This window comes from Trichosurus vulpecula, chromosome 1 (genome assembly GCF_011100635.1).
Source record: "Trichosurus vulpecula isolate mTriVul1 chromosome 1, mTriVul1.pri, whole genome shotgun sequence".
NCBI classification, from domain to species: domain Eukaryota; kingdom Metazoa; phylum Chordata; class Mammalia; order Diprotodontia; family Phalangeridae; genus Trichosurus; species Trichosurus vulpecula.
This window is the reverse complement of record NC_050573.1, coordinates 312006919-312151097: the sequence shown is the minus strand read 5'-3', so window position 1 is coordinate 312151097 and position 144179 is coordinate 312006919. Positions and strand designations below refer to the sequence as shown.

The following is a 144179-nucleotide window of genomic DNA, read 5'->3' as shown; positions in this document are numbered from 1 at the left end:
GCTTGCTTATATCCTTATACCAAGCACAGTCCTTAGTTAAGTGCATAATATTCTCTCTCTTTCCATCTATTAATCTATCTTGCATTGTTGATTCCTATTGATCTTGTAATTAATACAAAAATTAATATCTATTTTCAAACATATCTATAGGCTCTTTGGTCTTATAATTGTGAATTTGGTTTTTGAACTCCATTGTTAAGACTTGACATTTCTAAAAGGAGGTAGCCAATTAGAACACAGTCTTGTGACTCAAGGGACCCTTATGGATATACCCATAAGCCATGATTATGTGAAATGTATAAGTTTGGCCCTTTACACATATATCATATAACAGGTTCAGATAGCTCTTATTCAATCAGGAGATATGTCTCCTTAAGCAGTGTCACAGATCTCTTCTTGTCAGAACTCTTCAACATGCCAGGGGGAATTGGAGAAGGGTAGAGATAGTGAGCTTACATTTCTTCCCTGGACTTAATTGTTTTCTATCCCTTGTAAAACATTCTTGGCAAATCTGAAACCTGTAACTATACAGCATAACCAATAACACTAGTATTTTAAACAACAAGGATCATTCTTATGGTGTCCCAACCAAAAAAATACGTGTGTTTTAGCAGTCCATGCAAAAGCCATATCACTATATACCTGAGAGGCTGCTTCATTGACAATGTCCAAATTACATGTCAGACATAATATATTCAGAGATCTAAAGTACATGTAAATCCACAGTACATAACAATTTATTACAAATATCAAGGGGGAAGGGGTGGGTGGGGAATAAGTATTGAAATAGCAGGTACTATGTGCCAGGCATTCTGCTAAGGGCTTACAAATATTATCTTCCTTGACAAAGCATAGAACATCTAACTAACAAAGCAAAATTGGATAGCCATGATGATAATATTGTCATTAGGGCCACAATTAAACAAAAAACAGGATGACCATAAGCGTTCGCATATCTGCAAGTAAAAAATCAGTAAAACAATTAAAACATTGCTATAACTCATAGCATAGCCAAATGAACAAAACATATGGAATTATAAACAAGTATATTTAAACATGCAGTAATTAAATCTGGAGCAATCAACATGCATTACTGTTTAGATGTAAAACCTCCACCCAAGTCAGTTGGACAGCTCTCTAAACAATAGCCCTATGATACTGTGTATGTGTAGAGAAGCATGTTTAACAGAACAGGGCCAAGAATAGACACCTCACATATTCCACAAGGGACTTTTCTCCTTTGATGTGTTCATTAATGATTGTGAATCCATATGTTGTACTTTTTGTAGTACAAAATTCTCCATTTCTCCATAAGGATAGTATGAGAAACTTTGCTGAATACTTTGCTAATATCTAGATAAACTCTATCTACATCATTCCTCTAATCTACAAGTCTAATAACTCTTGCAAAGAAGGAAATAAAGATATTTTGAAATTACATATTCTTGATGAAGCTACACTGACTGTCTTAATCCCTGCTTCCTTTTTTAGATGTTCACTATCCATCCCTGTGATAATAAGAGGAATAGAGATTGCTTCCTGATCAATGTTTTAAGACATACATATGTTTCTTCCCATCTTTGAGGATTGTGATAATTTTGGATCTTCTCCCTCTCTTTTTTTAATCTCCATAATCTTTCAAATATCCCTAAAATTGTCTTAGTGATTACATACACCAATTCCTTCACTATCTAAGCTTCCAGTTTAACTGGATAGATAAGGTGACTTTAACCTATCAAGATCAGTTAGGTACTCTTTTATTTTTCCTTATTAATCTTTCATTCTACTTCTCCATTAGCCTCTTTTTTACTTGTTTTGACCATTCTTATCTAAAGAACATTCTCCTTGGCAGACAAAAAAATCAAATTGAGAGTTGAATGGTTCTACATTCTTCATTATCCCTTCCACCCAGAGGAGAGGTCTTGTCTCTTCTTTGAGCCTTCTTGTTTACTGAAGTAGCAGAAATGCCTCCCTGCTTTTTATGTTCTTTAATATTCCTATTGAACATTATCTCATTCTGAATTTCAGTGTACCTGATACTACTCTTAAAGGTCAATGCTATGCTTTAATTTTTTTTTATTCTGTTTCCTGAACTTCCTTCAATTTTCTGTACATGTCCTTTTAAAAATCTAAGTTGATCAGATTAGGAATAAGATGACCTGGGCTTCCTGTTCATTAAATTGTTTATTCAATAAACATTTATTGGGCACCTACTATGTGTCAAGTACTGTGCTAAGTTTATTCACTTGGTCACTTCAGACTATTTGATCTTTTTCCTCTTCATTGGAAAAGATTTTCTCCCTGTAATCATAATTCCCTGAGGGCTTCACATGCCTACTTATCTTATCCTCTACTATATATTTTTAGTGCATGGGATCCCACCTGACTTTACACTGAAATTTTTGAATCTTCACTCTTGGAGTCTTGTTGCATGTCAGACTATACACATCTTTCCTTTTCTACTCTAAATAAATTCTAATATGGAGCAGCTTATTTCTCAAATTTTCCATCATTTCCACTTTAGCCACAAATTTGTGCTCCATCTTTGGCAGGATAAGATCCAGAACAGAAGGTTGTTAGCCTTCTGAAAAATGAAATTATTATTAAGGAAAGGACAAAATTTATCAGTGGCTCTGCTTTTGGCTGAGAATGAGCTCCAATAAGTGTTTGTTTAATCGATGTCACCCCATCACTGATATAGCTTACATACGTGCCAGGCTGGTGATCCCCCCCCCATTTCTATTTGCTCTTCTCCAAGTGATCTGCATTCTATTTCTACATCAATACCACCTGTGTTTCTTTAACCATTGATTTTCACCCAAGTGTTCTTGTCCATGCTTCACTTTCTCACTTTCTGTATTTCCTCTTTACCCTAATAAACAATACTTCTCTGCCCCTTCCTTCTATCATGTTACTTTCATGTTGAATAAGGTATAGATTTTTTGAGCCACATCTTTTTCATTTTACCAAATATTAACAATAACTGAGATCAAATTTGCCTCTTCTGATGCTCCTCTAGTTACTCTGAGAAATTATTTTTTTATTATCATTATTAGTAATAATATTAAAGTGCTATTTAAATGCTACTGCTATCTTAACCAGTAATGATTATTACTAACAATAAATTGATAATATATAAATATTATATAATAAATAATTACTACTAATTATTACTGCTACTAATGATAATAATAGCCAGCATTTATATAGAATTTTAAGGTTTGTAAAGGAGTTTACATATATATGTTGTCTCATTTGATCCTCACAACAAACCTGTGAGGTAGGTGCTATTATTATCCTCTTTTACAGATGAGGAAACTGAGGTATGAAGGAGTTAAGTGATTTGGCAAGTATTACACAGCTAGAAAGAGGCAAGATTTGAACACATCTTCCTCACTCCAAGCTCTGAATTGTATCCAGTGCGACACTCTTTATTGGTTTATGTGTTTAGGTTTGCTTCCTAGTCATTTTGAGTGTATGTGTTGTGAGCCAGAGTTGATCCCTAGAGCCAATTATCTCTTTAGAGCTGGGCACCTAGGGGGTGGGAAAAGGCAGAAGAACACATTCACTGTCTTTGCAAGTGACCAAAGAAATTATGGGGCCCAGGTTCTAGTGCCGATTATTGTGCATCAATATATATTTTGGCAGTTGTGATGACAAGTTGTATCAGATTGGGAGGTGATGGAAAGAGTGTATACTTTAAAGTCAGATGACCCCAGTTTTTATTCTGGTTTGTCACTTGCAAACTGTATGATTCTTGGTAAGAAACAACCTACTTGGGTATGTTTCTTTCCTTATCAAATGAAAGGAGAAGATAGCAGTGCTGGATTAAGTGATCTGGAGGACTCTTCGAGCTCAAAATCTTTGTATGTGTTATGATTGATGGGTCAAATTATTACTGAGTTTACAGGAATGACTAAGATGAGAACACAAAGTGTTTGGGAGGAGAAAGTGTAAACAAGCTGGGGGCAAGAAGGGAAGAGAGGAGGGAGAGAGAGAGAGAGACAGAGAGAGACAGAGAGAGAGGGAGAGAGAGAGATGTTAGGAAGACACAAAGAGAGTGAGACAGAGACAAAGACTAAATTTTGTTGTTGTTTTTTTCCACCATCTTTGACCACTAGGTCTCCTGACTATTTATTTAGTTCTGATTTTAACTCTATCTTTGTCGCTTGCTTTTGCATGGCTTTGAATGGTCAATTTGTCAGCATGATGTCACAGTGGATTGAGTACTTGTAACAACAATTTGGCTAGCAGCAACTGCTGAGGTGTAAGACCCAGCAACACCAGCACACAGAAGGGCTGCCAGCACAGGTTCTTTGATTTGCTTTTCTAAGGAAAACAATGTTAAGTGGTTAACAGTCTCACTTTAATCACATGTACAAATATCATTCTCTTAGTTCAGGGGGAAAAGCCAGCACTCTGAACTTCAGAGCAAATCCAAACAAATTACAAACATACGTTATATCAACAGAGCAAATAAGCATGAATCAACAGACAGGCATCGTATCTATCTGACCAAATCACAATAGTTACTGGAGAAGAACCAATGGGTCTGGGTTAGCAAAGCGGGGGGGGGGGGGACAGTTACAGCATCTCTCCCAGAGTCTCAACACTCCTTCCATGAGTGAGCCCCCAAGGTAAAATGGCAACTTCTGAGTTTATATGCCCTGTTCAGGGTCAAAGGGTGGCACAGCATGCGACTCAAGCCCATGTGACCTAAAAGCTTTTGGCATCAGAAACCCATGTAAACTAGGCTTTGCCTTGAGGTAAGCAGGTCATCAAAGACTCCTGATTTAATCAAAGAAACAAAGGTCAGACTCATCAAGGGCATTTGATTAAATAAGTGCTCCAAAAGAGAAAACAGTAAAAAAAGCCCCACCTTAATTACTGATACACATTACTTGCCTTTGAATCAGGAAGACCTGAAATCAAATCCTGCCACAAACACTAAGCTGTGTGACCCTGGGGAAATCAATTAACCTCTCTCATCCTCAAGTTCCTTACCTGTGAAATGGAAATAATAATAGCACCAATCTGAGAGGGCTGTTGTGAAGACCAGATGGGACAACGTATATAAAGCATTTGGCATAAACTATACAAACGCTATTATAACAGTGACCCGCTGACTGAATGCCAGATATAGTACATTTCACCCATCCCCCAAGATTCTAGAGGTGCCCTTGGCTCAAGAACCCACTGATTATGTTCTCCACAATTTGGCAGGGGGGTCCTAGCTCTTCAGTTGCATTTAATTACTTAATAGTTAGCTTTTACAACAGAATATTTACTTCAAAGATATAACAAGAAAATAGAAAGATTTCCTCCAAATCCACAGAGGAACAATACTTCCTTCGCCTCATTTGTTTCTGGGATGTCAGAAAGATTAGGTTCATAATTATTTAGTTCCTAAATAGTATTAGTCTCACCAGGTTCCAAGTATACGTGTGCTTGTGTTTTGGGACCCCTGGCTTCTCAGGATTTTCTTGTTGAACGAGGATGCAACATCAGTCCTGGAATTCTGGGCTCCAAGATCACCCTAGCTAAAGCTTCTTGGTCTGGGGTCTCTACTCCTTGTACCAAGAATTGAAAAGGACAAACAAAATAGCCTCAAACCATAAGCCCATTTCTCTGACCACAGAGCTGAAGAGGAGAGTAAAGTGTCCTTTGGCCCTTCCCCAATTATCGCATGATGCTACTCAGTAAACGAATACTACTGGGAAGAGAACAGCTATATTTAAGTCAGGTGGCAGGCAGTTCTGGCTTATACAGCCTCTTTCAGAGGCTGCCTCCATCCATTCATAGGTGAGCATAGAATAGCTTCTCCCAGAAGCAGGTTCTTGGAATTTCCCACATCTATCTCTCTGTCTCAGGTGAGATGGGAATGAGCGAAAGCCCCATCACACAAGCTATTATTAACAAGTAGCCTCTAAGGTCTCTTCCAGCTCTAAATTATTATCCTATGAAATTTTCTTGTTGACCTTTTCATTTTGGTTTCCAACCTTCAACGAAAAGCCTGTCTGCCTTTAGTTCAGATATTAACAAAACTAATCTCAGATAGCAATTTGACAGGAAAACTAAGGCAACTGTCAGGTTTGATATATTAATCAATCTAAAGATAGATATTACTTCAAATGATCTACAAAGACAGAATTTTAGTGGAGATATATTTTGGAAGGGAAGCCTTCCCAGTACCCCTTCAAATTATAGCATGTCAGTGACTATATACCCTACCTGAAGGTAAGAAGGTTGTGCCAATAATCATTGCTAAGAAACATATTTTCATCATTGCTGTGTTGAAATACTATGGTCAGAAATGTTGCCAAAAATAAGGCTTTGGGACCAAAGACAAGTTTAAGGCCTTATGTGTTCTGCCTGCCACCCAGATCTGGGGTTTAAAAGGGAGGCAACAATTGCTTTAGAGGAATTTGAAGTTATCGATATTTTCCCCTTTACCTAAAGAGCAAAGAACATCTTTTCTGGGGAAGGAGTTTTAGCCTCATTTTAAAAAATCTTTTCTGCTAATTATAGCAAACTGTTGGGATTCCATTTTGTTTATTACTTTTAGCTTGTTACTCAATAAACATTCTCTTTTCTTTCAAACCCTATGATTGCTAATTGGGTGTAACCGATTGCCTTTTAGCTTTAGTGTTTTCTATTAATATTAGCTTTTTTTAAACTACTGATCCTCCCTTATTAACAGAATGGATCCTTTGGCTTCCTCATTTTGGTTACTCTCTCTGTTTAAAACTTGTCTGTGGGAGTACAAATTTCTCTTGGTTCTACAATGCTTTTAGTGGCAAATAGGATTTGGCAGATATGAACAGGGTTTTTTTCCCCAGAATCACTGGTTCTCTTGCGGTTGCAAGATTCTATTCCCTGTTCTATGAGGAGACATGGCCAATATTTGATAAAAGTCATGTTATTTCAAAGATGAAACTTTAATTCATGATTATACTAGCAAAGGTTCTTTGACTTGCTCATTTTACTTTCTGTCAGACACTTCAGTGAATGGTGAGAATGTTATGCTTTTTTTAAAATCATTTCAAGATAACCCAAGTGATGGCAATATTTTTCAGAAGCACTAAGAAGAAGAAAGGATTATGATTACCATTCCCTTCCCAAACAAAATTTGACTTTTTCTTCATTGTCTGTAGATAGACTGATATTCTTAAAACAGGAAGTAATAAATACGTATTGCTGAACTCCTTTTCCCCAAATATCACAGACTGTCAGTCATGTCACAGAACAATGGTGCCCTTTAGAAGTCAAAGCACTAGGAAGGTCTGCAATATTCTGACATTATAGAGATATATCTGTCCTTTGAGAGGTAAAACCTCAGGGTTATTTTTAATTTGCATTTCTCCTACTTGGATTTGGAACATTTTCTCCTGCAGTCTCTAATACTTTGAAGTTCTTTTGAAACCTGTTCATTTTTCTATTAGTTTTATATAGGTTTATTAAATGTTTGTATGTCTCAGATACCACACCCTTATCAGAGAAATTTAATAATTTTTTTTCATTCTACCACTTCCCTTCTTATACTGGATACATTAATATTATCTGTGAAGAAGCTTTTCAGTTTCAAATAAAGTTACCCATTTTATCTTTTGTAATTGCCTCTGTCTTTGGTTAAGAATATATTTCTTGGCTATAACTGGAAGAAGTACATGATCTATTTCAGTTTATTTTTAAAATTGTACGATCTTTTATATTAAAGCCAGGTATCCATTTAGAATGTATTCTGGAGTGTGGTGTGAAGTATTGGTCTAAGCCTACTTTCTGCCAGACTGCTTTCCAGTTTTTCTAGCACTTTTAATAAAGAAATACATAGGGAGTTTTTCCCCCTAAGTAATTTGTTTTCTACTCTATCAAACACTGAGTTATTGAGTTCATTTGTTTCTGAATCTCCCTTGTCTAGTCTGTTTCACTGACTTCTCTATTCTTTATGTAGTACCAGATGTCTCAGGAGGAGAAAGGGGGGCTGGTGACTTTGCACAGCCCTTCCTTATGTAAATCTAATCCATTTGCAAGTCATGGCATCACCTTCCTGATGCCATGGTCCTCTTTGAGAACAAAGGATAAACAACAACCTGTGAGTAGGACAAGGTACCCCACTGAGGACCCAACTAGTTCCTTCCAATTGGGCAATCCAGCTCCCCTCTTCTCGCCTCCTCTTTCCTCCCCTCTCCTTGCCTCCTCTTTCCTCCACTCCCCTCTGTTTCTCTCCCCTTCCCTTCCCCTCCCCTTTCCCTCAGTTCTCGTAGGGTATCATGCCCTTACCTGCAGGTGCTCTGCCCAAAGGAATGTAAATTTTGGTGGCTGAAATCTAGTGAGGCGTCTTGGGATTTATGGGCTAGATTTCTTTCTTAAAAACCATGCCTTAAAACAAATTCATTCTAGCACTCATTGATTGCCCAGCAATAGATCCCAGCCCAAGCCCCATTCAGTATTAAAATACAGTTTCCATGAATCTATATCCCTTGCTATTTTCACCATACCTGGCAACATAGGAAAAGATAAAGTTGAAGAAGAATTATCTAGTTCATGAGATGCAACTATGTAAGCAAAACTGATGAGTTTCCATCTGTGTGTATGTGTAAAAGCATTGTGTGTATGTATGGGGGGGTGTATGTGTGTGTATAGGATGGGTTCACTCTCTGTCTCTGTCACTCTCTGTCTTTATACACATACACACACAACCACATTGGTTCTACAGATGGACATTGATCTAGGCTCAGATTTGAATGAATATTTGAAATATAACTAGACTACATTCAAGAAATTATATACCATTTTCAATCAGTCCAAGCTACTAACTTCAACCAAGGTCTATTTTTCAGAATATTGATATCTTTTGCCCAAATTTCTCCCATATCATTCTCCTGCCTCTCCTCATTCCAGGGAGCCATATCATATAATAAATTTTTGAAGAAAAAAATGAATAAGAAGAAAGAAAAGGAAAGAAAAAAATCAGCAAAACAAATCAATACATTAAAAAAATCTGAAAAGATATGTGATATTATACACCTATGGATCTCCTTTTAATTGCTAATTAATATATAGAATTATTAAATGAGGACAAGCATACCTGATTCTATGGGTACTCACCAGGAAAGACTACAATGACAGTCAGTAGTAATGCTTCAACTACACTTTAATAGGATACAGAGAATACAAGGGCAAGTGACACAGAAAGTACAGACACAGTACTGGGTGGAGGTGTAGAGGCAGATGACATGAAGACAGTGGGGATGTAGTGGAGGAAGGCAAGCAGAATGGGAAGGGAAAGAATCACTTATATAACCATGGTTTGGAGTTGGGAGCACTAGAGCATCATGAAAAGGTGCTCTGGGAACAGGAGTTTGGGTTGTCATTTTTACAGGGTTTGGGTTGAGGACAAACTAACTCTTATCTGTGCCACCTTGGGAGTTAGTTCCCCCAAGGTAACACATCATCTCAAAGTTACTATGGATGTCTGGAGATTATCTGAGGCCTAACAGATAATGTGCAGTTATCAGGAGCAAAAAACCCTGACCATAAAGTCTAGCTGTCTTCCCCTAATTTTTAGCCCAGTCTCATGATGTGATTTTTAGGTAATTTATGCTACAATTTGCAAATGACCATTATTCTCCTTTGATCTATGGAACCAACTGTAAGTGATTTTTAAGTTCCCCTTTTCAATTTTGTTTCCTACTATCATTACTTTATACTAGCTATTTAAAAAGATAGTGTAATAACAAGAAAGGGAGAGGATGGTGGTTAAGGGGACCTGAACAAGATGCAACTTTAAGACATCCCTTCCAAGCCCAGGGCAGAAGTACCAGATGTGGCTGTGATCAAGACTCAGGCCTCTCAGCCCAGGATGGGAGTCTGTTGGAGAGCAGAGCCTGTGACCATGGGAGCAGCTAGCCTGGAGGCCTCCAACCCACAGTCTAAAGGTTTGAAACTCGCCTTCTTGAATTTACAGGAGCCATGGTGGCTGGGTAAAATGGCTCATATACCTCTGTTTAATAAACCCAGAGAATAAAACCTCAGCAGAAACAGAGGAGCCAAAAGGGGACTTCAGTAGACAGAGAAGTGGGGGAGAGGGGCCTTCCTGTGGTGGCAGAAAGGAGACAAGTGCAGTAAGAGAGGTGTCCCAGCAAGCCCCACCTCAGCAAAACAATGAGAGTAACTGAACCTCAGGGAGTGGAACTATCTAATGTCAATGCCAGGACCCCAGAGTTGTCAATGCACAGCCAGGGGAAGTGGCAGACACCAGCACAGACAAGAACTGAGACTACCCATTTTGTAGAACAGTCCTAGGGAAGAGGAGAACCCCAGCAATCAGACCACCCCTCCCTGACACCTCACAAAACCAGAGGCCGTAGCACATAAAACTAGATCCCAACACGAGAAACTTGGGACAGAGACCCCTGAGCCCCAGAAGCAGAGATCCACTTCAGAAACCAGGAGGAAAAATAACACCATGAAAAATAATAGCAAGAAGCTTTCAAAGATGATAGATTAATATTATAGAGACAGAGATGATCAAAATACCAATTCAGAAGAAGACAGCATGGACACTACACCCACATCTGAAACCTCAGAAGGGAAAGTGAACTGGTTTCCAGACCTAAAGGCATTCCTGGAAGAACTCAAGGAGGACTTCAAAAACCAAATCAGGGAGGTAAAAGAAAAAATGGAAAAAAAATTCAATAAGGAAAACAAATCTTTAAAGGTAAAATTGGGGAATTGGTTAAGGAAAAACAGAATATAATTGGAGAAAACGACTCACTGAAAAGTAAAATCAACCAAATGGAAAAGGAGATAGCGAAGATAAAGGAAGAAAAAAAACATTAAAAATTAGAATTGGGCAAGTAGAAGCTAATGACTCTATGAGACATCAGGAATCAAAGAAAATCTAAAAAATGAAAAAATAGAAGAAAACGTGAAATATCTGATTGGAGAAACAACTGACCTAGGAATCTAGGAATTATTGGTCTACTTGAAAGCTATGATGAAAAAAGAGCCTGGACAGTATCTTCCATGAAATCGTTAAGGAAAATGGCCCAGAGGTCCTAGAACCAGAGGGTAAAATTGTCATTGAAAGAATCCATCGATGACCCCCTGAAAAATATCCAAAATTGAAAACTCCAAGAAATATTATAGCCAAATTCCAGAACTACCAGGTCAAGGAGAAAATTGTGCAAGCAGCTAGAAGGAAACAATTCAAATATCACAGAACTGCAGTCAGGATCATGCAGGCTCTTTCAGCTTCAACCTTAAAAGACTGGAGAAATTGGAATATGATATGCCAAAAGGCAAAGGAGCATGGACTACAACCATGGACTACAATCAATTACCCAGAAAAATTGAACATAATTTTCCAGTCAAGAAGATGGACATTCAATGAAATAAGGGAATTCCAGACCTTCAGAAAATTTGATCTCCAAAAACAAAACACAAGAGAGACATAAAAAAGTAAATGGGAGAAAAAAATTCCTAGTTAATCAATAAGGCTAATTAACTGCACCCTTATATAGGGTTATTTTGTTTTATATATGTTTGACATATATATGTCAATCTTGAGAATAATATACTTATTATGACAAATGAAAAGGATATTCATAGATTGTAGATGTCAGCATAAAATAACCGATACAATGATAGAAAATATAATTATAGATATAAAGTGATGGTTCTGGGGGAAGAGGTAAGGAGGTAGTAGAAAGGGGTAAATTAGATCACATGAAGAGGCACAAAAACATTGTAGTAGAGGGAAAGAAGGGAGGGAGAAGCACAGTATCTGAGCTTTATTGTCATCAGATTTGGCTGAAGAAGGGAATAACATACCCTGATAAGTATAGAAATCTAACTTGTCCTATGGGCAGTAGGAGGTGAAAGGGGGAAAAAAGGGAAGGGGTTGGTCAGAAGGGAGGGAAGAAATAGCAAGTGGAAAATGGGAAGATAAGGGAGGGGTATCATGAGGGAGGGTAAACTCAGGAAGGCTGCAGTCAAAGGCAAAACTTTGTTGAGGAGTGGAAGGGGAAAGGGAGAAATAAAAGCACAAACCGGGGGGAAATAGGATGGAGAAAAAGGCACAGATAGTAATCATAACTGTGAATGTAAATGGGATAAATTCTCCCATAAAACAGAAACAGATAGCAGAATGGATTAAAAACCATAATCCTACAATGTGCTTTTTACAAGAAACACATTTGGAACAGTGGGATATACACACAAGGTAAAGGTAAAAGGCTGGAGTAGAATATATTGTGCTTCAGCTAAAGTAAAAAAAGCAGGGGTAACCATCCTAATCTCAAACAAAGCAAAAGTGAAGATAGATATAATTAAAAGAGATAAGGAAGGACACTACATCCTGCTAAAAGGCACCATAAACAATGAAGCAATATCATTATTTAACATATATGCACCAAGTGGTATGGCATGAAAATTCTTAAAGGAGAAGTTAAGGGAGTTACAAGAAGAAATAGACACCAAAACTATAATAATGGTAGACCTCAACCTCCCCCTCTCTGACCTTGATAAATCTAACCTCAAAATAAACAAGAAAGAAGTCAAGGAGGTGAATAGAATTTCAGAAAAGACAGATATGATGGATATCTGGAGAAAACTGAATGGGGACAAAAAGGAGTATGCTTTTTTCTCAGCAGTACATGGCACATACTAAAAAACTGACCATGTACTAGGGCATAAAAGCCTCACAATCCAGTGCAGAAAGACAGAAGTAGTCAAAGCATCCTTTTCAGATCACAATGCAATAAAAATTATTTGTAATAAAGAACCATGGAAAAAATAAGCTAAAAATTAATTGGAAACTAAATAATCTAATTCTAAAGAATGAGTGGGATAAAGTAGAAATCATAGAAACAATTAATGACTTCAATCAAGAGAATGACAATAATGAGACAGCATACCAAAACATATAGGATGTGGCAAAAGCAGTTCCTAGGGGAAGTATTGTATGTCTTAATGCTTACATGAATAAAATAGAGAAAAAGGAGATCAATGAATTGGGCATGCAACTGAAAAAGCTAGAGAAACAACAAATTGAAAATCCCCAAATAAATACCAAATTAGAAATACTGAAAATCAAAGGAGAGATTAATAAAATTAAAATCAAGAAAACTGTTGAATTAATAAATAAAACCAAGAGCTGGCTTTATGAAAAAAACAATAAAATTGATAAACGTTTGTTCCATTTGACTAAAAAAAGAAGAAAATCAAACTATCAGTATCAAAAATGAAAAAGGTAAATTCACATCCAATGAAAAGGAAATTAAAACAATAATTAGGAATTATTTTGTCCAATTGTATGCCCATAAGTTTGACAAACTTAGGGATATGGATGAATATCTACAAAAATATAAATTGCCCAGTTTAATAGAAGAGGGAGTAAAAACCCTAAATAACTCCATCTCAGAAAAAAGAAATTGAGCAAGCCATCAATGAACTCCCTAGGAAAAAATCTCCAGGGCCAGATGATTTTACATGTGAATTTTATCAAACATTTAAAGAACAGTTAATTCCTATACTTTACAGACTATTTGGGAAAATAGATGAAGGAATCCTACCAAATTCTTTTTATGACACAAATATGGTACTAATACCCAAACCAGGAACAGGCAAAACAGAGAAAGAAAATTATAGACCAATTTCCCTAATGAATATTGATGCAAAATTTTAAATAAATTTTAAATAAAATATTAGCAAAAAGATTGCAGTAAATTATCATGAGAATAATACACTATTACCAGGTAGTATTTATTCCAGGAATGCAAGGCTGGTTCAATATTAGGAAAACTATCAGCATAATTGAACATATAAACAACAAAACTAGCAGAAACCATATGATCATCTCAATAGATGCAGAAAAAGCCTTTGACAAAATACAACACCCATTCCTATCAAAAACACTAGAAAGCATTGGAATAAATGGAGCCTTCCTCAAAATGATAAATAGCATCTACCTAAAACCATCAAAAAGCATTATTTGTAATGGAGATAAGCTAGATGCTTCCCAGTAAGATCAGGGGTGAAACAAGGATGTCCACTATCAACCCTATTATTCAGTTTGGTACTAGAAATGTTAGCTGTAGCAATAAGAGAAGAAAAAAAATTGAAGGAATTATAATAGGCAAAGAAGAAACTAACATCACTTTTTGCAGATGATATGATGATTTACGTAGAGAATCCTAAAGAATCAAGTTAAAAAAAACTACTTGAAATAATAAACAACATTAGCAAAGTTGAAGAATATAAAATAAACCCACATAAATCCTTGGCATTCCTATGCATTACTAACAAAGGCCAACAGCAAGAGATAGAAAGAGAAATTCCATTCAAAGACACTGTAAACACTATAAAATATTTGGGAGTCTATCTGCCAAGACAAACCCAGGCCCTATATGAATGTAAATATTAAGCACTCTTCACGTGAATAAAGTCAGATCTAAATAAATGGAAAAATATCAGTTGCTCATGGTTAGGTGGAGCTAATACAGTAAAAATGACAATTTTACCTAAATTTATTTATTCAGTGCCATACCAATCAAACTACCAAAAAATTATTTTAGAGAACTGGATGAAATAATAACAAAATTCATCTGGAAGAACAAGAGGTCTAGAATATCTAGGGAATTGATGAAATGAAATGCTAGGGAAGGTGGCCTAGCCATACAAGATATTAAACTGTACTGGATCGGTGGATGAGGATAGGTACACAAGATGGAGAAGTCAATGACTATAGCAATCTACTCTTTGATAAACCCAAAGAATCCAGCTTCTGGGCTAAGAATTCACTATTTCACAAAAACTGCTGGGAAAATTGGAAAATGGTAGGGCAGAAACTGAGCATAGACCAATATCTTACACCATATACCAAAATAAAGTCAAAATGGGTTCATAATTTAGGAATAAAGGCTGATACTACAAGTAATTTGGGAAAGCAAGGAATAGTTTGCCTATCAGATTTACAGAAAAGCAAAGAATTCATGACACAAGAGATAGTGAGCATTACAAAATGCAAAATGCATAATTTTGATTATGTTGAATTGAAATGTTTTTGTATAAAAAAGCCAATGCAACAAAGATTAGGAGGGAAGCGGAAATTTGGGAGAAAATCTTTACAACTAGTATCTCTGATAAAGGCCTTATCTCTAAAATATATGGGGAACTGAGCCAAATTGATAGGAATGCAAGTCATTCCCAATTGAGAAATGGTCAAAGGATATGAACAGGCTGTTTTCAGAAGAAGAAATTAAAGATATCTATAGGCATATAAAAAAATGCTCAAAATCACTACTGGTCAGAGAAATGCAAATCAAAACAACTCTTAGGTACCACATCACTCCTGTCAGATTGGCTAAAATGACAAAACAGGAAAATGTTCTTTTTTTTGTTTAATTGTTTTTTTGTTTTTGTTTTTGTTTTTCTTTTCATCACTACATTTTTTAATTTAACATATTTAGTTTTCAGCATTGATTTTCACAATAGTTTGAATTACAAATTTTCTCCCCATTTCTACCCTCCCACCCACTCCAAGATGGCTCTGGTTGCCCTGTTCCCCAGTCAGCACTCCCCTCTGTCACCCCACTCCCCTCCCATCCCCTTTTCCCTTCCTTTCTTGTAGGGCAAGATAAATTTCTACACCCCATTGTCTGTGTATCTTATTTTCTAGTTGCATGCAAAAACATTTTTGTTTGTTTTTGAACATCTGTTTTTAAAACTTTGAGTTCCAAATTCTCTCCCCTCTTCCCTTCCCACTCACCCTCCCTAAGAAGTCAAGCAATTCAACATAGGCCACATGTGTATCATTATGTATAACCCTTCCACAATACTCATGTTGTGAAAGACTAACTATATTTTGCTCCTTCCCAACCCATCACCCTTTATTGAATTTTCTCCCTTGACCCTGTCCCCTTTCGAAAGTGTTTGTTTTTGACTACCTCCACCCACATCAGCCCTCCCCTCCATCATCCCCCCCATTTATTTTTATCTTCTTCCCTCTTCTTTCCTGTGGGGTAAGATTCCCAATTGGGTATGTGTGGTATTCCCTCCTTAGGCCAAATCTGATGAGAGTAATGTTCACTCATTCTCCCCCTCATCTGCCCTCTCCCCTCCTCCCACAGAACTGCTTGCTCTTGCCTCCTTTATGAGAGATAATCCACCCCATTCTATCTCTCCCTTATCTCCCTCTCTCAGTATGTTCCTCTCTCATCCCTTAATTTGATTTTATTTCTTTTAGATATCTTCCCTTCATCTTCAACTCACCCTGTGTCTGCTCTCTCTCTCTCTCTCTCTCTCTCTCTCTCTCTCTCTCTCTATATATATATATATATATATATATATATACATACATATATATACATACATATATATATACACACACATAGATATATAAATACATACACATTCACCCATATATATACATAAACATATATGCATGCATATTCCTTTCAGCTACCCTAATACTGAGGTTTCATGAATCATACACATCATCTTTCCATGTAGGAATGTCAACAAAACAGTTCATCTTTAGTAAGTTCCTTGCAATTTCTTTTTCTTGTTCTTTTTCTTGATTACCTTTTCATGCTTCTCTTGATTCTTGTGTTTGAAAGTCAAATTTTCTATTCAGTTCTGGTCTTTTCACTGAGAAACCTTGAAAGTCCTCTATTTTATTGAAAATCCATATTTTGCCTTGGAGCATGATACTCAGTTTTGCTGGGTAGGTGATTCTAGGTTTTAATCCTAGCTCCATTGACCTCCGGAATATTGTGTTCCAAACCCTTCAATCTCTTAAGGTAGAAGCTGCTAGATCTTGGGTTATTCTGATTGGGTTTCCACAATACTCAAATTGTTTCTTTCTGGCTGCTTGCAGCATTTTCTCCTTGATCTGGGAGCTCTGGAATTGGGCGACAATATTCCTAGGAGATTTCTTTTTGGGATCTATTTGAGGAGGCGATCGATGGATTCTTTCCATTTCTATTTTGCCCTGTGGCTCTAGAATATCAGGGCAGTTCTCCTTGATAATTTCTTGAAAGATGATATCTAGGCTCTTTTTTTCATCATGGCTTTCAGGTAGTCCAATAATTTTATAATTATCTCTCCTGGATCTATTTTCCAGGTCAGTGGTTTTTCCAAGGAGATATTTGACATTGTCTTCCATTTTTTCATTCCTTTGATTCTGTTTTATAATATCTTGATTTCTCATAAAGTCACTAGCTTCCACTTGCTCCAATCTAATTTTTAAGGTAGTATTTTCTTCAGTGGTCTTTTGGACCTCTTTTTCCATTTGGCTAATTCTGCCTTTCAAGGCATTCTTCTCCTCATTGGCTTTTTGGAGCTCTTTTGCCATTTCAGTTAGTCTGTTTTTTAAGGTGTTGTTTTCTTCAGTGTATTTTTTGGTATATTTTTGGGTCTCCTTTAGCAAGTCATTGACTTTTTTTTCATGGTTTTCTAGCATCCTTCTCATTTCTCTTCCCAATTTTTCCTCTACTTCTCTAACTTGCTTTTCCAAATCCTTTTTGAGCTCTTCCATGGCCTGGGACCAGTTCATGTTTTTCTTGGAGGCTTTTGGTGTAGGCTCTTGCACTTTATTGACTTCTTTAGGCTGTATGTTTTGGTCTTCTTTGTCAGCAAAGAAAGAATGCAAAGTCTGAGACTGAATCTCAGTGCGTTTTCGCTGCCTGGCCATATTCCCAGCCAACTAACTTGACCTATGAGTTTTTCAGTGGGGTATGACTGCTTGTAGACTAGAGAGTTCTATGTTCCACGTTTGGGGGGGAGGTGCCAGCTCTGTCAGACCCGCACTGCTCCTTCCCCAAGAACCCCCAACCCGAACTGGGCTTAGATCTTCAGCAGGCTGTGCACTCCTGCTCTGCTCTGCCACTTAATTCCTCCCACCAGGTGGGCCTGGAGCCGGAAGCAGCAACAGCCGTAGCTGCCCCACCTCCGCTGCCCCCGGGAGCTGGAAGCCGAACCGGGAACTCCTTCCACTCCTGCAGCTTTTCCCACTAACCTTCTCCACAGTCTTTGGTGTTTGTGGGTTGAGAGGTGTGGTAACTGCCACAGCTCACTGATTCAGGGTGCTAGGGCATGCTCTGCCCGGTTGCTGGTCTTTTTGGTCCACACTGCTCAGGCTGGGCTCTGCTCCACTCCGTTCCCAGCTCCCCACTCCCATCTCCCAGCTCCGTGTGGGATAGACCTCACCCAGAGACCATCTAGGCTGTCCTGGCCTGGAGCCCTGTTTCCCCCTGCTGTTTTGTGGGTTCTGCTGTTCTAGAATTGGTTCAGAGCCATTTTTTATAGGTTTTTGGAGGGACTCGGTACGGAGCTCACGCTATTCCCTGCTTACCAGCCGCCATCTTCGTTTTTGTATTTTTTTGCTTTTTGGCAGGGCAATTGGGGTTAAGTGACTTGCCCAATGTCACACAGCTAGTACATGTGTCAAGTGTCCGAGGCCAGATTTGAACTCAGGTCCTCCTGACTCCAAGGCTGGTGCTCTACTCACTGTACCACCTAGCTGCCCCTCAAAACAGGAAAATTATAAATGCTGGAAAGGATGTGGGAAAATTGGGACATTGTTATATTTCTGGTGGACCTGTGAACTGATCCGTCCATTCTGGAGAGCAATTTGGAACTATGCCCAACAGGCCATAAAAATATTCATACCCTTTGACCCAACAATACCCATTCTAGGGTTGTATCCCAAAGAGATCACACAAGTGGGAAAAGGACCCCTATGTACAAAAATATTTATAGCGGCTCTTTTTATAGTAGCAAAGAACTGGAAATCAAGGGGATGCCCATCAATTGGGAAATGGCTGAAGAAGTTGTGGTATATGAAGGTAATGGAATACTATTGTGCTGTAAGAAATGGGGAAGATACGGACTTCATAATAACCTGGAAAACCTACATGATAAAATGCTGAGTGAACGGAGCAGAACCAGGGGAACATTAAACACAACCACAGATGTGTGGATTCTGTGATGACTAACCCTGATAGACTTTGCTCTTCTCAGCAATACAAGGTTCAAAGAAAACTCCAAAGGACTCATGATGGAGAGAGCTATCTACATCCAGAGAAAGAACTATGGAGTCTGAATGCAGATTGAAGCAAACTGTATGCTCTCTATTTTTTCTTTTTTTTTCTCTCTTTCTTTTGGTTTTGTTTCTTCTTTCTTGTGATTCATTCCATTGGTCATAATTCTTCTTTACGACTTGACTACTGTGTAAATAAGTTCAATGGGAAGTTATATGTAGAAGATATATCAGATTCCATGCCATCTTGGGGAGGGAGGGGGAAGACAATCTGCAACTCAAAATTACGTGGAACTGAGTGTTGTAAACTAAAAATTAAAAAAAATCTTAATTATAAATCAAAGACATCCCTTCTCTGTAAAGGAGTGGGATAAGGGAGGTATTTTCTTATATTTCTTCTCTTGTGATATTCTTGATCTTTGTTGTTTTGAGACATTCAATTTTTGTTATTTTATAATTTTTATAATTTTGTTCTTTCCATTTTACATTGTTGGATTCATTTTTAATATTGTTTGCTTAGCTTTGCTTTTTTTGCATCACTTCATGTAAGTCTTCCATGATTTTCTGTAGTAATCATATCTGACATTTCTTAGAGCATAATAATTTTCCATTACATTCATGTGCCACAATTTGTTTAGCCATTCTCCAATTGATAGGAAATGTATTTTCCTCCCCAGTTCTTGTCTATAACAAAAAGTGCTGTTATAAATATTTTAATGTATACAAAGAGACTTTATTTTTTATCAATGACATTCTTGGCATAAATGCCAAGTAATGGAGTATTTGGGTCAAAGGCTATGAATATTTGAATCATTTTATTCACAAAATTGAAAATTGCTTTCTAAAACAGTTTTATTAATTCATAGAACCACTGACAATGGGTTAGTATCGTCCCAGAACACTTCCAATATCAGTTTTTTCCTTCTTTTGTCATTCCTTCAGTCAGTTTTTCAGTTGTGAGGAGAAACCTCAGGTTAAGTTTTATTTGCATTTATTTATAGTCTTTGGGCACTTGTCTTCTAAGGAATAGTTTTTGGTCTTAGATATTTCTGTTAGTTGGTCATATATAGCCAAACTTATCCAAGAAATGTGATACAAAGATTTTTTCCCCATTTCACCACTTCCTAGCTTATGCTAGATTCATTGTGTTAGTTTGTACAGAAACTTTTCTATATCATATAATCAAAATTATGTATTTCATCTTTAGTAATTGCCTTTATCCCATGTTTAGCTAAGAATTCATCTCCAACTTACAGCTATTGCAGATGTATGATTTCCTTCTCTTAATTTCTTTATGCTATGATCTTTAATATCCAGGTCAAGTATCCTTTTTGAATTTATTGTGCAATATGGTATAAACAGCTCATCTAAGTTCAATTTCTATTCTATTCTTTATAGTTTTTCTTTCAGTTCTTGCCAAAGGGTAGTGTTTTTCCTAAGTAATTTATATTCTCATGGTTTTTGAGCACTGGGTTATTGTGCTTTATTATTTCTCATTCTCCCTTAGCAAGGCTATTCTATTGATTTCCTTCTCTATTTTTTTAAACAGTAGCAAATACTTTTGATGACTACTACTTGATAATATAGTTAGATGTCTAGAAGTGCTGTTCCCATTTAAGTTCTACTTTTTTCATTATTTGCCTTGATATTCTGGATATGTTGTTCTTCCACATTAATTTTTATCTTGAGTTCTGGAAAGCATCTCTTTTGACTGTTTTACCACTAAAATTTTAAATTACTTTTGTTGACATTGCTATTTTGTCATTTTGGTATAGTCAAGCAAGGCCCACCTTTTTTTAACAGCAATATTTTTTGTTATGACTCGTGTGGGTTATCACAGAGCATGACAGTATTAAGAGAATTATGGTAGCAAGTTCCCTGAATGACAAGGGAAAGATCCACTGTGCAGCTTGCAACATATTGCAAATGACAATTTGTACACATATAGTAGCATAAAATGCATTACTGACAACATACATGATAAGAGCAGATGAGCTCCTCCTAGAGTGAAAGTAAAGGATAGCTTGAGGATTGCACTGGTATCCATCTAATATTAAAAAGCTTCCCATGTTTTAGGTAAATCTTTAGTCAAGGAGTTACATAAAGACTTAGAAAAGAATCACATGGGTTTAGATTGGATTTGAAATGTATACTTTTATTCCCCAGGATACCCATATTGATGAGATTATGGCTCCATGAAATACATTTCTCTAAGTACAGCAATATTCAACTCAAACAATTGTGGTATGTGAGCATAAAATACAAAGTAAACTTGAATAAAATAAGTACATTTAAATTGTCATCCATTTAATCAAACCACCTTCTCTATCTGTACATCAGGAATCAGGACCTTGGCATATCACTTTGGAAAGATTCCTCATCCTTGCTTTACAGAGGAGGTATTGAATAGCCATCTGCAAATATAACTTCAGTAAAAAAGTCTCTTCTCATTTGCTTTCTTTTTCTAATAATGATAAATTTCAAAATAGAATATCCTCCATGGGCTAAAACTAACTGAATTTTGTTAATGCTTTCTCTACTTTAACCATCTTCAGAGAGAATTTTTTAAAAACAAGAATGACAAAGATCACACCAGAAAAACAAGACACTAAAAATAGCTACAAAGCTACAGGAATGACTGGACTAGATAATAAGAAGCACATAAAACCTAGTTTTGAAGAAAAATGTTGAGAGATGTGTTCTCAGCTAAGATAGTGAAAAGAAGATACTAGGTGTGGTGGAAAAGCTCTTACACATCCATACAATTTTCCCTTGTTCACTTTCTGCATTTTTCATCTCTTGAAATAACACTCATCTAAGTATTGCTATTCAATAATCCCAGGGATGCCTTAGGAGGGAAGATAGAGTGCGTGTCACCTCTTCAGTGGGTTCTGAAATGGAATCCTTGCTCTATAGCCTTCTCTTGTGTAAATGGCTTTTATAATTTTGATGTATTACTCACAGCTATACTTTTGGTCACAGTGGATGCAGAGGGGGGAGAGGTAATGATGGTGGCTTACCTCATGATTCTAGACTAAGGCATCCATTCAATCTATTTGTCAAAATGCTTTTAGCTGAAGCTGTGCTGCCTTAAATGTGTAACTTTATGGATGCATTTGGCTTTAAATAATGGCAGTCATTATAGAATATATAGTTTAGTTTTGATAGCAAAATAAATGTTTTTATGGCTTGTGGGTTTTGTTGTTTGTTGTGTTTTGTTTGCCAGAGAAAAACAAACCTGGCTCACTGTTGCAATAATGCATCAATTTTAAGGGCTTAAGACACTCTGAAGATAAATAGTATACACTAAAATAAGAAGCCAGAGTTCCTGAGCAAAATATTATAAAGCACTTGATTAGTAGTTGAGTATGTAGGGAGAATTTCAGGAATAACAGTAAAATTTCAGGGTACAAGTCACATCCAATAGCATAACCTGTGCAGGGGGCACTAAGTACTCTTTAGACCAGTACTTGAACAGTCTGTTCCCAACTTAAAGATTCTTTTCTTCTTTCAGCTGTTGCCCTCTGCTTCTGAATGTATGGAGCATGTCAGATGTGATTGAAGATAAGTAGAGGGTGTTCCAGAAGGGTCCTGGATAAACAGTGTTTAAAGAAAGGGATCACTCTCCTGTTTATCTGGACATATATACCAACTTCCACCTGCTCTTTTTATTTAGGGGTCCTTAAACCAAAAGCAGCAATCTCTGGTTACCTTCTGTTGCCAGTTCTTGGAAAAGAGAATATTCAGAAACAAGAACTTCAGCTTTTAGGAAAAAAGATAAATCATTTAACTTATTGTATCTCCATTTCCTTGCCAGTAAAACTGAACATAAACATATGCACATATACAACAAATCAAATAAATACAATAAATGAAGAAACCTTAGAGCAGAGTTTCTCAGAGTTTCACCTCAGAATAACATTGTAAAATATATAAAATAAAATAATAGGTATTCAAAAGAAAGCAATTATGTTAAATTATTCTCTCTCTCCATTTGTGCCTCTCTGTCTCTTTCTGTCCTCTCTGTCTGTCTCTGTCTCTCCATACATATATATATATATGTATATATATATATATATATGTATATGTGTGTGTGTATACATTTGGATATTCCCTTCAATTACCTTAATACTTAGGAAGGTTTTATGAGTTACAAATATCATATTTCCATGCAGGAATGTAAACAAAACAGTTCAGCTTTAGTAAGTCCTTTATAATTTCCTCTTTCCTGTTAATCTTTTCATGATTCTCTTGATTCTTGTGTTTGAAAGTCAAATTTTCTATTCAACTCTGGTCTTTTCTTTGAGAATACTTGAAAGTTCATTTTATTGAAAATCCACATTTTGCCCTGGAATATTATACTCTGTTTTGTTGGGTAGATGATTCTTGGTTTTAATCCTAGCTCCTCTCACCTCCGGAATATCATATTCCAAGCCCTTTGATCCCTTAATGTAGAAGCTGCTAGATCTTGTGTTATCCTGATTTTGTTTCCACAATACTTGAATTGTTTCTTTCTAGCTGCTTGCAATAGTTTCTCTTTGACCTGGGAACTCTTGGAATTTGGCTATAATATTCCTAGGAGTTTTCTTTTTCAGATCTTTTTCAAGAGCAATAGGTAGGTACTTTCATTTCTATTTTTCCCTCTAGTTCTAGAATATCAAGGCAGTTTTCCTTGATAATTTCTTGAAAGATGATGTCTAGGCTCTTTTTATGATCATGGCTTTTGGGTAGTCCAATAATTTTTAAATTATCTCTCCTGGATCTATTCTTGAGGTCAGCGGTTTTTCCAAAGTGATATTTTACGTTGTCTTCCATTTTTTTTCATTCTTTTGGTTCTGTTTTATAATTTCTTGATTTCTCATAAAGTCATTAGCTTCCAATTAATCCGTTCTAATTTTTAAGGTAGTATTTTCTTCAGTGGTCTTTTGGACCTCCTTTGTCATGTGGCTAATTCTGCCTTTTAAGGCATTCTTGTCCTCATTGGCTTTTTGGAGCTCTTTTGCCATTTGGGTCTGTCTATTTTTAAGGTGTTATTTTCTTCAGTATTTTTGGGGTCTTCTTTAGCAAGTCATTGACTAGTTTTTCATGATTTTCTTGCATCACTCTCATTTCTCTTCCCAATTTTCCTTTACTTCTCTTACTTGCCTTTCCAAATTCTTTTTGACCTCTTTCATGGCCTAAGACCAATTCATATTTTTCTTGGAGGCTTTTCATGTAGGCTCTTTGACTTTGTTGACTTCTTCTGGCTGTATGTTTTGATCTTCTTTGTCACCAAATAAAGATTCAATAGTCTGAGTCTTTCACTGCTTGCTCATGTTAACAGCCAGCTACTTGACCCTTGAGGTTTTTTTCAGGGTATGACTGCCTTCAGAATGGCGAGTGCTTTGTCCCAAGCTTCAGTGGCATTGTGTTGCTGTTTTCAGAGCTACTTCTACACAGTGAGCTCTGCCACACCAGTGCTCCTCCTACCCCAAGACCCACTGAGTAGGACTGTGACCTAGATCCAAGCAGGGCAAAGTAAGTGAACCCTACCTCTGTGCCAGCAAAGTGCTCCCTGCACTCCCTCTTTGATCTGCTGCTTTATTCTTCTCACAGGGCGGGCCTGGGGCCAGAAGCAACTGAAGCTGGAGCTGTGGAAGCAGCCGCAGGAACTTCCTGCTGTGGCTGCTGCCACACCACACCACCTCTACCACCCCTGGGGCTGGGGCTGACCACACACTTCTCTCCTCCTGATCCAGCAATTTTCCCACTGACCTGTGAAGTTGTCTTTGGCGTTTCTGGGTTGAGAAGTCTGGTAGCTGCTACAGCTCACTGATTCATGGTCCTTAGGCCTGCTCTGCCTGATCTTCTCAACACCTGGTCTGTCCTGGTGAGGCCCATGCTGGCCTGTGCTTCACTCCCAGCACAGTGCGATAGACCCTTCACAGCCACCATCCAGTCTGTTTTGGGCTGGAGACCTGCTTCCCTCTGTTATTTTTGGGGTTCTGTAGTTCTAGAATTTATTTAGAGCCATTTTTTACAGGAGGGAATTGGGGGAGAGTGTACGTGAGTCCCTGTTTTCCATCTGCTATCTTGACTCCGGCACCTCCCCCAATATTTTTTAAAATTGTGAAACAACCCTTGCTCTAAAGTAGCTTACATTTCAATGAAGGATATCACATATTCATGTATGTGTATGTACAAATAAATAAAAAATGAATACACAGTGTAGAGCAAGGGAGAACTCTGGAAGTTGGGGGCTTAGGGAAGGCTTCACAAAAGGTGCCAAAAAGTTGAGTTTTGAAAGAAACTAGGGATACCAATTAGTGGAGAAGAGGCAGGTGCTCTTTTCAGGAAAGAGAAACAGCTAATGAAAGGGCATGAAGATAGGACATGGAGTGTCATGTGTGACTGCAGCAAGTTGTCCATATGGATAGGCTATAGAAGATGTAGAGGGACATAATGTTGAACATTGGAAAGGTAGAAAGGGATTAGGTTATACTGCTAAATGACACACAGAATAACTTATATTTGAACTGAGAGATAATATGAATCATTGATTTTTTTTTTGGTGGGGAGAGTAGTTATAAGGTCTCACCTATTATTGGCAGACAGCTGATGGTTAGATTCTGGTGTCAAGAACCTGAAAAATATAATGTATGATCTTGACTCCTTCCTCACCTACCATCAATTTATTTCATCCTCTTCTGTAAAACAATTTGTACTTTTTTTAAGCAATAAAAACATCAGTTTTGTACTTTGTGTTTACTCAACTGTATACAATTTTTTCCCCTCAAAGAATATAATGATTCATTTCTGTGTTAGTATGGCTAGACCTTAACACAGTGGCTAGTATATAATAGCCATGTGACAAAGACCTGTTGAATGAGTAACTGAGTGAAGCCATGAATGAATGATTTTTGGCAATTATATGTAGAAATGCAGATGCTTTGAGTGATTTATATTTTAGTTCTTTATCAAAGTTATTTACTATGATGATGATGATGATGATGATGATTATGACTACGACAATGGTGAGGACAACTACTACTACTACCTTGGGTTGTCTAGAGAGAGTGGGAAGGAGGAATATGATTGTTTTAATAATGATAATGATGATGATGATAACTGATGTCTCTCTAGAATGTATTAAGTGCCAAGCATTGTGCTAAGTGCTTTACAAATATTTTACCATGTTATCCTCATGACAACCCTGGAAAACATAGGCTTTATCATACTTTTTTATAGATGAGGAAACTGAGGAAACTGAGGTTAAGTGACTTGTCATGGTCACTTAAGTAATAAGTGTCCGAGGTCAGATTTGTACTAAGGTTTTCCTGATTCTAGACCAAGTAGTCTACAGATTTTGCCTCTTAGCTACCCCCTACTTGTTCTTAACAGAAATTTTTTTCCCATATATTTCAGCTTCCTGTTTGCAGACATTTTGTGTTGTATTTTTGCATTTATATTCGTGAATAATATTGGTCTATATTTTGGTTTAGCTTTACCTTTGTTTGGCATAGCTATATCAATCTATGTTTGTCCCCCCAAAAGTGGTAGCCTACCATCCTTCTATATGTTTTGAAACAGTCTGTAAAGTATGTGTTATTTGTTCTTAAGTGTCTCCTAAAACTTACTTATGAATCTATCTGAGGATCGTAACATTTTGAGGGGAAACACTGTTGTTGGCTTGTCTGACTTTTTCTGAAATTGGTCTATTTTGGCTATTCACTTCTTGTATTGTTATTTTTATTTTATATTTTGTAGGTAAATGTATTTCTTATAACTTCTCAGTTTATTACCATAGGTGTGTGTATAGTAATCTCTGGTGATATTCTTGATTTCATTTCAATTCTTCTGTGGTCTTTCCTTCCTCATTTCTCAGTTTGGGAATTCAGATTTGCCTTCCTTTTTTGTTAGTAGATTTACTCTTTGTTTATTAATTTTAGTTTAATTGTTTGATTTACTCTTGAAAGAATAGCTATTGGTTTCATTTATCATTTCAATTGTTCTTTTATTTTCGATTGTATTTATATCAACTCTGAAGTTTTCTTTTCTCCTTTCTTTCTTTGTTTCTTTCTTTCTTCATCCATCCATCCATCCATCCATCCATCCATTCATCATTTTATTTATTTATTTATTTATTTGTTTGTTTGTTTGTTTACTTACTTACTTATTTATTTCTGTTGTATTTATATCTACTCTGATCTCTTCTTACTCCATACTACATTTCTTGGTGCTCTTATCAGCTTTCATGGATTTAATTACCATCTCTAATATATCATTCTGAAATTTATCTTTCCTGCCCCAATCACTCTGCTAATCTCTTATTCACATTTCCAATTGCCTTTCAGACATCTCAAATGGGGTGTCCAAAATACACCTTAAACTCAATATTTCCAAAACACAACTCGTCCTTCCCATCACATCTTTTCCCCCTCCTATCTTACCTATTAACTATAGACCACCATCTCCACAGGCTCACAATCTAGATGTTTTTCTGAGTTCCTCACTATCTCTCACTCCCCATATTCAGTTGTTGGTAAGGCTTGTCAATTTTGCCTTTACAACATCTCTTGAAAACACCCCCTTTTCTCCTTTGACACTGCTACCTCTCTAGTGTAGCTCCTCCTTGTCTCACAAATGGATCACAGCAAGAGCCTGCTGGTAGAACTATCTGTATTAAATATATCCCCTCTCCAATCCGTCTTTCATTCAGTTACCAAATTAATTTTTCTAAAGCACAGGTCTGACCATGTATCTCTCGCACTCAATAAACTCCAGTGGCTCCCTATCACCTTCAGGAGCAAATACAAAATGCTCCATTTGGCATTTAAAATCCTTTATTCTAGCACCTTTCTGCCTTTCTCATATTCTTACATCTTAGTCCCTGACAGGTTCTTTTCAATCCAGAAGCATACACCTCCTGATTGTTCCACAAACAAGACACCATCTCTTGGATCAGGGCATTCTCTTTCTGGCTGTCCCTCGTGTCTGGAATGCTCTCCCTCCTTTGCTCCAACTACTGACCTCTCCGGCTTCCTTTAAGAACCTATGAAAATCCCATCTATTACAAAAAGACTTTTCCAGTCCTTCTAAATTCTAGTGCCTTCCTGTGATAATCATTTCCTATTTATCTTCTATATACTACATGTGTTTGTATATTTCTACTTCAATAGATTGTTAGCTCCTTGTGGAAGAGCCTGTCTTTTACCTTTTTTGTCTCTGGTGCTTAGAACAGTGCCTGGCACATAGTAGTTGCTTAATGTTTCTTGATTGAGTTATTGGTTTTTTCCTAATTTCACTTGGTTAGTTGATTTATTCTTTGTCTAAATATGTTTAGAATATACTTAATTCATTAAGTTTTCTCTTTTTTTCTTTTTCTTTATTGATGTGTACATTCTAGGCCATGGATGTCTCCAAGTACTAATTTACAGCTTCCCATTGAATTTGATTTATTATAGCTGTATCATTACATTTTATGTACTTTATGATTTTAAAATAATAGGATACTGTGCCCAAACATAATTTAATGAATATTTTTGGTTTCTTTCTATGTAGACTTGTAGAGAAAGTATAGGGTAGTGGGATAAAGCATTGAACTTGGAGTCAGGAAAACCTAGGTTCAAATCCTTTATTTGGAAGTTATAAGTTATATGATCTTGGAAAATTAATTGCTCTGTGACTCAGGCATTATTCTAAAGCTAAAAGTTATAGACAAGTTGTGCTATGCATAACAGATTATGCCTTTGATATGTAGGCATATAGATTTTATTCTGTAGATCTTTATTTGGTACTAGTATAAGAGAATTGTTGTTTATAATCACAGTGTATAGAATCTCTGCTTTTCTATATTTACTGATATATTCTTCATGGCCAATATATGATTTTTTTCTGAGTTCTGTGAATTCTGGGGAAAAGGGAAAATATTATCTATCTATCTATTTATTTCTTTATTTCTTTATTTTTTTATCATGTTTCTCATTGATTTTTCTATATATCTATTAGTTGTAGTAATAGTAATAATAATAATACTAGTATTTGTATAGCACTTGATGGCTATCTCACTATAACCTTTAAGGTCAGTGCTATTATCATCTCCATTTTATGTATGAGGAAACTAAGACTGATTTTTTAAGTACTTGCCTAGAACTAGATGAGTGACAGCTAGTGACTAAGTTAGACTTTGAACTCAGGTCTTCCTAACTGCAAGTCCAACATTCTATCCACTATACCACTTAGCTGTCTTTTTGTTTTTGGTGTTGAGTTTTCTGCTTAATTTATTTAGTACTCTAGTTGTATGATTTCTTCTTCTTTTTTAAATTTCTTATTGGAATAGCCACAAAAATGAAAATGGGGTGTTGAAATATCCCTCTCTATTTTTTAAATCTATTTTTCTTATAAAGCTGTAAGGTTTGCTTTTATGAATTTTGTTGGACTTATTAGGTATTAGTGAAATACTGTCTATATTGAACCTTTTAACACCATGTCTTCTTACTTCTTTTGCTGCTTTCTATTTTTTTTCCTTAATTTATATTTGTCTGATATCAATTAGTGCCCCTCATACTTTTTGTGATTTGGAAATGTGTAAATTTTAGACATCCTTTGCTATAAAACTATTTACCTCTTCCTAGATTGAAAACGTTTCCTATAAGCAGCTTATTAATAATTGATTTTGTTTTTTAAATTTCTTTTGGGATGTTCTTTTTGGGGAATTTGTCATACTTTTAGCATTGCATTTACAAAGTTTATGTTTTTGTTTTCATTGTTTATTCTTTTAGAAGAGAGTACATAACTTCTTACTCATTATTATTATTATTCATAATTTGAAAGAACTCATTTTAACGAAGTTATTCTGGCTTATATTAATAACAGTGAAGTTAATTTTTAGCTTTGACTTCTTTGTTAAAAAGAGCAACTTCAATTTTGGGATTACACTGTACTATTTCCCTTATTTATATAGGATATTCTCCTTTTTTTTCTTGTCTGTTTCTCTCAAATTTTTTTCTCTAGCCTTTAGTAATGCAGTCAGTATAGTGCTCTGAGAGCTCTTATATCCTTTTTGTGAAGCCAGTGGTACATTAGAAATGGGTTTATCTTGATTTGAGAAGTGCACACTGTTTTTCTAACTCATCTTTTTGTTTGAGAGTTGTTTATTGTTCAAATACTTCCTTCAAGTGTATATGTCTTTTTGAAAATTTTTCAAAGCACATCTGCTTCTTTTTTGCAGATTGGAGCACATTTTTATTTTCTTTATTATTCTTGATTTTTTTGGTCAATGTTTTCTTTTGAAATATAGCTAATATGGATATGTTTTCCATGACTGCACGTGTAAAATCTATATCAAATTGCTTGTCTTCTCAACAAGTGGTGAGGAGATGAGAGAATGTGGAACTCAATATTTTAAAAATCAAATGATAAAATATTTTTGTAATTGAGAACAAGTTTTTTTAAATAAAAACAAGGTGATAAAATATATTTTAAAATGCTGCCTTGGACTTCAGAAAAATCTAGAAAGACTTAAATGAACTGATGCTGAGTGAAATGAGCAGAACCAGGAGAACATTGTATATAGTAACAGCCACATTATATGATAACTGATAGACTTATCTCTTGAGCAATGCAAGGATCTAAGACAAGTCAAAAAGACACATGATGGAAAATGCTGTCCACATCCAGAAAAAGAACTATGGAATCTGAACACAGATCAAAGCATATTATTTGCTCTCTTTATTTTGTTTCTTCTTTCTTATGGTTTCTCCCATTGTTTCTAGTTCTTCTGTACAATGTGACTAAGGTGAAAATAAGTTTAATATGAATGTACATGTTGAGCCTATATCAATTTACACATAGTCTTGGGATGGGGGAGGGGAGAGATAGGGAGAAAATTTGGAACTCAAAATCTTATGGAACTGAATGTTGAAAACTAAAATTAAATAAATTAATAATAATAATAATAATAATAATAATAATAATAATAATAATAAAGAATACTTTGAGACCTGAAATTGTGGATGGATTCACAGAGAGGAACAGAAAGTTAAAGCATCTTAAAAAACAACTATAAAAACTATTGCCCTAGAGTGATTTTATAGTTCCAAAGAAAATCAAACTAAAACTCATGACTCTGCAGTCAACTGCCCAGTTGAAAGTTTTCTTCTCAGGTTTTACAGAATCAGCTTCAGCAGACATCTAAGCACCAGTCACCTTGACTCCTTGCAATCGATATGCTAAATAGGCGTAACTGTGCTCCACTTAGCTCCCACTTCTGCCCCACCCCCATTCCCAGTTTAGACAATAAATATGGTGGCAGCTAGACATCTTAAAAGAGATGAGATCTGACCTGTGTCCCCCGAAAAATTACTAGTGCTGTTCTCAACAGTATGATGGGAAATGGAAGGGTGCATCATCCTGGAGAGACAAGGCACAAGTTTCATTGTACTATGGTAAGGAAGACTTGGGGAGACAAGAACAAGAATGCCCAAAGTGGGGCACATTCTCACCAACACAAATAGGTGGCTATTTGGTCAGTTTCATAAGCTTCCATCAATTAAAAGGAAATTTTATTTTAGAGCAATGTCCAAAGGGAAGAAAATCACTCTTGCCTTCTCAGGTAGAGCTAATGCAGAGACCAAGAACCCAGGCCTCATAAAACTGTCCTACATCTCCTAGTGGCAGAAGCATGAGTTTCCAAACGCAGCTGCTTAAGACCTAGTGTGGTAATAACACATGTGAGGAAACAAGGCACAGCCCTTCAGGGCAAATGACTAACCCAAGCACCCCCGACTGGGGTGGGGAGTTCCACAGTTATACAGAGGCATAAAAATCACAAACAACTCAGTTCTTAGAAATTCCATACATTTACATAGCATGTCTGAGATACACTTTTAGTGGTTAGAATTGCTTGACTCAACCTGAACACCGTCCATCTGGGGAAACTGTTTGTGGTCTTGCCAGGCAGTACTCTCCATCCTGGGAACATCTGTCTCCTGGCCAGGGAAAGGGGGTCTCAGCTAGGGTTCTCAGTGCTCAGGTGTGTCTGACTGAATGGGGTGGACTCAAGTCTTGTCTCCAGGTCTCAGGCTTGTTCCTTCAGGTGAGCAACAAGTGATAGTGGGAGTTCACAGAGGGATGTTGGCATGTGGCTCTTCTTGGTCCCTTGGACAAAGGAGCTTATCAGTTTCCCATGAGGCTTGTGGCTTTGGTCTGGCTCCTGGGAGTGTTGGCCAGCTGTGGGATGGACAGGTACTCCAGTTTATAGCATCCATCCTCAGAAGCCTCATCAAGATTCGTTTCTTTGGCTTCCTTTTTATTCCTCTTGTGTTCTATGATGTACGGGAGCTGATGCACAGCATAGCAGGGCTTGGTGGTCGGAGGGCCAGCTGGCACCATCATGCTGAGGACATTAGACACCATGTATGGGCGCAGACAGCCAACCAACAGAGTTCTGCCTGGGCTATAGTGAGTCTGCTTGTCTGCTTGGGATAGAAAAGGAGCCCATCTACCTCAAAATGGAAGTCCGTGGATAAGACCTTGCAAAGGCTGTCTGGCGTATGTGGGAAATTCTTTAGATGCACAAATTTAAATGGATTAAGCCAGGTTTTCTCTCAAAGTCCCTGCTCTTCTGGTAACTTTGAATGCATCCAGTAGAATCTAAAATCAGTCTGGCAGTCATAGACAGGGTGTCCCCTCCAGCACATCACATCCAGAACATAGTAGATCTGGTTCAGTTCACTATACATGCAATCCAGGATTGTGTAGTCGTTCCGGTGGATGAGGTGTGCTTATTGCCTCCAGGAAGAAGGGAAGGAAACCTGTTGACACCGTATCTGCTCTTGGTGTAAGCTGTAGTGGAACCCTTGGAGGCCACAACAAGGGCTCTTTTCCACACAGGACACACCACCACAATCCACTCCTGCCCCAGATCTGAAGGGACGTCAATCAGCGACGAGGACAGCATCAACTGGTTAGCATAGCGCCTTGGCAGCTTCTTGCCAGTGTCAATGTCCATCCTTTCCCTTTCCTCATGTCTTCATTATCCATTCCGGTCCAGTCATCCTCGGCCAGTCTCCTGGCATTGATAGTCTAGTCGCTTGGACTTCTGAAGCTCCAGGAGTTTCCGGCGCCTTTCGCCGTGTTCCAAGGAGCTGTACTTACACTTTTACTGTGAGAGGCGAGGGTGAGGCGCTGAGGGGCAGTTCAGGTCTTGGGAGACCGAAAAACTGCTCCCCAGTTTTGACTCAGCTCCTCCATGTTCCATGGTGGTGGCGGCCGAGAAGGGCCGGGCCGGGTCTGGGCGCGCTTCAGGGCAGGGTCCCTTACACCGGGGCTCCCGGGACGAGGCTGGCGCGCAGCCGCTTCCGTCGCTCTGACCACCCCCGCCAGCATATTTGCTTCTTAAATCCTCAAGTTGTGTATTCAGCTTTACTGGCTAAGTAATTCTAGTTCGTGGTCATGCTTCGTCTTTTTGTAAAGGCTGAATTCCAATTATTCCTATCCTCCTTTGTCAGTTTTCAAAAGTCCACTGTGTTTCTAATCAGTGTTCATTGGTCAATATCTCTGTTCTTGTGCTAACAAAATGTTTTTAAAACGTATTATAATGTCAGAGTTTAAATATCATGTGCTTAGTTATTTTAAATTTTGGGTTCTATTTTGTTTGAGTCCTACGGATTTTTTCTATATGTTTTGCCTATTATTTTCTCAAATTCTTGGAAATTTTCTTTGAGAATCTCCTTAAATAGACTGTCTAGATTTTTTTGGTTCTTCCAAGTTCTCAATGATATCACTAATCAAGAATTCTGCATCGTCATCTATTTTACATGTCTGTTGCATGATTTTAGGCATCCCTTACCTACCTGTTTTGGACTAGACCTGTGATTTTATTGATTTTGTATGATGTTGATGAGGAAATTCCCTTTATTCATGTAGATAGGCACCTGTTCTCCAAGGCATAGTCGTAGAGAGCTACGTTGAATCTTTTGCAACAATTTAGATAATTTAATGAATTTTTGAACCTGTATTTTTCCTAGCTCCTCACAATTGAATGTAATTATATTTTCCAACATAGTAACGTTACTAATTTTTGCATCTATAGATTCTTTGATGTTTTATTTTCAATAATTATAATTCTTTCCTTTTTTCCTATTATTTTTGTTTGTTCTCTTTTTAAACCCCAATTGATTTGCTCATGTGATTAAATCTTTTTTTCATGTTTTTTTTCTTTTATATAGCATTATTATTATCACAGCATTTTCAATTCAGGCTTAATTTCTATGAATGTGTATTTTTGTCCATTTGAGATGTCCCTCTGTCTTCTGTTTACTATCTTCATTGTTTTTGTTTTTGCTGATATAATATTGTCTGCTGTGTTGTATTTTTAAACTGTGTCAGGGTTCTTCTTTGCTTTTGGTTGATTTTTACTTGTTATGCTTTTTGAAAGTGTTTTTTCTCTTGCTACTACTTTTTGTTGTTGTAGTCATTTTTGGGGGAACATGGGGTGGCTCCTTTTAATACTTTTACCACGACCTCCTGGATCCAGCCCAGTTTAGATTTTTATACATAGATCCAGCACATAAATTCTACCATAATGACACTAGAACATCCATTTCAACTTCCCAACACATAGTGTGACTTCCATTCAAGGTTATCCCTAATATTTATTTTAATATGATCTCAGTAGGTTAGAGAAACACATAGTATGATATTCTCCAATACTCTGTTGCCTAAGGACACCCCATTGTGCAAGTGTGATAAAATAAAATTAGAATTCCAGCCCTGGGGGGGGCGGAGCCAAGATGGCGACTGGTAAGCACGGACTAGAGTGAGCTCCGTACCCGAGTCCCTCCAAAAACCTATAAAAAATGGCTCTGAACCAATTCTAGAACGGCAGAACCCACAGAACAGCAGAGGGAAGCAGGGCTCCAGCCCAGGACAGCCTGGATGGTCTCTGGGTGAGGTCTATTCCACACGGAGCTGGGAGCTGGGGGCTGGGAACGGAGTGGAGCAGAGCCCAGCCTGAGCGGCGTGGACGATCCAGACCAGAAGCCGGGCGGAGGGGGCCCTAGCGCCCTGAATATGTGAGCTGCGGCAGTTACCAGACCCCCCTCAACCCACAAACACCAAAGACTGCGGAGAAGGTTAGTGGGAAAAGCTGCGGGAGTGGAAGGAGTTCTCGGTTCGGCTTCCAGCCCCGGGGGCAGCGGAGGTGGGGCAGCTACAGCTGTTGTTACTTCCGGCTCCAGGCCCACCTGGTGGGAGGAATAAAGTGGCGGATCAGAGCAGGAGTGCAACAGCCTGCTGAAGATCTAAGCCCAGTCTGGACTGGGGGTCCTTGGGGAAGGAGGAGTGCGGCTCTGACAGAGCTGGCACCTCCCCCCCAAACGTAGAACATAGAACTCGTTAGTCTACAAGCAGTCATACCCCACTGAAAAACTCAAGGGTCAAGTTGGTGGGTTGGGAATATGGCCAGGCAGCGAAAACGCGCCCAGATTCAGTCTCAGACTTTGGATTCTTTCTTTGGTGACAAAGAAGACCAAAACATACAGCCTAAAGAAGACAACAAAGTCATAGAGCCTACAACCAAAGCCTCCAAGAAAAACATGAACTGGCCCCAGGCCATAGAAGAACTCAAAAAGGATTTGGAAAAGCAAGTTAGAGAAGTAGAGGAAAAATTGGGAAGAGAAATGAGAAGGATGCGAGAAAACCATGAAAAACAAGTCAGTGACTTGCTAAAGGAGACCCAAAAAAATACTGAAAAATACACTGAAGAAAACAACACCTTAAAAAACAGACTAACTCAAATGGCAAAAGAGCTCCAAAAAGCCAATGAGGAGAAGAATGCCTTGAAAGGCAGAATTAGCCAAATGGAAAAGGAGGTCCAAAAGACCACTGAAGAAAATAATACTTTAAAAATTAGATTGGAGCAAGTGGAAGCTAGTGACTTTATGAGAAATCAGGATATTATAAAACAGAACCAGAGGAATGAAAAAATGGAAGACAATGTGAAATATCTCCTTGGAAAAACCACTGACCTGGAAAATAGATCCAGGAGAGATAATTTAAAAATTATTGCACTACCTGAAAGCCATGATCAAAAAAAGAGCCTAGATACCATCTTTCAGGAAATTATCAAGGAGAACTGCCCTGATATTCTAGAGCCACAGGGCAAAATAGAAATGGAAAGAATCCATCCATCGCCTCCTCAAATAGATCCCAAAAAGAAATCTCCTAGGAATATTGTTGCCAAATTCCAGAGCTCCCAGATCAAGGAGAAAATACTGCAAGCAGCCAGAAAGAAACAATTTGATTATTGTGGAAACCCAATCAGAATAACCCAAGATCTGGCAGCTTCTACATTAAGAGATCGAAGGGCTTGGAATGCGATATTCCGGAGATCAATGGAGCTAGGATTAAAACCTAGAATCACCTACCCAGCAAAACTGAGTATCATGTTCCAAAGCAAAATATAGATTTTCAATAAAATAGAGGACTTTCAAGCTTTCTCAGTGAAAAGACCAGAACTGAATAGAAAATTTGACTTTCAAACACAAGAATCAAGAGAAGCATGAAAAGGTAATCAAGAAACAGAAATTGCAAGGGACTTACTGAAGTTGAACTGTTTTGTTTACATTCCTACATGGAAATATGATGAGTATGATTCATGAGACCTCAGTGTTAGGGTAGTTGAAGGGAATATCCATATGTATATATATATATATATATGTGTGTGTGTGTGTGTGTGTGTGTGTGTGTATGTTAATGTATATGTATAAGTGAATGTGTATGTATCTATATATCTATGTGTATATGTATGTATGTGTATATATATATGTGTGTTTATATATGTATATATATATATATGTAAAAGAGAGAGAGCAGACACAGGGTGAGTTGAGGATGAAGGGAAGATAGCTAAAAGAAATAAAATGAAATTAAGGGATGAGAGAGTAACATACTGAGAGAGGGAGATAGGGAGAGATAGAATGGGGTGGATTATCTCGCATAAAGGTGGCAAGAGGAAGCAGTTCTGTGGGAGGAGGGGAGAGGGCAGGTGAGGGGGGAATGAGTGAACCTTGCTCTCATCAGATTTGGCCTGAGGGGGAATACCATACATACTCAGTTGGGTATCTTACCCCACAGGAAAGAAGAGGGAGGAAGATAAAAAAAAATAAAAGGTGGGGGGATGATGGAGGGGAGGGCAGATGGGGGTGGAGGTAATCAAAACAAACACTTTGGAAAGGGGACAGGGTCAAGGGAGAAAATTCAATAAAGCGGGATGGGTTGGGAAGGAGCAAAATGTAGTTAGCCTTTCACAACATGAGTATTGTGGAAGGGTTATACATAATAATACATGTGTGGCCTAGGTTGAATTGCTCAACTTCTTAGAGAGGGTGGGTGGGAAGGGAAGAGGGAAGAGAATTTGGAACTCAAAGTTTTAAAATCAGATGTTCAAAAACAAAAAAAGTTTTTGTATGCAACTAAAAAATAAGATACACAGGCAATGGGGCGTAGAAATTTATCTTGCCCTACAGGAAAGGAAGGGAAAAGGGGATGAGAGGGGAGGGGGGTGATAGAGGGGAGGGCTGACTGGGGAACAGGGCAACCAGAATATATACCATCTTGGAGTGGGGGGGAGGGTAGAAATGGGGAGAAAATTTGTAATTCAAACTGTTGTGAAAATCAATGCTGAAAACCAAATATGTTAAATAAATAAATTGCATTTAAAAAAAAAAAAGAATTCCAGCCCTCTGTCAATTGGAGAACTAATTTGGGGAGGAGGAAAGAATAAGGCAAAAAAAATAGGTCTCAGTTTTGGTTAGAAAGAGACTTGACACAAATGAGTGCTACATTTTCATATAATCTAGAAGTGGGTTGTGATGTTCCAGGTAATTAGGAGGTAATTAGGTAGTCATCCCTAGAGAACAAAAGTTGTCTGGAATGAAAAGCAGGAGAGAAATGAAAGTTTACATTTGCTCAAGGAAAACTCAGAAACTAGTTTAAAAGCAACAGAAGATCACTTAAATGACTTATATATCCTTGAAACTATAAGGGCCCACATAATTCCATTTGATTTTGAAAAAGAGAAAGAAATCCAGTAGGATATAGAAGGTAATTGTATAAGGAATGATTACTGCTTCAAGTCTTGTAGGAGGCACTCTTTTATGATCCAATATCACCAAGAGGAAATAAAAGATAATGGGCATCAAGTGTAATTTAACTGTCTACTACTAGGGGTTTAGAAGCCATTAGTACCCCTGCAGGGCAGCAGTTGGGCTTAGAATAAGGAGCAAAAGGGAGTCTAAATTTTGATTTTACATGAGGAAATCTCAAAAACTAATTTAAAGCCCACAGAAGAGACCTTTTCTGGCACTGAAGAAAAAGGTCAGAAGATGTTTTAATAGATAGCATCTTTTTCCCCCTTCATAATGAGCTTATGAGATTAATGTCAAAAATCTTGCTTCCAAACTCTTTTTTTGGCCCTCATCTCAGAATAGCCAGCACATCCTATCCCGTGTAAACCAGAAGGTAAGTAAAGTCTGGTTTATTGAGGCTGATCTATATTTTTCCTCCCTATTTTATCAATGTCCCATACATATGTAGCAAAGATTTTCTTTTTACATTTTCAGAGAAATAGGCAAATTCTCTGATGGAAGATGAAGTTCTTGCAAAGGAGCAGTTAAGGTCGTTTTTCTGATGGTTTCATTTGTAAATGAAATATGATCTGTTGTTTTTAAGCAGAGGGTTAAAGATCATTCACCAGCACACCTTCAAATTAGATTTGTGTAAAGTCAGGATGTTGACTCACAGAAAGATGTGTGTTGTTAGTTCTATACCCCTGTCAAAGACAATAATAAGTTTGCCCTCTTACTACAGAATTCTCATGTGAATGGCTGAAACTTTTTGCAACTGAAGACCAAAAAAGCAAATTTATTTTGTTTGGGGGAAGAGGAAGAAGATATGCTGTACCTTCTTCAGTGAAGGTAAGACAGAAAACTTACCGAGTGTCATTGGAGAGTCAAAAAAACCAACCCCAAACCTCCCAAAACAAACAAAACCCTGCTATCACCAAAAATAAGGTTTTCATCTAAAATGGTTCAATATCCTACTCATCTTGATGCAAAAGCTAAAAAACATATTTCTGGGTGGATGCAATGTTTGCTGAAAATATCAGACAGCAGACAGCAATAGCAATGCTATTAGAACAAGATATTACCCTTCTTTGGACCAGTAACTAAACACTCCATTTCCTGGAATTGCATAAATGTTATGTATTTGTCTCTCTGCACATCTGAATTTGGGAGGCAGCACATGGTGTACCCTGAAAAAAGCTCTCAAGGTCATCGTTTTCACAATAGAATGACAGATGCACCTGCTCCCTCTCTCAGAGACCAGAGGAAAACATGGCATATCTGTGAGGGCCTTCACTTAAAAAACAATCAAAGAGAATGAAAAAAATGCCCTTCTTGACCACCTACCAAAGCTTTCCCACAAGTTAGATACTCCACAAAACCAACAAAAAAGAAAAAAAATGCACCCCCTCCCAAATAAGGTCTCATTTCTGCCTAAGCTCAGAGGGCCAGGAGTCTGGGTCTACTGCTCACATTCTCACTGAATAGAAAATTTCCATAACCTCTGGATTCCCATGGTCTGGGGTAGATAACATCATCATTATGAGTCATTGAAAGGAAAGACTAGCTTCATTCATTTATGGGAGCTTGAGACCATCCAATCGTTTCTCAATGATGGTTTCTTTCTCATTCCATTGTGCTGGAAACCTGTTCCAATTGAATTCCTATCACCTCCTCTGTCTGGAGTAGGTGAACGCTCACAGACAGTACAAAAGGTGGGCATTAACCATGTTATTAGCATCATGAACAATATGACTTTATTCCTGTAGAAATGAAGATTGGGACACTAGGCAGCCACTATCCTTTTTTTTTTTAATTTAAATTTGTTTATTTAACATATTTGGTTTTCAGCATTGATTTTCACAACAGTTTGAATTACAAATTTTTTCCCCATTTCTACCCTCCCCCCCACTCCAAGATGGCTTATATTCTGGTTGCCCTGTTCCCCAGTCAGCCCTCCCCTCTATCACCCCCCTCCCCTCTCATCCCCTTTTCCCTTCCTTTCCTGTAGGGCAAGATAAATTTCTATGCCCCATTGCCTGTGTATCTTATTTTTTAGTTGCATACAAAAACTTCTTTTTGTTTTTGAACATCTGATTTTAAAACTTTGAGTTCCAAATTCTCTCCCCTCTTCCCTTCCCACCCACCCTCCCTAAGAAGCCGAGCAATTCAACCTAGGCCACACATGTATTATTATGTATAACCCTTCCACAATACTCATGTTGTGAAAGGCTAACTACATTTTGCTCCTTCCCAACCCATCCCGCTTTATTGAATTTTCTCCCTTGACCCTGTCCCCTTTCCAAAGTGTTTGTTTTGATTACCTCCACCCCCATCTGCCCTCCCCTCCATCATCCCCCCGCCCCCTGCCTTTTATTTTTTTTTTTATCTTCCTCCCTCTTCTTTCCTGTGGGGTAAGATACCCAACTGAGTGTGTATGGTATTCCCCCTCAGGCCAAATCTGATGAGAGCAAGGTTCACTCATTCCCCCCTCACCTGCCCTCTCCCCTCCTCCCATAGAACTTCTTCCTCTTGCCAACTTTATGTGCGATAATCCACCCCATTCTATCTCTCCCTATCTCCCTCTCTCAGTATGTTGCTCTCTCATCCCTTAATTTGATTTTATTTCTTTTAGATATCTTCCCTTCATCTTCAACTCACCCTGTGTCTGCTCTCTCTCTTTTACATATATATATATATATATATATATATACATATAAAAACACACACACACATATATATATATACACATACATACACATACATGCATATACACATAGATATATACATACATACACATTCACTTATAAATATATACATATATATATATATATATATATATATATATATATATATATATATATGCATATTCCCTTCAACTACCCTAATACTGAGGTCTCCTGAATTATACACATCATCTTTCCGTGTAGGAATGTAAACAAAACAGTTCAACTTTAGTAAATCCCTTGCAATTTCCGTTTCTTGATTACCTTTTCATGCTTCTCTTCATTCTTGTGTTTGAAAGTCAAATTTTCTATTCAGTTCTGGTTTTTTCACTGAGAAAGCTTGAAAGTCCTCTATTTTATTGAAAATCCATATTTTGCCTTGGAACTTGATACTCAGTTTTGCTGGGTAGGTGATTCTAGGTTTTAATCCTAGCTCCATTGACCTCCGGAATATCGCATTCCAAGCCCTTTGATCTCTTAATGTAGAAGCTGCCAGATCTTGGGTTATTCTGATTGGGTTTCCACAATACTCAAATTGTTTCTTTCTGGCTGCTTGCAGTATTTTCTCCTTGATCTGGGAGCTCTGGAATTTGGCAACAATATTCCTAGGAGATTTCTTTTTGGGATCTATTTGAGGAGGCGATGGATGGATTCTTTCCATTTCTATTTTGCCCTGTGGATCTAGAATATCAGGGCAGTTCTCCTTGATAATTTCTTGAAAGAGGATATCTAGGCTCTTTTTTTGATCATGGCTTTCAGGTAGTGCAATAATTTTTAAATTATCTCTCCTGGATCTATTTTCCAGGTCAGTGGTTTTTCCAAGGAGATATTTCACATTGTCTTCCATTTTTTCATTCCTTTGCTTCTGTTTTATAATATCCCGATTTCTCATAAAGTCACTAGCTTCCACTTGCTCCAATCTAATTTTTAAAGTATTATTTTCTTCAGTGGTCTTTTGGACCTCCTTTTCCATTTGGCTAATTCTGCCTTTCAAGGCATTCTTCTCCTCATTGGCTTTTTGGAGCTCTTTTGCCATTTGAGTTAGTCTGTTTTTTAAGGTGTTGTTTTCTTCAGTGTATTTTTCAGTATTTTTTTGGGTTTCCTTTAGCAAGTCATTGCCTTGTTTTTCATGGTTTTCTCGCATCCTTCTCATTTCTCTTCCCAATTTTTCCTCTACTTCTCTAACTTGCTTTTCCAAATCCTTTTTGAGTTCTTCTATGGCCTGGGGCCAGTTCATGTTTTTCTTGGAGGCTTTGGTTGTAGGCTCTATGACTTTGTTGTCTTCTTTAGGCTGTATGTTTTGGTCTTCTTTGTCAGCAAAGAAGGAATCCAAAGTCTGAGACTGAGTCTGGGCGCGTTTTCGCTGCCTGGCCATATTCCCAACCAACTAACTTGACCCTTGAGTTTTTCAGTGGGGTATGACTGCTTGTAGACTAACGAGTTCTATGTTCCACGTTTGGCGGGGGAGGTGCCAGCTCTGTCAGACCCGCACTCCTCCTTCCCCAAGAACCCCCAGTCCAGACTGGGCTTAGATCTTCAGCAGGCTGTGCACCCCTGCTCTGATCCGCCACTTAATTCCTCCCACCAGGTGGGCCTGGAGCTGGAAGTAACAACAGCTGTAGCTGCCCCACCTCCGCTGCCCCCGGGGCTGGAAGCCGAACCGAGAACTCCTTCTACTCCCGCAGCTTTTCCCACTAACCTTCTCCGCAGTCTTTGGTGTTTGTGGGTCGAGGGGTCTGGTAACTGCCGCAGCTCACTGATCCAGGGCGCTAGGGCCCCCTCCGCCCGGCTTCTGGTCTGGATCGTCCATGCCGCTCAGGCTGGGCTCTGCTCCACTCCGTTCCCAGCTCCCAGCTCCCAGCTCCGTGTGGAATAGACCTCACCCAGAGACCATCCAGGCTGTCCTGGGCTGGAGCCCTGCTTCCCTCTGCTGTTCTGTGGGTTCTGCCATTCTAGAATTGGTTCAGAGCCATTTTTTATAGGTTTTTGGAGGGACTCAGGTACGGAGCTCACTCTAGTCCGTGCTTACCAGTCGCCATCTTGGCTCCGCCCCTCCGGCAGCCACTATCCTAATCATGCATGCCCTTGTCTTTGTCCTGTGTTGGCTCATTATCCAGTGTTTTGGAAAGAACGGTCAAAGACTTTGCCATCTGGATAGCAGAGTGAGTTGTTATTACCATCCTTGTCTGAGTATTCCTGTGTATGAAAGAGACTCTGTGTTTGTGTGTGTGTGTGTGTGCGTGTGTGTGTGTTAGTCATTATATTCCATTTTCTTGAAGTTGCTGAAGAATAGGAAATGGCAGAAAAAGATTTTGTTTTTGTCAGAACAATGGTTGATGAAGTATACTGTTAGCAAAGTTTATAACCAAGTGAAGGAAGGGACATAGTACCAGGGAGAGTTTCTTCATTTGGGTTGGATTAGATGACCTCTAAAGTTCCTTCTAGCTCTAAATATAGGATCCTATGATTCAACAAATGGTAAGGTGGACAAAGATGAGTGCTGAATCAATCAATCAATCAGCATTTTAGTATTTACTATATATCAGATGCTATGATAGGTGTTCAGAATACAAATACAATACAGAATTACAAATACAACATATAAATACAATAAACAGTTCCTGTCCTTAATGACCTTACCTTTTTTTCCAGAGAACATATATACATTCTCACACATGCATATGGGTATCTTTGTGTGTGTATATATATATATATGTATGTATAGATACATATATATATATATATGTATCTATACATACATATACATGTATGTGCGTCTATTACACCAAATAAGTATGTTAGTTTTTATCTTTTCTATTTTTAATTTTATCATTTTCAATGAAAATTGAAAATTCCCATTTAATTGTTTTTATCTTTTTTATTTTGTCTTTTTCAGTGGAAAAGATAATGAGTTCCCCTTTGGGCATGTTGAATTTGAGATACCTTAAGGACATCTAATTTAAAATATTTAATAGAATATTATCGATGAAACATTGGAACTTGGGGGATAAAGGGAAGGTGAGTATGTAGATCTAGAAGTAATTTATATGGAAATGTTAACTGAACTTATGAGACCTGATCAGATCACGAAGACAGGAAAAAGAGAAGAGAACCCAGAACAGAGCTTTGGGAGATACCCATAGTTAGAAAAGAGCATATGTATAGTGGTCCAACAAAAGAAACATACAGGTAGGAGGAGAAACAAGAAAGAACATGTCAAGTCACCATGCATTAATTAAACTATTAATTAATTATGTTTCAGGTACTGTGCTAAGCACCAGGTATACAAAGAAAGGTATAAAACAGTCTCTTGCTTTTGAGGAGTTCACAGATAAAACATGCAAACAACTGTGTACAAAATGATATACATGGGATAAATTAGAGATAATTATCAAAGTAGTATCATGAAAATTCAGAGAATAGACTGTATTCAGAAGGAAAACATGGTTAACAGTGTCAGAGGATACAGAGAGCTAAAAAAAAGGATGAATATTGAGAAAAAAAGTTTTCTAAATGTAGCAATTAAGAAATCATGGCTGTTTTTGGAGTGAACGGTTCCAGTTTAATGATGATGTTGGAAGCCAGATTTCAAGGTGTTGAGGAGTAAGAAGAGAGTAAGAGGAGTCCAGACAGCTTTTCTTAGAGTTTTATTGTGAAAGGGCTAAGAGATATAGGGCAATAGCTTGAAAAGGATGGTAGAGTAAAATAACAGAATTTTTAGGATGGGGGAGATCTGGGAGTATTTGTTTGCAATAGGGAATGTGGCAGCTTTTAAGAAGAGAGTAGAGAATGAATTAGTAAAGAGCTTAGAGATCTACCAGATAAAGCTGTAAGAACTACCATTAGATCCTGACCAGTTAGTGTTGTAGCCGCAGTTCATCCCTTTTTTATTCCCTGAAAAAACATCCACATGTGTAACAAAAAAGCAACCTCAAAAATACCCAGGACATGAGCATCATTCACTAACGTAAAATTGTTCCTATCAAATGTAGTTTCAAAAAATTCAAAGTCCTTATTCATTCTCATGCAGTGTACTTGGGAATGAATGACATAGCATTTTGTATTCTTGCATTATAAGGTATTTTTCTCTTCTTTTATAAAAGAGACTCTTCTGATGAGAAAAATTAATATCCAGCTACTTTTGTATGACCTTTCATATAGCATTTCAAAAGGGTCATTGATTCTGTAGATTTTTAAAAATCCATTACTGCTACATACTTGGATTAGAAAAATAGGCAATCAAAAATTATAGAAAAATGGATTCAGAGGATCGCAGATACCCTTTCCCCCAAAATCATCTATAAGGGATTAAAGATGTTCCATTCTAATAAGAGGTGGAAAGAATTACCTCTACCATCCCCCATCCAGCCTAGGAATCCACAGTTGAACCTCCACAGGCCTGCACAGACCCTGGGAAAGGCAAGCAGAGCAAGTTGGGGTGAAGAGCAGAGGGCAAAGCACAGGCTACCCTTGGAGGCTTGTAGAAGTTTCACAATTCCCCTTTTGAGATAGGAAAAGCCCAATCCCAGCTCAGCCTGATATTTCCCAGAAGTGGGTAGCTACAGGAGAGTGACCTTGGAATATGCTAGGCAAGTCGAGCCAATATTCTTGCTTTGAGCTATACAGAACCTGCGGCCAGCCCTAGGTTTATTGCTTGAACCTAATCCTAGATTACCAGCGAGAATAGCCTCAAAATGTTCTAGGTAGGGTTCAACATGACACTGTTGGCTAAAACCAGCTCTGGAAAAAAGGCTATAGGTAAAATCCAGGCAAACAGTCCCTGACGCTTGTAGTAGGAACCCAATGTAGAAGTATCTCTTCAACCAAGAACTAGGAAAAAAGACCCTAGGAAGAGTCTACAGCAGGGTTAGGTTCTGGAGCCCTATTACAAGATGGAACACCCAGGCAGAAGTCAGCAACCAACCAGCCTCAAGTCCCTTGATGAAAGGACAGAATCTGGCCCACTGTACTCAGGATGAGTCAGTCTTACCCTTCATATTCATTCATTTCAGAATCAATTCCAGCACAGGCATGTGGTAAAACGCAAACCAAGGAAAATTCCAAATGAAGAAAGACTTTGGTTTGAGAAATACTCAGGAGGTAAATCCCCAAATGTATTGCAACTGCACAAAAAATCCAGGTGAAGCCTCAAAGGACTGTAGGAATACTTGGAAAAAATGAAGTAAGAGATACAGAATGGAAGAAAGAATGCCAAGGAAAATAGACACCTTAAACAGATGGTAGAAAACCTCACTCGATAACCAGAATTCTTTAAAAATTATGATGGACTAGATAGAAAAACTCAAGACAACAAGATATATAAAAAGAAAAATATATGAGTGGAAAAAGAAGAAATTCTCTCTCTCTCTATATATATATAGCTACACCTACACACACACACACACACACACACACACACACACACAACTGACATGGAAAACCCTGCCCAAGGAGACAAATTATTAGACTATCTGAAAACTATGATCAAAAAAGTCTGAATATCATATTTCAGGAAATTATGAATAAAACCTGCCCCAAACTCTCAAGACCAGAAACAAAATGAATCTACCACTGAATTCTGGGAAGAAACCCCAAAATAAAATCTCCCAGAAACATCACAACCAAAATTCAGTTTCTAGTTTAAAAGATACTTCTTGTTCAGTTGTGTCTGACTCTTTGTAACCCCATTTGGGGTCATATTTTCTTGTCAAAGATACTGGATTCGTTTGCCATTACCTTCTCCTCATTTTACAGATGATGAAACTGAGGCAAACAGGGTTAAGTGACTTGCCAAGGGTCATACAGCTAGTAAGTGTCCGAGGCGAGATTTGAACTCAGATGTTCCTGACTCTAAGACAGGCACTCTATACACTGTGCCATCTAGCTTCTTTAAAATATTATACATATACACATATATATGTGTGTATATATATATGTATGTATGTATGCATGTGTATAAATATGTTTATGGATATGTATATATGTATAGAAGTGTGCATATATGCATATATACATGCATCTATAGTATATATACATATATGTGTGTATGTGCATATACACATATGTGTGTGTATCATAACTGGTCAAAAACAAAGAGTTTAACATCAAGGAGACATAATAAGCACTATACAAGATTTAGAAGATGATACAATAAAGGAGCAGAGAGCTCATGATATGATATTCCAAAAGGCAAAAAATAAAAGTTTACAAGCAAGAATAATCTCTCTGGTAAAACTTCTTATAATCCTATAGGGGAAAAATAGAATTTAATATAATAGAGGGTTTTTTAGCATTTCCAATAAAAAGGCCAGATATTTGGAAATGGAAATTCAGATACCAAGAGATATATAGAAAGATACATGTATTTGTTTAATTAAAAGGTAATATGTGGGGATGAATTTATTTTTTATAGTGGGATAAGAAACCCATGTCTTTTTAGGATCCTCATAGCTAAAAAGGTCTTAGAGAGAGGTTAAATAACAGAGAATCTGTGGCATTGTTGTGTTTTCATGGTCTTAGAAATAAAAAACGAAACAAAATGTGAGGCAATGCAGGAAAGGGGAAAGAAGAGGATGGAAATTATTGTTTTCTAATACATATGCCTAAGATGAAGAGTAAGTGGTCATGAAAGAAGAGAGTGGGAGAGAGTGGAAGAATGAGCATTTCATGAACTCACTCTCATCTGAACTGGATAAAGAAAAATTGAAGAAATTTACACATACACCTTATACTCTCATCACACTTTCTCCCACAAACCAACACAGATTTTGGTATGTACACACATTAAGCTCAAAGGGGAGGCAGATCAAAGAGATAGCAGAGAGGGGTCTAAAATGGAGCATAAAATAGATTATAGGAATAGTCATAATAAAAAGAAACTTGGTTATTTTAGGGAGGAATGTCAAGGTAGGATTAAAAGTAAAGAGTAAAACCTGGGATCCCAGGTAACATAATGGACAGAGAAATACTGCAACATAGGGGAAGAATTCACTTTTAAGTTTTCACTGTGAAATATTACTTATAAGATCACAAGTATTGGACAAATTCCCTATTGTCTACCACCTTCTTACTTGTGAAGAAGGAATTAGGGACAAAGAGAAGGAAAAATACAAGAGGACAGTATAAAGAGAAATACACGATTAGAAATCGTTAATGTGAATGTGAATTGGATGAACTGAGCAGGAAAATGGAAGCGAATAGCAGAATATATTAGAAATCAAATCTGATAATATTTTGTTTGCAAGAAACATACTTAAAACACAAAGATTCACACAGTATTAAATGAAGAACTGTTTTTTTTTGGCTGAACTTAAAAGACAGCAAGGATGGCAGGAATGATTTCAAATAAGGGCACAATAAATTTAGATAAGAGAAAGGCATGTAAATTACAGTGTATTTAAAAGAACTATAAATAATGAGTAGACAATATTATATATACATGTATATTCAATTAATAACAGCATATAAATATTTAAATGAAAAACTAATAAAATTTGAGGGAGAAATAATAAAATTACAATATCATTCAATCAAGCAGTAATTATTAAGCACCTACTATGTTCAGACATTGTGCTAAGCACTGAAGATAAAAAAAATTAGGCAAAAGATAGGCCCTGCCCTCATACATCTTACAATCTAATGGAGGAGACAACATGCAAAGAAATATATACAAAACAAGCTACATACAGATAAATAGGAAATAATTAGAAAGAGGGAAAACACTGTAATTAAGAGGGTTTGAGGAAGGCTTCATGTCGAAGGTTGGATTTTAATTGGGAATTAAAGAAGCCAGGGACTAGTTTGAGCAGAGAGAGAGTGTTCTAGGCATTGGTACAATCAGAGAAAATGCTCAGTGTTGGGGAGATGGAGTGTCATATTTGTGGAACAGTAAGGAGGCCAGTGTCACTGGATCAGAGAGAAAGTAAGGTATCAAAAGACTGGAAAGGTAGGAAGGGGCTAGGTTATGAAGGACTTTGAATGCCAAAAGGAGCATTTTGCATACACTCTAAAGGGCAATAGCAAGACACTAGAATTTATTTACTCTGTGTGTGTGTGTGTGTGTGTGTGTGTCTGTGTGTCTGTGTGTGTGTGTGTGTGATGATCAAGATTGTGCTTTAAGAAAATTACTTCATCAGCTGAATGGAGAATGGATTTGAGTGGGGTGAGCCTTGAGGCAGGCAGATCTGCCAGCAAGCTTTTGCAAAAATCAAGGTTTGAGATGATGAGGTGCTATTCTGGAGTGGTGGCAATATCAGAGGGGAGAAGGGAGTGTATTAGAGTGATGTTACCAAGGTGAAATCAATAGGCCTTGGCAACAGCTTGGATATGGAAGGTGAGAAGTAGTGAGGAATCAAAGATGACCCCTTAGTTTTGAGCCTGAGGAACTGGAAGGATGGTATTACTCCGTACAGTAGTAGGGAAGGGGCAGAGGATTTAGGTGGAAAGATAAGTATTGTTTTGGACATATTGAGTTTAAGATATCTACTGAAAGGCAGTTGCAGGTATGACACTGAAGGTCCGCAGAGATATTAGGGCATGGTGGGTAGATTTGTGATTCATCAATATAGAAATGGTAATTAAATCCCTCGTTGCTGATGAGATCACCATATGAATTAGTATAAAAGGAGGAAATAAAAGGGCCAATCATAGATCCTTGAGGGACTCCTGCAGTTAGAGGACCTGATTTAGAGGGGAATCCAACAAAGCAAACAGAGGATGAGTGGCCAAATAAGTAGGAGGAAAATCAGGAGAGAATGTTGTCCCAAAGATCTAGAGAGAAGAGACTATCAAAAAAGAGTGAGTGATCAACAGTGTCAAAGGCTGCAGAGACTTCATGGAGAATGAGGATTGAAAATAGGCCATTGGATTTGGCAACTAAGTGATCATTTGTTACTTTGGAGAGTGCAGTTTCAGTGGAATATGTTTGGAAGCCAGATTGTAAAGGGTTAAGAAAAGAATGAGAGGAGAGAAAGTGGAGCCACCTATTGTAAAAGAGGAGTTTGAGGAGTTTAGCTAAAGAAGACAAAAGAGATACAGAATGATAGCAAAGACGGAAGGCTCAGATGAAATGTTTTTTTTCAGGATGGGGGAGACATAAACATGTTTAGGCAGTAGGGAATGAACCAGTAGAGAAGGAGATATTAAAAAGTGAAAGAGTGGGGATGACAGGGGAAAAAAATCTGTTGATTCTCTAGGATTTTCTAAATGTGACACCATATCATTTGCAAAAAGTGATAGCTTTGTTTCCTCATTGCCTATCCTAATTCCTTTCATTTCTTTTTCTTCTCTTTTTGTTATAGGTAGCATTTCTAATACAATATTAAATAATAGAGGTGATAATGGACATCCTTGCTTCACCTCTGATCTTATTGGGTAGGCTTCCAGCTTATCCCCATTATAGATAATGTTTGCTGATGATTTTAGATAAATATTACTTATCGTTTAAGGTAAGCTCTATTTATTTATACGTTCTCTAGCATTTTTAATAAGAATGGATTCTATACTTTGTCAAAGGCTTTTTCTGGATCTATTGAGATAATTATATGATTTCTGTTGGTTTTCTTACAGATATGGTCAATTATGCTGATAGTTTTCCTAATATTGAACAATGCCTGCATTTCTGGTATAAATCCCACCTGGTCATAGTGTATGATCCTTGTGATATATTGCTATAACTTCTTTACTAGTATTTTACTTAAAAATTTGCATCAATATTCATTAGGGAAATTGGTATATAATTTTCTTTTTCTCTTTTGCCTCTTCCTGGTTTAGGTACCAGCACCATATTTGTGTTGTAAAAGGAATTTGGTAGGACTCCTTTATCTATTTTTTCCAAATAGCTTATATAGTATTGGAATTAAATTTTGTTTAAGTGTTTGGTAGAATTTGCTTGTGAATCCATCTAATCCAGGAGATTTTTTTCTTAAGAAGTTCATTGATGGCTTGTTCACTTTCTTTTTTTTATAAGATTGGGTTATTTAAGTATTTCATTTCTTCTTCTGTTAACCTGCATAATTTATATTTTTTGTAAATACTCATCCATTCCATTTAGATTGTTAAATTTATTGGCATATAATTGGGCAAAATAGCTCCTAACAATTGTCTTAATTTCTTCTTTATTAGAGTTGAATTCATCCTTTTTACTTGTGATACTAGTAATTTGGTTTTCTTCTTTACTTTTTAAAAATCAAAATAACCAATACTTTGTCTGTTTTATTGTTTTTTTTCACAAAACAAGCTTCAAGTTTTATTTATCATTTTAATGGTTTTCATACTTTCAATTTTACTCATCTCTGCTTTGACTTTCTGTATTTATCATTGTGTAATTGGGGATTTTTAATTTGTTCTTTTTCTAGTTATTTTAGTTGTATGCCAATTCATTGATCTGCTTTTTCTCTATTTTATTGAGATAAGCAATTAGAGATATAAATTTTCTCCAAGTACAGCTTTGGCTGCATCCCATAAGTTTTGATATGTTGTCTCATTGTTATCATTTACTTTAATGCAATTATCTATTTTTCTATGATTTGTTCTTTGAGACACTTATTTTATTAGGATTAGATTAATTTCTAAATAACTTTAATCTCTCTTTCCATTGTCCATTATTAATGTAATTTTTATTGCATTATGATCTGAAAAGGATGTATTTACTATTTCTGCTTTTCTGCATTGGGTTGTGAGGTTTTTATGTGCTAATACATAATCAATTTTTGTGTAGATGCCATATACTGCTGAAAAAAGATATATTCCTTTCTATTCCCATTCAGTTCTGTCCAGAGATTTATTATATCTAACTTTGCCAGAATTTTATTCACCTCCTTAATTTTTTTCTTGTTTATTTTTGTTTAGATCTATCTAGTTCTGAGAGGGGACAGTTGAGGTGCCTCACTAGTACAGTTTTGCTATTTCTTCCTGTAACTCATTCAACTTCTTCAAAAATTTAGATGATATACCATTTGGTGCATATATGTTTGGTGTTGATATGACAATTTTCTCCCTCTTTTCTACATCTTGCCTTTCAATAAGATATATTTTCCTTCCTTGTAACTTATAATTAGTCCTATTTTTGCTTTTGTTTTGTTTGAGATCATGATTACTACACTTGCTTTTTTTTGCTTTTGCTGAAGCATAATAAATTCTACTCCAGCCCCTTACCTTTACCTGTGTGTATCTCTGCTTCAAATGTGTTTCTTGTAAACAACATATTGTAGGATTCTGTTTTTCAATCCATTTTGCTATCTACTTCTGTTTTATGGGGGAGTTCATCCCTTTCACATTTGTAGTTATGATAAGTAACTGGATATTTCATTCCATGCTATTTTTACCCTATTTATCCCTCTCTCTTTTACCTCCACCCTCTCCCTCCTCACAAGTGTTTTACTTCTGATCACCACCAATATACCCTTTTTAAAATCAGTCTCCCCTCCATTTTCAGTTATCCCACCCTTTTTACTTCCTTATAGGGTAAGATAGATTTCTGTATCCAACTGAGTGTGTATGCTTATTTCCTCCTTGAGGCAATTTTGATGAGAGTAAGGTTTAAGCTTTGCCTGCTATCATATAATTCTCTATGGCACATTTTAACAAGATGTAGTCTTCTTCCTCATCTCTTTTAATTAGGTCTACTTTTTGCTTCTGCTTTGACTGAGATAAGGGTTGCTACCCCTGCTTTTTTTTGCCTTAATAGTTATGATAAGTAACCATGTATTTCCCTCCATCCTATTTTTTCTCCCATTTATCCTCTCTCTCCTTTCACCTTCTCCCTATTTGACAGTGTTTTGCTTCTGTCTACCACCTCCCCTGGTCTCTCCCCTCTTCTGTAAGTCCCTGCTTCCCCCTTTATTTAATATTCTCATCTCCTACTTCCCTGTTAGGTAAGATAGATTTCTATATTCAATTGATTCTTTATATTATTCCTTCTTTGAGCTAAAACTGATGAGAGTAAGGTTCAAGCAATGCCCATCACCCACGTTCCCATCTTTCTCCACTATAATAGGTTTTTCACACCTCTTCATGTGAAATAATTTATCCTGTTCTACCTCTCCCTTCCTTCGACACCCAGTGTACTCCTCTTTCTCATCCCTTAATTATTTTTCATGTCATTCCCTCAAATTAACCTTAAACCCTTACCTTCTATATATAGTCCTACTAGCTGTACTATTAATGGTACAAATTTTAAGAATCACATGCATCATCTTCCCATGTAGGGGTGTAAACAATTCTGTTTCATTTGAATCCCTCCCTTTTTCCCTTTTTAGGCTTCTTTTGGGTCTTGATATTGGAGATCACTTCTTTTGATCATTTCTGGTCTTCTCCTTATGAAAGCTTGAAATCCTTCTATTTCATTAAATGAACATTTTTCCCCTTGAAGTATGATGCTTAATTTTGCCTGGCAGAGGATTCTTGGCTATAGTCCTAGCTCCTTTTCCTTCAGGGATATTGTGTTTTATTGCCTCTGATCTTATGTTGCAGCAACTAAATCCTATGTAATCCTGATTATGGCTCCCTGATATTTGGATTGTTTCTTTCTGGCCACTTGTAGTATTTTTTTCCTTGACCTATAGTTCTGAAATTTGACCATGATGTTCCTTGGAGTTTTCATTTTAGAATCTCTTTCTTGAGGTGATTGGTAGATTCTTTCAATGCCTATTTTACCCTCTGGTTCCAGGACATCAGGGCAGTTTTCCTTCATAATTTCTTGAAAGATGTTGTCCAGGTCCTTCTTTTGATTATGGCTTTCAGGTAGTCCAATGATCCTGATATTGTGTCTCTTGGATCTATTTTCCAAGTCAGTTGTTTGTCCGAGGTATTTTATATTTTCTATTCTTTTGAATTTGTTTGATTGATTCTTGATGTCTCATAGAGTTATTAGCTTCTACTCACCCAATTCTAACTTTCAAGGAATTGTTTTCCTCAGTTAGCTTTTGTACTTCCTTTTCTATTTGGCCAATTGTACTTTTTAAAGGGTTGCTTTCTTCAGTGGATTTTTGTGTCAACTTTTCCATTTGGCTAATTCTACTTTTTTAAGCAGTGGTTTTCTTTATCCAAGCTGTTGATTCTTTTTTCATAATTCTCTTGCATGACTCTCATTTCTATTTCCAATTTGTCTTCTACCTCCCTTATATGATTTTAAGCACCTTTTTGAGCTCTTCCATGAGTTCTTTCTGGGCTTTAGACCACTTCCCATTTTTCTTTGGCATTTTACCCATAGGTGTTTTGTCATTTTTGTCCTCTTCTGAGTTTCTGTCTTGATCTTCCCTATCACCATGACTTTCTATGGTCAGAGTCTTTTTTTCTGTTTTTTGCTTGTTTTTTTTTGTTGTTTGTTTATTTGTTTCAGTGCTCTGCTCCTGGGGTGAAAGAGGCACTGTCTCTGGCTTCTTGTGCCAGGGCTCTGCAGTCCCTGGCTATTTCACTTGTGTTGCACCAATGCTGCCTTGAGGTTCACAGAAATCCTGGCGTCTGGGTTTGCACTGAGGGGGTGGGTGGCTGATACTGCTAGAGTCCATGAAGTCTGGCAGCTTACCTGATACTCAGCCAGGGTTTCATGCTGGTGTCTTGTGCGTTCTGAAGCCCGTGGGGTGTTTCTGCATTTCTTGAGGCTACACCAGAACATGTGGAGGTTCTCTCCCCTGATCCTTGGAATTCCCTTGACTCTCTAAAAATAGCCCTCTTGCACCAACCAACTTTAGTTCTCCCACACTGTTCTCTCCTATTTAATCTTTTTGCCTCTGAGAAAGGAGGGAATGCATTTTGTATACTGACACAAAAATATGGTGAAAATTTTTGCCCTGTGGGATACTATAGTTAGACTTTGGACAATGTCCCCAAGGGTCTCCTAGGTCGTCTCAGTGAAGTGGTGGCTACAGCTGTCCTTGTTTCTGCCATTGAGGACATTTGTCTTGACTCTTCCTTGATTGTATGTATTTTCCACGTTGTTAAAATGCTTCTTAATTCACACAATACCCAGCATTTGTCCTCTATCAGGCTAGCCAATCTTGAAGTGACTTTGTTATCCAAACCTAGCCTATCAAAGGTGTAAATACATTCAATGCTGCCACCTCTCTACCTGAGGTTAAAAGTGATGATGTGACTTTAGACCATGACTGTATAATTTATCTGGACATCTTGCTTTCCCCTCAGGAAGACCATAAAGACACCTTTTTAGAGAAATCAGACTTTGACTGCCACACTGATGGATCCTGCCTCGGGAATGAGGAAGGAGACTTAGTTCCCAGTTATGGCATTGTCACCTTCACAGAAGTGGTTGAAGCTTCATCACTATTTGATGCCCACTTGGCACAACAAGCTAAACTCAAGGCAGTAGCTAGGTCCTGTGAATTAGGGAAGGGAAAAAGGATTAACATTTATACTGATAGCTGGTGTGAATTTTGGGTGGCACACGATTTTGGTATGCTCTGGAAATTTTGGGGCTTCCTCATCTCCTCAGGGTAAGAATCAGAAACAGGTTTCCCATCTATTAGATTGTTGCTTCCTCAAACCATAGCAGTGATTAAAATTCCAGTGCACTGCTGAGAAAACAGAGCCCATGCTAGTGGAAAGGACTTACCTTACCAAGTAGCTAAGACTGCATTAATTCCCCTAATCCCTGAAGGCATGACTCCCATAGCACAGTTCCTATAAGGCCATCACTCTGCCCCAAAGGCACAGCTCTCATAGCACTCTCATCTCTCCTTGAAGGTCTGCCTAGGCCTCTTAGCCTAACAAAAGAAGAAATAGCTATAGCCCAGAGAAGGATGCTCATTATGAATCAGGAAAAACTTCACAAGGAGGGATGCAGCCTTGATAGAAACCCTTAGAAGCCTGCATCATGACCCCAGTGGAATTTCTACTTCATTGACCCTCTGAGAGGGGGAGGTCAGTCAGCATGCTCCAAAAACTCCTATGTTGACCTGTGGTAGGAAACCAATTGGTCTTTTCCAAAGAGCAGCATCTGTCAAAAGTGAAGCAGCTTACAACCCCTACCTTCCCCCCCCATTCTTATGGCACTCCCATAGTCACATATGGGGAAATGGAGCAGCATAACCAAGAAATAGAGAACTCAGCCATGGAATTTAGGGCCCCTTTCATCTCAGACCCTTACCTAATGGGTCCGTTACACTCAGGAGTCTGTCTAGAAGTTCAGGCTCCATTTTGTATCCTGGGTACAAGCAGCATTATGGGCCCCTGCCTTGAATCATTAAATCCCATGCAATGTAATTTAATTGCACCTTCATTCTGAACTCCTCATGGGTTTCTCCCCCTTGTAACAATAATGTTGCTAGTAGCTGCTGTGGGAGTGTAAGAGCAATAACACCAGTGCATGGGAGGGCTGCCAGCACAGGTTCTTGGATTTGCTTTTCTAAGGAAAGCAACTTTAAGGGGTTTATAATCTCATTTTAATAAAATATATTTATATTATTCACTTAGTTCAGGGCAAAAAGTCAGCACCCTGAACTTCAGAGAAAATACAAAGAGAAATTGCAAACAGAAATTATAAACAGAGCAAAATAACACTTATTCAACAGACAGGCTTCTATCTGTCTGACCAAAGCTATCTATATATAGTTACCAGAGAGAAAAGCACCAACATCTGGGTTTTCAAAACCGGCGGGGTAGGGCTCCTTAACAGCTACCCAGAGTCTCCATACCAGTACTCTTGAATGAGTGAGCCCCAAACAAAATGCCAACCTCAGAGTATATATAGCTTCTTCAGGGTCAGAGAGCTTCATACCTCTTGAGAGCTTCATATGCCTAGAGGGCTTCACACCTCTTGTGACCTAATTAGCAAAAGGGTGTGGTCCTTCCTACAAACAAAGGCAAGACTCAAATCAAAGGCACTTGATTGCCTTGCTGCTGAGAAGCACTCCAAAAGAAAAAATAGTAAAAAATCCCACTTTGTTGCCCTTACACCTGTGGAGACCCCACTTAGCTCCCCTGGTCACCTTCTGCAGCTACATATTTCCCTGAATGGGACTGGGGTATGCTATAACACTGTTGATGGCCCCTGTGGCAAATGGAGTACAGGAGCCTGCTCTAACAAATTTAGTGTCAGATCCTTGACCTTCATTCTGAACCAAGGCAATTGTAAAGGCATCCATTCTATTTCTGGGGTAGTGTGGGATACCCAGAATGGGCTCTTATTCCATAATAACAACAACACTGACTACCCTTGTCTTCAGTCCCTCTACTCTATGAGTCTCACTTACTCTGCCTGGGATTCATTTTCTGACACCTGCACCTTTGTGGTCAAATTACCCTCCTCCACTGGACTGTTTTTCCTATGGGGCTCTTCTCTATATCGTAGACTCCCTCCTTTTGGGGAAGGTCTCTGCATCCTTGTCTGTACTACGCCCAAGTTATCCCTATTCCCAGGGGACCACTCTGCTGAACCTCCTCTCTGGCTAAGATTGTTCCTCCACCAACAATGGAGGTCTGCTTTCCTGCCCATTGTGACTCCAATGGCTGCCATCTGACCTGTGACTGGTACTGCAGTAACTTCTGGAATGCTGTACCAGTCCATTGGAAACCTCTTGATAGAGTTAGACATGGGCCTATAGTGCACTGTAAGGCTCATCACCAAGTTCCAAATGCAGGTAGATCCTCTTGCCCTCATTGTATTTCATTTGTCAGGTGCTGGATGTCCTAACTGCTGAGCAGGGTGGGGCATGCGACTTCATTGGGGAGGAATGCTGTTTCTATGTCAACTAATCCTTTCTCACAGGGAAGATCTTACTGCTCTAAACAAGCAAGCAGAAGGTTTATGGAATAGGGACCAAAGTATTTGGAAATATTTCTCTTTATAACCTTTCTTTGACTTGTTCTCTTGGCTACCTGGAAACCTTGGCAGCTTTCTCTGCTCTCTCTTCTTTGGTCTAATGTCTCTTCTACTTACTGGTCTTGACATCTATCTTGGCATTTGCTGCAGTGTGGGCCTTGTTTCTCGACTATCCATTTCTATCCTGCATAAAATCAAATTCCAGGTGGTTGTTTGGTTTGCAAGTCCATTCTGGTCTTTGACCAAAAGGAGGGAATGTTGTCATGAGATTTATCACTTTTATATGAATTGATATGTTATGTGTAGTGATTATACCATTTAGATTTGTTAGTACTTCCCTACTTTCCAGGGAATCTTGACTTGGAAGCTGGGATTGTACCCAATGTGCTGCAGCTGAAATTAATTGATCAGATCCTCTGACATACTAGCAATCCCCATGCTTATAACCACCAAGTAAACTGAAGCAAGCTCCTTTCTTCTGCTCCCAGCCACCCTAACCTTGGTTCTGTGTCCAGTTGAGCCATCACAAGGCTCAATGGCCCAAAGAACTTGGAAACTGTTCAGACAACACCCAAGAATCCCTGTGTTGTGGTCCAGCCATTTGTGGTTTTCACCCTTAAAAATGCTACCCCTGTCATAATTCTTAGGAATGTGGACTTTGCTTGTGAGCTGTTTCCCTCAATTTGAAATTTAACTTCTTTCTCCTGTCTTTAGCTTACTCTGTTTGTCTCCAGCCATCCACAGGTTAGAGAGAGGTTTGGTTTAGATAACATTTAAATTACCTTTTGACAGAATGGAGGAAGTTTCCTCCTGATTCACTATCATCTCTGGGAGTGCCAGGGGATTGCTCATGCTCTTTATGGTGTTTAGGGGATTTTTTGGAAGTCCATTTATGTCACTTGACCCTAAGGATCCATTCATGTGGTGGGGTGCCATGCTGCCCATGTCTTCCCTGGGGCCATCCAAGCTGGGCTCATGGGGAAATCTTGGAGTGGAGGAGGGAAGGAAAGAGATAAAGGAAGCAGCTTGGGCTGGGAATTAACATTCCATCCCAGAGTTCTTTCAGTTTGGTTAAGGAAGCATGGAGAGAGGTTCAATTTTGAGACCTTGGAAAGAGTAAACAGGGAGAGTATTCAGAGTAGGAAGATTCCATGTTTAGGGGAGGGAGGGAGGGAGGAAGGGAGAGAGAGACAGAGACAGAGAGAATATGTGTCAGGGCAAGGTGGTAAACCTTAAACCTCAGCTATGCATTGAACCTTAATCTGAGAGAAAATGAATTGTAATGTGACAAAGTGATGCTTGGAATTCTAAGTCTCCCCTCCTCGCTACCTACCCTAGTATATTTAGAGTTCATTGATGAGAAGCTGTTAATCAGTTTTGGGACTCAAACCCTGCCCCCACATTGTTAAATAGTTGTTTATTGGAAAAAGTGGGCTGAAGAAGGGTCACTAAATTTACCACAGAGCAAAAACACCAATTAGCAGTGATAGGAGAGGCCAGCACGAAGCTCTGGGATCTCATACTCTTCCTGTACTGTAAGGGATGGCCTGGAGTGTTTAGAGTATCCTCAGGTAGAAGGCCTTGACTTATTAAGCATGGTTAGAGACAAGAAGTGACTTGCTGGCTGCAGCTCCTGACTTTCCATTGGAGTATACTTGTCTTAAGCATCTTGGATGTTAACTGTGTTCCATTTAATATTTTCCCCTTGGGCACTGTGGGCATTTTCCTTCTTCACATCCCAGGTCTTGAAGACAGATGCCTGCAGGGCTTGACCATAAGAAAAATTCATGGCCCATGGCTTTTGCAAGGGCAGGTGATTTCCCCATGATAAGTGATATTGATGGAATCTTAATAAAGCTGCCCCCAGTCCCAATATTTTTACTTCCTTATCGGCCTCACAGAACATCAGGCATGTCCTGATTTGACCACAAAATACAGGCCCCCAGCCTCCTTATTCTTTATGGCAAATGCTAAGTCTATAATGGTGCTTGGTGTCTGATTTCTTCCATTAGAATGTTAGCTTCTTGAAAGAAGGGATCACGTTTTCTGCCTTTGATTCCTCATTACTTAGCACAGAGCATGACACATATTAAGTGCTTAATATATTGATTATTGATTGACCCTATGCACATTTGTTATAAAGCAATGGATTTAGAGTAGATGGAGTAAGAAAGAAGGAAGGAAGGAAAGGACTGAAGTTCTTTTTCTGTTCAAGTTTAGTTCAAGAACAGTTCAGTTGAAGAAACAATCTTAGTGTCTGGTACATTATTTTCCCCAGGTGATCTTCAGATTCTTCTTAAGACAATTCAAATGGAAGCCATTCTGTTTCCTGGCAAATTCTGCCATATAACGATGAGGTCAGCACACTAGCTCTGTAGACCCTCAGTTTGGTAGGCAGTCTAATTAATACTTCTCTCCCATACTTTCCTTCAGAGCCTCCCAAACATTGAGCTAGTTCTGGTAATGTGCGTATCAATCTCATCATCCATGTTTGCATTCCTGGAAAAATATACTCCCCAGGTTAGTGAACTTATCCACAGCATTCAAAATTTCTCCATTTGCTCTGTTTTCTTGGTGTTAATTGGTAAGCCAAAATCAGCACAAGCAGTAGAGAATTCATCCATACTTTGTTGCATCTCAGCCTCAGAGGCTGCATTGGGTGCACAGTCATCTGTGGCTCTATCAGCACTGAGTATTTGAAATGCACCATACATCATTGGCCAATAAATAGCCTTCAGGGAATCGTTTGCTTTGGATTGTTCCTATCAGTGTAAAACTAAATTTCATGTGCCTTCTTACTGAGCCAAGAATCCTGCGTCTCTCTAAGCTTCACTTGCAGTTTTGATGAAGTTAAATGCTGGCTTCTTAGAGATAGATAAACTCTCATGATGGTAAATAATGTAAAATTCTTGTTTTTCATTTAGCAGCTTCAGAATTTGCCCATCATTTTCATCACACCAATCTTGGTGTTTGTGAGTGTTTTGGCCCAGATGAGTAAACGTGGTGTTGTGCACAAAATCTCTGAAAGCTACTCACTCCTTTTCTGCTCCACTGTTGCCAGGCATTTGTTGGCTCAGCTTTCTCTCCAAGTTAAAAACCAACTGTTCACACGTGAAGAAGTGCTCTAATTTCTTGACATTATATTTTTCAGTAGTTGTCTTGCCTTTGGTTGAATATAGATGTGTAGTTTGGAGAGGATAAGTCTCTGATTGGTCTAGCACTATTCTACGTATAGCGTTTATTACTCTCATATCCTGTCGTCTCTTCTTCTTAATAGTTTATTAAGTGTCATGTTTTCTATGAGTATGCATTCATGAAATTTTATTGCATTTACATAAATTGGAGACAGTGTTGGTGATAAGATCATGAGCCACACAGATTTTCAATATTAAGTGATCATTGTTATTTCTGTTTCCAACTCCGTTCCTTCAAAAGACTCCCTGCCATGTCTGATAGTCTGTACCTATTCTGGCCTTAAAGTCACCCAGAATTACAAGCTTGTCCTCTTTCATCTATTGATGATGAGGATCTACAGGTCATCATTAAATTTTTCTTTGTCCTCATCAGCGTTCATCATGGTGGGAGCATAGACACTGACAATGGTTGTGTGGCACTTGCCTGCAAGTGGCAATCACATTGTCATGAGCCTCTCCTTTTGGGAGGCATATAAGCTTGTTGACTAGATTAATTCTGATCTCAAAACCTACACCAGCTTCACAGCACTCACCATAACTGTGGCTGCTTCAGAAAAACTTGTATCCATCTCCAATTTCAGGAAGCTGGTATTCATTTACCAGCTTTGTTTCCCTCAGGACTACTATTTGGATGTGATGCCTGCTGACTTCTTTCACTACAAGAGTTGTTTGTGTTTTAGGCTAATAGATTTCTTGTTCATAAGAACAAACATGTTCTGTGTACCAATGGTGAGAAGAATCATCTTCACAATATTTTTTGTATTTGTATATTGTATATAGATAGATAACATACACACATGTAATCTATCTATCTCTATGTCTATTTCTTTTTATTTTCCCAAATTACACTAAAACAATTTTTAACATTTGTTTGTTTTAAAAAAGTTTTATGTTACAAATTCTATCCCCGCATCCCTCCCCTTCTCCCTCTCTGAGGTGGCAATCTGATATTGGCTATATATGTGCAATCATGTAAAACATTTCCGTTATTAGTCATTTTGTATGAGAAGAAAGAAAGAAAGAAAGAAAGAAAGAAAGAAAGAAAGAAAGAAAGAAAGAAAGAAAGAAAGGAAGGAAGAAAGAAAGGAAGGAAGAAAGAAAGGGAAGAAGAAAGTTAAAAACAACATGTTCCAGTATGTATTCAGACAATATCAGTTCTTACTTTGGAGACAGGTAGCATGCTTCATCATGAATCCTTTCAGATTGTCTTGGATCATTATATTGCTGAGAATAGCTAAGTCATTCACAGTTTGTTATTGTACAATATTGCTTTTACTGCATACCATGTACTTCTGGGTCTGCTCAACTTCACTTTGCTTCAATTCATGTAAGTCTTTCCAGATTTTTCTGAAATCATCCAGCTTGTCATTTCCTATGGCACAATAATATTCCATCACAATCATATACCACACCTTGTTCAGGGATTCCCCACTTGATGGACATCCCTTTGATTTCCAACTTTTAACCACCACAGAAAGATCTGCTATAAATATTTTCGTCCAAATACATCCTTTCCATTTGTTTAGAAATTTACAAATTGCTATTTTTCTTCATTTTCAAGGAGGACCATGACATCAGGGAGGTGATACTATGAAATTCCAGTGAATTGAATTTCAGTGAGGGCAGGCTGTGCAAAGTCATCAGCCTCATTTTGTCTTCTGGAGCCATCTGGGTCCAGTGGCCAGATGTGGATCAGGGCAACTGGAGATTGCCCAGGATGCAGTGGGAGACTTTGGCCTTTTTTAGCTAAGGACTTTAACAGGTCTCAGTTTGACTGAGGCAGTGCCCATTCAGTGATTAAAGCTTAATAAGAAATGAGGCCAAGTTCTCAAATAGAAACTGAGAAATACCAATAAAGTTTGGATTCAGCTCAATTGTACCATCAACCTCAAGCAGCTCTCCCCCTTCTTTTAGTAGTCCATTTTTCTAGTACCCCTGAAAGATCTATGGGGCAAATTACTGGGGCATAATGTTGCATATCCTGCAACAGGAGAAACAGTTCCTTTTCTCATCATTTAGATTGATGATTTACTAATGCGATATTAGCAACAGCAAAAAATTCACAAGGTTAAAGGAGTTTCATGCTTAAGAATGACAGCCTCGAGAAGGGAAAAGCTTTAGAAGTAAATCCTGGCAGGTTTTTACTATTGAGGGAGTGTATGCCAGCGAATCAATAGTAATTGTGGTGAAGCTGGGCAGTAAGGTGCTTTACTGTGCTGCTTAAATACATTGGCGAGGGAGCTCCTCCAAAATTAGCACACAGGAACCAGGGCAGCTAAACCTGGCCTAAAGAAGGGTCTTCTATTCTTCTGAAGAGACAGTGCCCTTCCTCAAGTGCACCAATGGTTCTTTTCTTTTGAGCAGCTCTATTCATTCTCCTAGGGTAGAATCTTCCTGAGGGTAAGTAGCATGACCATTCTTACAGCCAAAATGGAGCAATTATGCAGTAGGAGGAAAAGAAGTTTTTCACCAACTGGAAGAGTGGATGACAATATTCTTCTCTCTCATAGCCAAACCTGTACACACAAAAATGTGCATATATACATATTATACACACATGGACATATTTGCTTATTTTTATACATGATTTTCTCCACTCTTGCCTTCAGTGGAATGTAAACTTTTTGAAGGCTGGGGATATTTCAGTTTTGTCATTGAACGTCCAACACTGAGAACATGGCAGATACTTAATAAACACTTGTCGACTTGAATGAAAGGGCTGTGGTGGGATAAAGAAAGAATTAGAGTTCCTTGACGACTCTTTGGTGATCTGTGTCCATTACTTACTTAGAGATATGGCTCAAGTTTTCCCTTCCTGAATATAATGATAGCCCCATAGAGTCTTGGTTTTGGAAAAGGCCTCAGAGGTCATTTAGTCCCAACCTTAATAAATCTTATTCAGGACATTTCCAGTGTGGTAGAGCCAGAAAGGATCTTAGGGATCATAGCATTATAGATTTAGAGCAGGGGGTCTGAAATCTGTAAACTTTTTTTTAAACATTTTGATAACTGTATTTATATATATTAATTTCCTTTGTAAGCATATTATTTTTATTTTATGCATTTAAGACATTCTGAAAAGAAGTTTCACAATGATTCCAATGGCATCCGTGATTCAAAAAAGAGGAAAAAATATTAACACCCCCAGATTTAGAGCCAGAAAGCAGCTGAGGGGTCATCTAGTGTAATCTGCTCATTCCTTTTTTTTCAGATGAGGAAACAGGCTCAGAGTTTAAGTAACTTGCCCAGTGTCACACAGGTGGCGCAATAGGAAGTCCAAGACAAGGTCCTTTGACACAAATCCAGTCCAACTCAGAATTAAAATTGTGGTTCTAAAGGAAAATTAGATAGCCAAAAAGTTTAAGCAATGTGTTCAATGCTGCTCAACTAATTAGATGCATTTCACCAAGGTTGTGTTGTAGATGTCATCTTTATTTCTATTCAAAGAATCATGAAGTTTTGGAACAGTATGGGATTAAAATGATTCTTTCCACCAGTTCCCTCACTTTACAGATTTGATTGAAATTCAACAAACACTTGATATGTGTTCATTATTTTTTTGACACAGGAGGGATGCTATACTAATCACTTGGGTTTCTAAGCCCCTGACTTTAAGGGATTTACAGTTGAAATGAATTCAATGCAGGTCAAGGGTTAAGAGACATAAGCAGGGTCACACAGCTACTGGGGGGAGACAAGAACCCTTATCTCTTAGCTGTCAGTCTGTTTCTCTCTTCACTCCCTTTCCCCACCCCAACCCCATCCTTAGGCTGACACTAGATCAGCAGTATGAATTTAAGCCGTTGTTTTTATTCTCTTCCTTTATGGAAACAAGTCTTATTTCACTGACTAAGCAGTAAGGAAGTGAAATGATTTTCCCTTGTCAGCAGCCAAGGTGCTAGGTATAAACAAGTGCTGAAAAATTCTAGTTCAGTGAATGAATGAATGAATGAATTAACAAAGAGTGGTTGGGAGCCACAGAGAAGGTACCTTTATCTGAGGCTATATCCTCTTTGATTCATTTCTCCTTTTTGTTATATGCTATCAGGAGAATAATGAATAAGGAAGTCCTTTCTTAAAATGTTGGAACCTGCTTCTGATTATGGAACTAGAAGTGACTTTAGATATCCCTTAGATACTAAATCTCATGTTTTACAAAAGATCACTGATTGCTTTTTGAATTGAATGGCATCCATAGTATGAGGTGAAGTGACTCAGGACCATAGGATCTAGAGCTGAATAGAAACTTAAAGGTAATTTCTAGCCTATCTGGCTCATTTTACAGATGAAGCAATGGAGAACTAGAAAGATGTCTTGCCTAAAGTCACAAAGTTAGTAATAATCATCGGAGCATTGTGTTCTACCGCAAGTCCTCTAAAGTTACACACTCTTCTTGAGTCTGCTATGAATGGGTGAAGCTAAGGGAGAGAGAGGATGAGTGAGCAAATGAAAAACAATACCAGTTAGCATTTATATAGCATTTTAAGGTTTTCAAAGAAATTTACATGTGTTATCTCATTTGATCCTCACAATAACTTTATGAAGTATGTGCTGTTATTATTTCTTTTACAGATGAGGAAACTGAGACGGTAAGTGATGTGTCCAGGGGAATATAGTGAAGTGTCTGAAGCAGGATTTGAACTCAGGCCTTCCTGCCTCCAAAAACTTTATTTATTATGTTACCATTTTAAACATTCACCATATGTCAAGTACTTTGCTAAGTGCTAGGGTTACTAATACAAGCAAAGCCAGTCTCTTCCCTCAAAGAGCTTATATCCTAATAGGGTTAGTCCATCAGTCAGGCTCTGTGCTGAGCATTGAGCATACGAAGGCAAAAAACAGTGCCTGGTCTCAAGGAACTCCAAGTCAACAAATATAATAATAATGAACTAACACTAACTTTTTATACCACCTACTATGTGCCAGGCACTGTGCTAAATGCTTTCCAAATATTACCTCTATTGATCCTCACCACAACTTTGGGAGGCAGGTGCTAATATTATCTCCATTTTACAAATGATGAAACTAAGGCAAACAGAAGCTAAGTGACTTGTCCAAGGTCACATAGGTACTAAGTGTCTGAGGAAGGATTCGGACACAGGTCATCCTGAATCCGGGACTCTACTTGCTATGGCACCTATAAGGGAGTGGTGATAGATTGCTTTGGTCTAAAAAGTCACAGGAATAGTGAGTATATCCAAAGAGGAATAGATTGATATATCCATTCCAACAGCAATGGTATTATTGATTTGATTATGGTTCAGAACTAGAAAAGGAGAATGGGAGGTTGTGGGGGGAGAGGAGAGATAGCAGAACAGTGACTGGTAAGAAGATGGTCAGGATGTAAGATGAAGAGAAGCTGGGGCTACCTAAAAATATCAGGCCCTGTGAAATATAATAGGCCTCCAAAGTACAGGAGCTGAAAGGTTTAAATATTCCAAGACATGCTTGTGGCTAAAGGTGTTGATCTGTTGTTGGTAGGAAGATGGCAGTGAGAAGATGAGAGAAATGATCCCCTACGAAAGCAGGTTAATCCCAGTTCCTTCTCTATGATGCAAATAAAGGAATGTCCCCTAATATCTAATCCCCTGACCCTACACCATTGCTCCTGAGAGAAGTTGTGGAGGACATGAACTTAAGTCTTTGATGTCTCCTTCTCTCCCTCAAACCCTCACCTTCCCACTTTTTAAAAAATGTTCCCTGCTGAAGAGCACCTAATGCCTTTATGCCCTTACCTGAACCTCCAGGATCCCACTAAGGCCTTCTTTTCTTGGTTTATTATGTTCAAAATGTTTCCTCAGGCAACATGGTAGAGAGAATTCTGGACTGTGAGTCATATCACTGGAGGGGTGCTCTTGGTTCTGTTATTGATTTTCTCAGTGATCTTGGGCATCATTTCCCTGCATGACTAGGGCTTGGATTTGATGGTTTGTAAGCTACTGGTTTCCCTTCTAACTCCAACATTCTATGAGTCTATAAATTTATGATTAAATCATATTTGTCCAGTCCCCAATTCCCTTAGGGTCCTGCTGACCTCTTCTGATCTGTGTCATTATATTAGTGGTAGATAATGGCTTTTGGATTACATACTTGTGTTTTGACCTTGCTTCTATCACCTTTATTAAGTTTAAGGACTAGCATGGAAATTTCAGTCAGGAATATCTATCTATATGTAAAATGTTGTTCAGTTATTTTCCAACTCTTTGTGACCCCATCTGGGATTTTCTTAGCAGTGATATTGGGGAGGTTTGCCATTTCCTTCTCTAGCTCATTTTACACATGAGGAAACTGAAGCAGACAGAGTTACATGACCTGTCCAGGGTCATACAACTAGTAAGTGTCTGAGGCCAGATTTCAACTAAGGAAGATGGGTCTTCTTGACTTTAGGCCCAGTACTCTAACCACTGCACGGTATACTTGTCCAATCTCTAAATCTATGCCTCTATTATCACTAACCTGGTTGATGAGGTTAGAGAAGATGAGTTCAAATCCTGCCTTTGTGCTTTGCTACTTATGTAACCATGAACAAGTCATTTAACATCCTCCGGATCTCAGGTTCTTCACCTGTAAAATGGTTCAACCATGAGGAGTAAAGGTACAAAACCTGTGTGCTGTGAGTTTGAGTGAGACATCTCCCCTGAAAGGGTAGCCTTACAGATCAAAGAAATATAGCCTGCCTAATTCCATCTCAAAGAGACACTTCTACTATCTTAGACCTCTGGTCCCACTTGGACATTCAGATGATCTAATGAGACAAACTATATGGAAACACCCCTACCCAGAACAGATCGGATCTTGGATGACACTAAGGTTACTCCAAAATTAAGGCCTTCTCTCTTCCCACCCACCAAATCACTTGATCCCCATCACTGATCCTCCAAAAAAGGAAAGTGAGGAGCCTTAACTGATAGGCTTCTTTTGTTGCTTGTCCTAAAACTGTATAAAACCCCATTTATATTTGTATCTCCTTCTGTTCTGGGGAGTTACTAGGCACCTGGCGACTTCCCATCAGCTGATGTCAATTAAACCTTTTTAAAGGTGTGTATTGAGAATTTATTCTTTTTTTCCCACTGGGAAGGTAATTAGAGGGAAAAATTAATAAAATATTAATTGAAATAATAATAACTACCTGTAACAAAATAAGGAATAAGGCACCTAGAGATCAAATATTACTTGCTCTGGCCTTATCAGGATGCAATTACACATTATATTTACGTAAAATGTGCTAGTATATCTGACACAGAATTTGAGAGTTTTTTTCTGTTTGTATAGATCAATTTATGTGACTAAATTGAATTTTTTTTTGCAGTGTACTTTTTCTGTATCCACTCAGATCTTTTTACTAGGAAAACATTTTTTCCCTTTAAAATGATAATTTTTGACTTTAAACCTGATCATTATTTCTTATATCTTTTCTTCCAATTATGTAATACTTAATTCTAAATTTACCAAGAGAATGGAGTCTAGTGCTCTCTTAGGGGAACATCATGATCGCCAATGTAACAATATAAATACTTTGTTCTCCTTGTATTACAGATAAATTCATGTGTAGTTTGATTTCCCTAGTGAGTAAGCTTTTTAGGAGTACTTTAGTTTTCCATTAACGTGGAAATTCCAGTCCAGTTAAATGTTATTCAGATGTAATTTTCTAGCAGCCCTATCAATCCTGCAGAATTTCATTGTTTCAAAACCAGAATGATGAGCGGCCACTTGTCTATCCAAGACAAATACATTGTATCAGAGGAGTGCCAACAGAAAGATGTATGGTGAATATAACTAGGCTAAAATGTATTACAAAACTTGCCTGTGAGAACTGGTACAAAAAATACATCACGCTGTGTTTGTACTAGAAGAAATGGAGGTGGATATGGGCCAATTCCATGAAGAGAATGACAATCCAAGGGGTACATGAATCTAGATGTTAAAGGAACCAGAGGATATGGATAGAAGTGATATGGAAGATTTATAGACACGTACAGATAAAAATCAAACATTCTAGGACAGGTAATGAGGAGGACCTATACTCCAAGATCACACATTTTGCTGGACTTCCTTGCTATTTTTGCTGCTGTCGACCATCGTCTCTCTTTCTTTCCTGGGTCTACCTTTACAGTTGCTTTTTCTGAATCACTAGTCATGTCTGCATCCTATCCTAGGGTCTCTTCATTTTCTTTTTCTCTACTCATTATCACAAGGTATCTCATCAGCTATCATGGGTTCAGTTATTTTTGTTCATTCATTTTTCAGTTATGTCATACTCTCCACGACCCCATTTGGGGTTTTCTTGGCCAAGATACTAGAATTGTTTCTCATTTCCTTCTCCAGATCATTTTACAGATGAGGAAACTGAGGCAAACTGGGTTATGTGACTTGCCCAGAGTCACATAGCCAGGAACTGCCTGAGAACCAATAATTACTTCCATACAAATGACTGATGTCTAGACTCAACTTTAATTTCTCTCCTGAATTCCCTTTTTTGCAATACTACCTACTGGATATCTCTACCTTCCTAGTACTTTGGATTACATCCCTAAATCCTCTTGATCTCTTTATCATCTCCCCACTCTCCATATATACTCAGTTGCTGAGTCTTATTAGTTTAATCTTTACAACATCTTTCATTGGTTCCCTTCTCTTTCCTTAGATGGATACAATCTTAATTCATGTATTCATCACCACTTTATCACCACACATTATTGCAACAGTATCCTATTCTAGCTCCAGAGCATGCCTCAAATACAGAGAGATTAGGTCCTTCGCCCATGGTCACAGAGGTGGCAACTACAGGGAGGAGCTGGGAATCAAGTCAAGGTCCTCACACTCTGAATGTAGAGCTCTTTTCACTCTACCATACTATATCTAACTGTGTGGTGAGGTATAGGTGAACTAGCATAGTAGTCCTAGAGTCAGGAAAGCTTGGGTTCAAATCCTGCCTCTGATATTTTCCCAATGTGTGTCATTTAATTCCTTAATGTGGCATTTACTCACTTGGAACCTCAGTTTCCTACTTTTAAAATGGGAATAAGAACACCTGTAGTAATCATATCACAGGGCTCTTATAAGGCTCAAATGAGATCATGTCTATTGCTACATAAATTTCAGCTCTAAATATGTTGGCCTGGGCTGGATCTTTCTTAAAAAGTTATGAGTTTTTTTTTCAAAAGAAGAAATGCAACTTATTAACAACTATATACTATGTTATTATGATGGAATACTATTCTGCTATAAGAAATTATGAGGGGGATGGTTTTAGGAAAACCTGGGAAGACATATCAATGGATGCAAAGTCCAGTGTTCAGAACCAGGAGAATATTATATATAGTAACAGCAGTATTGTACAACGATAAACTGGGAAAGAGAAAGACAGCTATTCTAATCAATACAATGATCCAAAACAATTAACGCCGTGTTCTTCAAGAAGTCTTGGACCACAAAATCTCAGAATCACAGGGTTAGATAGCCTCAACATCCATTTAGTCTCAACTATGACCGAATGATAATTCCACCAACATAATACACTTGATAAATGGTCACCTATGCTCTGCTTAAAAGAGCTCTAGGAAGGGGAAAGCTGCCACTTTCCCAAGTTTCACTTTAGCATATCTCTAAATGTTAGAAAGATTTTCTCGGACTGGCCATTAATTCTCTGTGTGGCCTTGAATGAGTCACCTAACCTTTGTGAACATCAGTTTTTTTATCTTTAGAATGAGAAAGGAGGATGTGGCCTTGAAGGGTAATAGTTAACACTGAAGTGCTAGGCCAAAGAAATCAATTCTCTCTCCCAGCAATCAAGAATGACTCAGCTGAAGCCTACTGTGAATTGTCTACTTCTAACTGCTAGAACCTGAGCAACTTTGAAGCCCTCGTGTGTGTGCAGTGTCTTCAAGTGTGCAGGGTCTTCGATTCTCCTCCTCAAGCTCCTATGTCAGGGTTTTTCTACCTATCAGTTTTTCTTCCTAGTTCTTATACATTAAATGGGAGCCTCCTGACTCTCAGAGATTCATATTTCACTTAAAAATTCACAACTCCATAAACTTTTCCTATCAAACAATACTCCTTTAAAAATCATTCCTCAGTCTCCAAATGTTTATATTTCTTTTTTCAAAGGTTTCCCTCAGTCAAAAAAAGAGTTACTTACAAATGAACTAAAATATGCATCACACTTATAGCTCAGAAGGCTTCCCCATGAGCACCCATCACTTTGGTACCTTGAAACTGTGTTCCTATACATTCATCTATCTAGTTTTTAATAAATAAAAGACCTTTCTCTGCCTACTTAAAACATTAAACCATTTCCACACAAGTGAGGCATCATCTTACATCATTCACAAAGGGATTTGAATCTTTATGTCATATGCAACTGATTTTTTTGTCCAAATATTATCTAAAAGCTCTTTCTTCACACACACACACACACACACACACACACACACACACACACACACACACAGAGAGAGAGAGACAGAGAGAGACAGAGAATATTTTTAAAAGGTTCTTTTGTCATTCTAGATATCAATTGTCACCTTTAACAGCCACAATATTATGCCATTTAATAATTAATGTAAATCTTTTCCTTTACACAAAAATGTTTTCTGCCCTTTTCATCATCAAATTATGTTTTGAATGAGTTTCTAAATACCACATGAAACCACCTAAATCAAACCTTTGGTTTGTACCTATACCAGGAGAACCTGGAAGACAGAATAACTAAGTATTATCATTCACACTTTGCCACCCCCCGCACTCCCTATTGTTCTAATGTTCATGGTTTAAGACAAAGAAATTTTTGTTTCAAGAACTTTCTTTTTGAATTAGATTCTTGAATTTTCATAGAAACCACTCAAGTTCCTTAAAGGATCAGCTTAAGTGCCACCTGTATCAACATCTTTATTGATTTTCCCTAGCTATCAGTGGCTCCATCTCCCTTTCAACACAGACTCAAGAAGGTTTTCAGATATTTCTAGTTGTTGGCATGCTGTTGGCATGTAATTGGTACATAGCCAATGTGTAGTTGGATTGACATGATGGTGTGTTATTGGCTTTATGTTGTGATGTTGGCATGTTGGCTTGACGTTCTGATGGTGTTACTGGCATGTTTTAGTGTATTGTTGCAGGGTTCTTAGTTTTATGTTGTGATGTCAGGGTGTTATTGGCATGTTATTGGCTTGATGTAATGTTGGCCTGTTGTCAGCGTGTTGTTGGCTTGACATTGTGATGGTATGTTATTTGTACATGGTTGACATCTTGGCTTGATAAGATAGTGTGTTGGCATGTTATTCATGTGTTGTTGGTTTTGATGCTGTGATCTTGGCATTTTGTTGGCTTTGATGTGTTGTTAGCATGCTAGCATATTATTGGCATATTAGTTCAGCGTTATGATATTGGCATGTTGTTGGATGCTGTGTTGTTGGTGTTATTGGCTTAATGTGATGCTAGCATGTTATTGGCACGTGACTGGCATGCTATTGTCTTGACATTGTTAGGTTGGCATGCTGTTCAATGTGTTGTTGATTTTGATGTTGTGACATTGGCGTGTTGTTGCTTTGACACAATGGTGTGTTGTTGGTATTTTACTGGTGTTTTTTGACATTGTGGTGTGGGCATGGGCATGTGGTTGGCATGCTATTGACTTGACATTTTTGATGTTGGTATGTTATTGGCATGTAATTGGCATGTTGTTGAGTTGCCATTGTGATGTTGGCATGTTGTTGATGTGTAATTGTGTTGCTGACTTTGACAGTGAGATATTGGCATGCTGTCATTTTGAAGTTGTGTTGTTGTGATGTTACCAGGCAATTGGCATGTTATTGGCATGCTATTGCCATGTTGTTGGCTTTAATGGTGTGCTGGTGGTGTGTAATTGGAATGTGTGCTTGACAATGTGCTGTTGGTGTGTTGTTAGCGTATAATTTTCATGTTTACTTTAATGGTGTAATGGTGTATAGTTGGCTTGACTTTGGTGTGTTGTTGGAATGTTATTGTTGTATTGTTGGTGCATTATTGAACTGATGATGTTATCTTGACCTGTTATTGGCATGTGGTTTGCTGGTTTGCTTGACATTGTGATGTTGGTGTTATTGGTTGGTCTGTATGAATCGTGTTGGTTGAGTACGGGACTTTCCCTTCCTTCTTTCCTCTATCTTGGACAAATTGTCTATACTCTCTGGGATAGGTTTATTTCTCACATCTTCAAGGCAAGGATATGACTGTTCACTCTGGGCACAACAATCCCTTCCTTAGGTTAGTAAGACAAATTGCATGTATTTATTCTGAGACAGTACTAGAACATATATATTTATTATTTATCTATGTTTTGATGAAGCCTGATAAACTCTCAGAGTAGTGAGAAGATGGGGATCACAGGACAAAAGTTAAAAAAAATCACTCCAGCACAGTATTCTTGGGGTACACCCTTAATCTAGCCCCTTGAGTAAGCAGTGGGCACACATTACAGCTAAGCTGTGTACTTTTTTTAAAGATATAGTTTTTTTTTAATATAAGAGGGTGACTGAGACAGGATGTACAACAGGATACTTCTGGTGAGAACCCTATCAATGTGATTGGTAAACTTGTGAAATTTAGACATGAAGAGTATTGAGACATCAGTGGGCATTGAACATCAGTGGGCTGATTAGGACATTGATGTGCTAATAGCTGGGTAGCTGTGACTGATTAAGGCAAGTCATTTAAAAAAATCAATATCTTGCAAAAAAAGAGCAGCAGTTGTTCTCATTCAGACACCTTGGCAGAAATAACACATGGGACATCCAGAGTCTCACATCCACGCTAAAATGCAACATCTGTGGAAGATTGTCATAGAGAGTCTGCACTTGGCATTTAAGGATAAATGTAGAACAAAGCTAATACAGTTGAGCTGAGACCCATTTTATTAACCTTCCCCCCCCCCCCGCCCCAGAAATCATATAAAATAGATCAAATGTGTAAATTCTCCATCTGCTAAATACTTTGTAGACTACCACCCCTAGGCACTGAGAACAGCTAACCAATGCAAATGCTTTGTGGAGTGAGAAAAGACCTACAACCTACTTTTTCAATGAAGAAATCCTGGGCTTTTGAGCAAAAGGAGTAGACTTTCTGGCACATGTTACCAAAATTGAAGGACCTTGAATATGGGACCAGTGATGGGTTGTGCCCCTGTCATCTGAGGACCCACTGGCTACATGGGAATGCATTTTTCAGCCAAAACAAATCTTGAAGATCATCTCCCAAGTAAATTGTCATCTGTGTCAGCAAAGGGAGTACTTACACCAGTGAAATTATAGGTCTTTGAAGGATATCTATTTATCGATCGATCTCTATCTAGATCTAGATCTAGATATATAATGGTTATCAAATCATTGGGGGAAGTAGCATGCTTTCTGCACTGAGTGCCATTGCTCACCTCTCAAATTATTTTGTTTGGCATAAAATAAAAGCTATAGGAATAGAGAAGGGGGACAGATTTGAGAGGTGTGGCAGAGTTGGAAGCAACAAAGAACTCAAGATGAAAAATGCCATCAACCTCCAGAGAGAGAACTGATGAACTCTCAGTATAAATTGAAGCATACTTTTTCTCTTAATTTCTTTTTTAACTTCCTTTCAATTAGCAACATGGCTAACATGGAAATACACAAAACAAACCAACCATATAAAAATGTTATAAATCACAAGCAATAAGAGAAATACACATTAATTCAAATCCAGCCTCAGACATGTGACGCTAAGCAAATCATTTTACCTCTGTTTGCTTCACTTTCCCTATTTATAAAGTGGGGGTAATAATAGCACCTAACTCCCAGGGTTGTTGGGAAGATCAAATAAGATAATTGGTAAAGTGCTCAGCACAGTGCCAAGCACAAAGTAAATGCTATAAAAGGTTAGCTATTACTACTACTGCTACTACTACTACTACTACTACTACTACTACTACTACTACTGCTACTACTACTAACCATTATTAACCCCTTTCAAATGTGAGTTTCTTGATGTCTGATTTACTTTTGTCTCTTTACTTCTGACCACTGCCTCCCTAATCCCTACATCCTTCTAAGAGTCACTCCTTTATCAAATCCTCTTGCCCTCCTAATTCTTAATCTGCACACCCTTCTAAGACTATTAAGAGAGGATTAGTACTTCTAGCGTGAATGCCAGCTGAGTCCCTTTCAGGGCTGATAATCCACTTTTGGTGTCTGCCTATCAACCAGCTCTCACCTGTGGCTCCAAGAAGCTGTAGCATGGGCAGTGGCTGCACCTTGCTAAAACTGCCTCAGCAAATAGGCTAAACCAGTAACTGATAGGCATCAGAGCCATTGGTGAGTTTGGGGGATGTCTAGCCCAAGCATGTGAAGACTTCCCCTAGTGGAACAGGTGAATGGGAAGAATTTGTTCCAATATGCCAAGAAGCTTGCTGAAGCAGGCACTGTGGCTCACTTAGAGCCTGGTCAGACACTGAATTTGCCAAAGTCATCGCCTTCATTCTGGGCCATTTTGACTTTTGCATTGCCACTAGACTTGAAAGACTCTGGAAGAGAAAGTGAGGCTGATGATTTTGCAAAACTCTGGCTCACTTAAATCCCAACTCATGTGCAAGTCAAGATATCACTCCATGATGTTATTAGTCTTCTTTGGAAATGAAGGATAAATAACAACCTACGCTTTATACATGTCATGGTTTGTTGGGGGCCTGATGTAGAATGTCCATGGCAACACTCACTAACCCATGCTCAGATGACCTGATTTTTCAAAATAGCATGATTCTTTCATATCAATTCTTTCTCTGGAGGTAGATAGCATGCTTCATCATTAGTCCTTTGGAATCATCTTAGATCATTGTATTGTGGAGAATAGCTAAGTAATTCACAATTCTTCATTGAACAATGTTGCTTTACTGTGTACAACATTCTGCTGGTTCTTTTCACTTCACTTTGCATCAGTTTGACCTGACCTTCTCTCTGTCGCCTCCCCCTTTTCTAGCATCCCTGGAGAAGAAATGGTTACCCAAACAGTATAAGCTCATCCAGATCACTTGTTTCAGTGGTGATTATTTAGTCTTTCTGAGGCACCTAAACTGAATATCCTCTTACTGATTCCATATTAGGCCAATGATTAGCATGTTCAGTGAGCCTGAGGCCAATGAGGAAAGGTGGATTTCTTCTCTACTTTTATTCTGGGCAGTTGGTTGGTTCCAAAAATAAACACATTTTACTATTACTAATGTATAGGATATGAACTTTTTTTTTTGGAGGGGGGAGGGCAGGGCAATTGGTGTTAAGCGACTTGCCCAAGATCACACAGCTAGTGTATCAAGTGTCTGAGGCCCAATTTGAACTCAGGTCTTCCTGACTCCAGGGCCATTGCTCTACTCATTGTGCCACCTAGCTGCCCCTAGAGTATGAACTTTAAGAAAGAGAAACCACAGAGGCTATATCACCTATCATCCCAAACAAGGGTTCACTGACTCCTCCAAGGCCATGCTTGGCTGCCAATAAATCTGTCCTACCTAGATTATATGAATTATCCTTTCTAAGATAAAAAGATTCTTAGAGGGGGCAGCTAGGTGATGCAGTGAGTACAGCATGGGTCCTGGAGTCAGGACAACCTGAGTTCAAATCCAGGCTCAGACACTTGACACATGTACTAGCTGTGTGACCTTGGGCAAGTCTCTTAACCCCAATTGCCCTGCACAAAAAAAAAAGATTCTTAGAAAATAGAATACTGAGTAGAGAAGCACAACCCAGGGCAGGTGGGTGGTACAGTGTATAGAGGGACTTACTTTGGATTTGGAATAAGGATGACCTGAGTTTAAATCTTCCTTCAGATACCTACTAGCTGTATGATTCTGGGTAAATCCACCTAACTCTTCCAGCTTCAGTTTCCCCATCTGGAAAATGGGCATAATTATATTACCTAAATCAAGGGGTTATTGTGAAGATCAAATGAGATTACTAACAAAGCGCTTTGCAAAACTTGAAAGTGCTGTAGGAAAGCTACCTATTAACATTATTATTATAATTCAAATAATTCCATGTAGTTAGCACCAACTGCAGTCCTCCCAACCCTAAACCTATTGCCATATGTATTTCTTTGATTATTTAATTTGTTAATGTCTTATCTCCTTCCAAAGATTTTATACTGCTTGAGGGCAAAAACTACCATAGTGCTGAGTAGATGGATGTATTCAGCTAGTAATCCACTAAGTTTATAAATATTATTGAATTATAACAAAAGCATTCCTTCAATATTTTGAAAGAAACTATACATGCAATCATTCCTATGTGGAAAAGGAATTGTACTTTCAAAACTGTTGGGCCCATCCTATCCATATATTTATCACATGTTTCATAACAGACGCCACAGATGGATTCACTATATTTTGTGTTTCTCCAAGCATTACTTTTTCCTAGACCTATGATTTTATTAGTGAAGAGAACACTCATCATTTTGGAAAGTTTATCCATTGATACAAATCAGCAACTCCTCTCCAAGTTACTGACTTAGAGATTTGCTTAGTTTATTGAGAGATTAATTAACTTTCCATGGTCAAAGACTTAGTAGGGGCATGAGTATGGACTTGTAGACAGGGCTTCTTGTTTCCAAGGCTGATCTTCTATCAACTATTCTAGGCTGACCCTCACCACATTTATAGACCTGTTGCTGAAGGAATCTGATCTTTCAATTGTGGGATCAGATTGTGAAGATGCATTCTCTAACAATTCTAAGGCTATTTTTCCATGTTGTAGCCAATGCAGGTCATAAACATTAGTAATGTGCAGTTACCCTTTCTAAAACTGAAGGATAAGTATAGAGGTGAAAAAGAGAGGGAGAGAGACTGAGAGGGGCAGAAAAACAGAAATGGAGATAGAGGGAGTCAGACAGAGGGTCAAAGAAAGACACAAAGAAACAGATACATACATATACACATATACACACAGTGACTGAAGCATTGTTTTTAGTTGTTTCATTCTTGTCTCACTCTTTGTGCCCTCACTTGGGGCTTTCTTCACAAAGATACCGCAGTGATTTGCCATTTCCTTCTCCACCTCATTTTACAGATGAGGGAACTGAGGCAAACAGGGTTAAAGAACCTGCCCAGAGTCGCACAACTAGTGATTGTCTGAGCTGAAATTTGAATTTGGGTCTTCCTAACTCTCCACTTCACTACCTAACTGTCCCTATGACTGGAGCACAGTAGTTACTTAATATATGTTTATTGGCTGAATCTTAAAAATATGAGCCTGCCCTTCATGATCTTGGTCTCCTTTGCCCATGAACCTATACAGAGATGCCAATGTTTGTTCATGTCCTAAGTTTCTAGTTTAATTCTTAATTATTTTGGACCAGACCCCTGTTCCTAATGCAGGCTCTAGGTATATAGTAAAGAGGCTCACATTTAAGGGCTTCATCTGAGGCAGTTAAGGGTCTGTGGATAGAACTCTGGGAATGGAGTCAGGAAGACAGGTCCAGTTATGGTCTCAGGCATTTGATAGTTGTGTGACCCTGAGCAAGTCACTTAAGCTCTGTCCTCGACTGCCAAATGAAGATAATAGGACCCACTTCACAGGATTGTTAATGAAGATCAAATGAGATGATATTTTCAAAGTTTCTAGCATAGGGCCTGGCACATTGTACTGCTTCATAAATGCTATTCCTTCCTCTCCCTCATATATTGGTGCATCTTGCATTGGTGAGATGGGTGAGAGTAGGCAAAAGCCCAGAACGAGAATAGAGCCTAGCACAGTTTCTTGCCCTCAATTTCTTTCAGCTCATTCATTATGTTTTATTTTGTTTTGAACTACAGAATTGTTTGTAAAAATGTAATGATTAAAATGTCCACGGGTTGTTATTATGGTCTAACCTTGTGTACAAAATATTCTATACGAATTATAAGAACTGAAAGCAGGATGTTATTCAAAACTATTATGCTACTAGAAAATTAAACAAGAAACTACAACAAATACCAATTTTACCACTAAAAAAGAGAAACATGAAACAAGCCCATTTTTAAAATCACTTGGTTATTTCAGGTTTGGGATGGAATTCTGATTCTCTTTACTATTTTAATGTTTGTGTTGAAATTGTAATGGTAAATTGTTAATGTTGATGTCTGAGTGGCAAATCATTAGCCAGTAACAGAAAGTAGTCTTTCACATAATGCAAATGGAACTGGTTTAGCTTGAAAACATCCAGACTGCATTTTGCAGATAGATTTTCTTTGTTTCTGACATTGTCCAGTGTAAGAAACCAGAGAGCTTCAGTGTCATGTAGGGAGAAAAATGTTCTCTGTATTTCTTTATCCATTATCACAATCAGAAATTTCACTTGTGGATTAAAACCAAAACAAATGGAAATGCATGGTAATGCTGAGTGTTTAATGAGATTCTATTCTGAACTTTATAAATGGATTGATAAATTTTCTAAGAACTATACTTCATGCAGATTTAATGATCTTATACTTTCATTTAGATTCATAATTTTTAATAAAATGATACATTCCTATGTGTACTAGGGAGCCCCTTGGTTATGATATGATTTAGAAACAGTGATAGATATGAAGGCAAGGATAGAGGAAGGATTAGAAGAAGACAGAGTGGTAAAAGGGGACTATAGTAGCAGTGTATACATTAATCAAAGCAATATTACCTTATTTTGCCACTAGCCTTAACCCCTAATTTCTGGGAAAACTCCATTCTGCCCTTAAACTACCAAAAAATTCAAGACCATACTGAGTATGCATCAACTGGACTGAAATTCTACTCCTTACTTGAAGGTCCAAATAATGTCCCAAACTGAAATAAGTTTTCGGAGAGGAAGAGTGGGAAGTTGCGTACATGGTGCAATTAAAGGGGGGGTGTTTCAACAATCTGGCTAGCAGTTGCTGGGGGGGTGAAAAACCAACAACAACTAGCTCACAGAAAGCTGCCAGCCCAGGTTCTTTTGATCTGCTTTACTAATAGTTTTGCTAAGAAGACAATTTGCATAAAATCTCTTGAGATTTATAAACATTTATGTGGAAGTCCACAATGTTGACATTCCCATTGCACAGGACACATTAGACTTGGGTCACCAAGCATTCATCCAGTCATACCAGAAGAGTGGACTATCTATTTTACCCAGCCATCTTATTTAGCTGGGCACTTCTTTAGAGTTTCTGGTGAAAGCCTGCCATCACTTATTCAAGTCACAGATGTTTGGGCTTCTCTATATCCTGAAGAATTGGACCACACTTGCTGTGTCTGTTGTTGGGGATAGAGGGACCTGTGTAGTGGTCCCTGATTGGCAGAGCCACAAGCATTTTGAGGGTATCAAAGGGAATTTGATTCATATAATCTCTCTCTCTCTCTCTTCATATATATGTATATGTACATATATATATATACACACACACATATATACACATACACATAAGCATACACATATACATACATGCATATATGTATTTGTGTAATATGTATACATATATGGGCACACACATATATTCTGAGGATCCACCATTGGAGAGCAAATGAGTTAAACAGAAGTGTATATGTAGGTGTTGGGGTGGAATAGGGGTAATAGCAGCACGGGAGGATGGCTATGGGTCATCACAAGTATTATCAGAATGGAAAACATCTAATTATGAGTTGAGAACCTCCCAATAGAAGATGATTCTTTCCTTCCCCGCCCTCTCACCATTGTCATGCTGTCAGCATATACACTTCTTTTATCCTAGCAGTCATTTTCTTCTCTCAACGCATATCCATAGATCTCAGATCACTTTAGCCCTTATCTATATTCAGTATTAATAATTTACTGTATGATCTGATTAAGTGGATTACATGAGCAACTGGAGGTCTTCTAGTAATGACTTCTGGATGTAACAAGTAAATGGCAGTATTCTGTTACCAGATTAAGTAGTGTGTTTACTGACACAATCACTGTCATGGATATCCTAGTTCTCAAAATGGGACCAAGTTTCTAGATGGTATTTCTATTATACTGAAGTGTGTAATCACTTTATTCTCTTGTTTGGAAGAAACTATCCCAAGTAGTAAGTTTCAGAAACTTTAATGAGTAAATTAGAATTCTCGTGGATACAAGTCTTTAGGAATGTTCTAGGTAGATCACGAGGTTCTTAAATAGCATCTTTAAACATAGAATGGAATGATAAAGGAATTAAATAACTAAATATTGCCAGGGGTTCTTTTAAAAATAACTTGAAGCTAATGGAGAGGATGGTAACCAGTTATCCACTTCCCAACTGTCTCAAAAGTATTATAGCAACAACTTCACGCCAAGAATTCTATTTACTACTGCTGTGAGGCAGCATGGTATATTGGATAGTGTTGGCCTGGGATTCAGGAAGGCCTAAATTTGAGTTTTGCAGAGTTAGAAGGAATTGTAGAGATTCCTTAAATAGTACAAACCCCTCAATTTTATATATGAGGACAATGAGGCCAAGAAATATTGTGACTTCTGTAGTCTCTATAGTTCTATACCACCTTTTATTCTCACTCCATAACTCAATGTAAGTGTTCAATATACGTTAATTTATAGGAGGTGTGGCCCTCCTGAGATTTTTAGATATTGAAAATTTGGGTGATGGTATCTAATTCAATTGAAAGTTTCAAAAACAGCATGTGTTATCTGACATTATCAAGTTCCAATGCATCATATCTATAGACATTTTCTAGGTTTCTACTCACTTGGTTAGTGAAATACTTTATGTATTCTACATCCAATCAGTAATATTTCTTCAAAAGTGGTAGAAAACGTCCTGTAGTAATGACCTTCCCCTGCAACATATTTTAAAAATCATCTGGGGGTGATTTTAGATAGAATTTGCCTCAGAGCTTCTTCAAAGCTGTATATTGTTGTCCTTGGGAATAAGCCTTCTTTCTTCATCTGTATGAATCTCGAAAATCAAGTAACCTCTTCTAATCCCACTTTCTTATTCTGTAAAATAGGGATAATAATATCACCTATGCTCTAGCGTTATTGCAAAACTTAAAGTACCATATAAGTAAGTTTGTATAATTATTTAAGAACAATTTTAATCTTTCCAGTTTTAAGCTCTTCTAGACAAAGGTATCTTCTGGGAAACAGATGAAAATTTGTTCCATTCCATCTGACAGCTCTACATTGAATTCCTTTGAAGAATCACCATTCTTTCATTCCTAGTCAATGCCACCTGCTCAAGAGGACCCCAATATCCCAATCCCTTGGTCCAGGAATGAGTATTTTAGTATATGGTAGGGTATGAACCAGAATCTCTCCAAATGTATTCAAGGATTTACTTCATTGTGAGATGTCTGCTTTATTGGCACTATGAAGTATAACCTATTTCCCAAACTCTTATCCTCACCTCAGTCCTGTTTAAGCTGTACTCCATAATATATCCCCTATCTGAAAATTTTAACTGTTGCTCATAATAAATCCCACTTTTTGACCTCTATCAGTTTTTCATTGTTTAAAATTAAATTTACTCCTATGAAAAATTTTATAACCTGACTTTGTCTTTTCATAATCTGTTGTGAGAAAACAAACAGCATTTTTTGCTCTCAAATGGTGAATAATATATCTTAACAAGGTTTATAGACTATATTAGTAATAGTGGTAGCATCGGATTCAGCTGATTTTATCAGAAAGCTCCTAAATCAGATTTGCAAATACAATAGTGCCCTCTACATCTCACTTCCCTGTGTAGTATCAAAGCATTCTGAGAATATCTTGAAAAAAATATTCAATGCAGAAATTTAACCAAATCTTGACCTGGATGTAAATTAAGTACAATTAGCAAATCTATAACTATCAACTTCAAATCAAAACATAGGCTCTTGATTTAAAATATAATGATTTGAGCAATAGGAAAAAATATTAAATTACCTAGTACCTACTGTTTGCTTAGCAAAGTAGAAAATGTTGTTTTCCTTAAAAGGTTAGGCTGTGAATCAGAATTTTTGTATCTACTTGATTCCAGCAAAGTTATTGATCTTCCATCCATTTTGCACTTAAATGTTAAAAGCAACATTTTGAAAGCACTATTTATTTCTGATATGAACAACCGCCCACCCCCTTATGAGTCAGGAAGTCTATAGATGCTACAGAATCAAGGGAACTTTATTTTTTTAAATTATTTTTATTTATTTCATTAAATATTTTCCAATTACTGTTGTGTGTCTCATTCTCTGTGACTCTATTTAGGAAACTGAGGCAATTGCCCAGGGTCACACAGCTAGTAAGTGCCTGAGGACAGATTTGAATTTAGGTACTCCTGACTCCAGGTCAGCATTCTATGTGCAGCACTATCTAGTTGCCCAATTACATGTAAAAAATTAACAATCTTTTAAAAAATATATTTTGCGTTCCAAATTCCCTGCCTTATTCCTGTCACTTGTTCCTCCTTAAGAAGACTTTTGTTTTGATTACATGTGTGATGTCATGTCAAATAAATATCCATATTAGCCATGTTGCAAAAGAGAACATCAAAACAAATCAATTAAAATAAAGAAAGTTAAAGTATATGATTCAATCTGCATTCAGTGTTCATCATTTCTCTCTTGGGGATGGGGGGGAGGACAATATTTTTCTTCATGGGTTCCTTGGAATTGTTTTGATCAGGGTAGTTCAGTCTTTCACAGATGATCATCCTTCCAAATCAATAAAATAGTGAATACATACATATACACACAAACACAGATATACACACATGTGTGTATATATCTATATATAGTATATATGTGTGTATATATACGTGTGTGTGTATGTATATGTATGTATGTGTGTGTATGTTATGTATTTGAAGGAACCTGTGCTTACTCTGAAGTCAGAGGACCTGGGATCACTTTCCATTTCTGATACTTACTACCTGTGTGACCTTGCACAAGCCATTTAACTTCTCTGTGATTCAGTTTTCTTGTGTATAAAGTGAGAATGAGAGGAGGGGGTTAATGGTCTCTGTGGTCCCTTCTGGCTCTAAATCAAAAATCCTATGCAGAGGGATTTTTGGATACCCTCAGTACAAAAGGCATCAAAATTGTAAATTATAGGGAGGCAGATTACAGTCCAATGAAAATTGGACTGCTTAATTATCAGAACTGTCCACAAATAGAATGAGTTATTTTCTGATGCAGTGGATTCCTCATCATAAGCGCTTATGAAAAGGATGGATGATTATTTGTTGGCATCACTGTAGTGGACAGGCCTGCACCTTAGAGGGGATTGAGCTAGCTGATTTTTAAAGGTCCTTTTCAATTCTAAACTGTTCTTTTTATTAGCATTATGCTCTATATTTTTAAAATGTGGTATTTACTAATACTATTAATATTACTATTTAGTAATATAGGGGGCAGCCTTCCCATTTGTACATCTCTTTAAGTGGGGAAAACTATTGGCACTTATCCTGCATATAGGTTCATCCTCAAACAGGAAAGAAAATCTAGAATGGTCAAGACAAGGAACCTCCAATAAACTATTGAGAAGACAAAGGCATCTTCTGAATTTAATTTTTTAATTTGTTCCCTTTTCCTCTGTTAGAGCTTCCCCCACCTCCTTACTTCTATTAAGCCCATCACAGGATATTTTGTCACTGTAGCATCATCAAGTTTCTCTGCCACAAGATCCACTTCAAGGATCTGAAGAGGAGTTCTTCTTCTCCTAATTCTGACTTGGAAACTCAGTATACCATTAATACTCCAAGGGAGATAGATATGGGAATGGGGAGGAGACTGCTGGACCAAATTGGGGTCAAAAATTCCAAGGTATTTAAATCAGAAGCACTGTCTACTCAACACCTAAAAGCTGCTGATCCTTATTGAAAGGTAGAAATCTTGGAATAAATTAGCAAAGTAGCCCAGAAACTTGGGAAAAGACAACCATAGTGTTTCATCTGTAGGAAATATAGAAGGATATCAGTCTAACCTTAATCTCTCTGTTTGTTTTAGGGAATAAAAAGATTCAAGAACTCCTAGAGACTGTGTGTGTGTGTGTGTGTGTGTGTGCTGAAAAGAAAAATTAAGCTCTTTTCTAGAATAAGCAAAAAGCAATCACAGATTATGTAGTTAGGTGGCTCTGTGGATACAGTCTTGGGCCTGGAGTTAGGAACAACTGAGTAAGTACTTAAATTTGAATCCAGTGTCAGATACTTACTAACTATATGACCCTGGACAAGTCACTTAACCTCTATCTTCCTCAGTTTCCTCAACTTTAAAATGAGCTAATATAGCACCTCCCACTTGGCATTGATATGAGGATTAAATGAGGATTATTTGTAAAGCACTTAGCATAGTGCCTGATACATATTAGGAGCTATACAAATGTCAGTTATTGTTATTACTGATGGACCTTCACAGACATAATGGAAAGAAAATAGAAACCCAAAGACTTAAGAGAAGCAGCGTACCTAAAGGGACAAGCACAGATCAGATGGAGGCAATGATGAACAAAGAGTGGAAGCATTTTTATTTAGGATACATTCTTTGATTTCAGGTGCACCTTAGACTAGTTGGAGCTAGACTAGATAGGAATTGTACCCAAATGGAATATTCCCAGTTAGCCAGTCTAGACATTGAGAAACTTATCTTTTCAAGTGAATAGAAGTCTGAGTCATCAAGATGACTAGTAAATCCTAGGAGACAACTGAAGGGTCATTTACAGGAAGCAAACAAGAAAGATTGGCTCAGGCGAACCTTTTATGAGTGAGTCAGTCTTGAAAGAGATGGTCTTTAAATTTTTTGGACAGAGTGTGATCTATAACATGGCTAAAGCTTTGAAAAAAGTTATAGGATAGGGACTTTGATTCTAAATAAAATCAGAGCCAAGCTGCTGAGAATCCAGCATAGTTTTAAAGCAAGGTTCCAGAGTTTATAACCGTTAAGCTAAAAATTGAGACTGACTTAAAACAAATGTTCTATTAAATTCTGGGTTAGAAAACCAAGCAGTGATTAATGATAATTAAGATAAGTGAAAGTAACACCATATTGTACTAAGTGTTTATTTTCAGGAATATTTTGGTCTTTTTCAACGTATACTGTCAATTTGGTTCAGACTTCTGATTTCAGGGATATTGAGAACTATTGGTCTATGGTCTTAGCAAATTGCCTAGGGTACTGAGAAGGATAATCAATTTGCCTCATGGTCAATCAGCTACTATGAATCAAAATCAGAAGAACAGAAAGCCAGTCCTCTATCTACTGTTACTATTTATATTAGTGTTAAAATTTTACATTAAATTCATTTAATAACTAGTTATAGATTTATTTTAAAAAGTCAATGATAGGAAAAAAGCATTCTGATAATGCTCTAAATTAATCACACATGTGAGAAACCTAACCGTTTAGAACCCAAAGTCACAATCAAAATACAATCCAGCAGAATACAACAGAAGAGCTCGGGGTACACCATTCCAGGAACCACAGAGTCCTGTTATGAAACGTGAACTCACTGAGGCAGGGTTGAATATTCTGTTATATAGACTATTTGCCCTGAGAGAGAGGTATGCAAAATTTCAGCCTTGTGTTTTTTAGTAATCACATGGAAAGATGAATGATCAGTTTTACCACTCACATCCTATGGCATCAAGAATATGATTTTAATGACCCCTCTCTGAGGAGAGCATGGTACATACCAATGGTACGTAATTATTTACAGTGTCTCCATTGTGGATTGTCAGGCCATCTACAAACTTCATGGATGCAGCCCTCTGGCTTCTAAGCATACCAGATACCACCACTTTACAATCCCTTACCCAAATCTCCATAATGAAAATGAAGAACCCCTCTACAAAGATTGGCTTTCTGGGCAACAGCAAAGAAATCTCTGGCCTCATTCTCAGCATATATCTCTAGCTGCCTTAAGGAAGCTATGCCTTTTATGAACTACAGCTGTCAGTGCACAGACCCTGAGGAACTTGGACGACATTCTAGGTCATGGTACCTAGGACAGTGATTTCTTTGCTGATTGGGATAGCTCACAACTCAACTTTAGAATGGCACTTTTCAGGAGAGAAATTTGTTAAGTTTTGTGCTCACTGGCAACACAAATGAATTGTAGTCAATTAGTCAAGAAACACTTATTAAGTGTCTACTATCTATCAGGCACCATGATAAGCTGGGGGTAGGGGAAGAAGGGAGATGCAAAGGAAGCTACCTTCTCTCAAAGAGTTCATATCCTAATGGTGGAGATGACAGTCAAATAGCTATGTATGTATGTATGCATGTATGCATGCATGCATGCATGTACCTCCTGGCTTCCTCAAAACTCAGTTCAAATCCCATCTTCAGCCTCAGGCCTTTCCCAGCTTTGTCTTCCTTCTAATACAAAGTGTCCACAATTTATTACATATATAATATTATCATATTATGATATATGATAATATATCATATCATGTTATATATTAATAATGATATTATATTGTATTAATACATAGTAAATAATTATGATTATTGTAAATCTAAGAGGTAGAGGTGAAGAGGGAAATCATTTCAGGCAGAAAGATAGCCAATACAGAGGTATCGAGATGAGAGACAGAATGTCTTAAGTGAGGCTAATGTAGCTAGACTATAAAATGTATTTAAATGAATAAAGGGTAAGAACACTAGAAAGGAAGGGCCCAGGGGTCCATTTTTTGAAGGGCCTATCTAGTAATTATGTGAGTGTATATATGGGGGATGGTGTTGAGGTCTAGTATTTGACATGGTGAGAACTGCACTTTAGGAAAGTTACCTTGGCACTGAGTAGGGGATGGTTTGGATTGGAGAGAGAATCAGTACTGGGAGAACAATCAAAAGTTCTATACTAAGATGCTGTATTTTATGTGCTAGACTTTCAAACCTAATTCTATAAGGTAACAGTAAACTCCAAGTACACTCTTCTCTGAAAAAGGATGGATTAAATTCAAGACTTTTGAATAGGCTCCATTAAAGTCCTAGTGAAGAGTGATAGAATGACCACTGAACCTGGAGCCAAAAGATTCAGCTTTGTGTCCTTGTTCTGTCACTGGCCGTATAACCTCTTGGTACCTCAGTTTCCTCAGCTGCGCAATAAAGAGTTTGGACTGAGGCCTTTTGTAGCTTTAATAGAATCATAGAATCTCAGAGTGGTAGTGGATCTCAGAAGTCAGTGAGCCTAGCCCAACCTATAACAGACAAGAATATACTCAGCAATATTTTCAACATGTGGTCATCCTGCTTCAAGGCTTCTATCAATTAATCACTCAGCAAACATTTATGAAATACTTATTATGTATCAGACCCTATGCTAGCACTGTGGTCCGGGTATACAAATACAAGTAGAACAAAAATCCCACTCCTTAAAGAGCTTATATTGCATCAAGAGACAGCATATATTATGTGGAAATAGAACATATACATGCATACATACATGTATATACACATGCACACACATTTATATATGTATCACTATATATATATTCTATGATAATTATAACACAATATAGTATTACTATCATGTACATTATACATATATGTCTATATGTAATTATATATACATAAATATGAGTATGTGCCATTACCCTCTTACATATATACAGAACAAATACATACTATCCCATCATAGATTTAAAAGCTAATAATAGTTTTTGAGCCTGTGAGTTCAATGACACATCACATAAAAGCAATCCTGGTTTCTCAACAATAATGTGAATAGGTTGGAAACTCAAGCAGGTCCTACTGAGATGGGAAGGTATCATGTATTATGAGTATAATATCATCTGCTGACTGGTCCAGACAACGGGATTATCATCCAGTTGACCTCTGGGTAATGAATGATTTTTGGCCATTGCAACTAATGAGGGACATTGTGGAATTCACAGAGATGTTGCTGCCCCTATGTTGGTAGTAACATTGCTTAAAACATTAAAAATTCACCTCTTGTAAAGTATTAAGGTGTTTTCAATAAATAATGGCAAATGCCAGAGGAAAAACTATAAAACATATTTTATTAAAAAAACACACCTTTATTTTGCTCTTTACTTTGCAGTCAGGAAAATTGAAAGTATTTTTAAATATAGCTATCATATCATATAGAGGTTAGAAATTTCAAAAGAGTGTCTGTAAGACTTTGAGGTTATCTGTTTCACTTGGGTACCCCAGAAGTCAAATTTCAAACTCCTATAAGAAATTTTGATAGTATGTGAAAAGTTAGAACCTCAGAATTAAGTATCATAATACCTTGATTAAATGATCAAGGGCATCCACAGATGAAACATGTTCTATCACATTTTAATTGTATCTATTCAACTTATTTAAATCTTCATTATGTACTTCTTTTGTGCACGTGCTACAGCTTCTTAGAGCCACAGGTGAGAACTGGGTAGAGTAGGTGGACACCAAAATTGGAAAGCAGTCCAGAAAAGGGCTTGGCAGCCATCACACCAGAAGTACTAGTCTTCCCTGAACACCCTACACTCAGTTTCAGAAAGGGCCTAGGAATGGTTGATATGGTGTTTACTGCTCAACAACTCCAGGAGAAATGCCAGGAGCAGAACAGAGGTCTGTATGCAATGTTTGTAGGTCTGACCAAGGCCTTTGATACTGTCAGTCATGAGGGCTTATCAAAAATTGTGTCTAAATTTGATTGCCCGGAGAAGTTCATCAACATTATATGTAAATTTCATGATGCCATGCTTGCCTGGATTCTAGGTAGTGGACCATGCTCTAATGCGTGCCCCATTACCAATGGAGTGAAACAAGGCTGTGTTCTTGCTCCCATGCTTGATGTTTTCAGCCAAGTTGTCAAATGGTTTCAATGAGGATGAACATGACATCAAGGTCAGCTATGGCTCTGATAATAAATTCTTCAACTTGAAAAGGCTACAAGCCAAGACCATGATGGAGGGAATGTTGGTGCATGATTTTCTGTTTACAGATGATTATGCACTCAATGCAGCCACTGAAGCTGAGATGCGACAAAGTCTGGATCAATTCTCTGCTGCTTGTGCTAATTTTGGCCTAACAATTAACACCAAGAAAACTCAGGTGCTCCATCAGCCAGCACCACACCATTCATATGGGAACCATCAGTTACAGTTAAGGGAGAAGTTTTGAATGCTGTGGATAAGTTCATTTACCTTGGTAGTGTACTTTCCAGGGATGTACACATTGATAATGAGGTTGATGCATGCATCAGCCAGAGCTAGCTCAGCATTTGGGAGGCTCCAAAGTGAAGTGTGGGAGAGAAGACACTGACTATCAAACTGAAGATCTATAGAGCCACTGTACTGACCTCCTTGTTGTATGCCTGTGAAACCTGGACAACATGCCAGCATCATGCTAGGAATCTGAATTGCTTCCATTTCAATTGTCTTGGGAAGATTCTGAAAACAGCCTGGCTGGGTAAGGTATCAGATACTGAGGTCCTTACTTGAACTAAACTGCCAAGCATTCGAAATCTACTTCAGAGAGTGCAACTCTGATGGACTTGGTACATCGTTCAAATGCAAAATATATGCTGATCAAAAAGACTATTTTATGGAGAGCTCACGCAAGGCAAGTGATCACATGGTGGTCAGAAGAAGTGATACAAGAATACTTTCAAGGTGTCTCTTAACTTTGGAATTGATTGTGTGACAGGAGAGATGGGCACAGGACCACTCAGCATGGCATTCCCACATCAGAGAAGGTGCTGTACTTTTATGAGCAAAGCAGAATTGAAACAGCTCAGAGGAAACACAGGATGCACCAATGTAGAGAATGCACCCCAATGTTCACCTTGTCTATTTGTGCCTGCCTTGTGGTAGAGCATTCTGAGCTTGTATTGGTCTGATTAGCCACAGTTGGACACACTATAACTTGACTCCAAAACAGTGCTGTCATTTTGGTCTTCTTCAAGAATGGAGGACAACAACTAGTCATGAATCCATCTGACCTTCCCTAAGTTTTACTTGATGAAAACAGCTAATGCCTAATTTTATTCAAAGATTCAGCTGCTGGTTTATTTAGAAACTTATTTAGAGATTTAGAGATTATTTAGATATTCACTGCTAGGTAGTGCGACGGATAGAGTGCTGGTCTCAGGAAGAGCTGGGTTCAAATATAGTCTCAGACACTTACTAGTGACTCTGGGCAAATCACTTAATTTAGGGCTGCCTCAGTTTCCTTGTCATAAAAGGGGGATAATAATAACACCAACCTTCCAAGGTTATTATGGGAATAAAATGGGATGATACTTGTAAAGTACTTGCAAACTTAAGTACTATAGAAATAGTATTTATTACTATTATGCAAATAACACAGCCTGAAGTTGAGAAAAGTCATTTACTCTCTCTGGGATTGAGTTTCCTTGTGGGAAAAATGATGCTAAGGTTCCTTTCAGGTCTAGGTTCATGATCCATCCCTATTTTTTTTTCTATATGTGGTATCGAAATGCTGTAATAGGAAGTGTTTTTGATGTCACACATTATGAAATAACAAACAACATCATTACCAGTAGGAGGAGGTGGAAGTGTGCCTGGAACATTTCATCCAACTCTCCAATTTTTGTCTATTAACATAAAAAGAATATGTCTTATTTACATAGTATGTTAATAAGTAATAATTACTAAGTACTTTTCTAACAGCAATTGTACATGGTGAATAGTGCAAGTTTTATTATTTTTATGTTCCAGATGAGCCAAATAAAGGCCAAAGAGGTTAGTTAAATAACTTACCAAGGATGACACTGTTTGTGCCAACGGCAGCTTTCCAACTGAGGTCTTTCAACTACAAAATCAGTGGTCTTTCTATGGTTTTGCTGGTGTTCAGTCATTTTTTCAGTCATATCTCACTCTTCATGACCCCATTTTTGGCTTTTTCAGCAGAGATACTGCAGTGCTTTGCCACTTCTCTAGCTTACTTTACAGATGAGGAAACTGAGACAAACAGAGCTAAGTGACTTGCCAAAGGTCACACAGCTAGTAAGTGTCAGAAGTCAGATTTGATCTCAGGAAGATGAGTCTCCCTGACTCCAGGTTCACCACTCTATCCACAGCACCACCTGGCTGGCTTTTCTATGGATTTATCTGGCCACATTAATTTATATGTGTGTTCAGATTAATATGTCTCACGTAAGCTGTTAGACTAAGTGGAGTAAGGACCAACAGAGAAAGTTAGTGTTAAACAATTCCAATGTGCTATTTCACAAATGGCATAACTGATAAATAATACTTTTTCTGGGTATTACAAGCAGAAATCAATGAGAATGTATGTGACTTAATGATGAAAGGAGAGCATTTAGGATTCCATTCACGGTTTTTATCCTGTGTTGCTCTCTGCCCTTGGATAAAGTGACTTAATCCACAGAATTTAAGCTCTCAGCACCATAAATCTAGAACTAGAAGGGGCTTTTTGACATTATCTAATTTCTTAAGTAAATATTATTAATTATTTTCACTCAATTTTAATTGAACTACACTTAATTTCTTCAACAATCATTAAAAAAGAAAAGCCATGTACAATAAGTAATATCAAAAGAAAAATGAAAAGTAGCAAAGGAAATTCATTATTTGAGTAAATGGAAAATCATATAGAGCTTTGGAGTTTGCAAAACCCTTGAAATGCACCTTCTCATTTCATCTTCCAAACAACTGTATCAGGTTAGTGCTATTATTGTCACCAGGTTTTAGATGTGGAAAATGAGTCTTGGAGAGATTCAGTGACTTGGCCTGGGCTGGACAATTATTTAGTCTCTGCAGCAGGATATGAAGCCAGTCTTTCTGACTTCAACTCTATCCACCATACTCTGCTATGTCTCCTATGAAGCAAGTATGAAAAGTTGTTAGATGAATAAATCATGCAAAATGGTAAAGCTTGATAGGCAGGCAATGCTGGACTAATGCATAACTCATCTTATTCAAGTTGAAGCTCAACAAAAGACTCTGGAAGAACAAATATTTTAAAAGATAACAATCTTAATTTGAATCCTACTGCAACAGACAGTATATATGAGAAAAGAGCATTTATTTTTCCTAGGCTTTGAAGCCCCAATGGCTTCTGTGCGGAGACTTCTAAAACCTGTGTGTAGCCCTGCCCTCTCAACTTAAATCAATTCAATTCAGCTCAACTGAACTCAATCCAATTCAAATATTTGTTAAGCATCTACTATATGCAGAGTACTGTGCTATGCTCTGTGGGGAGGATACAAAATTTACATAAGACAGTTTCTAATCTTATGGAGCTTACAATCTATGGAGAAAAAGAATAAAAAAAAAAACAGATGAATACCACACAATATTATTAGAAGATTGTCAAGTAATATGTTACAGTTACACTTTACAGTATATAAAGTTTAAGGGGGGCAGGTTGTTTGTTACCCACCAGAGCAGGGAATTAGAGAAGACTTCATTAGAGAAAAATGTGGCATTTAAATTTGGCTTTTAAAATGGGTAGATATCAAACAGTCAAAGAGAAAAGGTAGACATTTCCATTCTGGGAAACAAAACAAAGACAGAGGTTGAAAAGTTCAGAGTATGATCAGGGGAACATAATAGTCTAGTTTAGCTGAAGATTAGAGTGTTTATAGAGAAATAGCATGAGATCAAGTTAAAAAGGTAACATGGTGTCATATCATAGTGTTTCAACAATCCGGCTAGCAGCTGTTCTGGGGGTGAAAGACCAACACAAGCCCAACAACAAGAACACTGCCAAAGCCCAGATCTGCTTTACTAAGGAAAGCAATGTTAAGGGGTTATCAAGCTTATTTTAATCCAGCATACAAATATCACTCACTTAGTTCAGGGAAAAAAGCCAGCACCCTGAACTTCAGAGCAAAATACAAAGTACAAACATCGACAGACAGACCAAATAAAATTCATCTAGGTTCAGTCCGGGAGCTCATAACACGGGCTGGCCCAGACTCACGCATACCACCATGGCTGTGGGTAAGAGCTCCGAAAAAGAGAAAGCTAACCCCTGGTTTTATATCTTTTTTCAGGGTCAAGGGTGAGTCACACATGCGACTCACCCACATGACCTAGAATTGTCACAAAGAGGCGACTTAAACCCACGTGGTCTAAAAGCCTCTGATGTCCCAAACATGTCACTCAAACTCATGTGTAAACTAGGCCCTCCCCTGAGGCAAGGAGGCCACCAAGGACTTCCAAATCTAATCAAAGAAACAATGACTAAACTCTTCAAGGGCACTTGGTTGAACTGAGTGCTAAGAGCCCATTTTGTTTACCAACACATATAGAAAGCCTTGAATGTTAAACACAGGAGCCATACTTAAATCAGGGGCAGTAGGGATTACTAATATATGATTCCGTATCTCAACTTGAATATCACACTGATAACTCACATTACACTTGTCTAAATTTACACTTGCATTACTCTATAAGCCAACTGTTTTTCCTAGCATACTTCTTTTTGCTGTTGGTATGTCAGATTTCTCAGCCACCCTGGTTCTAAACATTTGATTTATAGATTATTGGCTTCCATTATTCAATTACCATCTCTAGGCTGAGACTATGAATAGGAGAATTTTGTAACTAAGATTTCCATATTTACAACTAGGACTTACATAGCTTTAAAACTTTTCCTAACTAGGACTCCCATATCTATGTATCTAGAAGCAGTTTTTCTCCAGAGCTCCAGTCACATCATCACTAGTTGCCTACTGGACATTTTAAACTAGATGCCTTGAATGCATTTCAAATTCAACATGACCAGGACTAAACCATTATCTTTTCTTCAAAAGTCATCTCTCTTTCAAACTTCACTGTTTCTGTTGAGGGCATCCCCATCCTCCCAATCATGCACATTCTCACCTTCAGAATAATGTTTGGCTCTTCATCTTCCTGCATTTTACAATCCCTCTTCAACATATTTTGTGGCTTCCAGTCTGTCCTCTCACATGGCCAGTCCCCAGGTCGGAACCTCATTGCCTCTCACTTAGACTACTGCAGCCTTCTGGTCTCAATTCTCTCCTTTCTTTGATCTATCCTGCACACTGCTGCCAAAATGATTTTTTTTAAAGAACAAGTCTGACCCCATCACTTTCCTTCTCAATAAGCTTGCCCTTATCTTTAGTCTTATCTTCCAATGCTCCTCTACTGTTTCCTCAAGGCAAATCACTCTCTTGGCATTTCTAAAACATGCCTTGTACTTTCCTTTCAGTCTTCACTTTTACTCATTCCTTTGCTTGGAGTACCATTCCCTCCTTCCCTCTGTCTGTCAAAATCTTGCCCTTTCTGCAAGAATCAAGTCAAATTCTACTTTCTTCCTAGAGTCTTCTCTAGTTGCCCTAGGTAGATGTGATTCTTCTAAACCATGCTACTACTAACACGACACATAACATGGTTGCCTTTTATTATGTATTTGCACAAATGCCCTTTTCTATATTGTTCTTCTTACAATCTAACTTTAGCCTCTTAGAAGACAGGAATTATATCTTGTACAACACCATGCCTCTTCCCCCATTATGCGAAAGAGAACCTGATATATAGGAAAATTCAATAAATATTTGAGGAAAGAAGGAAAGATAATATGATTACAGATTTAGAGCTGTAGAGGACTTTAGAAATCTGTTAGACCCTCCCCTTCATTTTATAGATAAAGAACCTGAGGCACAGAGTTTAGGAGATTTGCTCAAAGACACAGACATATAAAAGAAGAGAAATAAGATTTGAATCAGACCCTCTAACTCCAAATTCAACCCTTTTCTTACCATACTTACTATAAGAAAAGGAAAGGCAGACAAAATGAAATTAAGCAACAAAGGAGAAAAGTCAAGCATAGAAATGGTGGCATCTTTCTGGTAGGGGTCTGAACCTAGATGACTTTTCTGCCAGGATACTGGAATACTTATCTCAACATATATTGTCAGCACATGTTAGATAATTGATGTCCATTTCAATTATTATGAATCCTCTTGGTTTCTTTGGGGGAGTGGTTTTGTTTCAAGAAAAAGGAGGAAATTATAAGCTCATATCATCTCACTTACCAATAAGATATATGCATTCTTTTCCTGAACCAAAAGAAACAACAACAAAGAAAAACAAACAAAAAAAAAAAAAAACCTGGCTTCATAACATTGAACTGTCTTGATATTTGCTTTATTTTTCATTTTGTTTTTTTTTCCCTAATTATGTCAGTCAACGTCTCTGTGAGAAAATGTACTTATCTTTCCCATAGGACAATCTCAGCCATATTAAATGATATTTGTAAATTACTTTGAAATCCTATACGCAGAGGAATTAGAACAAAATAGAGTTTTATTTTATTTGTAGTGTCTTTCCGAATTAAAAACTGTTCATTTTTTAATTTAATCTATCAATCTTTATGGTTGTGGATACTCATCTTAAAAAGTGTGCAAACATTCAAATAGATTTATTTCCTATTAACTGGTTTTTGTTTTTGTTTTTGCTTATGCTGTTATTCTTTCATTCTGGTTGTAGTTTTTTTTTTTTGCTCCACACCTTATTTTGTTTTTTTTGGGATATTGACTTTTGTTTCATGAGCTTTTAGAGGAGAAAACAAGCATACATGGCTTTTATAAAGAAAGTTGACATTGGTTTAATAAACAATTTTCTTACAGATATCACAGATACTATCCATTTGACATTTAATTGTTTTATGAGAATATAAATGATGGTTACTTTCCTCAGAACCCTAGAGGGAATTGGCTTTTATTATAAATTTACTTTTATTCAAGGGAAATAGTTTTTCAAAGTTCAAATGAATGTCATGGAGGTATTTACCTTATCCATGAAAAAGAATATTAAAGATGAGCAAATATTTATGAAACTTCCCCTAAGCCAGTGAACATAAGAAGAAAGAAAAACAAATGTTTCTAGGACTATAAACTCTTAATAGCTTATTTCTAGCATGTACCCAAGTGTCTCATGTAAAAGTAGAATGTGATGTGATGTGATGTGTGTATGTGTGTGTGTGTGTGTGTGTGTGTGTGCGTGTATACACAAAGGTGATTTCTGGGGAGATAGATAAATCTCCCCAGAAATCACCATCGAGTAAATCTTTTAGCCTAAGCTTAGCAACTTCTAGTTTGTTCTCTTTTTATTATGCTGCAAAACGGTCAATGACAGAATATTATTGCTGTTATTTAATGACCTTTAAGATGTTCTCCTTTAACTCTCAGCCCCCTGTTGCACAATGACTTCCTTCTGTGCTGCAGCTAAATAATGAGTATCCCCCTGGGAAGAGGAATCTGTGAAGTTTCCCTAAAAGAAATTGTGCTTTTAAAGACTTCTTTATTCTACATAAGACTGTCTACTTTGTGTTATTTCTTTCCATTATATAATAAATCCCAACTTTCTATTCTTCTAACCTTTATCATTCAGAACTATTGCCTACCTTGTTGAAAATGTGTTTCTCCTACTACCTCTTCCACTCCCTTGCATATACATCATATATATTTCAATACATCAAAAGATTTGTGATTTCCTAAGCATGACGGTGTCTCCTAATATGACACAATAGCAACTCCTTTACAACTTAGGAGATACTCTTCATGAGTTTGTTGTGGTCAATGTAATACTGGTGACCCAGTGACTAAGCTTTGGGTGGTAAGCCTTTTCAAACTCAATTAAGTTTGCTGATAGATGACAGATATTCAACTCACCTGCCAGGGAGTACAACTTTCTGGCATCACCTTTCAAAAAGAAAGGCCACTTCCACACTGAAATTAAATTCCTCCATTGAAATTTACTAGAGTCACATAGTATGAGACCAATAAGCATTCTGTAAATAGATATAATCAATGAATAGAGTTATCAATCTAATCAAGATTTCATCTAAATTAAAAATCAAGTGATATTTAATTTTTCAAAGGAAACTTCAGTTCATTTAAATTCAACAAACATTCATGAAAACCTACTCTGTGTCAAATGCTATGATAGGAGCTGTAACTATGACAAAAATCAATCAATCTAAATTTTTTTTGACAAAATCCTGTCAAGAAATCATTATGGCCAAGTATGATTTATACCAGGGATACAAAGATAATTCAACATTAGGAAAATAATATAATTAATCATATTAACCCCCCCAAAAAAAGATTATCTCAATAAATGTAGAAAAAAAACCTTTGACAAAATATAGTTCTCATTTATGCTAGAAAAAATTTAAAGTATAAGCATAGAGAAACCTTTTTTTAGCATCTTAAAAAGTGTATCTAAAATTAAAAACAAGCATTATGTGTAATAGCAATAATTAGAACATTTTCTAATAAATGTGGGAGTAAAAAAGGACGCACACCTCCCCCACAATTTATTATTTGATACATTTCTGGAAGTGCTAGCACCAGCAATGAGATACAAGGAAGAAATGAAAAGCATAAAGAGGAGATAGTACTATCACTCCTTACTAATAATGTGATGGTATGCTTAGAAAACACTAGAGAATCAACAAAGATACTAATACAACGTAAGCTCTTAAAATGAATGGCTCTTAGAATAATTTATATATAAGAATAACAAAACCCAAGAAAAGGGTAGGAAAGGAATGCTGTTCATCCACTTAGTCATGTCCACCTCTTTGTGACCCTGTGCACCATAACACATCAGGCTCTTCTGTCTTCCATTACCTTTCAAAATCTGTCCAAGCTACTGTCCATGTGGTTTTCTTGGCAGAGATGCTGGAGTGATTTGCCATCTTCTTCTCTAGTGGATAATCTTTTGTCAGAACTTGCCACAATAACATGTCCATTTTGGATAACCCTGCACAGCATAGTTTCTAGTTTCATAGAATTATGCAAGCTGCTCTACCATGATAAGGCATTGATCTAGAAGAGGAATAAAAAAGGAAACCCCTTTGCAAATAACTACAAAATGGATAAAATATCTGGTGATCATCCTAGTAAGGCACACAATAGGTTTGTGTAGATTCATTTCTACACCTTAAAGAAATAAAGAACAACTTCAATAGGTAGAGGAATATTTAGCTTCCATGATAAGGCCATGAAAATGTAATAATAACTTTTTAAAAACCCACTACTAACAAAGAAAATTTATACTTTTATTGCTATATCGGTCAATTTAAAAAGGGGACACTTTATAGAACTTTATAAAATATCAAAATTAATTTAAAAACCCCAAAGATCTAGAATATCAAGGCACTCCAGGGATAAAGGAGGAATAGCACTTTCAGAAATTCTTACGAGACTAACATCTAAAGTCAGTAGAGTAGTGAGCAAATTCTGTCTAGTCAATCCCATAAACTGAAGAATAGGTGAGATTTCTGTAATATTTGAACCAAGAAAAATAATTCCACAGCCAGTTAGTTTGGATTATGTGCCTTACTGATATCACTATCTTCTTGCCAGGTGAGACCCAGGAGTGCTGAGTAAAGATGTAACCAGGGGGAAGGAGGCTTTGCCCTGGGATTGATGTTGAGAAACTTGAAGAGTTGCCATTTTGATATATGTGTCTATAGCTTACATTTTATCACCCTTCTATCTAATCCAATTAAGCTTCTAACTCAGTTAATGATCTTAGCATATAGGCTTGATTAACATAGAACAATTAAGAGGAAGGAAAAGTATGAGAAAGGGATAAGACAGATTGAGTAAAACATATATACATATATATATGTATATATATGTATATTAGAGAAATAAGATAAGAAAGTATTAATATGGGACAGAGCACTCTTGTGACAGCTATATGCCTAGGTTCCTGATTGCTAGATCAGACTGACATTGATTCTCTTGCACCCTTCCCCAACCTGTTTTGTAAGGATCACAACAAAAAAGGTGTTAGTCTAGCTGTAGTTATTATAATTTACTATTCTATAACACAGAAACTAGCAAAGATACAAAATATACAAATATGTTATACACACAGATGTGTGTGCATATGTACGCATATCTACATTTTGATATCAGTATGTTGATATGGAAAAAAAGGATTGAGTACTTAGAAACTTAATCTCATGGGCCCTCTTCTCTCCTTATGTTATTATGTCATTTTGCTTATTGATTTCATCAACTCCCATGGATTCAATTATAAGTTCATGTAGATTACATATATGTATATATATACATACACATATGTGTGTATACTGATATATAATATACACATACATATGTATATATGTGTGTGTATGTGTGTGTGTGTATATATATATATGCTTTATATATGCTTTTTTATATATGCTTTTATTTTAGCTCTGAGAGATGATGTGGTATAGTGAAGTGGCATTTGGGTCAGAAGACCTGGACTCACATCCAATCTCAGACACTAGCTGTGGATCAAAGTTATGTTAGCTAACATATTTACTTCTCCATTAATAAAATGAGTAGAATAGTGCTTGTACATCTACCTCACAGGATTATTGTGAGGATTAATCTTTATAAAACTTAATGTGCTATATAAATATGAATTATCTAGATATTTTAAAATTTGTGCTTTTATTGCTCTTTAATAACTAAAATTCATATGATTTTAAGGAAAATGATTAAATTCTCAATCATTTCCCACCTCATGTTGTTGAACTACAACTTAATTCCTTAAGAGAAATTAGCTTAAAAAAACAAGTACATTCTGATATTTTCCATTAATTACTATCAAGCTGCTTTTTAGGTGATTTTTAGCTATTCAGATTTTGAGCATATTTCTCATTTACCATTTTAACCAGATCACATGATTATCAATTTAAAGCTAGAAGGGACCTCAGAGATAATATAGTCCACATACCTTATCTTATATGTAGGGAGAGCATTAATTTTAGTAAAGTTTCTGGGATAAAGGTTGTTAGTTTGCCCTACTCAATCCAGGTTTTCTAACTGAAGATTCAAGGTAATTTACATGTGTGTATTGTTATCTTCAGATGTACATGGGAGCTCAAAGGAATTTATTCTTTCAATCCAAATAGCAGGTGTCCCAGGGAGAAGTGGTACTGATGAATTTGAACTAATGGACTCTCATAGTGCTAAATAGGTGAGGTTATCCTTATGATTCACAAGTGTTAAAATGGTTCTAGGACCTTGAGCTCTCAATCTGTAATACGAACTGTCAAAATCGCTAAGTAGCAAATAGCCTATATTACTGAGTAGTTTTAGTAGCTTAGTAGAGAAGCAATATATGGCTGCAGAGTGGAGAAAGCAACTCCGTAAATGACATCAGTAACCTAAGGAGGTAACATCAGCAGCTCTGTAGTGAATCAGCAAGAATTAGTCTCAGAAGCAGAGAAGTGTTACATTAGGGATACAGGTCAATAATGGTTAGGACCATGAATTACCTGCACTAAGTATGTTCTCTCTCTTTCTCAGTGATAGAATGGCACACTGGAAGAATGCACTCCTTTCTGTATGGGATTTTTGTTATTCTTAACATTTCCATTCTACTTAATCAGCTGACTTTCTCTTAATGTGTCTTCAGGTTTGGTTTACCATGGTAAAAAAAGCAGTAGGAGGAGGATTATGAGTCTTGGCATTTTATAGATACTGACCTTAAATATTAATTGAATTTTGGTTTAGTTTTCAGGGTCTTAGAGTTGAGGAGAGGAAACTCAGGCTTAAAAAATTAAATGATTATAAGGATAGTATGTATCACAGCCAGCATTCAAATCAATAACTTCTCATTCCAAATCTAGTACTTTTTCACTATACTATAATTATCTTTATATCTTCGTTGATGATTTGAAGCCCTGCAATGTCAAATTAGGTAATAGAGTTTAACATGTAATTCCAGAAACCTTTTAGGAACTATGAGTAGCTTTTAAAAACTCTAGTTTCTCTTCTAAAATTATACTAAAATGTTCTCACTTGATGAAATAGATCTTAGAAATTTCTAGAAAAAATTCCCAAAAATAGATTCTAGAAAAGCATTCAGAAATTTTTATATAACATCATTCTCTTTCTGACTCAATTATTATCTTTTCTCCTTTGTCTTAAAGTCCTAAGAATATGTTTTCTAATCAAGGAATTTTATTTTAGAGTTGTTTTCCCTCTAATCAGTCAATAAACATTTATTAAGCAGCTAGTATGTTCTATACACTCTGCTAAGTACTAGTGATATGAAAAGAAGCAAAAGACAGTCTCTGCTTCTCTCTCTATGTTATTTTGCTCATTGATTTCATCAACTCCCATGAATTCAATTATAAGTTCATGTAGATTATATATGTGCACATACATATGTATAACTTTTTTTGGATAGAGAACTGGATATTCTGTTGGTGGATAGAGAACTGGAATTTGTATAAGAAAACCTGGACTCAAATCCAATTCCATACGCTATCTGTGGATCAAAGATATGTTACCTAAAATCTTTATTTCCCCATTTATAAAATGTGTAGAATAAGCCCAACAGCAAGAGATAGAAAGAGAAATTTCATTTAATATTACCGTAGACATTATAACATATTTGGGAGTCTACCTGGCAAAAGAAACCCAGGAACTGTATGAACACAGTTATAAAATGCTTTTCATACAAATAAAGTTAGATATAAATAATTAGAAAAAAAATCAGTTGCTTATGGTTGGCCTGAGCTAGTATAATAAAAATGACAGTTTTACCTAAATTAATTTACTTGTTTAATGCCATGCCAATTAAAGTATCAAAACTTATTTTATGGAGCTAGAAAAAATAATAACAAAATTCAGCTGGAACAACAAAAGGTCCAGAATATCAAAGGAATTAGTGAAAATAAATGCTAGGGAAGGTGGCCTAGACACACCAGATCTTAAACTGTATTTTAAAGAAGCAGGCATTAAAACTACTTGGTACTGGCTAAGAAATAGAGTGGTGGATCAGTGGAATAAGTTAAGTACAGGAGACACAGTAGTCAATGTAGTAATCTACTATTTGATAAAGCCAAAGATTCCATCTTCTGGGATAAGAATTCACTATTTGACAAAAACTTCTGGCAAAATTGGAAAATAGTATGGCAGAAACTGGGCATAGACCTCACACCATATACCAAAATAGAATCAAAATGGGTTCACAATTTAGATAAAGAGACTGATACTATGAGCAATCTGGGAGAGCAAGGAATAGTTTCCATGTCAGATTTATGGAGAAGGGAAGAATTTATGAACACATGACATAGAAAGTGTTATGAAATGTGAAATGGATAATTTTGATTACACTAAATTGAAAAGTTTGCGTACAAACAAAGCCAATGCACCCAAGATTAGGAGGGAAGCAGACAACTGGGAAATAATTTTTACAACCAGTGTCTCTGATAAAGGCCTCATTTCTAAAATATACAGAGAACTGAGTCAAATTTATAATAATACAAGTCATTCCTCAATTGATAAATGGTCAAAGGATATGAACAGGCAGTTTTCAGAGGTAGAAATTAAAGATATCTGTAGTCCTATGAAAAATGCACTAAATCATTATTGATTAGAGAAATACAGATGAAAATAACTCTTAGGTGCCACACCTCACCTGTCAGATTGGCTAACATGACCAAACGGGAAATTTATAAATTCTGAAGAGGACTTGGGAAAAGTGGAACACTAATGCATTGTTGCTGGAGTTGTGAACTGATCCAACCATTCTGGAGAGCAATTTGGAATTTTGCCCAAAGGGCTATAAAAAGTGTGCATACCCTGTGACCCAGCAATACCATTTTTAGGGATGTTTCCCAAAGAAGTCATTCAAGTAGGAAAAGGACATGTATGTTCAAAAATATTTATAGCAGCTCTTTTGGTGGTGGCTAAGAGTTGGAAATCAAAGGGTTGCCCATCAATTGAGGAATGGCTAAACAAGTTGTGGTATATGAAGGCACTGGAATACTATTTTGCTGTAAGAAATGAGGAGCAGACAGATTTCATAATAACCTAGAAAGACTTATATGATCTGATGCTGAGTGAAGAGAGCAGAACCAGGAGAATATTATACACAGTTACAGACACAATGTATCTATGATGACTAACTGATTGACTTGGCTCTTTTCAGCAATGAAAGGTTCTAAGACAACTCCAAAAGACTCATGATGGAAAAAGATATCCACATCTAGAGAAAGAACTATGGAGTCTGAATGCAGATGGAAGAAAACTATTTGCTCTTTCTTTCTCTTTTTTTTTTTTTTTAGTTTCTGTTTTGTTTTTACTTTCCCATGGTTCATTCCATTAGTTATAGTTCTCCTTTACAACTTGACTGTTGTGAAATTATGTTTACTGTGAAGGTATATGTAGAGGGGGGAGGAGAGGAAGAGGGAGAAAATTTCAAACTCAAAAACTTGAGGAACTAAATGCTGTGAACTAAACTAAAAATAAATAAATTAATGTAATCCCTTCAAAAATGTGTAGAATAGTGCTTGTATGTCTACCTCAGAGTATAATTGTGAGCATTAATCTTTACAAAATATGAATGTGCTTTATACATGTGAATTATCAGGACATCTTAAAATTTGTCCTTTTATTGCTTTCTTAATAACATTAACATTCATATGATTTTATGGGAAAAGATGAAATTCTCAATCATTTTGCCTTGTATTATGGGAGTAGGTTCCTTCACCTTTTCTACTTAAAATAAAAAAAAATATCTTATGCCTTAAATGTATTATATGTATATATATTATATATACACATGTATATATATGTGTATATATGTATATATTACAGTATGACATTATTTTATCAGGGAACTTTCTATGAAGTTTCTCCTCAAGTAGCCCAATAAATTGAGAACAGATTTCTTGGTCTAGATAATTAAGAAGATTTTGCAGGAATCAATTTTCTCCCCAAATATTTTTTAAAAAATTATTTTCCATGTTAAAGTATGATATTTTGATTATCCAGGAGTTTCCACATGAATTTATTTATTCTGTATTAGTCTGACTGAAAGACTAGAGGAAGATTTATCATTCGAGCAACAGAAGGTGAAGACATAGTAAAATAATCGTTTTATACATGTATACTATATGTGTAGGTATATGTGCACACACACACACACACACACACTCACACTGTACTCCCTAAAGTCTTATGGACCTTGAATCATTCACTTTTACTAATTAGAGTTTAAAAATGCTATTGTCTCTTCCTGTATTTGATTCTCAAAGTTTGGTAATGATTTCTTCTCTCTGCTTTAGATATTTAAGAAATTGTTACATGACCCTGTCTTCTGGTCAGTCTGTAATATGTTATAACTTTAGACACCTTGGGAAATGTTCTCATGATCAGGAGGTTGCCTGTTGAATTACCTTCTTCTCTAGCATTGCAGACTTATAAAGTAAAGATGAATTGACTACTTCTATATATACTTCAAGATATTTTATTTTATTTATTTTATTTTTAATAGTATTTTTCCAATTATATATAAAGTCAATTTATAATATTCATTTTTGTAAGATTTTGACTTCCAATTTTTTTCTCTCTCTCCCTTTCCCCATCCCCAAGACAGCATGTAATCTGATATAGGTTATATATGTGCAATAATGTAAACATATTTCCACATTAGTCATGTTGTGAACATGGTATACTTTCATCTGCATTCAAACTCCATAATTCTTTATCTAGATGGGGATAACATTTTTTCCTCATGAGTCTTTTTGAATTGTCTTAAATAATTGTATTTCTGAGAAGAGCTAACTCTCTCATAGTTGATAATTTCACAATGTTGCTGTTACTGTGTACAGTGGTCTCCTGGTTCTGTTCAATTCACTCTGCATCAGTTCATGTAAGCCTTTTCAGGTTTCTCTGAAATCTGCTTGCTCAACATTTCTTATAGCACAATAATATTCCATTAAATTCATATACCACAACTTGTTCAGCCATTCCTCAACTGATGGGCATTCCCTCAATTTCCAATACTTTCTCATTAAAAAGAGCTGCTATAAATATTTTGTTATACATATGCCCTTTTCCCATTTTTATTAACTCTCTGAGATACAGACCTAGTAGTTGTATTGCTGGATTAAAGGATTTTGTAGCCCTTCGGGCATAGTTCCAAATTCCTTTCCAAAATGGTTGGATCAATTCACAACTCCACTAGCAATGCATTAGTGTTCCAATTTTCTCACATCTTCTCCAACATTTATCATTTGCCTTTTATATCATATTAACTGATCTGATAGGTGTAAGGTGGTAACTGGGATTTGTTTTAATTTGTATTTCTGTATTCAGTAGTGATTTAGAGCATTTTTATATGGCTACAGAGACCTCTAAGTTCTTCATCTGAAAACTGCTGTTCATATCCTTTGGCCATTTATCAACTAGAGAATGACTTGTATTCTTACAAATTTGATTCAGTTCTGTGGATAACACTAGTTATAAAATTTGTTTCATATCTTTCTGCTTTCATTATGATCTTGGTTGCATTGGTTTTGTTTGTGCAATTTTTTTAAAATTTAATGTAAACAGATTTCTCCATTTTGCATTTCGTTATATTCTCTGTCTCTTCCTTTCTCTATAGATCTGACAGGTAAACTATTCCTTGATCTCCTAACTTGCTTATGGTATCACTCTTTATATCTAAATCATGTACCCATTTTCATTATTTCCCTTGATATTCTTGACTCTTTGTTCTTCTAGATATATTTTATTATTAGTTTTTCTAGCTCTATAAAATATTTTTTGTAGTTTGATTAGTATGGCAATGAATAAGTAAATTAATTTAGGTAAAATTGTCATTTTTATTGTATTAGCTTAACCTACCCACGAGAAATTGATCTTTTTTTCCAGTTATTTATCTCTGATTTTATTTGTGTGCAAAGTGTTTTGTAATTGTGTTTATGTAGTTCCTAGATTTTTCTTGCAAAGTAGGCTCCCAAATATTTTATATGATCTACAGTTATTTTAAATTGAATTTCTCTATCTCTTGCTGCTGAGCTGTATTTGCAATATATAGAAATGCTCATGATTTATGGGCTTATCCTGGGAATTTGTTAAAGTTGTTAATTTTGTCAAGTACTTTTTTAGTCAATTCTCTAAGTATACCATCATATCATTATCAAAGTGTGATAGATTTGTTTCCTTACTGCCTATTCTAATTCCTTCAATTTATTTTTCTTTTCTTATTTCTAAAGCTCGTTACTAGTACAATAATAAACAGTAATGGTGATAATAGACATCCTTGTTTCACCTCTGATCTTATTGGGAAGGCTTCTAGCTTATCACTATTATAGATAATACTTGCTAATAGTTTTTGCTAAAAACTTACTTGATAGGAACTTATTTTGAGGAAGCTTCAAGGGATTTTATGTGATGCTAATCTCCTTTCCAATTCTAAATATTCTTTTATTTTGTTTTCCTTCCATGTTATAGAATGTTTTTTTTTATTCTCTGATCAAGTAGATTTTAGATGAAGATACTTTCTCCCCTAGCACATAGCCTGAAGCACCTAGGAGGCATTTCTTATTTTAATAAGTCTCTCATGAAGAATTTTTCATCAAGTAATGCAATCTGAAGATGAATTTCTTTGAAAGCTCTAGACTAAATGAGGGCACACTCTACTTTCTCCACTATAAAATATTTTCTTTACTCCCTCAAACTTAAAGTCATTGAATCAGAATTTTAGTGCTGAGAAAAATAAAATCAACCTGAATGGAATAAAATCTACGATAGAATAGAATTTTCTCCAATACCACATGACCAAATGGTTATGGGCAATGTGTTTGCTTTGTTTTTACTGTAGTCCTATCTTTGTTTTATTTTTATTGAGAGTTTTCCCACTAAAAAGTGTTGGTGTTTGATATATAAATGTGTGTGTATGTGTAAAATACAAGGCATTATTTTATCAGTCTGTTAACCATCATTTATTAAGCATTTAGTATGTGCTAGGCACAATTTTAAGCAAGGGGAGTATAAATACCAGCAGAAAGAGACAGTTCCTGCCTTCAAGGAGCTTATATTCTACCAAGGCTCTATTGTGGACTTTCTCTACCATGCCTCTAGCTGTATGCCTTTTCCTCTTCCCTCTTTTCATTTTATGCTTATCTTCCTCCATTAGAATGTAAGCTCCTTGAGAGTTTTCCCACTAAAAAGTGTTGGTGATGATACCACAGCTGGAGGCATGGTCCACAATACACACAAAATGCAAGATATAACAGATCAGTGTTCAAGTACACTGACAAGTCTTAACAAGCAAGTGTTGGCAGGGGAGCATGTCTAGCATTATTGGAAAGTCCAGCATGCATTGACAGGCATATGTGCGTGTAAGGACTTGTTTAGAATATGATGCTATATGGTTAGATGATGCAGTATTGTAGCAACAAAATTTCAATGCAGAAACACCCCACAAATTTATAATAAATTATTAAATTTAAGATGCATCATTTAAAAGTATATTTTATATTTTTTAATGATGCAAATTAAAAAAAAATAAATGGTTGAAGAAAGTAGATTTCCAGGGGGCCCCCTTTATAAAAGGGAGAGCAGCAGGCCAAATAAGCTTGAGCATAATAGAGGAAGTCCTGAGGATACTCTGGAGAAGAATTGATGATGATATTTATAATACTTAAAACCCTTAAATTTTTCTATAATTGTTTTTTTTAAATTTGAAGACCTATGTTTATTCTCTACATGAGAATGCCAGTATAAAAAAAATTAAGATTTATCCATATTCTCTTCTGATTTCTTTTGCTTAAGTTCTTTTATTTACAAATATATCATCCAAAGAGAAATAATACAAAACCCCAAACAAGGCAGGCCCTGTAGATCCTTGATCAAGCCTAAATTCATTCATTAACTTTGCTTTCATATTTCTGATGTTGGAGTTACACATTCAAATTCAGTTTGCTATTTAATTAAAATAAGATTTTAGGCAAATCACAAATTCTCCAGGGTTCATTTTCTTTATGTACTAAACAGGGATACTGATCTTGCTCTACATTTCTCACATAGGCACTGTTGGGCTTAAATGATACTATAAATGTAAAAGCCCTTTGAAACCATAAAGCACTGCACTAGTATATGGTACAATTATTATGTCTATTTAACACTGGACAATTATTGGAAATGAGCAGTATTCAAAATGCTATTCAAAAGGTACATGCAGACAAGTTTTGGCTGGTAAGAGTGCAATTACAAGTAGACACTATATTCCAGATATCTTTGCTTTGGGGTTGAATAGCTCCATAGACCAAAAAGGTACCTCAAAAGATCATTTGATTCAATTTGATAAATGTCAGGACATGATTGCTGTTGTGCCCCAGGGTGCTACACAAACATTTATGTCATCTGTTGCATTCTTCTCACTGCAAACAGAACTTCACTTAAGTATCCCTGGGAGATGAGTGTCTAGCCTAGTCCTAAAAATTCCCAAGAAGCAAGACATTGTGCTATCCTCTCCTATCCCCATCCTCCATACAATCCACACAGTGCTATAATTCAAGCCAAGGAAACCTGCCCTTTCCCTGTGAATATCTCTCCAATGTCAACCAGAACTCTAAGAGCAGCCATTAATTAAATCAAACTTTCTGAGTAGATACAACCTTTGCTTGTAGGAGAAACATTTATCTCTTGTGAGTCTTTTCTAACTTAAATTCCAAATATTCCAAGGGTTGGATACTTCCTTCCAGTTATATTAGCTTAGACATGTCTAGGCAGAATCCAATATCATAATTAATGGTCTAAGTATACATAGTTCCCAAGTTGTAAAGGGGTGGGGTAGGGGCATCACAAACAGGGCAGTGTATAGTGATCACAGATTTAGAGGTGAAAGGGACCTTAGAGGGCACCTAGTACAATTTATCAAGTTTTATAGATGAGAAAACTGAGGCCCAGAAAGAAGCAATTGTCCAATGTCACACAGGTGGCAAAGGAAGAATTTGATGACAGGGCCTCTGAGTTAAAATTTACACTCTCTCCACTAAGGTCCTACTGTTCTCCAGGCCTTCTTGCTGTTCTTCACACATGATACTCCATGAAACATCTCCGTGCCTTGAACTAATTGCCCCACTCACCCTCCCCCAGAATACTCTCCTTTACTTTGTCCCCTTGGAATAACTGGCTTCCTTCAGGAGTAAGCTCCAGCGGTCATCTCAAGAGGGAGGACTTTCCTGTCTCTGCCCTACCCTATCCCAACCCAGTAATTAATGCTTTCTCCTTTAAAGTTACCATCACAGACATCTGCCAGGAAGTATCATATGCACATCACACATACTCTACTCTGAACCATCTGGTCAGTTCTTTGGCCTTATCCAACTATGATGAGAATGCACAGGACAGAGATGGGCTGGCTCCTCCTGATGTCCATCTCAGTGCCTTGTTTTCCTCACTACTGCCATAGGCACCCATGCAGGCATCATCTCCTGGTTTCAAGCTCCTTGATGTCTTCTCCTAGGTCCCTTCTTCTAAATTTTTTTTCAGAAGGCATTGCCTTTTGAACTCCTGTGCTGGGCCACTGTCTTTGGCCTTACCTAAATCATAAATCCCGGCTTGTTTCAAAGGTTACTAAATGGGAAGGTAGTATTCAGGGGTTATGCCCTTCTGGAAGAGACCTTTGGTACCATTTAGTCCAATCTATATTCTCATAAGAATTCCCTCTACAACAGACCCAACAAGTGGTCAGCCACTTCTTGAAGACCTCTTCTCAGAACAAGCCAGGACCACATTCAACTCTGGGAGAGCTCTCATTGTTAGATTGGTTTCCCCTTATGTCAAGCCCAAACCTACCCCTATGACTTCTACCCCTTATTTCTAGTTTCATTTTTTAGAGCCCAGCAGAACAATAGGCCCCATAACCATTCTTTGAAATGCATGTTGAGGGGACACTTAACTGTGGTTTCAGGTATCTAGTAATAACGAGTTTCCAGGAAACCTGGGCTTTTGTTCAAATCTCAGAGAAATATTTTTCCTCAATTTCCAAGGCACCATTGTGACACAGGTAAGTACTAGACACAAAGTCAAGAAGACAAGGGTTCAAATACTTCTTCAAATTCTTACTACCACTAGGACTCCATGCTAGGCACTTAACCTCTGTGTTTCAGTATCCTTATCTTTAAAATGAAGATATTAAACTAAATGGTCACTAAGAACTCTTCCATCTCTACATCTATGATCCTATGATCTTCCTTGATAAATTGACGTGCTTTTCCTCAAATAGTTATGGTTGCAGAGAAAAAAATCAATCATTCTGTTAAGTCTTTAAAACAGCATAAACATATACAAATCTTTGCTAAATTTACCAAAAGACATACAACAGAATTTCACACCATCAATTTTTACTTCAATTCATCTTCAAGTCATCTAATCATGTCCTCCTTCCTCTACCTTTCCGTCTCTATCTTCATTTGTTTGCTATTCACTATGCCTTTTTTCAGATAATATTTGGTGGGAAAAGGGTAATCTTTCACATAGAGATTTGGACACTCCCGCCCTGTTAAGAAATAGCAAAGAGAAGTGACATAAGCCAAAACAATTTCTCCAAGATTAGCGATATTTAGTGGGATAGGCAGATATAATTTTAGTCATACCCAGTGTCTGAAGAGATTAGAAACCGGCCTCTAGGGATTCAATCACCCCTGGAGAAAGGTGGGAAGAAGAGACATGAGAAATATCTTTTTGCACCTCCCCATAAGGCCCATTTAGACAAAGCCAGGTCAACATATGAATAACCTACTTGAGCAATAAACACATGTTATACAGACAAAAGAAAATATCAACAATTAGGAAGGAAAATGAAATATATCCAAATCTTTAGTTAAAAAAAATCAAGAATCAATAGGCAACATAGACATTTTCCAGAGATTTATATACCAGGGTATAAAATGCTATCACTTACTTTAATTATCAAATCTCAATATTTTAAGGTTTCTATGCTCAACTCAGCTTTTATATTATTAACTCAATTAACAAACTTTTATTTTATATTTTTTATTCAATATATTTAGTTTTCAGCATTGATTTTCACAAGAGTTTGAATTACAAATTTTCTCCCCATTTCTACCCTCCACCCCACTCCAAGATGGCGTATATTCTGGTTGCCCTGTTCCCCAGTCAGCCCTCCCTTCTGTCACCCCACTCCCCTCCCATCCCCTTTTCCCTTCCTTTCTTGTAAGGCAAGATAAATTTCTACTCCACATTGTCTGTGTATCTTATTTTCTAGTTGCTTGCAAAAACTTGTTTTGTTGTTTTTGAACATCTGTTTTTAAAACTTTGAGTTCAAATTCTCTCCCCTCTTCCCTTCCCACCCACCCTCCCTAAGAAGTCAAGCAATTCAACATAGGCCACATGGGTATCATTATGTATAACCCTTCCGCAATACTCATGTTGTGAAAGACTCACTGTATTTTGCTCCTTCCTAACCTATCCCTCTTTATTGAATTTTCTCCCTTGACCCTGTCCCTTTTCGAAAGTGTTTGTTTTTGATTACTTCCACCCCCATCTGCCCTCCCTTCTATCATCCCCCCTTTTTTGTCTTCTTCCTCCTTTTTTCCTGTGGGGTAAGATACCCAATTGCATATATATGGTATTCCCTCCTCAGGTCAAAACTGATGAGAGCAAGATTCACTCATTTCCCCCTCACCTGCCTTCTCTTTTCTTCCTACAGAACTTCTTTTTCTTGCCACTTTTATGTGAGATAATTTGCCCCATTCTATCTCTCCCTATCTCCCTCTCTCAATATATTCCTCTCTCATCCCTTAATTTGATTTTATTTCTTTCAGATAACTTCCCTTCATCTTCAATTCACCCTGTGCCTGCTCTTCTCTCTCTCTCTCTCTCTCTCTCTCTCTCTCTCTCTCTCTCTCTCTGTATATATATATATACACACACACACACATACATATATACATACACACTCACATATACACATATGTACATAAACATATATATATATATACATATATATATATATATGTGTATATATATATATATATATATATATATCTACTACCCTAATACTGAGGTCTCATGAATCATACACATCATCTTTCCATGTAGGAATGTAAACAAAACAGTTCAACTTTAGTAAGTCCCTTGCGATTTCTTTTTCTTGATTACCTTTTCATGCTTCTCTTGATTCTGTATTTGAAAGTCAAATTTTCTATTCAGCCCTGGTCTTTTCATTGAGAAAGCTTGAAAGTCCTCCATTTTATTGAAAATCCATATTTTGCCTTGGAGCATTATACTCAGTTTTGCTGGCTAGGTGATTCTTGGTTTTATCCTAGCTCCTTTGACCTCTGGAATATCATATTACAAGCCCTTTGATCCCTTAATGTAGAAGCTGCTAGATCTTGTGTTATCCTGATTGTGTTTCCACAATATTCAAATTGTTTCTTTCTGGCTGCTTGCAGTATTTTTTGCTTGACCTGGAAACTCTGGAATTTGGCAACAATATTCCTAGGGGTTTTATTTTTGGGATCTTTTTCAAGAGGTGATTGGTGGATTCTTTCAATTTCCATTTTACCCTCTGTTTCCAGAGTATCAGGGTGGTTTTCCTTGACAATTTTTTGAAAGATGATGTCTAGGCTCTTTTTTTGATCATGGTTTTCAGGTAGTCCAATAATTTTTAAATTATCTCTCCTGGATCCATTCTCCAGGTTAGTGGTTTCTCCAATGAGATATCTCACACTGTCTTCCATTTTTTCATTCCTTTGTTTCTGTTTTATAGTATCTTTGTTTCTTATAAAGGCACTAACTTTCACTTTCTCCAATCTAATTTTTAAGATGGTATTTTCTTCAGTGGTCTTTTGGACCTCCTTTTCCATTTGGCTAGTTGTGCCTCCCAAGGCATTCTTCTCCTCATTGGCTTTTTGGAGTTTTTTTGCCATTTGGGTTAGTCTATTTTTTAAGGTGTTATTTTCTTCAGTATTTTTTGGGTCTCTTAGCAAGTCATTGACTTGCTTTTCATGGCTTCTCTTCCCAATTTTCCTCTACTTCTCTTACTTGCTTTTCCAAATGCTTTCTGAGCTCTTCCATGGCCTGAGCCCAATTCATATTTTTTCTTGGAGGCTTTTAATGTAGGCTCTTTGACTTTGTTGACTTCTTCTGGCTGTATGATTTGATCTTATTTGTCACCAAAAAGGGAATCTAGAGTTTCAGTTTGAGTCTGAGTTCATTTTTGCTGCCTGTTCTTGTTCTCAGCCAACTACTTGCCCCTTGAGCTTTTTGTAAAGGTATGACTGCTTGTAGACTAGAGGGTACTTTGTCCCATACTTTCGGGTCCAAGCACTGCTGTTTTCAGAGCTAGTTCTCCTCCACCATCACTACAGTCTCTGTCACAGCAGTGCTCCTCCCCCCGCAAGAAATACCAACCAGGACTTCAACTCAGATCCAAGCAGGGCACAGCAAGAAAATCTTAACTCTGCCCAGATTTTTATCATGTCTTATCTTTAATTTTAGCTTTATTTGAAGCTTCGATCTTGCATCCCCTCATCATATAATGACTGTTTCAAAAACATGCTTGAAGCATCCCAATAAGATAATGTGATATCCCTCTCATTTATTTTGTTAAGATCTCTTGAAGATTTTTCCCATTATTTTATGTCAATTGATCAATAAATCTTCAAGCATATATAAAAACCTACTAGGTACTAGGTACTAGGTCTTATAACCACTTGGAATACAAAGGTAAACACAAAACAATTGCTGATATCTGTGTGTATGTATCTCTCTCTCTTTCTGTGTGTGTGTGTGTATGTGTGTGTATGTGTGTGTGTGTGTGTGTAATATCTAAAAGACAATAGGAGAGTTTGGGTAGGGAGAGCAGTAGAAGCTGAGGGCATCAGAAAACCCTCATGTACAAGGATAACATGAGCTCAGTCATAGAGGAGACTAGGAATTATAGAAGAAAGAGGCAGATATGAGGCAGAAATATTTTTCAGGCATAGGTCACAGTCATGGAAAATAGATCATTAAGTGAGAGAAGAACCAAATAGTCCAGTGTGAATAGGCAGTAGAGTAAAATGAGGGAAGAGGAAGAAGGTAGGAAATGAAATTATAAAAAAAAAATTTAATTGCCAAACTGAGGAATTTTTATTTGAACCTAGAGATAATAGGAAGCAACTGGGGTTTATTGAGTAGGAGAATGATATGTCTAGACTTGATCTTTAGGAAAAATCTCTTTGGAAGCTGTAGGAGGTTATTATAATACTGACTTCTAGAGGTAATGAGAACCTCTGCCAGGGTGTAGGTTGTTAAAGAGCACAGAAATGAAAATGAACCATTTTCCCCATCCATACTATTATATAATTATCAGTGACATATGACTAGAAATTTTTAGTAAATTTGAAAAAAATCATTCTTTTCAGTGTGATAGTACAATGAGAAACTTTAAGGGAAAAAAAAACAATCTAATTAGAAGATCTGAAAAATTTCATGTGAGTGTTTTCAAATTGTAGTTTCAAAATCCGTTCCTCCCATATTTTTTTATTTGCCTTCAATCTCACTCTTCTGATTTCAGAATTTGCATGATTTTCTTCACATGATTAAATGACTACAACACTTCAAACAGTCTCATGAAATGTAGTTTAGAGAAAATCCTGAAAGCAATTTTAAACATGACATTTCATTTAAGGCATAATAGAAAATACAACCAGATACCAAAAGGTGTAACATCCCAAATTTCACACAAGGGGTTAATAGAGGTAGAATTTTAAAACTAAGATAGTGATTTCCAGAAAAAATAATTTTAAAAAATCCTGTTCTTTTCCATGATTCTATCCTATCCATTAGATCTTAGTTGAGCAATAACAACAACAAAAAATAGAATCCAGGTCCTTAAAACTCTTGGTATGAAGAGTATGATTAAAATAGATAGTCTACAGAATTGGAAGGTAACATTTAATCTAATTTCCTACTCAATGTAGAAATAGAATTTCTTCTTCAATAGCTAATATTTGCTGAAATCCTTCTAGGAAAAAAAAAAACTTCTCCATTGTTAAGAAAAATTCATCCTTCTATGTTTCTAGAATTTTTTTTTCATTTTAATTTCCACTATTTGGGCATAGTGTCACACTTTTGAGAAGACCATAATACATCTCCTCCCTACATGGTTACAAGAATAGACATTGTGTTGTCCCAATTGGGGAAAAATACACAGGAAGAATTGGAAAGCCATTAACTTAAACTCTGTGAAAGGTGGGAGCCCAGATACGGTGACCTGTTTAAAAAAATCATAACTTAAATACTGAATCATAAGTCAGATACTGAATCATAACTTAGATACTGTGACTTGATACATGACTGGTTCATTACCAGTACTCAACGGTGATATGCTTGGATGTCTGGGAACTGGGTTCAATACTAAGTATAAACTAAAATATTAGCCACAACATGATCTAAGCAGAAAAAAACCCAAATATCCACAGAGAAGCACCCTATGGCTCCTCCACTCTTTTCCTTATTTCTATAATTACCATGGGGATTTGGTTGGGTTGTTTTGGTGGGAATCCAGTCAATCATTTGGAAGACACTCCAGACTGACCTTTTGTAAATATTTATAATGATTGATTAAACTCCTATAATTGATCTGGAGCCTCTTGTCCTCTTCTTTTGGTATCAAACTCACCCTACAGTTATGGGGGAGGTATAGGGTTCCCCACTGTAATGGCAAGCAAAGTGGGATTTTTGTTTTGCTCATTTTCTTCCAGAGTTCTAATTCTTCTCAGAGTTAAGGTAATCAAGTGCCTTTGAGTTTTGCCTTTGTTTCAATCAAGACTCTTTGATTTAATTGAGGCTTTGATGACCTGCTTAAGTCACAAGAAAGCCTAAGTCACATGGTTGTGATGCCCTCTGACACTGGAGAAGTGTATATATGCTCTGAAGTTAGCATTTTGCTTTGGGGCTCACTCATTGAAAGAGGATTCCTGTGATTTCACCAGACAAGACTCTGGGTAGCTGTTAAGGAGGCCCCCCAGCTTTGAAAATCCAGATGTTAGTGATTCTCTCTCTGGTAAATATGTGTGTAGTGGTATGGATAGACAGAAAGAAGTCTTTTCTGCTTATTTTTGTTATTTCCTCTATATAATTTTTCTAGTAATTTCTGTTTGTGTTTTCTCTGAAATTCAGGGTACTGACTTTCCCCCCTGAACTAAGTGAAATGATGTATGTATGTTTAATTAAAGTGAGATTGTAAACCCCTTAAAGTTGCTTTCCTTAGAAAAACATATCAAGGGGCGGAGCCAAGATGGCCGCATGAAGGCAGCGAATTACCGGAGCTCTCTCACAAGGTCTGTCAGATTCCCATAAAAAAGTGAATTTGAGCAGATTTGAGAGAGTCAGAAACCGCGAGCAGTCTGCGTGGGGCAAATTTCCGAGCCGGGAGAGTCTGAAAGGCCGGAGGAACGAACCTGCAGGCTCAGAGAGTAATCGGTGCGGAGCTGCTCCAGACCAAGGCAGAAGCGGCCGGCCTGGAAATCCACGTGGGAGACGGGCTGGGAGAAAGCTGGGCGCCCGAAACCGGCAGAGATCCCCAGGCCCCCCAACACAGGACGGCAGTCTCTGGGAGCGACGAGAGGCATCGCAACGCCACCAGCCACGAAAACACCCACTCCTGACGCTTGCAAAACCCAGGAACTCGGCTTCTTGAACTTCCAGAAGACTCAATGGCCAGGTAAACGGCTCTAACCCCTCCCCCCCTCACCCAGAGAATTCCTCGGGGAAAAAAAAAAAGAGAACTGAAACAGAGGAGAGAGTAGCGGGGCTTCACAGGACAAATACTAGAAGCTCATTAGTCCCAGAGGGGAAGAGTCGGCAGGGGGCCAAGCCAGGAGCCCAGACATAACCTTCCTCCCCCAGGGGAAGCGCCAGTCATCAGCTCAAACAACAAACAGCTGAGACCATTGCTGAAAAGCAAGTGCTGGAGAGCACCCACAGGGAGTGAGACGCCAGGGAGCCAGACCCCTCCCCCACACCTCAGGAAACTGAAGGTTATAATTCTAGACTCACAACCCCCAGAATAAGAAAGCTGGGACAGAAAGCCCTGAGACTCACAGATAGAAATTCGTTGTAAAGCCAGCAAAAGGCAAACCAACATGAAGAAGAACACAAAAAAACCAGGGACAATAGATTCTTTTTACGGAGACAGGCAGGATCAAAATATCGACATAGAAGAAGATAGCAATGACACGGTAGATACATCAGATACCTCAAAAGCTAATATGATCTGGTCTCCAGCCCAAAAAGCACTGCTGGAAGAGCTAAAAGAGGATTTTAAAAACCAAATTAGGGAGCTAAAAGAAAATATGGAAAAAATGGAAAAAAGGGAGAAAAAATCCACTGACGAAATCAAGTCCCTAAAGAATAAGATTGGCGAAATGGCTACGGAGATTCAGAATCTAGAGAGAGAAAATGACACCCTGAGAGGTGAAATCAACCAACTGAAAATGGAGGCTCAAAAGCAAAATGTAAACACTAACTCATTTAAAATTAGACTTGAGCAAGTGGAAGCTAATGAATCTATGAGGCATCAAGAAGTAATAAACAAAACGTAAAGAATGAAAAAATAGAAAAAAATGTGAAATATCTGATTGGCAAAACAACTGACCTGGAAAATAGATCCAGGAGAGACAATTTGAGAGTTATTGGTCTACCGGAAATCCACGATGAAAAAAGGAGCCTTGACAGTATCTTCGAAGAAATTATCAAAGACAACTGCCCAGAGGTCCTAGAACCAGAGGGCAAAATAGTCATTGAAAGAATTCACCGATCACCCCCTGAAAGAGATCCCAAACTGAAAACACCAAGAAATATTATAGCCAAATTTCAGAGCTATAAACTCAAGGAGAAAATACTGCAAGCAGCCAAAAAGAAGCAATTCAAATATCGGGGAACTACAGTCAGGATCACGCAGGATCTCTCAGCTTCCACATTAAAAGACAGGAGAAATTGGAGTATGATATTCCGAAGGGCAAAGGAGCTGGGACTACAACCAAGGATCAACTACCCAGCAAAACTAAGCATAATTTTCCAGGCAAGGCGATGGACATTCAATGAAATAAGGGAATTCCAGACTTTCCTGATGAAAAGGCCAGAACTCAATGGAAAGTTTGATCTCCAAATACAAACCTCAAGAGAGACATAAAAAGGTAACCAGGGGGAAAAACCCCACAAACTTCATTAACCAATAAGCTTAGGTTGCTTACATCTTTATGTGGGATTATATCATCTTATGTATGTTCTTTATGTATATATATATATATATATACATATACATATACAAGTCATTCTTGTGAATGGTACAACTATTGTGACAAATGAAAGGGATATACATAGGTTGTGAATGCCTGTATAAATTAACTGATGTAAAGATATAAAATATAAATAAGAGATATAAAGGGAGGGCTATGAGGGAAGTGGTAAGGAGGTTGTAGAAAAGGGTAAATTACACCAAAGGAAGTGGAAAAAAAACATATTAGAGTAGAGGGAAAGAAGGGAGGGAGAAGAGCAGTATTTGAGCTTTACTGTCATCTGATCTAGTTCAAGAAGGGTATAACATACTCTGATAAGTTTAGAAATCTAACTTGTCCTACGGAAAGTGGGAGGGAAAGGGGGGAAAAAGGGAGGGGGGAGGGCAGAAGGAAGAGAAGTAGCAAGTGGGTAACGGTAAGATAAGGGAGGGGAATAAAGAGGGAGGGTTAACTGAGGAAAGCGGCGGTCAAAAGCAAAACTTTGTTGGGGAGGAGAAGGCGAAAGGGAGAAATAAAAGCATAAACAGGGGGAATTAGGATGGAGAAAAAGACACAGATAGAAATCATAACCCTGAACGTGCAGGGGATGAACATTCTCACAAAACAGAAGCAGATAGCAGAATGGATTAAAAACCATAACCCTACAATATGCTGTTTACAAGAAACGCATCTGAAACAGGGGGATACACATAGGGTTAAGGTAAAAGGCTGGAGTAAAATATATTGTGCCTCAGCTAAAGTAAAAAAAGCAGGTGTAGCAATCCTAATCTCAGACAAAGCAAAAGTAAAGATAGATCTAATTAAAAGAGATAAGGAAGGACATTATATCCTGCTAAAAGGCACCATAAACAATGAAGCAATATCATTGCTTAACATATATGCACCAAGTGGTAAGGCATACAAATTCTTAGAGGAGAGGTTAAGGGAGTTACAGGAAGAAATAGACAGCAAAACTATAATATTGGGAGACCTCAACCTCCCCCTTTCTGAACTTGATAAATCCAACCTCAAAATAAATAAGAAAAAAGTTAAGGAGGTAAACAGAATTTTAGAAAAGGCACATATGATAGACCTCTGGAGAAAACTGAACGGGGATAAAAAGGAATATACTTTCTTCTCAAAAGTACATGGCACATACTCAAAAACTGACCATGTACTAGGGCATAAAAACCTCACAATCCAGTGCAGAAAAGCAGAAGTAGTCAATGCATCCTTTTCAGATCATGATGCAATAAGAATCATTTTTAATAAAGTACCATGGAAAAATAAGCTAAAAACTAATTGGAAACTAAATAATTTAATTCTAAAGAGCGAGTGGGCCAAACATCAAATCAGAGAAACAATTAATAATTTCATTCAAGAGAATGACAATAATGAAACAACATACCAAAACTTATGGGATGCAGCAAAAGCAGTTCTTAGGGGAAGTTTTATATCTCTAAATGCCTACATGAATAAAATAGGGAAAGAGGAGATCAATGATCTGGGCATACAGCTGAAAAAGCTAGAAAAAGAGCAAATTGAAAACCCCCAATTAAATACCAAATTAGAAATACTGAAAATCAAAGGAGAGATTAATAAAATTGAAACCAAGAAAACTATTGAATTAATAAATAAAACAAAGAGCTGGTTTTATGAAAAAACCAATAAAATTGACAAACCTTTGGCCAATTTGATTAAAAAAAAGAAAGAAGAAAATCAAATTACCAGTATAAAAAATGAAAAGGGTGAGGTCACCTCTAATGAAGAGGAAATCAAAACAATAATTAGGAATTATTTTGCCCAACTGTATGCCCATAAATTTGACAACCTTAGAGATATGGATGAATATCTACAAAAACATAAACCGCCCAGACTAACAGAGAAGGAAGTGAAATTTCTTAATGACCCCATATCAGAAAAAGAAATTGAGCAGGCCATCAACGAACTCCCTAGGAAAAAATCTCCAGGGCCAGATGGTTTTACATGTGAATTCTATCAAACATTTAAAGAACAACTAATTCCAATACTTTGTAGACTATTTGGGAAAATAGGTGAAGAAGGAGTCCTACCAAATTCTTTTTATGACACAAATATGGTACTAATACCCAAACCAGGTAGAGTTAAAACAGAGAAAGAAAATTATAGACCAATTTCTCTAATGAATATTGATGCAAAAATTTTAAATAAAATATTAGCAAAAAGATTGCAGCAACTCATTACGAGAATAATACACCATGACCAGGTAGGATTTAGTCCAGGAATGCAAGGCTGGTTCAATATTAGGAAAACTATTAGCATAATTGATCATATCAACAACAAAACTAGCAGAAACCATATGATCATCTCAATAGACGCAGAAAAAGCCTTTGACAAAGTACAACACCCATTCCTATTAAAAACACTAGAAAGCATAGGAATAAGGGGAACCTTCCTCAAAATTATAAATAGCATCTACCTAAAACCATCAACAAGCATTATTTGTAATGGGGATAAGCTAGATGCATTCCCAATAAGATCAGGGGTGAAACAAGGATGTCCATTATCACCCCTATTATTCAATTTGGTTCTAGAAACATTAGCTGTAGCAATAAGAGAAGAAAAAGAAATTGAAGGAATTAGAATAGGAAAAGAAGAAACTAAATTATCACTGTTTGCAGATGATATGATGATTTATCTAGAGAATCCTAGAGAATCAAGTAAAAAACTACTTGAAATAATAAACAACTTTAGCAAAGTTGCAGGATATAAAATAAACCCACATAAATCCTCAGCATTCCTATACATTACTGACAAAGCCCAACAGCAAGAGATAGAAAGAGAAATTCCATTCAAAGTTACTGAAGGCACTATAAAATATTTGGGAGTCTATTTGCCAAGACAAACCCAGGGCCTATATGAACATAACTATGAAACACTTTTCACGCGAATAAAATCAGATCTAAATAAATGGAGAAATATCAGTTGCTCATGGTTAGGCCGAGTTAATATAATAAAAATGACAATTCTACCTAAATTAATCTATCTATTCAGTGCCATACCAATCGAACTACCAAAAAATTTTTTTACTGAGCTGGACAAAATAATAACAAAATTCATTTGGAAAAACAAGAGGTCTAGAGTATCTAGGATATTAATGAAAAGACATGCTAGAGATGGTGGTTTAGCCACACCAGATATTAAACTGTACTACACAGCAGCAGTCATCAAAACTGCCTGGTACTGGTTAAGAAACAGGGGTGTGGATCAGTGGAATAGGATAGGTACACAAGTAGGTGAAGTCAACAAGTTTAGCAATCTACTCTTTGATAAATCCAAAGAAGCCAGTTTCTGGGCTAATAATTCACTATTTCACAAAAACTGTTGGGAAAATTGGAAAATGGTAGGGCAAAAACTGGGCATAGACCAATATCTTACACCATATACCAAAATAAAGTCAAAATGGGTTCATGATTTAGGAGTAAAAGTTGATACTCTAAGTACTTTGGGAAAGCAAGGAATGGTTCACTTATCAGATTTGTGGAAAAGTAAAGAATTCATGACCCAACAAGAGATAGAGAGCATTACAAAATGCAAAATGGATAATTTTGATTATGTCAAATTGAAATGTTTTTGTACAAAAAAAGCCAATGCAACAAGAATTAGGAGGGAAGCAGAAAATTGGGAGAAAATCTTTGCAACTAGTATCTCTGATAAAGGCCTCATCTCTAAAATATACAGGGAGCTAAGCCAAATATATAGGAATACAAGCCATTCCCCAATTGAGAAATGGTCAAAGGATATGAACAGGCAGTTTTCAGAGGAAGAAATTAAAGCTATCTACAGGCATATGGAAAAATGCTCTGGATCGTTGCTGATTAGAGAAATGCAAATCAAAACAACTCTTAGATACCACATCTCTCCTGTCAGATTGGCTAAAATAACAAATCAGGAGAATGATAAATGCTGGAAAGGATGTGGGGAAATTGGAACATTGTTGCATTGCTGGTGGAGTTGCAAGCTGATCCAGCCATTTTGGAGGGCGGTGTGGAACTATGCCCAAAGGGCTATAGAAATGTTCATACCCTTTGACCCAGTAATACCACTTCTAAGGTTGTATCCCAAAGAAATCACGCAAGCGGGAAAAGGACCCATATGTACAAGAATATTTATAGCAGCTCTCTTTGTGGTAGCCAAGAATTGGAAATCAAAGGGATGCCCATCAATTGGGGAATGGCTGAACAAGCTGTGGTATATGAAGGTGATGGAATACTATTGTGCCCTAAGAAATGGGGATGATGCAGACTTCATAACAACCTGGAAAAACCTACATGACATAATGCTGAGTGAGCGGAGCAGAGCCAGGAGAACGTTGTGCACAGCCACAGATATGTGGATTCCGTGAGGACCAACCCTGACATACTGCGCTTCTCTCAGCAACCTAAAGGGGCAAGGACAACTCCAGGGGACTCACGATGGAGAATGCTATCTTCATTCAGAGAAAGAACTGCGAAGTTTGAATACAGACTGAGGCACACTACATGCTCGCCTCTTCTGCTTCTCTTTTGTTTTTGTTTTTGGGTTTTTTTTTTGTTTTTGTTTTTGTTTTTTTTTTGGTTCTGTTTCTTCTTTCTCATGATTCATTCCATTGGTCAAAATTCTTCTCCATGACTTGACTAGAGCATAAATTAATTCAATGCGAAGTTATACATGACAGTTATATGAGACTTCATGCCGTATTGGGGAGGGAGGGGGGAGGGAGGGGAGAAAAACTGGAACTCAAAACTATGTAGAACCGTGTGTGGTAAACTAAAAATAAATAAAGAAAAAAAATATTTTAATGCTAAAAAAAAAAAAAAAAAAGAAAAACATATCAAAGATTCTGTACTAGCAGCCCTCCTGTGTGCTGGTGTTATTGGCCTTACTCAGCCACAGCAGCTACAAGCAACGTTGTTGTTATACCCACCCAGGCGAATTGGGAACCCTACAGATATATTGGCTTCTGTTCTAGCAATTCCAAGGAAAGTTGGAGAATTGCATCAGATTCTTTTCACAACTGGAATCTTTTCATTCCTTTATTTGACAAATCTTTATTAAGCAGCTACTACGTGCCAGACACTATTCTAAGCATGAGGGATGGAGAAAAAAGGCAAAAGACAATCCCTTCCCTTGGGATTTAATAATCTAATGAGGGAGACATCATGCAAAATAAATAGAAACTATGTAATAAACAAATAGGAAATACTTAAAAGATGGAAAACACCAGAATTTAGAAGGGCTGGGGAAGGTTTTCCCATAAAAGGTGTGATCTAACTGAAGCTAGGGAGATCAGTAATTAGAGCAGAGAAGACAAAGTGTTGAAGTCTTGGGGAATAGCCAGAGAGTATGCCAAGAGTCTGTCAGATGATTTTCACATAGGATCAAAGACCTAGAGCTGGAAGGGAGCACAGCAGTCATCTAATCCAACCTCCTTATTTTTCAGATGAGGAAACAGAGACCCAGGGAAATAAAATGACTTGCCCAAGTTCACAAAAAAAATAGTTGTTGATAAGTCATTTTTCCATTGTGCTCAACTCTCCATGACCCCATTTGGGGTTTTCTTGGCAGAAATACTGGACTGGTTGGCCATTTCCTTCTCTAGCTCATTTTAAAGATGAGGAAACAGCTGAGGAAAACAGTGCTATTAGATTTGCCTAGGGTCACACAACCAGTAATTTTCTGAGGCCAGATTTGAACACATCAAGATGGGCCTTTGTGACTTCAGGCCCAACACTCTATCCACTACAACACAAAACTGCGCACACTCTCTCTCTCTCTCTCTTTCTCTCTCTCTCTCTCTCTCTCTCTCTCTCTCTCTCTCTCTCTCTCACACACGCACACACACACACACACATACACACACACACACATACACACGCTCACACTCATATGCTCCCTCACACACAGACACACTGTGAACATTTTCAAATTAATAGGAATTACTTTAAATAGATAACCAGATAAACATCTTCCTGAGATCTGTAGCAAGAAACTGTGATTGGCTTCTTGGAATAAAGAGAAGACAAAGATTTTAACCTGGGTGAGCAGAGAAAAGAGGCTTCTCTTGTAGTAGGAAGGGAAGACTGGCTAGGGTGAGTGAAAGAATAGTCAGAGCTTCCCATAAAGGCACTTTGATGAAAGGGAGGGTGAGTTCAAACATATTTTCTAAGATTTCTGAGGGTCTACCATGTTGGTAAAAATTAACTAAATAGGATCATTATTCCTTTTCTTCTGTATACTAAAGAAAAGGCAATGGCATAGATCTTTAAATCAGAAACATAACGTGTTTGGTTATAGCTCTCTAGCTATAACTAAGGTAACTTTGGTTTTTGGAGAGGTTCCATTGGTAGCCTCTTTTATCAGTTGCCATTTCTCCTTCACTTTATTCACTTTCATTTTCACTGGATATGATCATTTTTAATAGTAGAGCTTCCTCTACATGACATGACTTTAAATTACTTTAACATTTTCAGCAGATTCTTCTACCATGCATGTGTATATGAAGTATCTGTGAGAAAAATTATGATTAAACTTGATTGCCTTTTAGGAACATCAGAATAACAGAAAATAACAGAGAACTGCCATGAAAAGTGGCATTTTAAGCACAAGACACATGTAGTTGAGTCAAAGAATTATGCTATTTTGAATTTTTGGTTGGACAGGACTTTTTAAAATTTGGTTAGTCATTTGATTTTTTAATCAGCTGTTTAGCTTTTAGTCTAGATGAGTTTGAGCCTACTTCATCTGTCACCTCTCTTTACTTTTTCCATACTGATTTGGCTCAGTTCAAACATTTCATGAGAAGATTTTAGACAGAAAATTTGGAGAAATAATAACCTATATTTTTCAACCCCTCCCCACATAGAAATTTGCCTGCTTGTAGCATTATTTTTAGTCAAAAGGAAGAAATGATATTTCCAAAATTCTAACAAAGATGAGTTCATTAAGTTACATATAAATTATTTTAAATGCCTATCTCCTGCTTGCCTTATTGCACCTTTGTACTGTGTTAATCTGTGTTTAGATATCAATTACCTATTATTTTGGCATACTTAATCATCCCTCCAAATGCTCAGAACCAATCCATTGACAAAGGTAGAAAGAAAAACAATTAAATAAGAGGTGGTAGATATGTGGGTACTACCTTTGCCAATGTGGCTTTTCCAGAACATTTGTCTTCCAATGAGGAAAATATTTATTTGCTCATCTTGAAGTCCAAGATTGACATTACTTGATTAATTTGCTTTGATTAATGATCACCTAGCCACAAGTCATTAGCAAGATACTTTTCTACTGGAATAAAACACTAAATTTGGGATCATAACACTTGGATTCAAATCCTAACTCTCGTACTTGCTATCTGAGCATTGACAAGCTAATAGCTTCAGTTTCCTCATCTATAAATTGAAGATGATGGACTAAATGATCTGAGATTTTTTTGATACTCAATGAAACCATATCCTTGTGGGCATACTTGCTTAACATGGAAACTGAAACATTATATTTAAGAAATGCTTTTTCATTCATACACTCCACTATATATTCTTCAATTCTTCCTTTTATCCATTTACTTTTATAAATTAAAAGAAAAAGTTAAGGAAGTTATACCTTGGTGGGAAATTGACTTAATAATACCACTTCCTCATAATCATTCAACAGACAGTTACTAGATACCTTCTCTGTTGCAGGCATTTTTTTTCTAGGTAATAGGGATACAAAGAGAGAAATGAGAAACATCCTTAGCCCTGAAGGAATTTACATTATATACTGGATGGGTAATTAAAAAATATAAAGTTTCTGTAAATAGATGACAATTTGAGGAGGGGGAAATTAATTAAACTAACTATACTATTCCCTGTTTCACTTCAAATCACCTTTCACTTTTGATTCTTCTGAGATTATGGTTTTCTATGACTTATATTACCACTTAATATAAAAACAAGAATATATTAATTTTGGACTCAAACTTTTGATTTCTTGGGTCTGGCGAGCTCATGGTATAGAAATTCTCTCTACCACTATAGATTAGCAATATTCTTTGGAACACTAAGGCATTAAATGACTTGGCCAAGGTCACAAATCAGCATGTATGTCAGAGCCAGGACTCAAAACCAGGTCTTTCTGATACTATATCACCTTCTCACAGGGAAAATATAGATGTTAATATGTATCTGTATATATGTACATACATATATCCATGTGTGGCAGGAAATAACTTATTATCATTTAAAGTGTCATGTCATTTTCTAAATGAGTTCCAGACTGAAGTCATAGTCAAACCTGGTTCCAGCTTGCCATCCATCTGTAATGTCTATGCAGGATATTTGAAATAATGGTCCAGTTCAATGAGCTACCCCTCCAGTGGCATGCCATAGCCTGGGTAACAAGCATTTTTATTCACTTAGTTTTGTCTTTATCAATTTCTAAAATGACCTCTATTTACTGATTGTAGATGTTCTTGAAGAGATCGTATATTGTTTTTAGGTTGAATACAACCAGCATATTTTCTTCTGTAAACAGGAGTTTAAGGAGAGGCTTATGAACTATAGAGAATCCTCCTCTTCTGTTTGGACTTTACATAGAACATTCTTCCATACTACTACCAAACACATTATTAAGAAGCATAATTCTCTGTTTTACATCTCAATTCAAGTTGATGCTCAAGGAATCATTAAGCACAATTATGAGTGGGCATATCTATTATCACCATATATTACTTTTATATGACCTTAATAGAAAATTGATTGATACCTTATTTGAGGATAGGCCTTAAGGCTGTACTTTACTTCACCATCTTCTTTTAGTCAACAAACAAAATCCATAACAGAAGGTATTATTCTCTATGCTTTAAAGCCAATAGCGTGAGTGAAAAGATCAGAAAATCACCTACAAAAATAGAAAAGATAGAAAATTACCTGCAAAAGCCTTTTCATGTTTACATCAAGGATGAAAATACTTGAGACTTGTATAGACCATTCACATAAAGGAACTAAAATATGTTATGGAAATTTTTGAAATGCGGAAGGGCAGCTGTAAAGCTGAATACAACAAGATGTGGTGGTCCTTGTATAACATGAGGGAGGTAGGGGAAGAAGCATGTAGAAAACTAACTTAAGATTAATTCTCTAGCATTGTATAGCAGAAGAATTTGCTCTGACTCGTACAAATATTTAGTCTGATTTATTAATAATTACTTTAATGAAATAGATTAATTTAATAGGATGCCACTAAAACTTAGGGCAAATTCCTTTTTTTCATCCCTTTTAAACATTTTCTAAGCAGATTTCTGGCCCTGAATTAATTTCCTTAAGAGTATCATCTTTCATTTTTATATCACTTTCATTTCTAAAATAAGTCTTCATCCCTTCTTCTATATAGAGAGTCATCCTTTTAAAGAAAGGAGAAAAAGGAAAGAAAAGCGGTTTAGTAACTAACCACTGCATCACCTTCTTCTGATAATATGCACTGCAATCTACAACAACAGCCAACCCTACCCCACCACCACCTCTGCAAAAAGGCAGGGAGATGCATTTCCTCCACCCTTGTTTGGGGACAAGCTTGGCTGTTCTAATTATTCTACATTATTTTCTTAAATTACAAATGAACTATTATTTTTCAGATCTAGTGGTGTTTTCTCTTTTCTTATCCTTCTTGAATTCTCTGTAGCATTTGTCAGCTTACCACTTTCCTCTTACATACTCTAACCTCTGTCTCTCTGTATTTGTCTCTCTCTTCCTCTGTCTCTCCTCTCCTTTACTCTCCCTCTCTCTCTCCTCTCCTCTTCTCTCTTCCTCTCCCTCTCCCTCTCTCCCTTCTCTCCAGTTCTTTCTCTTGGTTCTCTCCTACCTATATCACCAGTTTTTCTCACTATCCACACCATATCCCTTAATTATTTTTCTTTGCTTTTAAAAAATTTATTTTAAACTTCCTTCTTTTAAAATGTTGAGGCTTAAATTTTCTCCTCTCCCAAAGCTTTCCTACCTATTGAGAAAGAAAGCAATATGTCAGTTAAAGATTTGAAATCATGCAAAACATATTTCCATATTAACCATATCATAAAAGCAAGACAAATAAAGAAAATGAGGAAATTATGCTTCAATTTGTATCAGTTTTCTTTCTGCAGGTGAGTAGCACTTTTTGACACTGAGTCATTTAGAATTGTCTTAGATCATTCTGTTGATCAGAGTAGCTAATCCACCCCACCCCCATCATTAGTTGTAGCACAATAATACTCCATCACAATCATATACCACAACTTTTTCAGTTATTCTCCAATTGCTAAGGATCCCCTCAATTTTCAAGTTCTTTGCTACCACAAGAAAGAGCTATCTATTTAGCTTTCTATCTATATTTCATATGGGTCCTTTTCCTTTTTCTTTGATCTCTTTGGGGTACAGACCTAGCAGTGCTATTGCTGGGTCAGAAGGTATAGACAGTTTTATAACCCTTTCAACATAGTACCAAATTGTTCCCTAGAGAAGTTGAACAAGTTCAAAACTCAACCAACAGGGCATTTTTGTCCCAATTTGCTCACATCCTCTCCAACACTTATCATTTCTCTTTTCTGTCATACTAGCCAATCTGATAGATATAAAGTGGTACCTCGGAGTTGTTTTAACTTGTGTTTTTCTAATCAACAGTGACAGAGCATTTTTTCCATATGGCTATAGATAGCTTTGATTTATTTTTCAGAAAACTGCCTGTACATGTCCTTTGACCACTTATTAGTTGGGGAATGACTCCTATTTTTATAAATTTATCTCAATTCTCTATATATTTGAGAAATAAGGCCTTTATTAGAGAAATTTGCTGTGATTTTTTATATCACTTAGTTGTCTGTTGTACCTCTTAGCAAAATGTATTTTCCATGATTATTTTTTTTCAATTGGGTCTATTTTTGCTTTTGCATTGTATGAAATAATGATTGCCACCCCTGCCCTGTTCACTTTAGTTGAAGCATAATAGACTCTGTTTCAGCTCTTCATTTAAACTTTGTTATCTTTCTGTCTCAAATGCATCTCTGGTAAACAAGATATTACTGGATTGTAGTTTCTAATCCATTCTGCTATCTGGTTCTATTTTATGGGGGAGCTCATAACATTTACTTTCAGTTATGAGTACTAAGTTTGCATTTCCTCCCATCTCAGTTTCTTCTGCTTATCCTTCTCTCTCTTGTTTATTCTGTCTTTCCTCAAAAAGTCTGTGTTGCTTCTGACCATTGCTTCCCTTAATTTACCTTTATGCCCTTCTCCTATTTTATCCATCTAATTAAGTGTGTTTGTGTGTATTTGTATTGTTCCATCTTTGAACCAAATTCATGAGAATGAACTTCAATCATTTCCTACAACTACCCCATTTCCCCCAACATTGTAAAACCTCTTCTTTGTGGACCTGATATACACGAGGTAATTTTCTTTATTCTATCTCTCCCTTTCTTCCCCCTTCTCCCAATTCATCCCTTTTCCTCATTCCTTTACTACTTTGAGATCAACCCAACATAATGGCTCACATTTATGTACTCTGTCCATGTAGATTGCTTCTAAATGTTCTAATAATGATTAAGTTCTTAGGAATTACATGTATTAATTTTCTCATATGGGAATGTAAACAGTTTAACTTTATTGATTCTCTTATGATTTTTTTCATGTTTATGTTTTTGCACTTTTCTTGAGTTTTTTATTTAAGTGTCAGATTTTTTTTTTTTATTCAGCTCTATTCCTTCCATCAGGAATGCCTGAAAGTCCTCAATTTCATGAAATATCCATTTCCCCCCTGAAGGATTATACTCAGTTTTATTGGGTAGGTTATTCTTGGTTGTAATCTTAGCTCCTTTGTCCAACAGAATATCATGTATAAAGCTCTTTAAAACTTTAATGTAGAAGCTGCTAAATCTTCTGTTATCCTGACTGTGGCTCTATGATATTTGAATTGTTATTTTCTGACTACTTGCCATACTTTCACCTTATCCTTGGAGCTCTGGAATTTGGTCACAATATTTTTGAGAGTTTTCATTTTGGGGTCTCTTTTAGGAAGTGATCAAATGATTCTTTCAATTTCGATTTTACTTTCAAGACTATTCATAATTTCTTGAAAGATGATGTTTGGTCATTGCTTTCAGGCAGTTGAATAATTCTTAAATTATGTCTCCTGTATCTATTTTCCATGTCAGCTATTTTTCTGATGAGATATTTCAAATTTTCTTCTATTTTTTCGTGTTTTTAACTTTTATTGTTTCTTGATGTCTTATTGATGCATCAACTTCCATTTGCTCACATCTCATTTTTAGGATTTTGTTAGGGGTCTTTGACCAGCAAGGATCCCTATCTCAGTATGCAATGATGAGGCGGGAGTCAGGGAAGATGCAACTCCGATTTATTGGCAGACATTATCCAGTTCTATAGGGTTTTGCACTACATAAGCAGAAGCAGGTGTTCAAAGGGTAAGGGGATGAGAGCATGGGAAGATAGATATCAGGTGGGAAGAATCTGGATTGTTGTAAACTATGTTTCCTACAAGCGTGTGGGAAAAACTAGGGCTGTAGTAAGGTAGTTTCCATGGAAGTATGGGAACAAAGGTGGGGGGTGCTGTCCTACAGTATCTACGGAGGCATGGGAAGGCTCAGGCATGTAGCCAGCTGATATCAGAGCTGTATGAGCTATGTGAGTCACGGGGCAGGATGCCCATGTGAAGTATCAAAGATGTTCCAGTAAGTAAAGTATCAAAGCATTGTTGTGTTAGGCACTGGTTCAAGAGCATTAGGTAGTGGCCAGCTGGGTTCCTCCTTCTGGGCTTGTGAGTCCCTGGTGAATGGACTCTGCCTGCATGAGAAAGGATGGCTACCAGAGCGGGAGGGGGGCTGTTAGGGACAGAAGTCTTTCCTTCAGGCGCCTACTGTTCCAACTCCTACTAAGCCTGTCTGGTTTTACCCAGGAAACAGGCCAAGCGCTAGGGTCTGAGCACTAACTCCCTACAGGATTTCCCTCAGGGAGTTTTTACATCTCCTTTTTCATTTGAACAATTCTGCTTTTTAAGCAGCTCTTTTGTTCAGTGAATTTTTGTGCCTCCTTTTGGACTATTAGACCAATTCTGTTCTTTAAGGTTTTATTTTCTTCAATACTTTATGTTCCTTATTTAACATTAACTCTCTTTTCATGATTTTCTTATACCATTCTCATTTCTTTTTCCAATTTTTCTTCTACTGCTCTTATCTCTTTTTATATCAATTCAGCCAAATTCATTTCCAAATTATCTTACATAGGAAATCTTTAATATTATTACCTCTGGTATTTACACTAATCATATTTAAAACCCAGGATGCAATTACATTCAATTAAAGAAATAAGAAGAGTAAACATATAGTGCTTACCATATACCAGTCACTGTGTTAAGTACTTCACAATCATATCATTTTTATCCTCACAACAACCCTGAGAGGCAGATACCGTTATTACTTTCCTCTTTACAGATCAAGAATAGGAGGCAAACAGAAATAAGATAACTTACTTAAAATGACAAAGCTCATAAATTTCCGAGACCAGAGTACAATTCACGTTTCTGTATATTTTTCCAGTATTGTTTGCAATAGATGCCACAATTAATAGGCAAACACATTTCACCACATCATAATTCAATTGTTTGGTTGTCCTTTATAATTGAAGAGGACCAGAATGACATCACTATATGTTGGCATCAACTTACAGTGTATCTGACTGTGGATGATCAGATCAGATCTGTCTCAAGGTTCTTGTGCTGGGAACTAGGGGCCTGGTTATTGGTTTTGTGTCCAGTGACCTCTGGTTTTGTCAGCTAGAATCTATATAACCCTGCAGTTCCCCTAGTGCTGAGGTGGAGCTGGCTAATGTGTGCCAAGGACTGAGGCCGGGTGAAGACTTTCTGAGTTTCCGCAGGGTTACACTGAGGATCACAGCATGAGGTATGGGGGGGGGGATGGTCTAGATGTAGAAAGTCTCCTATTCCCCTAGGGCTGTGTTATAGCACAGGTGGCTTCAGCTGTTGTCTGCCCTGGTGTTTGCCAATTTCCCTGGCTGTGTGAAGGCATGTCCAGTTTGTGGTGTTGGTGCTTGCTGGGTCCACCCCCCTGGACCTCAGGAACTCCTGCTGGTCTGCAGAGATGGGCCTTGCTTGGATGCCTTCCTTCCTGTACTAGTCCCCTTCAGCCATCACAAGATAGGCCTGTCTCCCTAGCTTCCTGAGCTAAAAGACTACATTGCCCCCTGCTTCTGGTTCCAGTATTCCAGGGTTTTTTCCTAGGCCAGTGTTGTCTGGGTTACTCAAGGTCAACAAGGCAGGGATGAGAACACCAACAATTTACTCCATCATTATGGCTCCTGGAAGTTCAAACAGGTGACTTTCAAACATTTAGTCTGTGGGTTGAGAGCCCCAGTAGTAGCTGCTGCAGCAACACAGACCCTGTGCTTCTGTCTCACCTAACTCCAATAGAGTCTCATCCTGCACTGAGAGGCTTGTTATTCACCACTGCTGCTGATCATGCAGATGCCTGGGCCTACTCCTGCTTCAGTATATCCCAGTGTAGACCCAAATGCCCTGCACTCTCCCAGCCTGGTGCAACAGATCCTTCCTGTTGACCTTCCAGACTCCCCTGGGCTGAAAATTTGCCTTACTTTGTCTCCTAGTGGATTCAACCTCTCTCATATTTGTTCACATTAACTTTTTAGAGGTACCTGAAAGAATTTGTGAAGGAGGTCCAGCATGTCCCTGCTTTCACTCCTCCATCTTGGCTCTGCCCTTCTCATCTCTTTCAGGAATTCTTGTTGAGCTTATATCCAATAAGCATTTTTCTGAGAGACTATGAGTGTAGTTGTTTTCAAGTTATTCTTGTGAGTTTGTGTCTTGGTCTTCCCTGCTGTAATAGTGGCTTTTTATGGTCAAGTTCTTTTTCATTGCCTATTTTTTTTACCTTTTTTCTTGACTTTGAACTTTTTTGTGAAAGTTATGCTTTGCTCACCTAGGTGTTAGATAATACTGTCACAAGCTTTGTGTGGGGGGGGGGGGAGGGTGGGGGGGCTGCTGCTGCTGCTGTTTTCAGAGATATTTCTGGGAGTCTGCAATTTTTTGCTGCTTCCAAGGTGGTGTGATTTATGGAGAAGTGCTAAGAAGTATAGTTCCAGATTCCTTGGAGTTGAAGAAAAGTGTAATACATTTGGAAACATAGTTTGTGAATGTCTTTAAATGATAAAGAGAATTTTCATTTGATCCAGTGGATAAAAAAGAGCCACTGTGATTAGGAGAAAGACATGACTGATCTATGCTTTAGTAATAGAACTTTGGCAAACCAATATAGAATAGATTAAAGGGAGGAGACTTTGTGACAAGAATACCAAATTTTTTGTTTGTTCTTATTGTTTAGTCATTTTTAGTCATGACTGACTCTCTGTGACCCTTTTGGGGTTTACTTGGCAGCATTACTGGAATGGTTTGACATTTCCTTCTCCAGACCACTTTACAGGTGAGGAAACTGAGGCAAACCAGAATAAAAAACTTTCCCAGGGTAATAAGTGTCTAGTACAGATTTGAACTCAGGTCTTCATGACTTGAGGACCAACACTGTATCCACTGTACCACCAAGCTGCCACACCTAATTGGGAGCCTAATGCAACTGTCTCATTACCTGAACTGTAGATTTTAGCCTTATATACTTAGATTGCAGATGAAGAAGCTAAGGACCAGAATGTTTAAGTCACATGTCCAAGGTCATGTAGTACATCAATAGCAGAATAAAGATTTGCCCTCAGATTCTCTGATTTCATTCTTGTGTTCCAGGGCATAATCTCATAATCCTTTCGGATAACTAGCCAGACACTATATCTTATACTTGCCTACTTTTCTTGTGGTATTTCTTTTACTAATTAAAATAGAAATGCCTTCAACTTTTAACCAAAAGGATGAAAGAAATGTCACTATCAGGATCCATAGACCTAGATATTCTAGATATTTTAGTAAATACAATAATGTATCCTCAAGATCAAAGGACAAGATAGAATTCCAAAGACTACTGAAAAGTTCTGATTTAAAGTATTGTATTATGTTATTGTCAATTAATTAAAACCCAATGGGACAAGATATTTCATCAAAATAACCATAAACTGTGCTTACAAATGAAATTTTATGATTTTGTCCCAAGTATGTCTCATTCCAATTTTAAAAAGTAAAATATTTTGTTTACAATTCAAGCATCATCTCTTATATCTTTTGTTCTTTTTGTAGCTCTGTTTCTGAGATCCTTTTGGCATTTTTGAGGTATTATTCATTCAGTCCTTATTAGATTTTGAAGAAGACATCATTATATCTAGATGGCTAAATCATCCACAGGTATTGAATCCACAGAATGATTTACACAGCATCACATGCAGATACTGATATAACTTCCATACCAAAACACCTGCCCCAATTGATTTGGCCATTTTATCTAATCTCTAGGAAGGGTAAAGTTTTTATATTCTAATAAAATTAAAATTTTGAAATGATCACAACATTTAAAAATGCAGATGTCTTTTTGTTTATAGTATCACAGGCCAAACTGAATTCCCCTTTTAGAGAAAGACTAACCATTTATATATGATGATGATGTCCCTAATCTGCCATCAGCAAGTGCTTGTGATTTGCTATGTCCATTGTTCATTTTATAATTCAGGATAGTGAGGTTCAGAGCAAGAGACTACATAGTTTGTCCAAGGCTACCTTGTGAGATAGCAGTAGTTCTGGCATTAGAACCAAAATTTCTCACTACCAATGCATGCTCATTCCAGTTTTAGTGGAACAGATTCTACTTATCATGTACATGCTCAGAAATATTTCAAGGGCGCAGGTTTGAGTCGTATTTGAATTACTTTATTTTCCGTAAATATAAATGTTCACTGATCACAGGAAACACTCAGCCACAATGTGAAAACCAGTCATATTGGATGGGATGAAAGGGCATAGATGAATCTGCAGCAAACCATGCCCAGTACTAGATAAATAAAGACATGAAAGTGAAGTAAAGTTTCTTCTAATCTCTTTGTATATCTCTATCTCTACCCACTATCTCTGTTTCCACAAATTATGAAGAATCAAGGATATATCCCTTCCCCAAAATTATACTTATCAATATGTAATGCATTGTAACCTTCATCACTGAAAGGAACACAAAGATAAAATTTAAGACCCATTTTAAATTCAGTGCTCAGTTGAACCATTTACTTTAAAAATAATCTTTTTGTGGATTTTATGTTACCCCTTAAAGTTTGTAAAATACTTTACAAGCATTATGATGTTTGATCCTTACAGTGGGTCTGTGAGACAGGTCAGGTACTACAGGTACTAAATTTTATCCATTTCACAAAAGTGTAAATAAGGCATAGAGAGGTTACATGATTTGCCCATAGTCTTACAGCTAGTGTAAGAACCTGCATTTGAAACTTGTTATCTCTTGATTCTAAACCTAGAATATTTTCCATTAACATATATTTCCTCTAGATGTTGCACTCCCACCAGCAACCAAAGAAGATGGAAGATATTTTAGCTTTCCTTATGATTGCAATACTGGCCAGTAATTGTAATGAAAGGTCATTTGATTAGTTGTTTAAAAGGTTATATTATGGTACAATTGTTTTGCATAATAAATATCCACCATTCTTTACACATGAACAAACAAATGAATAATTCAGGAAAATATTTATGAGCTTATTCATTTGCTTTCTAAGTCCCCAGATTATCTTTAGATGAGCTAAATATTTAAATAAATCATTCATGAACCATTTTGTGTTATTGGTTTGTGCTTTATTTGTGACTTACAGATGCACTTTTGCATACACTTTAAATCTAAAATGATCATTTCTGAATCTAAATTCATCTTTTGGGTATGAATGAAGGGATTGAAAAGTTTCATGACCAATAAGTAAGGGATTACAAATAATTTGATAAAGGAGGAAATACATTGGATCTTTCTTTTTAAAAGAAAAAAATCTTAGACATATTTTCTTAGTCACTGTATAGGGAGATGATGTGTAACAATAATAACAATGAACATTTATGTAACACTTTACAATTAACAAGACATTTACCTCACAAAATCCCTTTAAGGAAGGTAGTCAAAGAATTATGACAAAAAGTAGCAATATTCTGATCATCAGGATACCTGATTTTTACCAGGGCTGCCACTAACTAGCTCTGTGAACTTAGGAAAGTAGCTATAAATTTGAGGCATCTGGGGTTCAGGGTTTAAAATGAAGGGCTTAGACTAGAGTATTAGCATCGTTATTCCCAGTTCTAAGTGTTTATGTCCTCTGACTTCAAGATCAACTATTTATAGTGACTAGAATTCCCATATAGTTATTTGTTTCTCTGTTTCATTGTGTCTGCAGATACAAATGTGATTTCAATTCATGTGAACTATTTTAAAAACAATGTAAAAAGTATTTCTCCATTTAAGTGCTAGCCTAGTGACTCATGGTGATGTGTTCACAACAGAAAACTGTCTCCTCAGTCCAGTCACCACGAGTCATTGGGACCCACTGTCATTCTTTTTTTAAATACCTTTTTATTGCTATCTTTTTTGCATTTAATAGTATTTTATGTTTTCCACATGTATGTAAAGACAGTTTTCGATATTCATTTTTGTAAGATTTGGAGTTCTAATTTTTTTTTCTTTCTTTCCCTTCCCTCCTCCCTTTCCAGGACAGCAATTTGATTTGATATAGGTTATACATGAACAATCATGTCAAATATTTTTCCTCATTAGTCATGCTGTGAAAGAAGAATCAGAACAAAAGGGGAAAACCATGAGAAAGAAAAAAAAAATTGAAAATAGTATGCTTCAATCTGAATTCAGAATCCAGAGTTCTTTCTCTGGATGTGGCTAGCATTTTCCATCATGAGTCTTTTGGGATTGTTTCAGATCATTGTATTTCTGAGAAGAGCTAAGGGTATTATAATTGATAGTTGCACTATTTTAAATGTATAATCTTTTCCTGGTTATACTCACTTCACTTAGCCTCAGTTCATGTAAATCTTGGGAGGATTTTGTGAAATCTGCCTGTTCATCATTTCTTATGGAATGATAGTGTTCCATTACATTCATATACAACTACTTGTTCAGCCATTCCTCAATTGATGGGCATTGCCTCAATTTCCAATTCTTGAGCTCCTATGAATATCTTTGTTCACGTGGGTCCTTTCCCCCTTTTGTTTGTCTCTTTAGAATACAGACCTAGTAGAGTAATTGCTGGATCAAAGGGTATGCACAGTTTTATAGCCCTCTGGGCACAGTTTCAAATTGCTTACCAGAATGGTTGGATCATTACACAACTCCAATAACAATGCATTAGTGTTCCAATTTCCCCATATCTTCTGTCACATTTGTCATTTTCTTTTCTGTCATATTAACCAAGCTGATAGACGTGAGGTGGTAACTCAGAGTTGTTCTAATTTGCATTTCTGTAATTGATAGTGATTTCGAACATTTTTTTTCATATGACTATCGATTGCTTAATTTCTTCATCTGAAAACTGCCTATTCATATCCCTTGAGCAGTTTTCAGTTGGGGGCCCACTGTTATTCTGATTTGCTTAGGTTGGAAATGGTGAATCATTATGCCCACCCCCATCTCAAATAGTGAGAAGGTAACTAGGTGTCAAGTGTAATGCCAAAAATGGCCAGGCCCTGTTTTAAAGGCATTTCAATCTATTTCAGTGGCAGGATTAATTATATTGGTGAAATTTAAAATTATTAATGTATTAAAATAATTATGAAAATGACCAGTTACAAAATGAATTTAAACATTATCTTTCAAAATTTTCAATTGTTTAAAAGTGTAAATTCTACCAAAAGAAATACCCATTATAATACCACATTTTCCATATATGTCTATTATAATCTATCTTCATTACAGAAAAATTATTCTGGATTCCCAAATTCTATTTCACCAAAACACAGACCTTAGTAGGTACTTGAAAATCTCTGTGTATGGGCTTATGGATGGGTTGGATGTCTGTCATCCACCAACCTGATAATGTAAATTGAAGAGGCTTATGAGCAGATTGGCCACGGAGTGAGAGCTTTTCAAATGCATCAAATCTCAAAATTGTTTCTATTAAGTCTATTAAGTTGTGGAGAGATTTTTTTTTCTTTGTCATCAAAGAGGTAATGTTAGAATGGAAATCATGTTTCTTTGGAGAACTAATGTGTTTAATATGTTTTAAATGATTCAATTCAAAGGATATTTAATCTGATATTGTATAGAAAATTAATTTCCAGACATTACTGGCCCTTGGACAATGCACAAACTAAGTTCTCTCTCTCCCCTATCCTTATCTGTTTACCTATCCATCCATCCATTATCCATCTATCTGCCTATTTATCTATGCCTGATCTCCAATATTTTCCCTTGAAATTGTTAATGAATAAATACATAAAATTTCACATCAAGTTTTAAATTACCATTTGACAGGGTGAAGCAGCTAACTTTTGCTATTTTATCCCTCTAGAATTAAGATATTCAAAATTTCATAAAACCAAAAGTGTTGACCATGTTCTCAAGAGAACTGGGCAGTTTTGTTAAGTTGTCCATGATTATTGTTAACTTTTTTTTTTACTTTCAACAACTCAAACATGATTCCTGATATTATTAGCATGCATTTATGTTCTCTACAAAGGACCTTTAAATTTGCTTAGTTTCAGAAGATAGCAAATCTAAAATGGAAGATGAGTACAAATATCATAAATGTTAAATAAATGGTTTATAGATATAGGTTTTCCATAGAGCCTAAAGGAATGATAATTATGAAACTAACACAGAAAGCTAATTAGTTTAGGCATTGTGGAGAAATGTGCCACTTAACTATTCAAACTATGTTTTATACATTTAAATGTGGTTTAGATATGAGAGATGGGAAAATGATTTTTTGTCAGAAAGAAAACAGCTTTGCTAATTGTTGGCAGACTTGTTTCACTGAAGAAGCAAAACTTAGGAAATAAATTCTGCATTGTTTGGGAAAAGGAATTATTTATTAGCCCATTCCAAATGAGGTGAGGGGAACCTAGCTAATTTCTGTAATTACAGCTTCCATCCCATCCCAATCCATAATAGCAACAATAATAATTAACTGGGCTTTAACACTTTAAAAACAGATTTTATGTTCAATAATTCATTTTATCTTCCTAAAAGTCCTGTGAGGTAGAAAATGGAATCCCTACCTATTATTTCAATTTTATAGATATGGAACCTGAGGTTTAAAAATGCTAGGTGGTTCAGACTTCTGGAAGCCAAGATGACGGAGTAAGCAGTAAATCACTGTAACTCTCCCATATTCACCTCCAAACAACAATAAAATACCACCCAAAACAAATCCTGGAATAGCAGAACTGGCAAAAGGACAGGGAGAAACAATCTTTTAGCTCCCAAAATTCAGAATATTGGCAAGAAACGTCTGTCTCACTTGGGTAAAAAGGAAGGACATTTTAGGACAGGAAGCATCCCAGCTAGCCAGCAGCAAGCCTGACTTGGCAAACCAGCAGGAGATCCTCAGCCCCAGTGTGGTGGAGCAGGCAAATGCCAACACTAGGATTTTCATTTGCCTTAGCATAGCAAGTGGAACAGACAGAGTCCAACTCCAAAAACCACCATATGCTTCAGCATTGCCATGGAAAAAGAGGCATCCTCAAGCAGCCAGACCTCCACGTGCTTCAGCAGAGACCTGGGCAAATAGGCCTCCTCCAGTGACCAGACATCCCAAGTTCTTCAGTATAGTCCTGAGGAAATGCAGAAAGACCACGCCAGGCCTCAGCACATCCCACACACCACCACTAGGACACTGCTTAGTACCAGGAAAACTGACAGACTCCTAAGGCCTGCAGCACTGCTAGCCACCCCCCACCCAAACTCCTCAGCACAGCAACAGTGAGAAGGCTCCCTCAGGGCCCTTAAGGCAAAATCAATGCAAAATCAGGTAAACAGCCAGGGCCTGCAGCCACTGGCAGAAGAAGCCTGGAGCAGTGTCCCTTCCATCCCAGGTGCAGAGCTCAAATTTAAAAGGAAAGGAAAAAGGCTCAATAAAAAGATGAGCAAAAAAAACCCAACAACAATGAAAACAGAATCTGACCGTAGAAATTTTTTATGGCAACTCACAAGACCAAGACACAAACTCAGAAGAGGACAACAATGTCAAAACACTTATGGGTAAAACCTCAAAGAAAAATGAGAAGTGGTCTCACGGTCAGAAATAACTCACTGAAAAGCTCAAAAAGGAACTTAAAAATCATGTAAGAGTGGTAGAAGATGGGAAAAGAAAATTATGAAAAAAAGAGTCAAAAACTTGGAAAACTGCTTAGAAAGTGGAATTGATGAAATGCAAAAGGAGATACAAAAACCCACTGAAGAAAACAGTTCCTTAAAGAGTACATTTGGCTAAATAGAGAAGAAAACACAAAATCTAATTGAGAAAAACAACCCTTAAAAGTTAGAATTGGGCAAATAGAAGCTAATGACTCTAGGACACACATCAAGAATCAATCAAAAAAAAATTCAAAAGAATGAAAAAAATGGAGAAAAATGTAAAATACCTCATGGGAAAAAAAAAAAAAACAATTGACCTAAAATATAGATCCAGGAGAGACAGTGTCAGAGTCAGTGGATTACCTGAAAGCCATAATAAAAAAGAGAACATGGACAACATCTCTAAAGAAATTATCAAGGAAATTATCTGATTTCCTGGAAGCAGAGGGCAAAATAGGCATCAAAAAATCCACTGATATACCAACTACCAAAACAAAAACTCCAAGGAGAACTTTAGCCAAATTTCGGAACTATCAGGTCAAGAAGAAAATGCTCAAGTGGCCAGAAAGAAACAATGTAAATACTGAAGAGTCATAATCAGGATTACAAAGGACTTGGCAACTGCAACATTAAAGGATCACAGGTGATGGAACATGATATTCTGGAGGGCAAAGGATCTAGGACTACAAGAATCACCCAGTGAAATTAAACATAATACATCAGGGGAAAAATGGTCATTTAATGAAATAGAAGGATTTCAAGCTTCCATAAGAAGATTAGAACTAAAAAAAATTGATCTCCAACATCAGGACCCAAGATAAGCATAAACGAGTAAAAAGGAAAGGAAAACATAAGGAATCCAATAGAGCTAAACTATTTACATCCCTACACAGGAACATGGTACTTATAGTTCTTAAAAAATTGTATCACTAATATTACAGCTACAAGGAATATATAGAGACAGAGGGAATGGGTATAAGATGAATTTGAGGGAATGACATAAAATATTAAGGGGTGAAAAAGGAGTACACTGGGTGCAGAAGGAAGGAAGAGGTGGAATGGGATAAATTATTTCACATGAAGAGGCATGGAAGGTGGGCAAGGAGCACTGCTTGAACCTTATTCTCATCATTATTGGTTCAAAGAGGGAGTTATATACACAATCAGTTGAATATGGTTATCTATCTTACCTGACAGGGAAGTAGGAGGGGAGATCAAGTAAAGGTGAGGGTGGGGTGGGGTGAGGAGAGACAGACAGAAGGGAGAGCAGATGGTGGGAGGTGGTAGACAAAAGCAAAACATTAGTGAGGAGGAAAGGGGTTAAAGGGGAGAAAGGACAAACAGGAAGAAGAATAGGATGGAGGGAAATGAACAGGTAGTAATCATCATTGTGAATGTGAATGCGGTGAACTCATAAAATGGAAGCAGATAGCAGAGTGGATCAAAAATGAGAATCCTACAATATGCTTTTTTTTTTGACAAGAAACATACTTGAATTAGACAGACATATACAGATTAAAGTTAAGGGGCTGGAGCAGAATCTATTATGCTTTAGCCAAAGTTTAAAGAAAAAAGCAAAGGTAGCAATCCTGTTCTCAGAGAAAGTAATTGCAAAAATTGACCTATTTAAAAGGGATAAAGAAGGAAAACTACATCATCTTGCTAAAAGGTACCATAGACAATGAATGGGGTAAATTATATAATAAATTATATACTAAACATATATGCAGTAAGTGGTATAGCATCCAAATTATTAAAGGAGTAGTTAAGTGAGTTATAGAAAAAAAATAGGCCATAAAACTATCCTAGTGATGAAACTCTGATATCCCCTCTCAGAACTTGATAAATCCAAACAAAATACAAACAAGAATGAAAGTAAAAAGGTAAATAGAATATTAGAAAAAGTTAGACATGACAGACCTTTGGCATGAATTAGACATGAAGGGTGACAGTATCAGAAAGTTAGAAAAGCAAGGAATAACCTACTTGTCAGATCTAGGGAGAGGGCAAGAATTTATTACAAAGCAAGAAATAGAAAGCTTTACGAAATGTAAAAATACATAATTTTGTTTATGTTAAATTAAAAAGCTCTTGAACATACAAAACCAGTGCAACCAAGATTAGAATGAAAGTAGAAAGCTGGGAAACAAACTTTACAGCAAGTGTCAGTGATAAAGGTCTGATTTTTCAAATATATAGAGGACTGGGTCAAATTTACAAGAATACAAGCCATTCCCCAATTGACAACTGGTCAGGCAGTTTTTAGATGAAGAAATCAAAATTATAGGCATATGAAGGAGTGATCTAATTCACTTTTGATTAGAGAAATGCAAATTAAAACAACTCTGAGGTATCATACCACACCTATCAGATTGACTAATATGACGAAAAAGGAAAATGATGAATGTTGGAGAGGATATGGGAAAATTGGAACACTAATGCACTATTGGTGGAATTGGGAACTGATCTAACTTTTCTGGAGAGCAATTTGGAACGATGCCCAAAGGGCAGCCAAACTATGAATACTCTTAGATCCAGCAATACCATTACTAGGTGTATCAGTAACTAAGGTGGGAATTTTTGCTGTTCTTCTCTTAAGTGCCTTTAATGATTCTGGCCTTTTTTGGAATGGGGCAGGTAAAATGGAATCTTCTTTGCCTTGGAGTGTTTCTTTGCCCTAAGACAATGTAATGACAATCAGGGCAAGACTATTTGTTGTCTTTTCCTTTGGAATGCTGAGGTAAGTAAGTACCTTTGGTGAGTCTTGCCTTTCAAATGTAATGGAGAGCAAAATGGGATTTTTCACTGTTCTTTGAGTGCTTCTTAGCACTGAGGTAATTAAGTACCCCAGGGTCCTGAGATGGGTATACAAGATCCAAGCTTGGTGTTTGACTTTTGGGGCTCTCACTCACTGTAAGAGTGCCCTGTGACTCTAGACAAGCCATTGTTAAGAGCCCTCTGGCTTTGAAGAAACCCATACATTTTGTTTGGAGCTCTCACTCACTGGAAGAGTTGCACATGACTCTGGGCAAGCCATTGTAACTGCCCCCTGGCTTTCCTAACTCAGACATTGGTTTGTATTTGGTCTGTTTATAA

The 144179-nt window shown here is 37.1% G+C and overlaps 1 pseudogene; it reads right to left on the bottom strand.

The window, feature by feature from the left end:
• Nucleotides 1-32200: 32200 nt before the first annotated feature.
• On the bottom strand, nucleotides 32201-33277 carry LOC118834740 (annotated as a pseudogene).
• Nucleotides 33278-144179: the final 110902 nt, after the last annotated feature.